General features: G+C 52.9%; 7 protein-coding genes and 1 pseudogene across 18 annotated transcripts in view; 5 read left to right on the top strand and 3 right to left on the bottom strand.

The window, feature by feature from the left end:
- The window catches only part of SERPING1 (serpin family G member 1), a 12,829-nt gene extending 8,116 nt beyond the window's left edge, over positions 1–4,713 (bottom strand). The window contains exons 1-3 of the mRNA XM_045858395.1: positions 4,617–4,713; positions 4,038–4,115; positions 1,350–1,959 (exon numbers count right to left, since the gene is read on the bottom strand). Of these exons, the coding sequence (XP_045714351.1) occupies positions 1,350–1,959; positions 4,038–4,091 (664 nt within the window). The 5' untranslated portion in view covers positions 4,092–4,115; positions 4,617–4,713. The remainder of the gene's footprint in view (positions 1–1,349; positions 1,960–4,037; positions 4,116–4,616) is intronic.
- A 19,099-nt stretch (positions 4,714–23,812) lies between these two features.
- On the top strand, positions 23,813–32,890 carry UBE2L6 (ubiquitin conjugating enzyme E2 L6). Of its 2 annotated transcripts, none has more exons than XM_045858340.1 (4): positions 23,813–23,961; positions 26,754–26,849; positions 30,831–31,017; positions 32,371–32,890. In XM_045858340.1, the coding sequence occupies exons 1-4, from the start codon at positions 23,935–23,937 to the stop codon at positions 32,520–32,522; spliced, it is 462 nt and encodes a 153-aa protein (XP_045714296.1). In that variant the 5' UTR covers positions 23,813–23,934; the 3' UTR covers positions 32,523–32,890. The 2 variants fall into 2 exon arrangements, with proteins under 2 accessions (XP_045714296.1, XP_045714297.1); XM_045858341.1 differs by lacking the exon at positions 23,813–23,961 and adding an exon at positions 24,392–24,532.
- A 1,289-nt stretch (positions 32,891–34,179) lies between these two features.
- Positions 34,180–44,496, bottom strand: SMTNL1 (smoothelin like 1). Its single transcript, XM_045858277.1, has 8 exons — positions 44,366–44,496; positions 40,664–41,325; positions 40,284–40,416; positions 40,127–40,181; positions 38,893–39,051; positions 38,572–38,686; positions 38,272–38,423; positions 34,180–34,840 (listed from the first exon to the last, which is right to left on the bottom strand). The coding sequence occupies exons 2-8, from the start codon at positions 41,321–41,323 to the stop codon at positions 34,696–34,698; spliced, it is 1,419 nt and encodes a 472-aa protein (XP_045714233.1). The 5' UTR covers positions 41,324–41,325; positions 44,366–44,496; the 3' UTR covers positions 34,180–34,695.
- A 7,071-nt stretch (positions 44,497–51,567) lies between these two features.
- TIMM10 (translocase of inner mitochondrial membrane 10) lies at positions 51,568–54,166 on the top strand. Of its 3 annotated transcripts, none has more exons than XM_045858332.1 (3): positions 51,568–51,703; positions 52,181–52,293; positions 53,728–54,166. In XM_045858332.1, the coding sequence occupies exons 2-3, from the start codon at positions 52,223–52,225 to the stop codon at positions 53,927–53,929; spliced, it is 273 nt and encodes a 90-aa protein (XP_045714288.1). In that variant the 5' UTR covers positions 51,568–51,703; positions 52,181–52,222; the 3' UTR covers positions 53,930–54,166. The 3 variants fall into 3 exon arrangements, with proteins under 3 accessions (XP_045714288.1, XP_045714289.1, XP_045714290.1); XM_045858333.1 differs by having other exon boundaries at positions 51,666–51,760; XM_045858334.1 differs by lacking the exon at positions 51,568–51,703 and adding an exon at positions 51,820–52,078.
- On the top strand, positions 54,077–56,774 carry LOC123831442 (annotated as a pseudogene).
- Positions 56,775–66,963: 10,189 nt separating this feature from the next.
- On the top strand, positions 66,964–91,260 carry SLC43A1 (solute carrier family 43 member 1). 8 transcript variants are annotated; one of them, XM_045858293.1, is made up of 16 exons: positions 66,964–67,271; positions 67,410–67,570; positions 68,584–68,750; positions 77,001–77,178; positions 77,298–77,353; positions 77,484–77,560; positions 80,548–80,640; positions 82,284–82,417; positions 83,345–83,514; positions 84,630–84,776; positions 84,868–84,903; positions 85,114–85,252; positions 87,150–87,291; positions 87,567–87,640; positions 89,317–89,440; positions 90,554–91,260. In XM_045858293.1, the coding sequence occupies exons 3-16, from the start codon at positions 68,597–68,599 to the stop codon at positions 90,698–90,700; spliced, it is 1,671 nt and encodes a 556-aa protein (XP_045714249.1). In that variant the 5' UTR covers positions 66,964–67,271; positions 67,410–67,570; positions 68,584–68,596; the 3' UTR covers positions 90,701–91,260. The 8 variants fall into 8 exon arrangements, 7 of the variants coding, with proteins under 7 accessions (XP_045714249.1, XP_045714244.1, XP_045714245.1 ...); XM_045858288.1 differs by lacking the exon at positions 67,410–67,570 and having other exon boundaries at positions 67,140–67,271; XM_045858289.1 differs by lacking the exons at positions 66,964–67,271; positions 67,410–67,570 and adding an exon at positions 67,728–67,912.
- Positions 91,261–98,321: 7,061 nt separating this feature from the next.
- RTN4RL2 (reticulon 4 receptor like 2) lies at positions 98,322–112,927 on the bottom strand. Of its 2 annotated transcripts, none has more exons than XM_045858345.1 (3): positions 112,802–112,927; positions 106,625–107,106; positions 98,322–99,140 (listed from the first exon to the last, which is right to left on the bottom strand). In XM_045858345.1, exons 1-3 carry the CDS (start codon positions 112,830–112,832, stop codon positions 98,391–98,393), a joined length of 1,263 nt encoding a protein of 420 aa, XP_045714301.1. In that variant the 5' UTR covers positions 112,833–112,927; the 3' UTR covers positions 98,322–98,390. The 2 variants fall into 2 exon arrangements, with proteins under 2 accessions (XP_045714301.1, XP_045714302.1); XM_045858346.1 differs by lacking the exon at positions 112,802–112,927 and adding an exon at positions 107,954–108,032.
- Positions 112,928–136,757: 23,830 nt separating this feature from the next.
- Positions 136,758–137,694, top strand: part of SLC43A3 (solute carrier family 43 member 3) — a 21,976-nt gene continuing 21,039 nt past the window's right edge. Inside the window, 2 exon segments of the mRNA XM_045858316.1 lie at positions 136,758–136,941; positions 137,239–137,368. Coding sequence (XP_045714272.1) covers positions 136,758–136,941; positions 137,239–137,368 — 314 coding nt within the window.

Raw genomic sequence — 137,694 nt, 5'->3', positions numbered from 1 at the left:
CTTTTTACATAAGGACAATCATTATCCTTAGGGTGCAGATGAGGAAACTGAGGTTTAAAAGGTTAAGTGATCTACTTAATTTAAGATCACAGAGTTCAGGCCTGGCTGGCGTGGCTCAGTGGATTGAGCATGGGCCTGTGAACCAAGGCATTGCTGGTTCAATTCCCCATCAGAGCATATGTCTGGATTGTGGGCCAGGTCCCTAGTAGGGGGGTGCCTGAAAGGCAACCACATGGATGTTTCTCTCTGTCTCTTTCTCCTTCCCTTCCCCTCTCTCTCAAAACAAATAAAAGAAAATCTTAAAAAAAAAAAAATCACAGAGTTCCTAAGTAGAGGATGGAGACAAGGATTCAAGCCGTATCTTTTGGGCAATAAAGAAGTTAACCGAAACCAATGAACTGAATTGGCACTATCTGAAGATACTTAGGTAGTCATAACTGAGGGGATGCTACCGGCACCCAGCGGGTAGAGCTGATTCTGGGACTCCAGAGGAGCGGCTCTCGCACAGGCTCACTCTGTTGTCTCCAGTAGCCTTCCTGGAATTTCCCTTGGAGCGATTGCTCTGTTTCCGTTACATGTAGCAACTTGTTTGTGTCATTCCTAGGGCAATTAACCCATGGGTGGTGCTTGAGGGTGATCCCTCAGGAACGAAGAGGGATTAACATTTTTTGACCTCCCATCAAGCCAGGCACTGGACTATCCTGCTTCATTTTCTGAGGTAAATAAAACCACCTCCACTTTCTACAGGAGGACTCGGGCTCAGAGACGTTAAGTGATCCGCCCAAGGTTACACAGCTCAAAAGCAGCAGCATCACGATACTATTCTACTTATTCGACTTCTGCCTCTTTCAGTTCATCTCCCTTATCCTCTGAACTCGAGCCATGGTTGGTGGGTGGGGCTCTGTTTCACATGTTCTTTTTTTTTTTTTAAGATTTTATTTATTTACTTTCTAGAGCGGGAAGGGAGGGAGATAGAGAGAGAGAGAGAAATGTCAATGTGTGGTTGCTGGGGGTCATGGCCTGCAACCCAGGCATGTACCCTGACTGGGAATCGAACCTGCGACACTTTGGTTCGCAGCCCGCGCTCAATCCACTGAGCTACGCCAGCCAGGGCTTGTATGTTCTTGTATAGTACATACGGTTTTATAAGCGAGAGTGCTTGTTAAATCATTGTTACAGGAAGGAATACATGAAAGTTCAAGAACAAAAAGATTACTTCTCCCCTCCCCTCGAATGTAGCCCATTGGTATAGCTTCCTCACTGAGGCACAGCTTTGTGGGTGTTTGGGTGGGGGATCCTCATGGGAGGGTCTGGCATACAACCTGGACAGAGCTCAGTCAGGGTCTTACCAAGCAGGACCTGTGTGAGCAGGCTGGCGATGCTGAAAGGTGAGAAGACCATGTTGGTCTCAGGCTTCTTCACGGATGAGAAGGCGTGGTAGAGCTTCAGGGAGAAATCTACCAAAGCCTCCTGCAACAGGATCCTCGAGGAAGGGTTCTCCAAGTCAGGACAGTAAGTGTCAGGCTCCGGGCAGAGGGGCCCAGTAGTGGGCAGGGTAGTTGGGAGGGTAGGTTCAGTGGTTGACTCGATGCTGGGCTGAGAGGTGCTTTGCAAAGTGCTGTTGGCTACTGGGATGGCTGCGTTGGTTGTTGGCGCGGGAGAAGAGCCCATGGTGGGTTGAATGGGTTGATTCTCAGGAACCTCTTCCTCTAAGATTTCTTCGGCCTCGGTGGGTTGAATAGGTTGATTCTCGGGAACCTCTTCCTCTAAGATTTCTTCGCCCCCCGTGGGTTGATTCTCAGGAACCTCTTCCTTTAAGATTTCTTTGACCCCGGTGGGTGAAATGGGTTGATTCTCCGGGATTCCTTTCTTTAAGGTGTTTCTTTCGCCTTCCTCTGGCAGGCTCTCTGGATCTGCAGGGCCATGGTCAGTATCCTTCAGATCTGAGGAGGCTCTACCCTGTAGTTTAAGAAACTGTGTTTCATTTTTCAACACTCAAAACAGGAAGAGAAGGTGGGGATGTGGACAACGTCCTGTACCCAAGATAATTTCCAAGAAGGCCTGGTGGGTGAGGGGCCTGCTCTGGAGTCATGGCCACAGAGTCCTTCAGAATAGGGGTCAAGGCAGGACGGGTGGGGGTGGGGGCTGGGACAGCCTCTGCAGAAGATGAGGAGTAGGAGGCAAGGGCTCTGCTGACCACTCACTGCTAGTTGTTTCCCAAACTTGGGAGCTGAGTGTTAACAGCCACTTATCTGTGTTCTTGCAATTTGAAAAAGAAAAGAAAATATCTGACCCTGACCAGTGTGGCTCAGTTGGTTAGGTGGCGTCCTGCAGAGTGAAAGGTCTCCCGTTTGATTCCTAGTCAGGGCTCCTGCCCAGGTTGCGGTTTCACTCCCAGGTTCAATTCCCAGTCAGGATGCACAGGAGAGGCAATCTATCGATGTTTCTCTCTCACATCAATGTTCCTCTTCCTCCTTCTTCCTCCCTCCCTCCTTCCCTGAAAGAAAGGGAAGGAAGGAAGGAAGGAAGGAAGGAAGGAAGGAAGGAAGGAAGAAAGAAAGAAAGAAAGAAAGAAAAGAAGGAAAAGGAAGGAAGGAAAGGAACGGAAAGGAAAGGAAGAAAGGAAGAAAAAAGAAAAGAAGGAAAGAAAGGAAGGAAGGAAGGAAGTCAGTCTTTTTTTTTTTTTTTAAGATTTTATTTATTTATTTTCAGAGAGGGAAGGGAGGAAGAAAGAGAGAGAAACATCAATGTGCGGTTGCTGGGGGTCATGGCCTGCAACCCAGGTATGTCCCCTGACTGGGAATCGAATCTGCAACACTTTGGTTCACAGCCCACACTCAATCCACTGAGCTACGCCAACCAGGGCTAGGAAGTCAGTCTTTAAAAAAGAAAATACCTGCCCGCCCAGGCTCACCTGCCTGCCCAGCAGAGACATTTGAGCTTGTGGCCTTTGCTTTAGAACAAGTGGATTTTCATATTGTGGGTTGCAACCCATTAGTGGGTGTTGAAAACAACTGGCATTCCACAAGCAAGGAAAAAAGGAAGGATGAAGGGAAGGGAGGGAGGGAGGAGAGGAGGCAAAGAAGGAAGGAAGGAAAGGGCGAAGGAAGAAATAGTATAGACTAGTGGCACTCAATCGCAGGCGGTTTTGACCCCAGAGGATGTGTGGCCATGTCTGGAGGCATGTTTGGTTGTCATAAGGGACAGAAGGATGGGGGGGAGATGCTACTGGACTCTAGTGGGTGGAGGCCAGGGATACAGCAAAACATCCTGTAACACACAGGACAGCCACTCACAGAGGAATTATCCAGCCCCAAATGCTGAGTGTTCTGGGTTGAGAAACCAAGTACTATCTCCATTTCACTGATAAAAGAAACTGATGCTGAGTCATACTAAGAAACTGGCCCAAGGTCTCGCAGAAGCTGGAGGAAGACTAGGAGCGAAACCTCCGTCTGATGCCAGGTCCCTGCTCATCATGGCATCACCGGTCGAATCTCCAAGGGCACTGCTCGAGCCACCTTCCCACACATGAACACACAGGCCAGGGTAGCCATCCACCTCGCTCCTGGGTGCAGCCCTTACCCCTGACCTCCCAGACCACTGGGACCTCTCACCGTGACTGACGCCCGCTCAGCCCCAGGTGTGTCTGCAACCACTGCTCGGTTCCCACAGAGGAGAACCTGTGTCTCAGCTGCCAGCTCCCACCCCACAGCTCAGTGTCCACAACAACCCTCGCTTTTATATCGCAAAATGCTGTCCATGTCCTTGCCCTATGTGGTCTTTCTACTTTCCACGTGATGAATCAGGACAGTTAGGCTCGGAGAACTGACCTGCTGAAGGCCACCAAGGCTGGTGCCGGGCAGGTCGGACCCGAACCTGCTGTCGTCTGAGTCCCCAGCTCTTCTCAGGCTGTCTACGAATGGGGCTGCAACGACCACACTGGCTGATCCCAAGAGGACCTCTCCTCATTCTCCAGGGCCTGAAGGGTTAATCCTAAACACACACCCCTACCCCCAACCTTTGAAGGGGCCACTCACCCCAGCCAGCAGCAACAGCAGCAGGAGGGTCAGCGGGGTCAGCCTGGAGGCCATCTGGGAGGCGACGTCAACCCGGACCTGCGCAGCCAGCCAGCTTTAGAGACAGCTTTGAGGACCGGGGCCCATCCCCGAGGCCCACCCCGGGGCCCGCCCCATTCCATTCCGGCCCTAGCCCCTCTCAGCAATGCCCTCAACCGCCCTCTCCCGGCCACTTTCTCCCAGGCTCCTCCCTCCGTTTTGTTTTCCCAAAACTGCTCCCCTTTCCCGGCACTGGCTGGCTCTGCCTCCCCGCCCCCCCCACTCCCCCCCAGGCCCGGGTCTCAGTCCATCTGTTCCATCCTGGGGGTCGTGCTTTAGCCAAACAATGAGGCCAGAAGCAGGGGGAGGAGGGGAGGTCCAGAGGGGGCTGGGCACCACAACCCAGGAGGGGCAGGGGAGTGGGTGGAGGAGGCAGAAGTCTCTAGCGGAAGCAAGTCTGTAGAGACTGCAGAGATAAAAGGGGGGGGGGGCGGGAAAATGGAGGAGGGAAATAGGGAGACCCCCAGACCCCCTCCCCATTTGCCCTAGAAAGAACCAAACCTGCTTCCAACTCCTGATCACTGGGCTGCTTCAGTGCAGACTGAGTGGATAGTCCCACGGGATCAGGGAGGGTGGGGTGTGTGTGTGTGTGTGTGTGTGTGTGTGTGTGTGTTGGGGGGGGTTGGTCTCCGCTATTGGCTGGCCTAGGACACTGCCCAGTTACAAATTAAGGATGATTGATCGCTGGTGTGAGTTCCTGTAAATCCGAAGGGAGGGACCCCTTGGTGGGCTTTGGGGGCCAGGGACGGGGGATTTAGCCCAAAGTTCCTGGGGAGGTAGGAGTGGGGAAGCTCTCAGCTTTTCGTAGCAAGAAAGCTGACGGCCCTCCATGTACATGGTTCATGTTAAAGGCAGCACAGGCAGAAGCTGCTCCACAATTTACCGGCAACCAGAGTTTCAGAAATTGCTCATCTGAGCTGATCTTCAAAGTAGCCCTTTCAAAGTAGACCCCTCTGTGCCCACTTGATAGTTCAGAAACTGAACCTCAGGGCACTCAGTGTCTGGCCCAGGGGCACCCTCACTCGGAGATAAGCCTGGACCGCTGGGCCTCCATCTCCGGAAGTCCTAACCTGGTCCCTGCTCCTCTGTGCTGGGCGAGTGTGCTCCTTCTGTGCTCTGAGACCTGGGATCAGTGACCCTTCTCTTGTGACCCAGTCCAGCGATGCGGGCACCCGGCCCAGCCAGCCTTCGGTAAAAAACGGAAAGCTGGGTGTATGTTGGGGACAGGGGACGTTTGCAGTGGCCTGGGAACCAGCAGACCCGGCCGGGAGACCTGGCTTCCCTCTCAGCCCCTCCCCTCTGCGGGTTGCCAAACAAAATACAGGAAGCCCAGTTAAATTTGAATTTCAGATACACAAACAAAAAATTTTCTTGAACGACGGACCACACCATATTGGGACGTAATCGTACTAAGTTTCTTTTTGTCATTCACCTGAGATTCAAATTTGACTGGGCATTCTGTATCTTATTGGCTACATCTGGCAACCCCACCCCATTTGAAAAACAAGGCAGTCTCTGGTGGCCTGATGCAGCTCCAGTGTTGTACGCAGCAATGATTGTCTCACTGCTGGGCCTGTCCAGTTTGGCACATTCCAGAAAGTTGGCTGCTAGCACCAGAAGTGCTACGCAAAGGGACTGACCTGGGACAGAAATGAGGGAGAGTATTTATTTGACTGTCTCCTTGCAGGTCCTTGGAAAAGACCCATAAACACTGCACCTGCTTGGCTGGAGTTTCCGTTCCTGTGGCCCCTTGGGAACCTCCTACACCTGGGGAAGTTCCTTCGTGTCAGTGCCAGAAATAAAATGGAGTCACTCTAGTCAAGCTGCTGAATCACGAAAATCAAGAAGGCTGAAGCATGAGGAAACGATTCTGTTCTTGTTTTAAGTAGCCTGGGGACTTACACTTTTGAATTTGCCCATCCTGTGTCCTTGCCTGGTTTACATCAAACATCCAGATAGCCTCTGATTACCTCCCCGCCGAAGGACTCAGGTATCCAGACCAGCTGACATCCAGCTGACATCCATCAACCAGACTGCCCGACATCTGACTGATAACCATCCTGGACCAGTCCTGGAGCTAAGAGTGCAGGACTGATTATTTCCAAGGATGTTCTTTTTACTATAAGAACATTGAACTTTTCTTTCTTTTTTTTTAGAACACTTCAGGGTTTTTGCCTGCCTGTGTTGCTGGTATGCAAACTTGAAGACCCTTGAGTAAATCTTTATTATTTATTCCTAGCCAAAGCCTCCAGGTCATTATTGAGTTCATGTCACACATGGTTGGGGCAGCGGCACACATATTACTTCTCCATCCCACGGCCTAACCGAGGGCCTCGAAGGCACATTGAGCTTGTGGGTTCTGAGAAACAGGCCTGCCAAACAAAAAGAAGTTGGTGGAAAACAACCTCACTCAACCTCTCCTTAATTCTCCTGACACCTAGGAAGTGGGTGCTAATATTACTCCCACCTTAAATGAAAAAAAAAAAAAAAAAAAAGGAGAGACTCAACTCACAGAAGTTCCCTGACTCATTCAACACAGCTAGTAAGTGACAGAGTGAAAACATGGACCACGTCTGTTTGACCCTGTGTTAACTGTAACAGTGGGGAATTGTAACCTGTCCCACCCTTCCTTTGACCTTGTTTCTCTAAGTGCTGACTCTAACTAATATGTAGCTTGTAGATGACCAGCATGTGTGTGTAAGAATCCTAGGAACTAACTTCAAAAGACACAGACCCTGACCTTCAGGCACCCCAGCTCCGGGAGATGTGCTGACCTTCATCTGTGGAGCAGGCTGACGTGCACTCAGGATGACTAAACCAGGATGACGCATGCCGAACTGTCACTGGCCTTATTGGAATGGACCATGCTCCTCTGCACCCGGGGGGCTTTGCAAACCCCTCCCTCGATCTCTTCGTTCTCTCCCCCTCTCCCTCCTTGTAAAAACCCCTGCCTCCACTGAGATGATGTGGAGATGGGCTTTGACACTTGAGTCCCTCATCTTCCAGATGGCTGGCATCTGAAAATAAACCACTTTCCTTTACATCAGCACCTGCCTCTTGAGTATTGGCTTTCCGAGCGGCAGGCAGCCGGACCTGCATTCGGTTACATTAACCCCTATAAATCACTGGCATACACCGGAGCTAGCCCGAAGCAGGCAGCACACTCAGCCTCCTGTGCCCAGCTGCAGGAGTCTGAGGCTCTGTGGACCCAAGTCTCAGGACAGACTAGGCCTGGTGGAGAGGTTTCCCCGCCTGTGGGTCTACCTCCAGCAGCCGTCGCAGCTCTGTGGCCGAAGCCATGCCTGCACTCTGGACATTCAGAGGGTGTGTCTGCTGTGTGGGGACTCTCCAGCCTGAAAAAGCTGGAGCTGGAGCTGGAGTTCTCTCTGACTAAGCCACTGGCGCTTTTCCCCAGCAGAATGGCTGGAGGCTGACTTAACTGAGGTGTTAGGAGAATTCCTCCCTAGTATGGGTGTTCAGATAGTCGGCTTAGGGCTGTGCCTTCAGTCCTTCCCAGGTCTTGGGTTTCTCTGGCATGAGAACCTCCCGTCTGATGGATGAGGAGCAGGGAGCCCCCAGGGATGCCTCTCCTGTGTTTTGTGTGTGCATGGCTTCTCCCCTCTGGTGCTGGATGAGGTTCTAGTTCTCACTGAAGCTCTTTCTGTACTCAGAACATTTTATCATGTTTTTCTCCCACTTCAGTCCTCAGATACTGAAGGTTCAGGTTGCTGGGGGTGAGCGCTTTCTTCTCCTCTGAAGAAAAATTGTACAAAACTTGGAAATCACGCAGAAGAATCCAGGTCAGTTGACTCTCGGAACACAGAGAATCATTCGAGTGATGATGATGTTCTCCGTGCTGGCACAGGCAGGACTCAGCTAGTGCCACTCCAGACGCAGAGAGGTGTCGACTGGTGACAAAGATCGCCTTGGGCTTCAGGGCTCAATCCTCTTTTCAGAGCCCTGACCGAGAAATGCCATTCTTGGGGAATAAAATTTTCTTTGACTTCTTATTTATTATGGATCGGGGCCCAGAGTCTTTCATATCAGATGTAGACCTGCCCCAATGGATAAGATGCAAATTTTTTTTTTGGGTGGGGGCAGCCTGGTAGAGACGAGAGTGAAATGGAAACATTTGGAAGAGACGATAAGGATAACTCCAAGGCTATGGCCTTGTAGTCCTGCGGGGCAGTAGCCAGTTTGTAGCTAGTGTAGCTCTGTTATTCTCCATTCTCCTTCCCACCGGGCACACGGGCACACACACACGAGTTTCTCGCATCATTCCCCGAATCAGCTTTGCCAGCCTGGTGTTTGTCTCACTCCAGTTCTCACCGTGTGTTTGTCCGAGAATGTTTCTGCCATTGTGAGAGCTGTGTTTTCGCTTTCCCTTTTGCGGGGTTGTGGACATTTCAAAAGACCGGCTGAACCTTGTCTTCCATTTCCTGCAAACAGAGCCCTCTCTGGGGGGAGGAGGCACAGGCTTGGTGGCCAGGAGTGAACCGGCCGTGGGGGTTCCTGCTGCCCGTGCTCCCTGGACATCTTCATTCATCCTCTTCCTCTCCTGGGCTCCTTCCTGCTCACCTTGCCAAGGACCAAGCCTTCCTGGGAACCCACTCACTATGGAGAGTCTCCATTCACAGGACCTTCCTGCTGACAACCCTCCTCTCAGGTATCAGCACTCCCGTGCCCGTGGCCGCACTGTTCACAGTAGCTACGAGGAGGAAACAGCCTAGATGACCATCACCAGATGGAAGGCTAAAGAGAACATGACATGTACGTGCAAAGGAGTGCTACGGAGCCTTCAAAAACGAGGAAATTCTGCAGCATGAGACAACCTATTGGACCTTGAGGATGTTATGCTAAATGAAATAAGCTGGACACAGAAAGGCACATACTACATGATTCCACTTATACGAGATAACTTAAGAGTCAAATGCATAAAATCAGAGATTGCCATGGGGGTCACCAGGGAGTGCGGGGGAGGGCGTTTCTGGGGCATCATATGAATTGACAGGCATACGGTTCCAGTTCAACAAGGTGAACAAATTCTAGGGATCTGCGGTACAACCTCGTACCCAGAGTCCACAGCAGTGCACCAGTGACATTTGTTCAGAAGGCAACTCTCACGTTGTGTGTTCTCATCAAAGTAAAGTGAAACAGTCCCTCTTCTTTCATCTCCCCTCTGTCTTCTGGCAGCAGACGGGTGGGAAGGAGAGACAAAGACAGGAATTAGATCCGAGTAATCAGACACAAACAACCCGAAACCCACACTCACACCGCATCTGGAGACCCCGGAAGGCCAAGGGTTACAAAACTTTCCTGGGTAGCCAGAAACAGGTGATGAGTCTTTATGGGTGTTTGAAATGGTCTCATTTCTTTCTTTCTAAGGAAATTTTATATGATCCTGTCAAAATTACCACTACAATATCATATATATGTTCTGTAAACATTTCTAGGCTACCTAGACATTTATAAAATGGGAAGTCATTCCAGATACAGCTGCTGATAACAGTTGCAAGTGTGTTCTGCCAGACCCTCCTCTTTATGTAGAAAATTGTGTGATTTTATACACCTCTCCCACACACGTGGTTATTCCTTTCCCCCTTAGTGGTCAGGGCCGCGTTCCCTCTCATTCCCTCTGACGGCCACATAGCATTGCACTGCATGGTTGTTTCCCACACTATTTCTTTGGTCTCACACGGAGAGACATTTGGGTCGACCCCCCAACCCCCCAACTGCACGCTGGCTCCAAAAGGCTCCCTGGTGTGTGCCCATGGTTAGCCTTCTCACTCAGCGGCATGCTTGGGTTCTCTGCCACGTTTCCGACTCTGACCTTTGCCTCCAACTCCCTGTTGTCACCTCTTTGGACAGAAAACTGAGGTCTGGACTATTTACTCAGCCGTGAATGTAGTCCTCTTTGGATGGTAACTTCTGTTTTGAAACTTGTTTTGCTCTGTTGAGAGATAGCTATATATCTGTAGGTAGCTATGTATCTACGTATCTGTCTGTCATCTATCTACTGTTTATGTATCTATCCATCTACAGAGAAAGAGGAAAAGAGAGAGACAAGGCATTTGCTCTAGGAAGGCCTCCAACAGATTGGGTGAGGCCTTTCCACATTATTATGGGGCAATCTGTCTCATTCAGTGCCCACTGATTCATGGACGTACATGTATGTATGTATGTATACACACACACACACACACCCTGTTGGTTCTGTTTTTCTGGATAATCCTAAACTAAAGGCTCAATACTGTGTGATGTTTTGACAGCTGGTGAAAGCAGGAGAGACGTGCACGGCCTGACTTCAAGGCCCCTCCCCACTCTGCTTCCTCAGATCAGGTCCTGCAGCCAAGGAACCTTCCTTATCAAGGGGGCCAGGCAGAGCTCCTGCTTACCTCTGACTATGGGTGTCGGGCCCCTGCCAGCCTGCAGAATTATTCAAGCGAGCCAAACACATACCTCCTCCCCGGGGAGCCAGGGGGCACTGCACCCTCTGGGTACGAGAAAGCCTGACTCCTGTAGCCCCTGGTTGCTGGCTGTCTTCCTGTGTGCAGCCTCCCTCTGTGTGGCCCTGTGTGGCATTGAAGTCCCCCTCCCTCAGGGTGGAAGCACATGTGACCAATAGCCAGCTGTTGTCTGTCCAATGTCAGGTGTCTTATGTTCAGCCATCCCCCTAGTGACAGGGCAGGAGTCCCTCCGTCACCAGTGGGATCAGAGGTGTTTCCAACAAAAAGCCACTATCCCATCAGATTCTCCCACCTCCTAGTATTGTCATAATCTAAGCATTTAGGCAGTCTATTAATGTCTCATGATGGTCTTAATTTTTATTTCCTTGAATTACTCGTGAGATTGAGCACTTTTTCATGCTTATTGTCCATTTGTATTTTTCTCTGTTGAACCATCTTGTGGCAGAAGCTGATGTGCCATGTTCATCAAAGTTGTTTCCTTTTTCTCCTGGGCACGCAGCTAGACTACATTTCCTGTCTCCCTGTGCAGTTCTGTGAGCCCATGGCTGAGATCTGGCTAATGGAATGGGGGTGGGGGTGACAGGTGCCATTTCAAGGCTTGACCTTGAAAATCCTCCTACCCATGAAACTCTCTTTTCTCCTCCATCTGCTTGCTGGCATGTTAATGTCCAGGGTGCCTTTGAGGGCCACGTACTGGAGATCACCACGGGTCTGACGCCTGGGTGCCTGAGTGACCTTGTGGAGCAGAGCCTCCTCGGGTGGAGACCATCAGTTTTGGACTTTACCTGAGCAAAAAGTTTCCACAACTTCTGTTGTAGGTGACTCTGCTATAGCTATTAGTCTATCATAGCTGATATTTGCCCGTTGCTCAATTGGGCTTTTCTTTTGTTTCAGAATTCTTTGGGGATACAAGTCTTTTGTCAGTTATACATGTTGCAAATATACTCTATCCTGCAGATATATTCTTTCTGGCATTTTTAAAAAGATTTTATTTATTTATTTTTAGAGAGAGAAGGGAGGGAGATAGAAAGACAGAGAGAAACATCAATGTGCGTTTGCTGGGGGTCATGGCCTGCAACCCAGACATGTGCCCTGACTGGGAATCGAACCTGCGACACTTTGGTTCACAGTCTGTGCTCAATCCACTGAGCTACGCCAGCCAGGGCTATCTTTCTGACATTTTTGAACACGCAGTATATGCACAGCCGTGTTTCCAGCCGTGCCTGTGCAGAAATGTCCCCACCTGCGCATGCCGTGACCAAGTCCGCCTTGATGTGGAGGCACGATTTCCCCTAACAAAGATGGATTTGGTTTATTGTTCAGGGACACACTGCTCTGAGGACAATCCCTGGTGTGTCCTTCTCATAAAATCACCTCAGAGCTGTCTTTAGACTGGCAACTACTGAGCACCGGACCAGTTTGGTCCTGTAACAAAACCCAGCTGAGTCTTTCTGTTTAGCCAGAAGCTCCCTGGGGCCTTTCTGGGCCATGCTTCAGGCCATGGTGCGGCTCGGACCAGTGGCAACAGCTCTGAGCTCACAGAAGGACACTTTTGTCTCCCACCACCGTTCTAACTTGCCATCCGGACAGCCGGCACGGAAAGGTGGTGCACTGGTGGGTCTGGCTCTCCTGCTGGGCCTCCGGACTCTCTCCTCACTCAGCCTCTTCTCCATTGGGCTGAAATGGGAAAGGGAGAGAGAACAAAACCCTAGGGGAATGGGGTAGTCTGTGCTCCTTCTTTTTACCTCAGGGTGTGTCCTCTGATGAGGATATGGTTACTTGGGTGACAGAAGTGCCCAGGCCTTTGAAGAGACTCCTAGACAGAATGATGGTTTACTCCCTTCAAAGCTTCTTTCTCTCTCTTAACTTTCTTTTTCTTTCTTTCTTTCTTTCTTTTTTCCTTCCTTCCTTCCTCTTCCTTCCTCCCTCCCTCCCTCCCTCCCTTCTTTCCTTCCTTTGTTCCTCCCTCCCTCTCTCTCTCAACACAAACAGAAGAGGCCATCTGCAAACCAAGAAGAGGGACCTCCCCAGACCCCTACCGTGCTAGCATCCTGACCTCAGACTTCCAGCCTCCACAACTGTAAGAAGATAACTTTCTATTGTTTAAGTCCCCCAGTCCATGGCATTTTGTGATGGTGGCCAAGCTGACTGATACAATATTGTTTAATGGACTCATTTTGATTACGTGAACACACTTACATAAAAAAGGAAACCTGACATCTCCCTTGTAAATGGAAAATCGGAGCCCTCACTATTAATAGAATGAATTGGGGCTGAGCAGACACAGGGCCCCAAACCCAGGATATTTTTATGTATCCTTGTGTGAAAATGCTTTAACTTTAATTACTTTTAAAATTTACAGAAGAAAAAAATAAATGTAACAGGGAATCTGATCTGGATTATATTCTTGTTTTTACCAATGCAATAATAAAATGTAATTTTTAATCTCTTCTTTTTCATGGAAGAAGGGACCTCCCCCCAGGGCAAAACCACCTAGGGCCCTGAAAGTCAGAATGCAGCCCAGGAATGAAGACGCAATAAAAGAAATGCTGTGAGAGGAGTTTGGTCTCAGGGAAGAAAGACTATCTGGTCATACTGAACTGAGGTAGAAAAGGGCTACGACTAAATACATTGACAACCAAATTTATCATTTCATTAAATTGTTGCTTCAGATGAAACTATTACTTTTCCTGCTTGCATATTGTTTTCCATAGAGTTGCTTTCATACAGATTATTTAGCAGAGTTCAAATTTCAGAGAATTGCTTTTGCTCTATAAATTTAGGCTCTGCTATGCTCCACCTTTTTGTTCTGTTAAACTTATGATATTATGAAAACCACCACAACAAAAAGCCCTGGCTGGTGTGGCTCAGTGGACTGAGCACTGGCCTGCAAACTGAAAGGTCGTGGGTTCAACTCCTGGTCAGGGTGCATGCCTGGGTTGCAGGCCAATGTCTCTCTCCCTCTCTTTCTCCCTCCCTTCCCTTCTCTCTAAAAATAAATAAAAACTTAAAAAAAACTTTGTTCCAGCCCTGGCTGGCGTAGCTCAGTGGATTGAGCTCGGGCTGTGAACCAAAATGTCACAGGTTTGATTCCCAGTCGGGTCCTATGACTGGGTTGCAGGCCACGGCCCCCAGCAACCGCACATTCATGTCTCTCCCTCTCTGTCTTTCTCCCTCCCTTCCCTCTCTATAAATAAACAAATAAATAAAAACTTTAAAGAAAAAAAAAACTTTGTTCCCCCCTCTGCTGAACAAAGCTATCGGATGGAAGTTCAGCCTCCTGGCTTGGTTATTCTAACATGAGTATTTGATCTGGGGTGGTTGTCCTGGTGCAGCTCCCACCATGTGCATCCTGAGTTTTGTGTGAGCTGCCTCAAGGCCATAAACTGAGCAAGCAGGTGATCCCTCTGGTCTGCATCAGACCATAAAGATGTCTTTCTGGCTATGTCTAAAGGACAAGACCCACTTCTGGTTCCCCAAGGAGCCAGCTACAGGAAGCTGGGCACACTGTCGTCTTGTGAGCAGCACTTACGTAGCTACGCAGCCTCTTTGATACTGAGGGCACCCCTACCGCTTGAGAGCCACATGGGGCCTTCTCAGCCAACAGAAGCATAGGAGCCCTCTGCAGAGAGTGGTTCTGAAGGAGTCCTTCTCTGGAATCATAGTCTACGCGAAGAAAAAACTTACATGCAGACATTAACCTAAATATATACGTGGATCAGGGACAGCCTTTGCTTTATGGATGATCCCACAATAAAACTCAGGGACCAAAACAAAAGGAATTGGCTTCCAGACATCTGAGCCTTGCTGCCTATACAAGCGTCAATTCATTTTCATGCTTTTTATGACTTTCGCATTGGTAGAACTGTTCATACTCTCTCGGTTTTTTTGAAATGACTCAATTTTTTATTACTCAAAATAGCTCATTGGAGGACATTTAGAAAAATAGAAATAGTAGAAATTGCTATTAACCTTGTGCATTGAATAAGCAAGCAATGGCATCCCAGCCATTTCCTTGATTACTAATGAGGGTAAATAGTTGTGGTTTTTGACTAGCTGTGTTTCCTCTTTGTTCAAATGTTCACGTCCTCCGCCTCTGTAGTGCTTACTGGAGTTGTTTTCGTATCAGGCTATAAAATCTCTTCAGATAATAAATACAGTTCAACTGGCAATAAAAAAGGAAGAAATGTCATAAAAAGAGAATGATGCTACTAATTTCTAGCTGATTCTGCCTGCTGAAATCCTGGTGCCTCCTCATTCCTTGTTGAAAAAGATTTACATGTGATAGGTATGAAAGACAGACCAAGGCCAAACTGAAACTCTGTCCTTGGGAAAGGGACAGAAGAGTCAGAAGAAATTGAAAAAGGAAAAGCTCTCTCAATCTGTGATTTATTATGATTTAGTGCCCTACACTTGCTTGACACCTCTTCAGTGGGTTCATCCAGTAGGTGGGGGCACACTGGGTTTGATGATGATGTTGGTGATGAAGGTGAAAATGTTGATTATTATATTATTGTGGTCCAGGGTTATTGCTCATTGTATGTCGAGCCCTGGGCTAAAAAATTTCAAATTAAACACTCACATAATCCTCACACTAACATTAGGAAAAAGGTGTTATTATCTCTATTTTATGGATAAACTAAAGCTTAGAGAGCTTAAATAATTTGCACAAAATAATTTAGAAAATGTCAGAGCTTTAAATCCAGGTGTGATTGACCCTAAATCCCACGTTCTTCACGGCTAGGTTACACTTGTTACTTTTTGCTCCATCTTTTCAATTCATTTTCTTTAAAAAACATATTGTATTTGTTTATAGCTTCGAATGGGTAGTTACTCACATGGTGGGAAATTTTAAAAGCACAAAACAGTTGGAAGAGAGTTTCCTTCCTACCTCATCCCAGGATACCAAGTTTCTCTCCCCAAATGGATAGACCACTCATCAGTTTTTTTAAAGTATATTTTATTGATTATGCTATTACAGTTGTTCCAATTTTTTCCCCTTTTTTCCCCTCTGCCTGGTACCCTCTTCCCTCCAGCAATCCCCCCCCCCCTCAGTTCACATCCATGGGTTGTGCACATAAGTTCTTTGGCTTCTTCATTTCCTATGCTATTCTGAACCCCCTCCTGTCTGTTTTGTACCTACCATTTATGCTTCTTAATCCCTGTACTTTTTCCCCCATTCACTCCCTTCTCCCTCCCCACTGATAACCCTCCAAGTAATTTCCATATCTTTGATTCTGTTCCTGTTCGCTTTGTTTTAGATTCAGTTGTTAATAGTTGAGAATTTGTTGCCTTTTTAACGTTCATAGTTTTGGTCTTTTTCTTAAATAAGTCACTTTAGTATTTCATATAATAAGGGCTTGGTGGTGATGAACTCCATTAGCTTTACCTTGTCTGGGAAGCACTTTATCTGCCCTTCCATTCTAAATGATAGCTTTGCTGGATAGAGTAATCTAGGTTGTAGGTCCTTGCTTTTCATCACTTGGAATACGTCTTGCCAATCCCTTCTAGCCTGCAAAGTTTCTTTTGAGAAGTCAGCTGACAGTCTTATGGGAACTGTCTTGTGGGTAATTATCTGCTTTTTTCTTGCTACTTTTAAGATTCTCTCTTTATCTTTAACCTTTGGCATTTAAATTATGCTGCATCTTGGTGTGGTCCTCTTTGGGTCCAACTTGTTTGGAACGTTCTGTTTCCAGGATTTGTATGTCTATTTCCTTCACCAAATTAGGGAAGATTTCTTTCATTATTTTTTCAAATAAGTTTTCAATTTCTTGCTCTTCCTCTTCTTCTAGCATCTCTGTGATTTGGATATTGGCACTTCTGGAGATGTCCCAGAATTTTCTTATTTTCTATTCATTTTTTGAATTCTTGTTTCTTCATTCTGTTCTGGTTGACTGTTTATTTCTTCCTTATGTCCAAATCATTGATTTAAACCCCCACTTCCTTCCCTTCACTGTTGGTTCCCTGTGGTGTTTTCTTTATTTCAGTTAGTATAGCCTTCATTTCTTCCCTTATTTTGTTGCCATATTCAGTGAGTTCTTTGAGCATCCTGATGACCAGTGTTTTGAACTCTGCATCTGATAGGTTGGCTATCTCCATTTAGTTTAGTTGTTTTTTCTTGGGGTTTTGTTCTGTTCTTTCATTTGGGCCATATTTCTTTGTCTTCTCAATTTGGCAGTCTCCCTGTATTTGTTTCTGTGTATTGGGCAGAGCTGCTTTGACTTCCCGTCTTAGCACACCTGTTAAGTTGTATGGGGTGGAGCCTTAGGTGTTCACAGGGGTAGGGCACCCGCTTCACTGCTTTGTGGCTCCGTATGAGGGGAAGGGCCAGAGTGGGGACAGTGCCTCTGCCTGGCTGCTGGAGGCTTGCTCAGCACTCGCCCCCCTTCCAGTCACTTCACCTACTTCCTGTACGCCACTGGCACCCTTCTTTATCACTTTGATCAGGGCTGTGGCCCTGGCGTTGGTTCCCAGAGTGGGTGGGTTTGCGAACATTCTAGGACCATGCAGGCCCTTTAAATGGACTCTCTTGAGAGACTGGCAGGGTTTTTTTTTTGCCACCCCCAACCCCCACTGATTTTTACAGCCAGAAGTTATGAGGCTTTCTTTTCCCAGTGCTGGAACCCTGGGCTGTGTAGTCTGGCCTGGGTCTGGGGTTACTGTCTCCCCAGGTATCTCTCCTGATTTTTATCCCCCACATGTGCATGTGGGACTGCTTGTTCTGCTGGCCACGGCCACTGCCTTGCCACGGCCACTGCCTTGCCACAGCTGCCTCACCGCCAGCACACTGCGTCCTCTCCACCCCAGCTCCCCAGCTCCTCCCCTCCTGCCCGTCTGGGTGAATGTGGCTTCTTTAAACCCTTGGTTGCCAGTCTTCCATACAGCTCGATTTTCTTGCAGTTCTGAGTGATTTTTTGTTTTGACGTTGGTTGTGATTCTTCTTATGGTTGTACAAGAAGGTAAAGCATGTCTAACTATATCTCCATCTTGACTGGAAGTCTTCATCAGTTTCTTAAGCAGCCTTACATGTTAGTCCACAATCATTAAAGATAATTTTCAGAAGAAAAGGCAAAATCATGACTCTTGTACAGATATCAAATGGACATGAAATTTCTTTCTGCTCATTAATCAATGAGGGAGGCAGGCAGATGTTAGGTCAAGGGACTCTGCCCTGACCAGTGTGGCTCTGTTGGTTGAGCATTGCCCTGCAAAGCAAAGGTTACCGGTTCGATTTCTGGTCAGGGCATATTCCTGGGTTGTGGGTGTGGTTCCCTACTGGGGCATGTGTGTGAGAGGCGATGTTTCTCTCTCACATAGATGTTTCTCTCCCTCTCTTTCTCCTTCCCTTCCCCTCTCTCTAAAATAAATAAATAAATATTAAAAAAGGAATCAAGGGACTCTGCAACAGACATATTTATATAGAGAATGAACATGAATATGTAAATGGAAGCAAAACTGTGTTTTCCATGGGGTGGGAGGAAAGGAAGTCCATTAAACCTCTATTAGAAAGAATTTGCAGGTGCATATGAATTATTTTGCCATGGGAAACAAAAGAAAAAAAAATAAGCAAATGGGATTATAGCAAAGGAAACCACCAACAAAATGAAAAGATAACCAATAAATGGGAGAACATATTTGCCAATGATACATCTGATAATGGGTTAATATCCAAAATTTATAAAGAAGTTCTACAACTCAGCACCAACCCCCCCCCAAATAATCCAATGAAAAAATGGACAAAAACACCTGAATAGACATTTCTCCAAAGAGGACACGCAGGTGGCCAATAGACATATGAAAAGATGCTCAACATCACTAATCATCGGAGAAATGCGAATTAAAGCCACAATGAGATATCACCTCATATCTGCCAGAATGGCTGTCATTCTACATGTTGTTTTTCAGTCTACAAACAACAAGTGTTGGTGAGGATGTGGATAAAAGGGGACCCTTGTGTAGTGTTGGTGGGATTGCAGACTGCTGCAGCCACTGTGGAAAACACTATAGAGCTTCCTCAAAAAATTAAAAATGGATCTGCCTCATGACCCAGTGATTCCACCTCTGGGGATTTATCTGAAGAAATTCGAAACACTGATTCAAAAGAATATATGCACTTGTAAGCTCATTGCAGTGTTATTTACAATAGCCAGGATTTGGAAGCCGCCCAAGTGTCCATCAGGAGATGAGTGGATAAGAAAGCTGTGGAATACTACTCAGTCATAAAAAATAAGGAAATTTTACCTTTTGTGACAGCATGGATGGACCTGGAGAGTAGTATGCTAAGTGACATAAGCCAGGCAGAGAAAGATAAATGCCATATGATTTTGCTTATAAGTGAAATCTAGTGAACAAAACAAACAAAATAGAAACAGATTCATAGATATAGAGAACAGAGGGACTGCTGTGCGAAAGGATGGGGGTCGGGGGGCTGGGTGAAACAGGTATAGGATTGTCTAACCACTATGCCGTACACCTGAGAATTAATACAAAGTAATACTGCATGTAGACTGCAATTAAATAATACAATTTAAAGTTCATTTAAAAAAAAGAATTGTTTTGCGTGCTATCAGTTACTACAACTTACAGAGTTGTAAAGTAACACAAAGACAACGCAGGGCAGAAGGGGACCCAGCTCCGTGCTCACCAGGGCTTCCCCGGCCTGGAGAGCACACCTGAGTGCCGCCCCACCCAGCTTGGAGAGCTGCTTCCCCAGGCGGCTGCAGCAGAGGAGGAGAATGCTCGTGGTGAGCTGAGTATGCCTTCCACGTGCCAGGGAGGGAGCTAGATCTTGAAGATGCAACTGCTAACATGACTTTACAGCTCTTCTTGGTTATCTTAGGTATGACAGATTCTGTAACAAATGCTTGTGAGTTACTATAAAAAAAGGCAAACAGTCTGAAAAGGATGTGTGTAGACCGAGGCAGGATAGTAAGAAGCTAAGAAAAGTTCTTGGCAAGCGGAGTGGGGAAACTGAGACAAGACAATTAAACAAGGTGAAACAATTTGACCAATTTACAGCCAGCTAGTAACCTCATCTTCCCTAACCAAGAACACTTGAGAACAAATGGTTTACACCTCTCCTCCCTAACCAGAGAATATATAGTGTAAATCACCCTGGTCAGGGAGATACAGAGCAGAAACCAAATTAATGCATTTGTGCCAGCCAACCCCAAGGACAAATGTGCTCATGGGGCGGGCCGGGGAGGGAATAACAAAAACCTGCTCAGAGCCAGACAGAGCCAAAATAAAAGTACAGTGGTGAGGCTGACCAGAGAATGATCCCATACTCCCCTATGAGCTCGTTTTGATGAGTCAACATGTTGAAAGGTGCACCTGGAAAACTAGTGAGTATTCTGGTGAGACCCCTCCCTGAAACCTCCCCTAGAATTCCCGCCTGCAGAAGAGACTCTTCTTAAGACTAAGACTCTTAAGACTAAGGAGGCTAGCGTGGGCTCTCTCTGGAGCACACTCATGTCGTTTTTGGGATATGAACTTTTTACTTTCTTTCTCCTACACTCTTGGGGTCCCCACGAGACGTGCAACCAGGGCAGCAACGAGCAGCAGGCAGTGGCAGCTCGTCCCAGGGTTTACCCCTTGAACCTATCTCCAAGGTCCCCCTTTTTCTCTGACTTCCCAGGGAGCTCACGGCAGCCCCGCCTGGCTCACTTCTGTCACTGTGACTTTCACTTCTCGGTGAGTTCATGCAGCCCAGCATGGGCCACTCCTTTCCGACCACATTTCTAGGGAGACAAAGCAGAGCAAGGCCTTCTTTTACCCTATGCTCTTCCTTTGTTCCACTGTCCCCAGCTTTAATAAATATACTCTCAAAATGAGTTGGGTTTAGGCTGTGAAATTTTTCCTGCACGAAGGCAAGAACTCATGCGCTACAGGCCGGCCTGAGGCAGGCCTGCTGTGGTCCTGGCCCGTTTTGGGTGGCACAGACAACAATTGTTTCCACCCAAACTGATAACTACTCTGTCAGTTTCTTAGGTATCTGCCAGGTTCGTCTCTAACATGCAAACATAAATGTATGTACTGTCATCTTTAAATATACTGCTGAGGTGTCATACTGTCCATAGTGCTTCAGACACTTCAGTGTATGCCCCCACCTGGCTCTTTTTCAGATGGTCTCTGTGACATGCTGGCAATGGCAGAGCTGCCAAAAAGGAGCTTCCTGCCTCATCCAAAGGTGGGAGATGACAATGTTCCCTGTGAAGTCCCTGCAAGGGTCCTGGGAACCAGGCATAGCCACACCTTCCAGACAGGTACACAACTATGACTACAAAGGCCACAGCCATCACGGGGCCTGGAAAACCCTGACCCAGGGGGGAGGAAGGAGAAGAGAGGTCCAAGAGATAGAAAGTTAGCAAGTGCAAACAGACTCCAGAGCAGGGGCTCCTTACGGGGCTAGGTGGCTAACACAGCAGGTGAGGCTGGCCAGGCCAGGAGGAACCTGGGGAGGCGAGGCCTGCAGGGCAGCACGGCCTGCCCTCCTGCTGTGCAGCAGCAGCCCGGACTTTGCTCCAGCCAGGCTCTGCCGTGAGGGATTGTGGGGCTGGTATTGCAAAGGCCTCATTTTTCGAGAATGAAAACGTTAGTCCTGGCTGGCTTAGCTCAGTGGCTTGAGCACGGGCACATGCCTGGGTTCCGGGGGCCACATGAGAGGCAACCACACATTGATATTTCTCTCTCTCTTTCTCCCTCCCTTCCCCTCTTTAAAAAAATAAGTAAATAAAATCTTTAAAAAAAGAATAAAATGTTAATGTAAAAACCGTTTCATTTTAAAAAGAGAATATTGTTAAATTGAAATGTTATCCGGTTTTGAAGAGGTAGTTTATCCACATTGCTCAAAGATTTAAAAGGAAATGGGGTTTATAGTTTTCCTTCCCCTGCTGTACTCGGTCACCTAGTTACCCTCCCCAGGGACTCGCAGGATCTTGAATCCCTCCGGACCTGTTGCAGGCATACGAAGGTGAACATTCTAGTACGATTATAACTATCACATATCGTCCAAAATCAATTCCTTACTCCATCCACTACTATTAGCCCCATTTTATAGATGAGGAAATGGAGGCACAGACAGGTGAAGGTTATTCAGACAATAACAGTAGACCTGGGGGGTTGAATCCTGATTATTTACACCTGGGAGTTACAGTTTTCAAAGTTCTCCACTTCTGTGAGCTTAGCCTCGCAGCAATCCTGGGAAGCAGGTGGGAGGTCCCGTGGCTCACCCAAGGCCATGCTGCACTGGGGGCAGATGTGGAAGTAAAGTTCAGGTCTCCTTGGGGCTCATCCTGCCACACACACACACACAAAGGTCTGCATTGTGCCAGGATGAGAAGGCCATGCACATGGGTCTCCCAATTGTGTGGGCAGTTAGGGTCCATCCCAGGATGGGGAGGCTGGTTAAATCCATGACTCTGAATTCAAGTCACTTAGCAGGGTTTCCGGCAGAGAAAGCAAGGAGAGTCACAAAACTTTGGACAGACTAGGCTCCACATTACGGAACTGCTTTCAGTTGCCATGTGCACTGCCTCCACACCTTTGCTCACACTGTTCCCTCGTCTGAGAACACTCTCATCCCAAGTGCTCACTCTAGCTAACTCACCAAGCTTTGCAATGCACCTGGGTTTTTATCTCTTCCAGGAAACCTTGCTCCTTTCTGAGGCTGCATCAGGTGACCCTCCAGGCTCTCCCTAGATCCTCAAGCTTACCACTTGGTATTACAAATCCAGGATCCAGGGGCTGCCCTGCCTGGGTAGCTCAGTCGGTTGGAGCATCGTCCTCATGGCCACGGTGCTAAGGTAGCGGGTCCCATCCCTGGTCAGAGCACATACTGGAATCAACCAATGAATGCATAAATGAGTGGAGGAACAAATCTCTTACTCTTCCTTCCTCTTTCCCAAATCAATAAAGAAAGAAATAAATAAAATAAAAATGTAAGGCTGTGTTCTTATCTTCCTCAAGGGCAGGATGGGACCCCACATTCTCATTGTACTATTCCCTGCAAGTTAGTGCCCGACACTCAGCAGTGCAAAATGCATGTTAACTGAGGTGAATGACCAGGGGTAGGGTCAAACACCTCGGTTCCCTCATCACTACCTGGATTAAGGCACTGTGGACAGTGTGCTATTCATTTCTGGCATATAGAGGGTGCCTGGTTAAACTTTATGGGCTTGAATTAAGCAGAACTAATCGATCTGTAAATACATCGCACATCTGAGCAGAGAAGTCATTCGGTTCCAGGTTCCACGACACTTAGATAAAAACTACATGAGGCAGTGAGCACAAAACTCAAAATAGGGGCTCAAAACATGCCGATTTCTTTTCTCATCTGGACCGAAAGCGCTGGGGGGTGAGGAAGACAGGTTCAGTCCTCCCAGGACTCTCATCATTACTATGCCATTCCTGCGCGACTGTTGCTCGGTGCTCAGGAGCGGCTCTTCCACTGTGGCCTCAGATCCTGGCTGGGGGAAGGGCTCTCTGCCCTTGTGCCCCTGTAGGTTGTAAAAGACCGATGGTGAAATAAGGGAGGCTCCTGAAGTCCATCGTGGGGCTACCCCCACCCAACTGTTTTCCCAATTGGCACCTAGTAGGCACTTACTAAATATTAAACCTAGTAAAGGACCCAAACCCCAAGGCGAGAGAGGATGGGACCAACAGCGCCTCCTTGCGGTGCTGTTCACCATCCAGCCGTCACCTGGGAGAAGTGACCCTGCAATTCTCCACTGAAGGCTGGACAGCACAAACTGCAAGGGGGAGGGGCCCTTGGAGGGCATATAGTCTACATCGCCCCTCACCCCTTTTTAGAGGTGGGGTACGGGGCCCAGATGGGGGAAATGACTCGTTCGAGGGGCTCCGGGAGTTGTCTGGGAGAGCTCTCGGAGGCAGTTTGAGGGTGGAGACGGCCGAGCGGGCTGTCGTGAGCTGCGTTTGTAGAGCCAGCATCCTGTAAAGACTTAGGCGAGTGAGTGTTTGAGGAGGCGGGAGATGGGGGAGTCCGGGCACGGCCTCTGGCGACAGTGAAACCAGAACCCCGAGGGGCGGACACCAGCGCCACACCCCCGAGGGCTCGCCGCTTGGTGCACAGCGCCCCCCAGCGGGATGCCGGGGTCCGGGCACGCTGCGTGCCCGACAAAGAGCGCGAGTTCAGGGGATCCGAGCCCACCGCACTAGAGATCGAGTCGGGCCCAGTAGTCCCCTGCCCTCCGCGGCTGCCCCTTAGTAGTGGAAAAGGAGGGAGCAAGTTCATTCGGCCCCCGCCTGCGCGCGGGCGGGGCTTCCGGAGGTGGGACCCTGGGGGTGGGGCGCGCCTGGAGCTGACGTCGTCGGAGCCCACACTCTGCCCCAAGATGACAGCGAGCAAGCGGGTCGCGAAGGTAATTACCTGCCTGTAGATTGACCCCTTTGTCAAGGCTCCCCTCGCCCTCCCCAGTTCCTCCTCCTTCCGTTCTTCCCCGGGGCTCTCCGAGCGCATTTGTTTGTACGGGTTCCGGGGCTGGCTGAACCCTCTTATCCTCTCCTTCGCCCAGTGGAAGGAAGAGTGGGTCTGCGAGAGGGGCCAGAGCTGGAGTTTTGGGGGTGTCTAGTGGCATATCAGGCGGAGCTGTCGCCGGCTCCCTGAGCAGTAGTGAAAATGGGGATGAGCCAGCTTCCTGCAGTTGGTTTTGGTTTCCCTTCACCTGCCAGAAACTTGTGATAACAATTGCTTGAGTCTCCGGTGCTGAGGGGTTCCAGGAGCAAGGTCGGGTGGGGTGGGTTATGAACAGAGATATAACCAGGACAAGGTCCTTGCCTTCGAATAGCCCGAGGCCCGCCCTCTGATTTGGCACCTGCATTACCGAGAATCTCAAGGAGAAGTCTGGGGTGCTGAGTAGGAGTCGGGAGCAACGTTCCCTGGATATTCTCGGGAGAAAAAGATGCCAAGGCGGACCTGGAAGATGTCCTGGAGTAGGTGGCATGCATTCATTCATTGTACAAATGTTGAATGCCCACAATGTGCTACCTCCTGTTCAGAGATGAGCAAAAATCCTGCCCTTGCAGGATTCTCCAGAATTGGAGGTTCGCAGCAAAACAGCTCAGAGGGTCTTTCCAGCCAAGTGGGAAAGAGCCAAGGAGCTGTTATCTGGTATTGATCCCGCTGGCACCATTAAGTGCCGAGCAGTTTACATTAGTTATTTCATCTAATTCTCACAGAACCCTGTGAGCTAAGTCATAGACCCCCATTTTACAGGTGAGGAAATTGAGGCTCAGAGGGAACCGCTCAGTTGCCAGGGTCACCCAGCAGGCAGGGAAGGGGCGGGATGTGAGTCCAGGTGGATAGGGTTCCCACCTGCAGGTCCCTTCAGTGGCCTCTCTACTTTCATTTTCTGTTCCTCTGAGTCAGATGATGCCCCGCTGGGCCTTAGGAAAGAGCTGTGTGTCTTTGCTTGGGTTTCCACAGTCTCAGGCCTGGGGAAAGTTTTGGCAGAACTCACCTGTAGCAGATAAAGCCCAAGTGTGCCCAGTATTAATAAGTCAGGAAGTGTCCATGCCACCGCTTCTCCATTCAACCTTGGCCTTCATTGCTGCCAGAGTCACAGGTATTAGTGGAACTAGAAACTTGGAGTGGCAGATGCTTCCCAGATATGTGAGGTAAAAGATAAGTGAGGGTCTTAGACTCTGGGCGGAAGCCATTTGTTGGTGTGAATAGAGATGGAGTATGAGCTGAATGGGGGAGAGGAGTGTGCTTATATATTGGGGGGCAGGTAAAGTTCAGGTGGTCCACAGTGTTAAGGGACCCCTCCCCAACTGTGGATGGGCTTTGGGAAGCTTTCTCTCTGCCTTTGTTTACACTAGGGTCTCTCAGCCTTGTCACCATTGACATTTTGGGCCAGATAATTTTATTGTCGGTTGTTTATGAGCATCCCTGGCCTCTACCCACTAAATGCCAGTAGCATCCCCATTTGTGACATCCAAAATTGGTTGTAGACCTTGCCAAGTGTCCTCTGGTGGGGGGCAGTGGCTAAAGTTGCCCTTGGTATAGAACCAGAGGTTATACCCATTCCATGTTCTAGAGGATATGGCCTGCCCTTGAATGTCTTTGAGTCTTTAAATCGTTCCCCCACCAAAAGAAGTCTGTTGTCCCACAGAATGGACCCCGAAAGGGAGAGGGTTCCTTGATCAAATACATTTGAGAAGTACTGCGTGCTATGGGCTCACATCCTGGAGATTCATGGCACACAGTGGCATATTAAAGACTTGGGAAGTCCTGCCATAGGGAAATCTGATTAGCCTAGTGTTTCCCAATGCATTCGACCACGGGACCCTTTTCCTGTAGTACTACTAACCTTGCCTGAGGCACACTGTACACATTTGCTCTGATGGGGCCCTCAGCCTTGGGGCCTCTCCCCTTCTCTGCAGGGAGGGCTCCTTTTATTCTGCATGGCCCAGCTCAGTGTCACCTTCCATGAAGCCTTCCTGCTGTCCCCTTGTCCCCTTCCCTGCTGTGTCTCCACACATTGGCCACATAGTCACACCCTTGCTTCCTCCATTGCTGCAATGAAGTTCTGGAGGACTGGGCCCTGCCTTGGTCAGGTGTTAATAGAGGATGCTCTGGAAGGGGCTGTTGGGAGAACTCAGTGACGTCCAGGTGACTGGGCTGCTTTTCTAGGAAGCTGAGTCCCTTCCGTTCCCTAGTTTCTCTGATTGTTGTGAGACTTCTGCTTTGCTGTGGTCTGTCCGAGCCATCTCCCTTCCCTCACCCTGGGGTGGAGGGGTCTGACAGGCACAGGGCGATGTCTCTGTTGCCATGAGCCTGGTGGGGACACACCGTCATGCTGGACCCTCAGTGGATGCTATGGAGGGAAGGGGGCGGGGTGTTAGGGCCTTGTGACTCTCTAGGAAAAGGATTAGAGGATGCTTTCAGGACAAAAGACTCCCAAGAGAGCTGACTCCCACGTTGTAACACCTGGAAGCAGTGACCTTCATCTTCCCTTCACCTAGCACCGACATCGGTGTGTGGGGCTAATACCCGATAAGTCACTTAAAGCACCGAGCACCAGGCCTGACACATGCTGAGTGCTCAGTAAATGGGGGCTCTGCTTTGGGACTTAGGGCAGCTTGTGCTGGGGTGGGGAAGGCAGCTGGAGTAGGGGAGCCCTGGCTCACTGCCCCTCACTCTGTCCCTCAGGAGCTGGAGGATCTTCAGAAGAAGCTTCCCTGGTACCTGGGGAACCTGTTCAGCGAAGACACCAACGTCCTGGTGTGGCATGCACTCCTCCTGCCCGTGAGTGTCCCTGGGATGGGTGACTTAGGCCGGCGTCCTGGGCGGGGATGGGTAGGACTGGGCAAGAATTTTCCCTGCCTTAGAGTCCTTTTTTTACTGCCTTTCCGCATTTGGTAGAGGGGGGTCTCTCTCTGGATTGATTGTGTCCCAGTTTGAGGCAGAAGAAGCTAAAAGAATTTTGGTCTTAGGAGGCAACCCCTTCCTCAAACCAGTAGCCACCAAGCCCACCACAGAAATTTCAGCAAACAGTTTCCAAAAAAAGAAAAAAAAATCTCTCTTTTTGTAGCTTAATTTGTTTTTAAAATTTATTTATTTATTAACTATATTTTCCAGTGGCAGTTTACATGCAATATTATTTCGTATTGGTTTCAGGTGTACGGCATAGTGGTTAGAGCAGGAGATCATATGCTTTACAAAGGGCTCCCCTGGCATTTCCAGCGCCCACCCAGCACCACACACGGTCGCTGTAGTGTCACTGACTGTGCTGCCCACGCTGCACCTCACATCCCCGCGACTATTCAGCAACCACCCACCTGCACTTGTCCATCCCTTCACCGTTTTCACCGGCCCCCTAATCACCCTCCCCTCTGGCAGTCATCAGTCTGTTCTCCGTGTCTGTGAGCCTGTTTCAATTTTGTTTGTTTGTTTTGTTCTTTAGATTCCACATATAAGTGAGATCATATGGTATTTGTCTTTCTCTGACTTATTTCACTTAGCATAGTGCCTTCTAGCTCATCCATGCTGTCGTAAATGGTGAGATTTTATTCTTTAAAAAAAAAAAAAAAAAAGCCCTGACCAGTGTGGTTCTCTTGGTTGGACTTGTCCCACAAAAATGAAAGGTCACTGGTGTGGTTCCCGGTCAGGGCACATGCCTGGGTTTCGGGGCCAGTCCCTGGTTGGGGCGTGTACGAGAGGCAACAGATTGATGTTTCTCTCTCACTGTGAGGTTTCTCTTCCTCTCTTTCTCCCTCTCTTCCTCTCTTTCTAAAAGTAAATAAACCAAGATTTCTTGGACCTTTGTTAAGGGATGGGGGAAACTTCCTGTTTCCCATGGTGGTGGTGGCGGAGGGAAGTTTCCCAGTTTATGCCGACCTCCACGTGTTCTGCAGAGGTTTGTTACAGCAAGACGGTCAGTGAAGCTGACAGCTCATTCGCAAGAGGCGTCGGCAAAAGGTTGTCAGAATAAAAGCACATTTCATCCGATATCCTGGAGGGGTCAGGGAAAATGGACACAAAAATGTCGGTTAATTATATTGGAGTAGTGTTGTTCAGATTTTGAAGTTCAAAGAGAAGAAGCTAAAGGTCATTTAGCCTTCTGAGAGGCCTCACCCTTGGCCTTGTCTCTGCCCGCCAGGTCCCAGCCCCATCTCGTTATCAAGGACATAAAAGCTGACACATTCCCTCTGCCCAGTGGTTGCTCCTGCCTCTGACGTCAGACACACCCAAGACAATTAAGGCTTCGGTTCCACCTTTTGCTTAGGAACAGGAGCTCTCTTAAAGCCTTGACTGTGCTTAGGTACATATGCCGTTCTGGCGGTCTCTGCCGTGGCTTCTCTCTCACTAAGGTCCTGAAAAGGTCTGGAGCCTGGCACCAGCTTGGACTGGGGCACCAGCTCTGTGCTGGGCTCACCCAAGCTCTGGGGTCCCTCTGCCTTGGGGTGTAGAGCAGTGTTCGTGTGTGGAGACGTAGAGTCAACAGCTCTGGGTTCCTGCCCCAGAACTGCCAATGTGGCCCCGGGCAGGTGACCTACATCCACTGAACTGGAGTTTCCTCACCTGGAAATGGAGGTGCTGACAGGCAGGAGTTTTCATAATACTTATCGTAATAGCTGACACATACGTGGTGCTTGCCATGTGCCAGGCCTTGCCCTGAGCACTTAGTGTGAATTAACTCATTTAATCTTCACGTAAGCCCTATGATTAAGTAATAGTGTTCCCATATGGAAGCCCAGAGAGGTTAAGTTACTTACCTAAGGTCACACAGCCAGTGAGTAGCAGAGCCAAGATTCACACCCAGGCAGCGTGGCTCCAAAGCCCATGTGACCCCTGCACTCGGCTGCACGGGCTAACGTGTGTCATGCCCTCGCACAGAGCAGCACAGAGTAGGTGCTCAGGGAAGCCTTTAGGTTGCTCACACTCTGGAGGATTTCCTGCTGGGTCCTAGCAGCCTCCAGCCCTTGGTCCCTCAGACCCTGCAATCTTAATGTTTTGAATCATGGGAAATACACATAACAGTATTTCCCATCTTAACCATTTTTATGTGTTTGGTTCAGTGGCACTAAATGCATTCACATTCTTGTGCAGCCCTCACCACCGTCCCATCTCTTGAACCCTCTCATCTTCCCAAAACTCTGCACCTGTGAAACCCTCACTCCCCATTCCTTCTTCCTTCTAGTCCTTGGTAACTAGTTTTCCAATTCATGTCTGTGCATTTGACTATTCTAGGTACCTCACAAAAGTGGGATCATTCAAAATGTGTTTTTCTTCGTCCAGCTTATTTCAATGAGCATAATGTCTTCAGAGTTTGTCCATGGTGTGGCATTGTCAGAATTTCCTTCCTTTTAATTTTTTTTTTTAAGATTTTATTTATTTTTAGAGAGGGGATGGGAGGAAGAAAGAGAGGGAGAGAAACATCAATGTGTGGTTGCCTCTCAAGTGCCCACTGCTGGGAACCCAGCCCACAGCCCAGGCATGTGCCCTGACTGGGAATCGAACTGATGATCCTTTGGTTCACAGGCCAGTGCTCAATCCACTGAGCCACGCCAGCCAGGGCCAGAATTTCCTTCCTTTCTAAAGCTGAATAACATCCCATTGTGTGTCCATGCCCCACGTCTGCTTGTACATTCATTCACAGATGGGTGAGTTGTTTTGACCTCTTGCTATTGTGAATTATGCTGCTAGGGTCTCGGGTATACAAATAAATACCTGTTTGAGTCCCTGCTTTCAGTTCTTCTGAGTGTATGCCCGAAGGTAGAATTGCTAGGTCATGTGGTAGTTCTTAATTGTTTGAGGAACCTCCATACAGTTTCCTGCAGTGGCTTCCCTAGTTCACATCCTCAACAGCCTGAGTTCTTACGGTTTCCTCACTCTCCCTGTTTCCTCGCCCCAGTAACCGTGTTCTCCTATGTTTGCGAACAGAGGGTGTGCCGATACGTGTCCTTCTCCTCTTTCATGGATGGGCTGTGGAGGCAGACAGGTGAAAACAAATAGTGTGTGATCTCAGTTACACGAAGAATCTAAATATAAAAAACAAAAAAACCCCCAAACTCCCAGGAGAAGAGATCAGACTTGGCTTACCAGAGTCAGAAGGTGAAGGGAAATGAAGGAAGGTGGTCAAAACGTACCAATGTCCAGTGACGAGGTAGAAATAAGTCCTAGGGATGTAACACACAGCATGGTGTCTGGAGTTAACACTGCCGTGTGAGGTACAGAAAGTTGTTACGGGAGTACAGTTCTCATCACAAGGAGAACACACTTTTTCTTTTTACTGTATCTGTATGAGAAGATGTGTGTTAGCTGAACCTGTTATGGTAATTATTTCACAACATATGGAAATCAAACCATTATGCTGTACACCTTGAATTTATACAGTGATTCAATTATTTCTCAATAAAACTGGGAAAAAGTTAATTACCAATAAAAACAAAAGCTGAGGTGGTCGTTGGAGCTCATGTAGTCAAATTTTACCCATTTTTCAAATGAGGAAACTGAGGCCTAGAGATGGGAGGCCCTGGCCCAGGTTACACAGCAAGAGTCAGGATCAGACTTTTAGGACTCCTCCTCCCCCTGGTTCTTTTGTGATTCCAGTCCCCCACTGATCCATGAATGCAGGCGTGGGGTAGAGGAGGCCTGGGCCCGCCCCCCCCGGCCCCACCCGGGTCCGGGCAGGAAAGGGGGTAACCAGACTGAGTGTCCAGGAGAAAAACATCTTTTCAGGGCAGCCCTGCCTCGGAACACAGCTTCCCCTCTTTTCTTGCACAGGAGACGCCACCCTACAACCTCAAGGCCTTCCACCTGCGTATCAGCTTCCCCAAGGAGTATCCGTTAATGCCCCCCACGGTGACGTTCACCACCCCAATCTACCACCCCAACGTGGACCCCGAGGGCCGGGTGTGCCTACCCATCATCAGCAACCAGCACTGGAAGCCCTACACCAAGGCCTATGAAGGTGGGCGTGGCAGTGCCTGCCACGGGACCGATGCGGGTGGCGGGGGTGGGGGGGGTGGGGCGGTTACAAGGCTGATTGGGAGTTAGAAAAGTTTGAAAGAGAGGAGATAAAATGCATGGGTCTCAGCGGAGCCAGGGCATCAGATAGGAGGGATGCGCCCTGAGACCCCCGCTCCTGCCTCTGGTCCCACACCTGGGCAGGCGTGCCAGCACGTGAGTTGGGAGTCGAGGGCAGGGCTTGGAAAAGAAGGCGGCTGCTGCGTCCGTGCGTGCGTGCGCGCGCCTTGGTGACGTCTCCGCTCCTTCTCAGGGCTCCGCACCCTAACTGACCGTTGAGGGGATTGACCCAGGGATGAGAATCCATATCACTTAGTTAAGCCCTCATGCCTTCATCCCCCAACTTCACGTAGTCCCCCGAGCAACCCCACCAGAGGGTGCTCCCAGTCGCCCCATTCACCAGCCGAGCACACTGACTGAGACACGGAGGGGTGAAGCGCTTCCCTACCTACCGCCTGGCAGCTGGCCAGTGGCTACTGGGGATGCAAAGTGGGCTTGGCTGACAGGCGCGGTGCTGGCCAGCAGGACCCAGGGCTGTGATGGGGGAGTGTTGTGTGGCTGCACAGTCCTGCCCCCTAGTCAGTCTCTAGCCGCGTGTGGCTGTCGAGCACACAAAATGTGGCCAATGCAACCGAGGAACTGAGTTCCTAACTGTGGTTAATTTTAATTAATTTAAATTTAGATAACTGTCTGCGGCTGGTGGCTTCAGTCAGTGTGCCTCTGGATCAGCTGAGAAGTCTTTAGCCCCAGCAACAAGGGTCCTGGGCTGAGGGGTGGGGTGGGAAGCGCTCCTCGGCTGACCTTCATGGGGGCTGTGAAGCTCTCATCTCAGAACTGTGTGCCCGTGCGCATGCGCAGGTGCTGGGGAGCCGCCCGGTCTCCACCGGGTTCCCACGGGCATCTGGGAAAGATGAGGAGCCACCTGACTGTAGCGGTTTCCAGTCATTAGCCTCAGAACCCTTTTCCCCAAATTAAGTTTCTTTGGAATCCTAATATCAAGCAGGAAAGGGAGGCGTTCTTATTGAAAAGGGAGTGAGCCCCAGATATCCCGCAGGTCTCACCATGGAACATAGTTTGAAAGCCACTGGCAGAGCCAGTCAGGGCTTTCGGCCTCTTCAGCCAGGACTGTGCGAGGCATTCAATCTGGTGGTAGAGTCATCCTGAGAGATGGAACTCCCTGGGGGTCCCCCAAGCAGTGTGCATAGAGTTTCAGGGGGGTCTGGGACTGGGCAGTCATCACCCCCTTCCCAGGATTTTTCTCTCCGTCCTGATGTCCTGACCTGGCCTCTCTCCCCAGTGCTGGAGGCCGTCAATATGCTGGTGAACAGGCCAGACCCGGGGGAGCCTGTGCGCATGGAGCTCGCTGACCTGCTAAAGCAGAACCCGGAGCTGTTCTACAGGAGCGCGGAAGAGCACACCCTCCAGTTTGGAGAGCAGCGACCCTCCTAACTCTGGTCTGCCCCACTGTGGGCGTGACGGACGGACACACCGCATGGACTGGGGCCAGAGCCCCTTGGTGGCCCATGCCCTGCTATTTTACGTTTGTTTGTTTTTTTTCCTCCTTAAGTTGTTAGTCGTTAGTTGTGTGTGTGGTATGTGCAGACCAGTTCCAGGTTCACCTGGCCACAGGTGTGCTTTCCCACTCCCTTTCTCTGCCCCAGAGCCGGGCATGTTAGGTTTGCAGAATCACAGGCCAGCTGTCCAGTGTTCTCGGATGTGAGGGTCCTGATCTTACTAGTGGCTCTATCTTGAGGTCACCTTCCAGGCCAGCTCACAGGAAATGAGCCCAGCAGCCAATCAGAATCCCCGTGGGGGCCTGCGGGGGGGGGGGGGGGGGGGCGGGGGGAGGGGGAGGGGGGGCGGGGGGGCGCGACAGGCAGGGCTGGGAGGCGAGGCACTTGGCCAGAGTCACTTGCGATTGGGTGATTCATTTGATTACATGATTGAAATCAGCCAGGCTGCTGATAAATGTGTGTCGATTTTGGTGTTAAACCTTTTCTTTTCCACTGATGCATCACTAAGCGAAGAATCTGATCTCCATGCCGGAAATCTGACTACTTGGTTTCCAAACCACTTGCAGTCTCGTTAGGTTGCCCCTGCCTGGGGCCTGGGCCTCAGGCAGGGTCCAGTGGCCTCTCCAGCTTCCAGTCCAGGGGAGTCACGGAAATCCTGTGTTAGTCCAGCCATAAAAGCCACAGGCGAGCTGTGGAGTCTGGCTCAGTGTTCATGGACGGGAGGGAGTGGTTTCATCAAAGGAGAGGAGGCTGGGAACTTAGCTGCCGTCTAATAAAGGTGTGACCCAGCTTCTCATGAGCCGATAGCCTGGAGCCTCAGGTAAGCCCAGCCATTGTGGGGCCACGAAGGACTGGGCCATCCTGGCCAGAGGGGCCGTCAACATCTCCACAGGGGTAACGTCCCCATTTTATAGATGAGGCACTGGAGGTACGGGGCCAGCGGTGGACTGCCCAGTCACCTCCTGCCTCAGTGCAGCACTGGCTGGTGTTTGTTTTTGTGTTTTTCCTGGGGTGTTCTTATCAGCACAACATTCTCCAAACGGCTGAGAAAGCCAGACAGGAGTGTTCACAGGATGTTACCATCAGCTCAGTAGTGGGCAGTGGATAAACAAAAACAAGCCACACCTGCCTCCAGAGTTGGAGGGATTAGCTTCACCCGAAGGAAGAGCTTTCTGGGTGCCATGGTTCTGAGCCACTGGGAAACCACCCGCACTTATTTATTCACTTAGGTATTTGTTTAGAGCGGAGAAGTGGGGAGAAAGAGAGGGAGAGAAACACTGATGAGAGGAGAATCGATCGGTGGCCTCTTGTACATTCCACGACCAGAGACTGAACCCGAAACCCAGGCATGTGCCCTGACAGGGAATCGGACCTAACCAGGCAACCTTTCGCTTTGTGGGATGACACCCAACCATCTGAGCCACATTGGTCAGGGCCTACCTGCTTTTAAGAGGCAGAAATGAGGGGTATCTTTGAGTTAAGTTTGGGTGGGATTTCTAAAGCATCTTCTACTCCAGCCCCTGCCCTGGGACCTCTAACCTGGAAGGAGTGTGGAAAGAGGGACTAGAATTGAGAAAAATGCTGCCAATGGCTCAAAATGTGAGATTTGGCTTTATTCTTGGCCACTGCTTATTGAACACGTATGTGACAGATACCAGGCAAGGCTTTTTGCTCATTTCATTAGTTCATTGAACGCTCACGGCATCCCCATCAGGTTTGAAATCCTTTTATCACAATCAGACGGTAAACAGGTTCAGAGAGGTTAACTCACTGGCCCAAGGTCACACAGCTGGTTAGTGGTGGGACCCAGGCCATTGTCCTTCCCAGATGCCTTTCATGCTGTAGGAAAGATTGTGTCAGGTGAGGAAATGCCAGGTGAGGAATCCTGGCAGCTGTGGTTTATTATCCCAGAGTAAGAGGTTCCTGGGTGGGCGAGGGAAGCAGCCAGACAGGATTTTGCAAAAGTACTTTCAATGCAGTTAAGACTGAAGCCATCTGCCTTAGCCCAGGGCCTGGCTCTCTTGTCTCTGGGGTAGAAGGGAGCCTCGGGGCTGTGGCTGGTCAGCTGGGCACCCTGGCCACCTCTGCCCACGGGGTCAGTCAGCTCCTCATTTCTTCTTGGTCTTCACCAGTCCCTTCTGCACGAGGCTGCGATACAGCTCTTGGATGTAGGTGTAGACGCACTTGGAGTCGGGCACTGCCAGCCGCACCATGTCATCCACCTCCAGCAGCTGCGCACAGTCGGCCAGTTTCCTGAGAGGCAGAGGTGGGGCGGGGTGAGGAGCAGAGCGGAGGTGAAGAAGGTGGGAGCTGGGGGAAGCGGTGGGTGGGGGCAGCCCTGCCAGGATGAATCGTGTGTGTTGGAGACAGGAGGTCATCTAGGCCAGCTCTCCCATTGCACAGACAAGGAAACTGAGGCCCTGACAGAGTCAGAACTCACACTTGGCTGATTCCAAAGCCCACGTTTTCGTTGCATTGTGGCCTCACGTGGGGCGGGCCCCTGTGGTCTCTCTCTCCCTCTACCTTAACCCATGCCTCCCACCTGCTCCTTTCGTGCCTGTCCTCTGGAAGGCCAGGGCCCTCAGCAAGAGCTGAAAGGACAGAACTGCCATGCTAGCTAGAGTGCTGCCCTAGGGCTGCACCATCCCCACTGTCATCCAGCCTCTGTGTGTTTACTGAGGGAGCTCGGCACTGAGTGACACCCAGGCTTGCCTGCTCTCGCGGTCACTGCCATTCTCGTGGCAGCAGACAGACAGTCATAAAAGAGATGGGCCGTCAGATGGTGAGAGGCGCTATGGAGGAAAGTAAGGCAGAGGAGGGAGCCAGGGCACGTTCCTGTGTCAGCGGCATTAAAAACGGTGCTGGGGGAAGGAGGTCTCTCCAAGGGAGTGAACCATGCATGTATCTGGGGAAGAGGATTCCAGGCGGCAGAAATAACGCGTGCAAAGGCCCCGAGGCAGGCGTGCTTGATGTGTTTGAGGAGCAGCACGGAGGTCAGCAGCAGGTCCTCTTTTTCTAGCCTCTCAGCTGCTCTGTGGGGCAACGTGCCACTCCTGGCTTTGCTAAGGCTGATAATCCGAGCTGCCTACTGTCAGGGACTTGCCACTGGGCGCCAAGTGCTTTGTCGAGTGTTTCCCTTTAAATGGTCTCATTTACACCCCGCCCCGCCCCACCCCCACCAGCAGAAGAAGAACTGGAGGCTCAGAGCATTTTGGTGATTTGCCCAAGGTCAAAGTGAGTGACATAGCTGGGACTCAACCCCAGGCCGGCCAGGCGCCTCTGGCATCCTTGCCCTGCAGCCAGGCCTCAGCAGCCCCAGCCTGCCAAACCACCGTGGGTGCTAGCAAGAGGAGAAACCAGGGTCCCAGTGGAAATCCTCTCTTGGGGCTGAGACAACTGGCCCGAAACCCAAGTCAGATTGGCCTGGGTGCTGGGGGGAGGAGCACAGACTGGAGGGTTTTGAAGAATGGGACAGGCTCCAGTGCAGTGACCTCGGCTCTGGGTGTGGATCCTGCACGCCTGCACAGGACGGGGGGGCGGGGCAGGCTCCTCTAGAAGCACCAGGGATCTAGCCCACTGGGGGCGCCAGCACTGGCAGCTCCCCTCTGTCATCCTAGGAAGCCCCTGGAATCAGAGGAGAGTTCTGGAATGGGGCAATAAACCTTCCTTGGCACACTTAATCTTCACCCTAAGCCATCAGGGTGCTTAAGTCAGCTGCTGAGGGTCACAGAGCTAAAGAGGAAGGAGGCAGGATTCAAATTCAGCACCTCAACCTCCGTTCTCCACCCTCCACCGGCATGGTCCCCACGGCATCCTCTGCTTTTCACGGCTGCCTGATGCCTCCTGTCAGCCGGTCATCATTGCTGATTGGTCCTCCTGCCTTCCTGTGGCTCAGCCTGGCTTGGAGGAGGACAATGGCCCACGCCCCACAGGTCAGGGACATCTGGTCAGGGCAGAGCGGCACGCCCTTCTGACGATCACTGGGAGCTCCCAGTCCTGACTAGGGGCTCACTTTCAGATCCCAGTTCCGCCACAGTCCTCCTGTGCGGCCCTCGGGTGTCACGGACCATCTCTACCTGTGTCCACACTCTGGGGTTGCTGCGAGGGTTAAAAGGGATAAGCCAAGGAAAGCACTTGGCAGAATGCTAATCACCCTCAGTTTGTGGGACTTGTCATCATCGTCAGAGGTGCTTCTGAGCCCAGAGCAGGACAGTGGTGCTCCTGACAGCGTCCCCATCAGGGCACTCATCCCTTCCCTTGGCCGGCTAATGTGAAACTGGACGCGATCTTGCGGAACATCATCTGGTGGTTTTCACATGTCACTCTTGGTGCCCTGGGGCCCGACGGATGTGCTTCAGGGACCCTCTTGGGAAGGGAGGTTGGGCGCTACACTCCAGGAACCCCCCCCCCCCCGAACCTAAAGAGATCCCCCTTTAATCTGTTTTATACGTTGGGCACTCACTTAATATTTTACTTTCGGAATCTGTGGGGGTGGAGGGTGGGGAAAACCCCACCCATTGGAAAAGCACGGATCAAGATCCAGTCCTCTCGTTTTGCTGATGGGGACACACAGGCCCAGAGAGGGGAAGGTTGTCCCAGGCTTCCCTGCAAGTTGGCGGCCAGGCCTGGACAGGACCAGAGGGCTCAGCCCCCCAGGCCAAGTGCTGCTGACATCCCCAGTGACTTCTCTGTCCAGGGCTGTAGGCACACCCCCGGGGGTTGCCCTCATGGCTGCACCCTCTACACAGCCCTTTCTCCACCAGGTGGCTCAGAAGCTTCTCCCTGGGGCCGGAGAGAACGGGCACTCCTGGCACCAGCTCTTCAGGAGCCCCGAGGCCAGAAGGGATTCAGGCTTGGTGGGTAGCGATGGAGGAGTCTGGCTAAGGCTGGCTTTCATGCTTTTGTGGAAGCAGGGCCTCCCCCAGCGCCCCTCCACCCAGCCGTCATGTCCTTGCCTCTCAGGTTCTTCCTCGGGCCACACTGTTCCTCACACCCTTCCTGCCCTTCCAGTACCATCCATCTCTCCATCCCACTGCCACTGAGCTGTACGGGTCTCAGCGATAAAACCCCCAGGTTCCAGAGTGAATAATAATGAACAGTTGTGATATCGTTCATTAAAATACAGGCACAGCAGCTAACACATTTTTGAAGTCTTTCTCTGCAGGTTTGGCCCTGTCGTAGGAGCTTTACTTAGTTATCTACTTAATTCTCACAATAGCCTTGCCGAAGAGGAAACCTCATGCCCATTTTAAAGATTGGAATATGGAGGCTCAGGCGGGCACAGAAGCCTGCCCAAGATCACACAGCCAACAAATGGGTGATCCCATTTGTTGACCCCAAATCTCTGCACCACCCTGTCCAAAACAGCAGACCCACCCTCCTCTTCCCTGTCCCTCACCCTGCAGGTATCGGCATCGTCTTTACGGTGCCTATCCTCTGGCTCGGTATTTGGTACAGGTGTGTGTTGGTGCTCTCTCTCCCTGTGGAGTATAAGCCAAGCACATGGCAGGGATTTTGCCGATTCACCCACTGCTTTGTCCTGAAATCGTTCCTGGCCAGCACCATCTGTCCGTTGGCTACACCAACATGTGGCCACACATTCTGCGACCCCTGTGGGTGCAGCCTTCACCTTTGGGACCTAAGCCCCGAACCCCCGTGGCTCTGCTGTTCTGGCCATGGCTTACTCTGCTGTGGAGAAGGCCAAGGCGAAGTTGTGCCGGCGCTTTGTAGGGTCCAGCTCAGCGTAGTCGAAGGCATCAGGGAAGAACTTGTGGATGAGGGCACAGAAGGCCATGCCGCTGCTCCAGCTCGACGAGAAATTCTGAATGTCCACGTGCTGTGGGCCGGCGGGGAGGGGCGGCCTTGGTGAGCCGCTGGGGGCCCGGACTTGGCCCCCATGAGCCTCCCACCCTCTGAGCTTTGCACCACTCAGACCCTCCCCCGCACTGCTGCCCTGGGGGGGGGGTCCCTGTCCCCTTGCCCACCTCGTAGTTTCTCGTCATGGCCCGGCACCACTCCAGGAGCATGTTCTTGACACCGCCGATGGCGGCCCCGGCGGCCTTAGTGTTCCGGAACAGAGCCGTGGGGCCCGAGGCTGCCCTGTGAGGGGAGGGGTGGGGAAGGCCAGCCAGAGAGGTGGGAGGCCACCAAGGGTGCCATCAGGGAGCAGCCCCAGTCCCTGTGTGGCTCCTGCCCTCCCACCTGGGCCTGATGGCTGGGCTGATCCCACCCCCATCAGGCCTCCCTCGGGCAGACCCAGGGTCCCCGGGAAAGCCTAGCCCGGCCGGCTTCGTGCTGCGTCCTACCCGCCAAACTTGTCCACGATGGCTTTGCGGTTCTGCGCGTGGACCCCCCGGGGCCGGGCAGGGGTGGACACCCTGCGTTCCGGTGCCTTCTCCTTCTTCTTCTCCTGGGAGGGAGGGGGCTCCGTGGGACTCGGGGGCGCCTCGCTGGGTGAAGACTCACTGCATGGAAAGGTTCAGAGACCAGTGAGGGCCTGGGACCCGCCAGTACAGGGCACAGGGCGGGGTGGGGCCGGCTGGGGGTTGGGCCCCTGCAGTCTGAGGGCAGGCACAGTCAGGGCGCCCACTCTCGGCAGGCGGGTCCGCTGTGCCTGGCTCTGGGAGGGGCTGGAAGGAAAAATGAAACTCAGTCTACCTTGGGGAGCCAGTGGTGCTCTGGAGGGATGTGAGGATAGAACTAGGGTGAGTCTGAGGTCTGACCTGAGTTTGAATCCTGGCTTTGCCTCTTATTTGCTGTGTGATCTGGGCACCTGTCCTGTGACTTCTCTGAGCCTCAGCTTCCTCCTCTGTAAAATGGGGGCAGGAACACACCTACTGGGCAAGAGGGCTCTAAGGCTTGAGGAAGGTGGGGAATGTAGAGCACCCCTCGGAGCCCGTCACATGCATGCCTGAGCGCTCGGTGAGTATTTGGTGACCCTTCTCTAAGAAAGTCACACACAGGTGCATCTCACCTGGAAAAGAAGCTGCTTCTAAGGACTACAGTTGGGCAGCGGCGAGAATGAGGCTCTCATTTCACCCAGCACCTGCAGGGCACCAGGCACTGCGCTAAGTGCTTTACACACAGCACGTCTCCGCCTCACAATGACCCTATGAGGGAGTTACAGTTACCGCACCCGCTTCCCAGATGAGGCCTTTGGGGGGGGGGCGAAGTGACACGGCCAAGGTCACACAGCTGGCAAGAGGCAGAGTCGTCCAAACTCAGTGGATTCAGAGCTCATGCTCTGTGGGCGGAGCTGGCACCATGGAAACGTGCTGAGCGGCCAGATGAGGGCCTCTATAAGACTCTATAAGACCTGTCGGGGATGCCTAGAGGCCAGCGATGGAGGGAGGGAGGCGGACCAGGTGTGCTGCATGCTCCCTTGGCCCTAAGATCTGCCTCCTTCAGTTTCCTGGGCTCTGCCTTGGGAAGGGGCTGAATGCCAGGAATCCTGGGATTCCTGAGATCAGGTGAGGGTAGGTTTTGAAGGGAGCAGGTGTTAGGGGGAGTGGGAGCCTGGGTCCCGGGGTTGGATATTACCTGGCTGAGGGGCTGGTCTCTCCCGAAGCTGCTGTGGTGTCTGGGCCCAGCCCATCTGCAGGAAAGGAGCAGGGGGAGGGAAGTGGGGGGCTACTGTGACTGCACGCCCCTCAGGGGAGCCCCTACAGCAGCCCCTGGGCTCCTGGCTCTCACTCACCTGGGCTGAGGCCTTGACCCTCCTCCGTGGGGCTCTCGGGCCACTCCTCGGGGGAGCTGGGAGTCGCCCCTGCCCCTTCCTCCGACTCTCTGTCCATGCCCGGGTCCTGCTCTTCACTGGGCCCACCTGAGTGCTGGAACCGACACGATCTGAGCTCACAGTCACGCAAGCGCCTGCCCAAGGCTTTGTGAGGACTTCAGAATGATCTGGAAGACAGCCTGGGATGGGGAGTGTGGCAGCCCCCGCCCCGGCTCTTGCTATTTGGGGGGGGAAGGCTGGACTTTCCCCAGGAACTAAAGCAGAGGGGCCTTGCTTCCCCGGGGGCAGGGGACTCCGAACACTGGTGGGGCCTCCTCCCCCCTCTCCTCTGTCCCACTCACCACCTCCTCCTTCGTGTCCCTCTCCTGGGGTGCAGCCTTGGCCTCATCTCCCGGGGTCACCTTCTTTGCAGAGTCCGACTTGGCCTCTGGGGCTCCGGCTTTCATGGGGGCTTCAGCCTCAGGCTCCCCTGTCTTGTTGTTCTCCTCCTGAGAGGCCGTTGTGGCCTCCTGCGCCCCCTCGGCCTGCTTCTGCTCAGCCTTGGCCTCATCCTCCACATCGGCTTTCTCCCCGGATTCGGGCTTGGCTGCTTTCTCCTCAGCCTTCTGCTTCTCAGAGGCCACCGCCATCTCTTCTTTTCCCTCCGCCTCCTTGGGTTCAGATTTGGTCTCTTCTTTCCCATCAGTCATCTCCTGAGGAGCCTCTTTGGTCTCTTCCTTCCCACCACCCTCCTCTGGAAGTCCAGCCTCCACTTTGGACTCCACCTTGACCTCATCCAATCCACCGGCTTCCCCCTGGAGTTCTGCTGAGACGCCGTCCTCTGCTGGGGCTCCTTCCCGCCTTCCCGCCTCAGACGGAGGCCCCTCTGTGCTGGTGCTCTCTGAGGTGACTTTGGGCCCCACCTCTGATGAGGCTTCACCTGCTGCCGGCGTCCCCGGGGTCCCTGCGGCTGGGGAGGCAGAGGTCCCATCCTCAGAGGGCTTCCCTTCCTTCTGCTCCATCTCTGGGAAGAGGAGACAAGCAGGCCTGGTCATGCCCCCTCCTGCATGAGGGGACAGCCCGACCTCAGACAGCAGGACCTGGAGTCTGGGGGCCTGGGGTTCAGTTCTGGACCCTTCCTACTTGGACATGTGACTGGGGCACCCACTTCCCTGGGGTGTGAGGGAGGGGCAGGGCGCTGCTTGCCCAGAGGTGCGGTGTGGGCCCCTCTGCCTTCATGCTGGGTGGTGTTCACCTACCCGCCCTCTGCCCTCTACAGGTTGTGGCTTGGGCTTTCATGAACATTAGGTCACATAATACCTTGTTGGTGATTTTTACCACTTTGTGCTTAAGCTGTGGAGTGGTTACAATTCCGTACTAGCATTCTGGAACACGGTGGGGATAGCTAGCCCCAGGCGCAGGGCCCAGAGCAGGCAGGCGCGCACAGACAGAATTCAATAATACTGTTTTGTCTCCATAGTTTCTGACTCTAATAGTGATCTAACTTAGAAACATGTATTGAGTTGAAAAGTAAGTTAGGTCAGAGGAAGACATTCAGGAAAGCGGAATGCAGATGGTACAGAGGAAGCTACATCCCAGAGGTGCAGTGGAAATGCCTGAGAGCTGGGAATGCCTGGGCCGGCCGGTCCCCGGGCCTCCGCCAGCTCACGGAAGGTGGGCCTGGGCACGGGGGAGCTTCCTTTGGTGGAGAGTGGAAACTACTCTCTCTGACCTCTGCAGGGAAACCTGGTCCTCCAGCTGCCTGGGGTCCGTGAGGAGATTGGGGTTTCCTAGTCAAGTACCGTATAAATATACTCTGGGATCTACAATAGCAGGTGGATGGCGGGGGGCGGGGCCAGCTCCCTCATCTCCCTGCCCCTCTCGGGGGTCTGTTTACCGAGAGCACAGTCCCCAAATAGTGTTCAGGGCATGACTCAGGCAGCAAGAAAAGTAGACTCCCCTGTCACTGGCTAAAAATACCTCCTGCCCTTCACAGTGCCACGTTCTGGGTGATTGTACCCGGGGCACCTGGGTGATTGGGACAGAGGCAGGAAGACAGGCAGGAAAGGGCCAGGGCCCAGAGGGACCCAGAGGGAACAGAGGTTCCTGGGTTGTCCTGCTGCCAGACCAGGGTCCCAGGGTCCCTGAAGTTCATGCCCTGGATTCGGGCCACGTGCACAAAGCAACTGATTGATGTTTCTCTTTCACATAGATGATTCTCTCCTTCTCTCTCTCCCCCTCTCTTCCCCTCTCTCTAAAAATAAATAAATAAATAAATAAGAAATATACAACTTCATTAGCACTTAGGTACTCCAAGTAAAGAGACTTTAACATTGCTTAGCCTTATTTAACTCAGTTTTCCCCCAACTTCTTTGACTATGGGTTTTTTTTTTCTTTTTGCTTTCTTTTTTGCTGTTTTTCCTGAGGAGCCGCTGCCACCCCCTTGAGCAATGCCATGTTTAGCAGAAGAATGTATGGCCAACGCTGGTGTGAACGGCCCGCACGCCCCTTCCTGCCCTGCACTCTTGTTTGGATGGGGGTGCAGAGTAGTGGTGAAAGTCACTGATTCGGGAGTCTTCCTGCGATGGGATCCCAGCTCCCACTGTGTACTCCTTGTGTGTGGCCTTGAGCAAGCAACCTGCCTTCCTGGTGTTTTGATTTTTGGAGGTAAAAATAGGTCTCGCCACACAGGGACGGTGGAGGGTTAGGGAAGCCACGGCATAGGAAGCAGTTTGAGGCCCGCCCGGCGTGGAGGGAACACTCAGTACACAGCAGCTCATCCGGTGTAGGTTGGCCTCTGCCCAGCCTCGTGCCAGGTTAAAGCCCCGACCTGACCACGAGAGCTTTTAGTTGGACACACAAAGGCAAAGAGAGCTGAACGTTGGAAAGTTGATAACAAGCCCTTTTTAAACCTCAAAGTGCCATAGCAATTGGCTAAGACACAGCAAAGTGCTGCAACCATTTTCCCTTTGTCAACACGCTACACACTTAGGGGGGTGGAGGGGAAGGACAGGTGTACACACACACACACATGCGCATGCACACACCTCAGCTTTCCACCCTCCAGGCGTGTCACAAAGTAGACAAGGAGTGAGGAAACTCAGAACGCTCTGAAACCAGGATAACACCTCCCACTGCCAGCGGTAACGTCTCCAGAGCCAGAGCGGCTCACGGCTCACACAATGCCTCGCTTTACCTTGCTTGCTTGTCCCCCACTTTTTAACCCTTGGGAGCCTGTGTGATTGTTCCATTGGGCACATGAAAAACTTGAAGCTGGGGGCATTGAAGTCCCTTGGCTGAAATCGTAGGACAATGAAATGTCCAAACTGTACCTAGAACCCAAGTCTCCTGACAGCTAGCCCGGAGCCCATGTCGAAGATGCTGTTCCTACCAGGTCCGCAGCCAGGGCCCTTCCAAAGGCTCCAGCCCCGAGGAAGGGGCCCCCCACTGGTGGGGGGGGGGCAGTCAGGCATGGCTGAGGAGTTCAGCCCTCTCTCTTCCCCTCCTTCCTCTCCACTTTCCTTCCTCCTTCCTTCAGAAGCTTTCATACCACCCTGGTTTTGTGTCTGAAGCAGCGCTGCAGACAGCTCCTCTCTCCTCCCAGGAGCCCAGGTCCAAGCCCCAAATTGTGTAGACGGCATTTGATGGGTCTGCTGATACCTGTCAGACTCACTGAGACTCACTGTCACCCCCATCTGCCTTCCAGTGCTCTTGAGGCTTCCACCACCCCCCATCCCAGCTGGGCACCAGCCTCTGGAGAGGCCACTTAACTGCCTAGACAATCTGCCTCCCCACCCGACTGAACTGCTGAGCCTCTCTGCCCCACCAGGCCGCCTGCGCGGATGGCCACCTGCAGGCTTGTCTAGGTAATCTCAGGTTGCCCAACCCCCAGAGGCTGAGCTCGGGTATCTAAAGAGAGTTGACACCGTGGTAGAGAAAATTAGGAAGAAGCCTGGATTTCTCCAACTCCGGGGTCCTTCTTGGAGCTTCCCATCCTGGCAAGGTGGGAGAAGAGTTGACAGATGGAGGGAGGCCCTTAGAAAGGGACCCAGGGCTTGTCTTACCTGTGGGGCCTCTGCCTGGGGCGTTTGAGAGCTGTCTCCTTCTTCGAGCCGAGTGGCCTCACTCCTGGGCAGCCAGAGGCCTCTAGCCCCCAGCAGTTCTGTCCTTGCCCCCCCCCCCCACCTTCTTCTCTCCTTCCACCCCACCCCCATTTCAAGAGTCTTGGGTCTCTGAAGAGCATTGTTTACTGCCTGTTGGTACAACACTTTCCCCTGCCGCGGAGGCTCAAATTTCCCATGGAGATCTGACAGGTGGCACCTTTCAATCACAGCAGGTCCCTCCTACTCTGACCCCAGTAGTACGCATCCTGTGGTCATCTTGCTTCCCGATGTACTTGCCTGGCCCTGGTGACCTGGAAAACCATCCAAAGGCCCATTTGGATGGTCACCAGCCCTCTGGCCACCCCTGTTCATCCAGAGCCCAGGCTAGGCCTCCTTTGCCCCGCCCCCTTGTGTCTTTAAATAGTGCCTTTACTCTTCCTTGGACAGAAGCAGCTGCTGAAGGGTGGGCTAAGGAGGGGGAGAGAGTGGGACAGCTGCCTACGGGACTCGGGGAGGATGTGTCCAGGCTCACACTGGACGGAGGGATTTGGAGGGAGGAGGGGAGGAGACTGAGGGGCCAAGGTGATGGATCACTGGGCTTAGAGTCTAGAAAATAGAAAGCCGAGTTCTATTTTGAGCGAAGTGACTGGTACACAGCAGGCTTTGTACACATTTTTGTACTGAATTGAGATTTTGCTCAGAAAAACCAAACAAACACACCTCTCCCTTCTCTACGTGTGTCCTGTGACCTATGTGAGAAAGACACCACTTTTTGGAGAACCTGTGCAGGGGACCCCCACCCCCACCACCGAGGAAGCTCGGGACTCCTTCAGCCTCCGCCCCCGGTCCCCCCCACGTCAGCCACACTGGCCTCCTTCCTGTTCCTTAAATCGATTCCTTGCCACACTCACACTCGGGACTGTAACCTTTTTGCTTTTGTTCTTTGCGGGACTAGCTCCTTCTCATTCTTTTGCGCTCAGCTCAAATTTCATTTCCACAGAGAGGCCTCTGTGACCTTCAGTTCCGTGCCATCGTTTCAGCTTGTTTTATTTTCACCTTACTATTTATCAGGATCCAAAATTACCATATTATCTGACTCTCTCACTACACTCCACACTGCACGAGGCAGGGACTTTATGTACTCTGCTCATGGCTATGCGCCCAGGGACTAGCAAATGGCTTGGTCTGTATGAGCTGCTCAATAAGTATGTATAATGTATACATACCCAATGTATAATTGGATACATGAACTGATTACTTAGTGAATAGAAGCATGGAATTGGAACTGGGAGGAAGCTGCACTCGGGATGATCTGAGAGCGAGGTCTGGGTCCCTACCAGTGGTTGAACGGCTCCCCAGTGGCAGTCGCTGGCTGCCTCTGGTGTTCAGATGCCGCCTCCTCCCGTCTCGAGTTTCCCTGCCCGAGATTGGTGGGACTTTTCATGTATCTCCCTGGCCTGATGTCATTTTTAAAAATTAAGTCATTTCTCTTCCTACCCTCCTGTCTTTAGGTATTGAAAACAGCAAAATGTAAGATCATCGTATCACCCCATTAAAACTTCTCTGAGACAATTTCATGCATTCATTGATGGATTGGTTTTTGAACACCTTGTATGCGCTGGGGATATAGCAGGGAACTCGAGAAAAAAAAATAGGCAAAGCCAGATCGCAGAGCGGTCATTTTAGCGTGGGGAGAGGCGGCGGGCAGATCAATAAGCAGGGTGTGTGTGCTACGTTAGATGGTGGTGGATTCTACAGGGGAACCTGCGGCAGCGAAGAGGATAAGGACGCGTTTTATTTTGGGGGGAGGGTGGGTGATGTCCTTCGAGTGGTCAAGGAAGCCATCACTGAGAACATGACATTGGAGTAGAGACTGGAAGGAAGTGAGGAGGGGGCAGCATGCAGCGACCTGGGGGGGGAGAAAACAATCCAGGCCGAGGCCAGAGCACAGGAGCACGGGGGAAAGGTGGGCGTGTGCTCGGTGTGTCTGACGAATAGGAAGGAGGCCGGCATGGCTGGGGCAGAGCCGAATCGCATGGGGCCCTCGAGGCCCTTGTAAGGACTCTGTCTCTTTGTGATTGGAAGCCATTGGAGTGTTTAAGGTCGCGAAGTGACATGATCTAACTTTAGTACTTTAGTTTTTGACGAGGTCACTCTGGCTGCTGTTTGGAGAACAGCGTGACGGGGACGCATGAGTCAAGTGAGCAGACCGGTGAGGAGAGTGCTACGGAATCGCAAGGTGGAGGCTGGAGGCTTGGACCCGCTTGTCGTCAGCAGTGGGGGGAGAAGTGGTGAGGAACAGTGACGGTGGATGACAGCGATTGACACTGCGCAGGCTTTCTCTTCGAGCTCGTAGGATGACCATCCCGCTCAGGCCCTTGGCATTCCTATTCTCTTAGCTCCTGCTCATCTCAAAGGAGTGCAGCTAGGGGTCCTTGTGCTCTCTCCACGCCTCTCACGAGTGGCCAGGGCCCACGTGGGGAGATCCCGGGTGACAGCCCTGCGTCTCTTCCTTGAGGCGGACGTCGCATCCAAGAAGACAATACTGGCCATGGTGAGTAACAAATACCCAACTCCCCGCTGGGAGGGTGGGAGGCTGGGAGGCTGGGAGGCTGGGAGGCTGGGAAGGGGTAGACCGCAGGACAGAGGGAGGGGCCAGAGCACCAGCGGCGTGGCGCTGCCGAAGATCAGCAGTTTTGGATGATGCATCTGGATTCCCAAGGCCTTGGAAGGCTGGGGCTGTATAAATGGTCTTTTACAACATAAAACTTAGCAGGGACCACTTGAGATTCCTACTTTTGGGTCCTCAAATCCTCACCTGGAAAAGTGTGGGAAGGAAAAGATGCAGTCTCATAGTAGATAACTCGAATAACATCATCATCGATAAGAACAATGATTTCCCTGGTACTGGGGGGAGGGGGAAAAGTGGAGTTGCTGTGCAACGGGTATAAAGTTTCCGTTATTCAAGATGAATAAGTCTAGATAAGATCTGTACAACATTGTACCTATACTTAACAATACTGTACTGTGCACTTAAAACTTTGTTAAGAGGGTAGATCTCACATTGTTTTCTTTAGGACACATTACTTTTTTAAAAAAAGATTTTATTTATTTATTTTTTTAGAGAGGGGAAGGGAGGGAGAAAGAGAGGGAGAGAAACATCAATGTGAGATTGTCTGTCATGCGCCCCCTACTGGGGACCTGGCCTGCAACCCAGGCACTGCCCTAACTGGGAATCGAACTGGCGATCCTTTGATTTGCAAGCCACTGAGCCACACCAACCAGGACTCATGTTGGGTTTTGTTTTTTTTTTGCTACTATAAAAAGACATTTTTGAGAAATTGGGGGAAATTGAACATATGCATTAGATGACATTAAGAAATTACTATAATTTTAAGGGTATGAAGATGGTACTATGGAGAAAATACTTTATCTGGTAGGGATAAAAAATAGATAAAGAAAATATGGTTAAATGTTAGCAATTGTTAAATCCTGGTGATGGGTATATGGAAGTTCAATATCTTGTGCTCTCCACATTTCTGTGTGTTTTAAATTTGCCTTCACAAAAGTCTAAAAATTAAAAAAAATACAAACAATGATTTCTTATTATTGAGCATCTGCCATGGACTAAATGTTTTAATTACATTATCTTTTTTGTAATGATTTTGAAAAAACTTTATTTTAAAATAATTATAGTTTACAGGAAGTTGCATAAATAGTACAGAGAGGCCCTTGGGTGCCTTTCACAGAACTCCCACTAAAGGTTAACTCTTACGTAACTATATGCAACATCGAAACCAGGAAATTGGTGTTGGCACAGTGGTGTGCACAGTTCTATGGCATGTGTGGATTTGCGTAACCCTCTCCACCGTCAGCACGCAGAACCATTCCGTCACCACAAAGATCTCCTTTGTGCTGGGCCTTTATAGGCGCACCTCCCCCTCCCCCCACCAACTTTAACCCTGGGCAACCATTAATGTCTTCTCCGTTTCTGTAAGTCTGTCACTTGGCGACTGTTACTTAAATGGAATCATACAGTATTTGACCTCTCATTACACCTAAAAAAAAAAAACAAATCTTGTAAGAGCTCCTCTCCTTTTTCCATACAATTTCTTAATATTCCATAATATGTTGACTGTATTTTCAAAAGCAAAAACTAGGGCAACCCATGTCCACTAAAACACATGGACAATAATGTTTATTGAAGCATTATTCATACCAGCCCCAAACTGGAAACAATCTCAAAGTCCATCAACAGAAGCATGAATAAATGAATTGTGGCTTATTCATACAATCAAATGCTAGACAGTAATGAAAAGAATGAATACCATGCACAGAACAATATGGATGTTGTCAGAAGCCGACCAGCAGCTGACCTTTGACACAGTCAGGTCAGGTGAGACGCATCTGCACAGCAGAGGCGACTGTGGCTGGGTCTCCTGTCTATCTCCTCCTGTATGCCTGTCCCTGCTAGCAATAGGTGGTGGGATTTTTGGATACCTGTACGTTATCACAAAAAATCTGCACGATGCCTCTGATTCTGCACGAAATGACTTGCTGACCACAGAATAGAGACCCCTAGCAACCCTAGTGCTGCCTGCTTTCCCCACCTGGAAAGTTAAGGACAAAAACTAAACTATGGGCAGACCAACTGCCAGAATGCTGAAGGAAGCTGCTGCTAGGAATGCTTCTTAGGGAATCACCACTTGAAAGCTTAAGATTTATTAGAGCCACTACCCCTCCCATACCCTGGACAGGAGTGTATAGAAGCAAGGAGTTCTAGTTGAAAATAATAATCTCAATACATGGAAACGAACACAAAACATGCCCCCCCCCAAGATGTATAAATCAAAAAACCTAGGCAAAAGACCAGTTACCTGAGATAAATTTCACCTTAACAGATAATAGCTAATTTCTATGTCACCTATAAATCACCCCTTGCACCCTTTTAATGTAGACCAATCCCTAGAATCTTAATAGATACCTAGTTACTAATTGGCACCTGAAAGTTTGTGCCTGTATAGCTTCATCGGCTATCTGATTAATGACCCTCTTGGTCAAAATAACCTTTGTTTAACATGGTTGATCTGTGGGACCTCCTGTACTTTTCAGTTATTTCTTTGTTTAACATGATTGATCTGTAAAACCTTCTGTTTTTAGAAATTATTTCTATGGTAACCGTTCAGTTTTAATAATCACACTATGCATTGAATGTTGTATAACCTCCCCTATAAAAATAAAGATTGATTTTTCTCAGTGAGTCGGTCGGGCCCAAAAAGGCCTGGCTGTCCTCCGGCACCCCACCAGTCTCTTTGCCTTAGCCGTGCATCCTTCGGGGACCCTGAGACCCTGCCGAGGCTGGACCCCGGCAGGATGTAATCTGGCAGACACTGCGGTGAGCTAAAGAAGTCAGGCACAAAACAGAAAATAATGTATAATTTCCTTTACATGAAGCTCAATGATAGGCAAAACTGAGATAGAAGTCAGGATAGTGATCAACTGCAGGAGAGGGGATATTGCCTGGCAAGGATCATGAAATAACATTTTAGGGTGCTGAAAGTATTTTGCATCTTGATCTCAGTGGTGGTCATAGGAATGAATATACATTTTACGAATAAGCTTAAGATCTGTGTATTTTACACGCATTACTGAATGAATATCATACTTCAGTGTTAAAATATCAGGGCACAGGGTTTGACAAAGATGAGTTCTGAGAGCAGCAGTGAAGCCCAGTGTTGAAAATTTGGCCTTTCTTGGACAATTAGGGAGGTACCTGGTGACCCAGCCATTGGGACATTTCTCCAATGGGAAGTGCACCCATGCATCATATCTTCCAAAGTTAATTTACTGGGAAATCCCTGGAAAAATCAAGGAATTCAGGCAGGTTTTTTTTTGCTGGGGGGAGGGTGGAAAAAACTGTCTTGAAAGGTAAAGAGTTCACAAGTACCCTCCTTGCCCTGTGACTAAACACACTAAGTTAGCTAAAAATTGCTTTGTTTTCATGGCCCAGTGCGTCTAACAGAAGTTGAATAAAATGTAAGTACACCAGCCTCGTCTTTCTGTGAGCAGGAACCATGCCTCCCTTTATCTTTGTAACCTCCGAGAAAGCTTAGAGACCTGTACACACGCAGCTGTATTCAGTTTCTTGGAGCACTGGTTCCCCAACTTGGTGGCACAAAGGAATTTATGTACTATTTATGAAACTTCCTGTAAACCTGTAATTATGTCAAAAATCAAATGTTTAAAAAATCATTACAAACAAGAAAAACAAGTGAAATAGATAATGTAATTAATTAAAATCCATGGCAGATACTCAGTAAAATCATTGCTCTTGCCCTGACCAGTGTGGCTCCATTGGTTGGGCATCGCCTGGCAAAGTGAAAGGTTACCCGTTCTGTTCCCGCCAGGGCGCGTGCTTGGGTTGCCAGCCAGTCCCTGGTGGGGGCCTGTGTGAGAGGCCACTGATCCACGATTCTCTCCCTCTCTTTCTCCCTCCCTTCCCCTCTAAGAATAAATAAATAAAATAGTTTTAAAAATTCATTGTGCTTATGTTTTTAATTTCTAGGCTTTTATTTTGGCAAATTTAAAACATACAGAAAAGTGGAGAGCACAGTATATTGAACTTCCATATATACCTATCACCAGGATTTAACAATTATTAACATTTAGCCATATTATCTTCATCTATTTGTATCTTTGATAGTCTTTTTTTCCAGTTTTCAAACCCTCAAAATTATAGTAATCTCTTAATGTCATCTAATGCACATTAATGTACCTCTACTTCACCTGGGGAATTTAAAAGTTTATTGATATCCGGGTTCTACTCACAGAGATTCTGGTATCATTGGTATGAGGTGAGGCCTGGGCATCGGGATTTTTAAAAGCGCCCCAGGTGACCTTAAGGTGCAGCACGCACTGAGAACTGGCGTTTGGGAGAGTTTTTCCTCTTGCACGCCTGATTAGTGCTCAGACATCAGCTCTAGGGGTGCGGTGGGGGCGTGGAAGCGAGGTTCCTTGAACCCCGTAGTCCAGCCTCTTCCTACAGAACCACCGAACTCAAACCTCTGCGAGACCACTGCGGGGACTTGACGTCCAGGCTGCAGGCGCTCTGCACTCCGGCCAAGCCTCTATGGTGTTTGGGCGACCTCTCTAGCATTGGCAAACCACCCTCGCCTTCCGCCAGGGCCGGCAGCTCCCTCTCTATTGTAGCCTATTTCCCAGAGCTGCCTGGTTGGAGGAGGCGGGACTTCCTCCCGGAAGTGGCCCACGTGCTTCCGGCGATACCTACCTGTGTACAGGGTAAGTTTTTAGCGGTAGCCCAAAGTTGGGGACACTGGTGACCGGCTCAAGGCCGTGGTGAGTGAACTCTGACCTCAGTGTGACTCTGTTGTCACTGGCACTTCAGAGGTGCAACCCCTGGGCGGGGGCCCGGGCGCGTTAATTTTGCATGTGGTCGAATCCCACGGCCCAGGACGTTCAGGCCAGAGGTTTAGTGGGTTCTCTTCCGGTCTTTGGAAATTTTGGACCGAGGTGACCTGGAGACATTGGGCGCCAGCGCCCCGGGGCTCGATTTCCAGCCCCATTATTGGCGTGCCGCGTGACCTTGGGCTAGGCAGTGTTCCCCTTCCGGGGAACTCAGTTTCCACATCTTTGAAATGGGATAGTTGAACTCAGGTCAGTGGCCCCTCTCGGTCTGATGCCCTATGATCCCTCTGCATTCCTGGGTTGGGCAAGTGAACGGGAGAGGTGGGTTCTGACAGTGATATCTGCTTCCAGGACTAGGAGGCTGGAAGGAGATCTCCACGGTGCAGGGCTGAGATGGATCCGCTCAGGGCCCAGCAGCTGGCGGCGGAGCTGGAGGTGGAGATGATGGCTGATATGTACAACAGGTAAGAGGCAATTCTGTGTTACCTTGTCTTAGGGAATGGTCCTAGATCACTTTTTCCTAGGGTAGAGGTGGTGCATGATTTATGAAAAATGCTTTACTCAATTTAGGGGAGTCTGAGGCTTGTGCTGACCCTCCTCCTGCACCCACACCCACCAATTCCCTGGCCCCTGTGGTTAAAGCTAATGCAGACTGAGTATGGGGTCCCTAGAACAAGTTCGGCATTTAGATTGGGAGGGAATTGGTGATAAAGGAGCAGAGCAGGAGAGAAGCTTCAGTTTAGGGTCTGGTTAGGTTCCAAGAACAGTTAGTTAAACATTTGTCTTTTGGTTATCTTAAGATAGGACGACCTGTCCCACTTAATTAACATTTCTTAAACTCTTAACTTCACCTCAGGTACTGCTTGCTAAGCATTTTACGTGTGTTATCTTTTTTAATGTCCAAAATAATCCACTGGGTTAATTTTATTGTGAGGACCGTAAGGCTTCTAGAGGTTAAATAACGTTCTCAGGGTCCACAGCTAGTCACTAGCAATGTTAGGTCAGTACTTGGGCAAATTTGGGAACAATTCATAGCTCCAGCAATCACTATCAGTATGGTCTTGGGCAAGTTACTTGGACTATTTGACCAGTGGTTTCCCTGTCTATCAGATGGAGGTAATACTGCCCACCTCATTAAATGTTAAAACATTGATAAGCTCTTAACATCAAACCCAATACATAGTAAGGAGTCAACAAATGTCTGCTATTTTTAAAAAATTAGATTTTATTTATTTATTTTTAGAGAGAGGGGAAGGGAGGGGGAGAGAGGGAGAGAAACATCAATTTGTGGTTGCCTCTTGCACACCCTCTACTGGGGACCTGGCCTGCAACCCAGACATGTGCCCTGACTGGGAATCAAACTGACAAGCCTTTGGCTCGAAGGTCGGCACTCAGTCCACTGAGCCACACCAGCCAGGGCAAATGGCTGCTAACTTTTATTGGCTTAGGCTTTTTGGTGTCCTCTCTTAATGGGTTGGTTTATGTTGGAGGCTGTATGTTAGAATAATTTTTAAATGTAGGCTGTGAAGTTAGACTACTTGGGTTCATAGCTCAGCTCTGTGTGGTCCTGAGGCTCTCTGCGCCTTATTTTCCTTATCTAAAATGGGGATAGTGATCGTGCCTAACTCATAGGGTTATCATAAGAATCATGTCAAGTACTTAGCATGATGCCTGAACATAGCCAGTACTCAATTAATCATTTCTATTTGATTAATTATGAACATGGGCTCAGGCAGAGTGCCTGTTCTCAAGGACCTTCCAAGGTGGTTGAGGTGTACACTGAGGATTTGCACTGCCTGCCTGGGAGGTGAAATCAGTGTGGCAGGTCAGGGATGGTTGAGAGTTCCTGGTATGCCACAAGGTGCTGCTGACCTGACCTTGCCCTTCCTTCGCCCCAGAATGACAAGTGCCTGCCACCGGAAATGCGTGCCTCCTCACTACAAGGAAGCAGAATTGTCCAAGGGCGAGTCCGTGTGCCTGGACCGGTGTGTCTCCAAGTACCTGGACATCCATGAGCGGATGGGCAAAAAGTTGACAGAGTTGTCTATGCAAGATGAAGAGCTGATGAAGAGGATGCAGCAGAGCTCTGGGCCTGCGTGAGGCCCCAGACAGGATCCACCTCGAGGTGCACCCTGCCCCTTCCCACTTGTTTAAAGTGCTCCCATAGGGTGTCATCTGTGAAGACTGCCAGGCCTAGGCATCTCTGGAGGGTTTCTGGGAGCCTGGGGGCTTTCTCCCAGTCGAAGAATGGGTATGTGTCACATTGGAATGTGACTATATGTGTATGTGTACATATATAAAATATATATATATATATTAAAAAAAAGTTTGTTGTCATCCTAGTGTGTGCAAAACTGCCTGGTACATTGGAGTAAAGGCGGCAGGTGAAGTCTAATGCAGTGTTGAAAACTACAGACTGGTATAGTGACTTAGGTCTGCACTCCACGTCAGCCACTTGATGTACGACCTTGAACATGTCATGTCACTGCGCTTTAGCTTCCTTGTAAAATGGGGACAGTCATAGGGCTGTTGTGAAGATTAAATGAGTTAATATATGTGAAATATTTAGAATAATGACTGGGGCATAGGAAGTACTCCATAAATATTAGCCATATATATGGCTATGTGTATTATATATATTTAAATGTACATATCTACATAACAATACAGACTGGGCAGGGTGTGGGCCAGAGAAGGCCACCAGTGATTTTGCCTGCAGCTGCTGCCACTGCTTGGCACGCAAGGTGCACCCTGACCCTTCCTCTTTGGGTAGGCTTGAGGGTGCGTGCACAGGTGGTGTCCTGGGGCTTTGAACTCCAAGGCCTTCCCTGGACAGGCTGTGAATCTCCCGTCCCAGCCCTGAGAATGAGTCTGCAGGGACTGCGCTGCCACCAAGCACGGGCACCCCAGGCTTCTAAGAACAGCTCTGTGTAGCCACCTAGTCCTCTACAATCAAGCAGAGATGAAGAAATTGAGGCATAGAATAGAGACATTAAGGGTGTTTGTTTGTTTGTTTGTTTTAGAATTATTGAAGATAGCCCTGGCTGGCATAGCTGCAATCTGGGCTGCAATCCAAAGGGTCACCTGTTCTATTCCCAGTCAGGGCACATGCCTGGGTTACAGGCCAGGTCCCCAGTGGAGGCCACGTGAGAAGTAACCACACATTAATATTTCCTCTTTCTCCCTCCCTTCCTCTCTCTTAAAAAAAAGAAAGAAAATAAAAAGAAAGAAAATTACTGAAGACAGAGTTTTCTTAGTTTTACTTTTTTAATGGTCTATTTTAAATCAAATACAATTTGACATGATGGCAAAAACAATAATTGGTTTGAGTTCCACAACTGCAGAACTAAGAGGATTTATGTAGATCAGACTCAGTCCAACAAAAGATGTTGCATTTTTTACATTGTAGGCAAGACCCTTCATCAGCAGAAAGATTGCAGCTCACTTGACTGCAGTGCTCTTTTGTGGTGATTTGGACCTGAACCCTCAGTATCTCTGAGATGGCATTTCATTTGTTGCATTTCCAGTTTGTAGCACCAAGTCACCAACAAAGATTTTACCAAAAACCTCAGCACCAGTAAATGTGAAGGTTGGACCCCAAGTGATTGTGAGCACAGCACAGAGACTAAGCAGTTCCAAAAGTGTTCTGACTGGGAGTCCACAGTCCCCTGCGCCAGCAGGGGTTAACTCAGGCACATGTAGTAGGAGCTACTGGATGGGTCCAGGTGATAGATTATGGGCCAGAGAATTTATGGACTCCAATTTTTCAGAAAGTAAACAAAGCAAAAGAGATAAAAATGGCAAAGGCTTGAGACATTCTTCAGTGAAAGTGTGAGAAAGTTCAGCAGAAAGGTACAATGTCATACAATGAAGTAACTGATGAGCTGGTATCGGAGTCCAGCAATTTAAATAACTGTTTGGCAGCTGATTCAGTTTATGCCCAGAGAAACAGTAGGCAAAGAGTTTGTGGTGTTTTGAATGTGCTAATGGCAATGAACATTTTTTCAAAGGAAAAAAAAAATCAGGTGGATTGGCCTGGCGATTCTGTTCAGGAGTGTCGGAACCTGGAGAAGGAGGCCCTGGCTGGTGTGGCTCAGTGGATCGAGCGCCGGCCTGCAAACCAAAGGATGGGTGGGGTCGGGGCACGTGCCTGGGTTGTGGGCCAGGTCCCCCATAGGGGATGCACAAGAGACAATCACACATTGATATTTCTTTCCCTCTCTTTCTCCCCTTCTCTAAAAATAAATAGAATATTTATTAAAAAAAGAAAAACCTGGAGAAAGAGGAGAGGCAGACAGAACGGATAAAGCGGCAGTAGGCCCAGCTTCGAGAGCTTCTGCAGCAAATGGCTTTCAAAAACCTGGTACAGAGAAATGGATAAAATGAACTGCAGAACCAGGGCCCTCCAGCGCTAAACTCCACCATTCAGCTGCCATTTATAATCGTCACTCTAAGCAGGGAAACAGTCATAAACTGCAGCATCTCCAGTGACAAGTTTGAATGTCTTTTCCCTTTTGACAGCACCTTTGAGATCCATGATGACAGAAGTGCTGCAGCAGAGGGGAATGTCCTTTGCCCTGGAGTCAGGCAGACGCTCTCTGGAGGACCTGAAACTCTGCATCACTGGTGCCAAAGGCTGTAGCAGGCTGTATCACAGATACCTCCACAGGACCTTGGTCAAATTAGGGACTACGTGTGACTTCCACCCTGAGTTTCACATTTAGGCCTGACCACTGGTGCCACCTGGGCCCAGTCAAGTGTAAACCAGGGGGTTATTCTTGGGTGCTGAAGTGGCCTAAGCAACAGCTCCTTGCCCCAAACAGTCCCCCGTCCGGCAGTGCGGCCTCTCACCGAGTCCCCAGATGGTGAGACACCCCCCTGCTTGTTCAATGAGGAAGACAAGGAAGAAGAGGAGGCGGATTCCTCCTCCCCAGAAAGAGATAGGACAAATACCACGTTTTTTAAAAAAATAAAAATACAAAAACATACTGAGTCCAGCACAAATGCCCCTTTTTTAAATGACACAATCTTATTACAAAATCATAAGTATGTAATTCTGTGAGAACAGTGTCACCCTGAGACACACCATACGACATTTTAAGTGAAAATAAAACTAACTACACCCATTATTACTTCACCAACCACACTCAGGCAGGCTGGACCCTGTATATGCTGTTATATATTATGTATAAATATACTTAATATTACACAATTTGTAAAACATATTCATGTTTATATTAAATATATAAGTGGTTAATATAATTATTGACAACGAATATTTAAATGACAAAATTAAGTGGAGGCAGGCATTACAAATGCTATAAAAAAGTATTTATAGAGCCATGGCTGGTGTGGCTCAGTGGGTTGAGTGCCAGCCTTCGAACCAAAGGGTTGCTGGCTTGATTCCCACTCGGGGCACATGCCTGGGCTGTGGGCCAGGTCCCCAGATGGGGGTGTGTGAGAGGTAACCAATGGATGTCTTCGTCCCTTCCTCTCTCTAAAATAAATAAAATCTTTTTTAAAAAAGTATTTAGAGGAGCCAGTGAAAGGTAAGCTGGATTTAAGAAGGAAGCAGCCAACCTGTTGGGTCCACATGGCAATACTGAACACGTGAAGGGACCCAACTTGGCACATGATCCAGAGAGGACACGAGTGATCACCGTTGCCACTCAGTGTCCACCTGAATCGGACAGAGCTCCTCACTCTCCATACACCATCCACCCCATCTGACCCACCCAGCTGGGCTAGGGGTCCTCTTAGGAGCTGGGGGCCCAGAGGAGCAGCTGCTTGCTGGGGTCACGAGCAGGACAGAGCCGTGGACTGAAACTGCATTTGCTGCCTCGTGGAGGAGAGCCTGCCCCCACCGCTAGTTCGTGTCCCGAGGAATGCCCGTGGAGAGTTGTGCAGCTTCCAGAATGTGGAGGACACTCAGTCCACGTGGGATTTCGGTTGACACCAATGCCACTGTGAGAGTGGTCTCGTCTCTTCACAGTGGGCCTTCTCGGTAGAGGGAGGTGTCCGGGGTGTCGCCTCGCCAGGTCACCGGGCGTGGAATGAAGGAGACAGGATAGAGGCAGTGAGTTTCAGGCTTAAAGGTGAAGATTCGAGCCAGACGTTTTCTAGCAGTGTGACATTGGGTGAGGCATTTAACTGTCCTGTGCCTCAGTTGCCCCATCTACAAACTAGCAATAAAAGTACCTAACTCATTGGTTGTAAAAATTAAATGTGTTAATTACTGAAGCGTTTAGGAGAGTGCCTGGCTCACATTAAGCACGCAGTAATGTTAGCTTTTAAAAAAATTTTCGAAGTTTTGTGTGAGAAGACCCTGGATAGACCTCTGGAAAACTTCAAAACTGTTGTCCACCCGCATTTGTGGTGGGCAGAGAGCTGAGGCTTCTTTCTAGGTGCTGAAGTTTAAGTTTGGTTCACCAGGTGGCGCTGTGTGCTCATGGGATCCATGGGCACTGCTGTGGCCAATTCTACAATTACATATTATTTGCTTATCCTATGTGGGCGTTGTGCTAGGAAGAGGGGAGAGGTGAGGAAAATTAATACTGGGTTTGCTTTTAGGTTTAGCAAGGTACCTCAAAAATTCTCTGAGCGCATCGCTGGAACACCTAGAAGGGACGGTAGTTGTGGAGACAAGAGCACTTGTGTTGAAGTGGCAGAAAGTGTGGAGGGTCCAGGAAACAAAGCTGGTGTGTGCCTGGAGTGCTGAGTGCGCAGGGAGGTGGCGGTGAGAGCTGAGGCTTGAAAGCTGGGCGGGCGCAGGTCCAAGAGAGCCTGGTGAGCTGTTAAAAGAGTTCGGATTTTCTGCTACTAAGGGGATCAGCCAACTGCTGAAGGATGTAAACCCGGGCGGTGACGCTCCCAGGTCTCTCGCGTTAGAGCTCCCTCTAGCTGCCAGCCAGGTGGATAGTGGGAGACGCTGGTTTAATCGGATTAGGCCAGTGAGGAAAGAAGGGGCATGATGTAAGAACAGCTATTGAGTTGCTGCAGTGTGCTAATAAGTATATTTATTACAGTTAATCCTTACGACTGTGGAGCAGGCACAATTATTCTCATTTTATAGATGAAGAAGCCTAGCCTCCAAACAGTTAGTAACTTGCTGAAGGTCACACAACAAACAAGCAGCAGAGCCAGGATTCTAATTGATTCAGACACCAACGCCAAGGTTTAACCAGTCCTCTAGGGTTGGGGTGGGGTGGGCAAGCTCCTCAAAGGGACAGCGATTTCGTATTTCACTCAACAGTATTAGTTGTTGGCCTGTTACATACAAAGAAGTATAGAACCAGCTGGGTCCCTGCGCTCAGTGAATGAGTGCAGGGCTGGGAGGGCGGGGGGTGAGTACTGGAGAGATGGAACAGACAGGCAAAGGGTATTAGAATAGCTTGGGCTCTTCGTGCCGTAGAGAAGAGTCAAAAACTAATCCTCAGAGATGTGTTTTTGCTACATTATCACAGTTTTAAAAATCAGGAAATATCTCATGAGAATCTGGACTGTCACTTCTTTTGAAAATTTAGAAGATCTAACAAGTCAGCCTACATTCCTGCTTTGGCAGCAGCCCACTGGAGGCTGGGCAGAGGCTGGGCTGTCCACCACACTTCCCACCGTGCGTTTCTTCCCTCGTCGTCATCGTCGTTGTCTCGACCTGCTGGCTTTGGGCCTGCACCTTCTGCTCTGCGTGGTCTCTGCTCTGGGTGGCCGGATGAGCTGGACGCTCTATGGGAAAATGTGTTGTAGGCCGTCTGTAAGAGGGGCCTCCGTGTCCTGCCCACTGCTACGCATCCCTCATGTGACTCCCCTCCCTTCGTGCCTCAGGGCCTAGAGACTTGCTTCTAACCACAGAGCAAAGGCGAGGGATGCCACTTCTGAAGTTAAGACATGGAAGATTGTAGTGGCCCTCTTGTTAGTTCTCTCTTTTTTTTCTCTTTGTCCTCTTGCTTGCTTACTCTGGTGAAGCAAGCTTCCCTCTGGGGAGCTGCCCTGTGAAGAGGCCCATGTGGTAAGGAATTGGGGGGCAGGTTCCAGCCAGGGAGGAACTGAATCCTGCCCACAGCCGCATGAGAGAGCTCAGAAGCAGATCCCCTCCGGTCAAGCTTTCGGGTGACCACAGCCCTGGCCAACACTTTGCAGCTTTGTGAGAGACCCTGAAGCCAAGGACCCATCGAAGCTGCACCCTGACTCCTGACCTAGAGAAACTAAGATAACAAGTGTTAAACTGTAACATTTTGGGGTAATTTGCTATGTACCTATAGGTAACGCACAGTTCTCACAGCCGTTAAAATGGTCTGAGACTATGGCCATTCGACACTTACATGGAGGACGGGCCAGGCACCATTCTGGGCATTTGGGACACATTAATGAGCAAAACAGATAAGGATCCTTGCCCTCTTGAAGCCCATATTCTAGTGGGGATGGTGTCACAAACCCCTCCGCCCCACTAGTGGAGGTCCGGGTTGGCAGTGCCGTTCTGAAGGAAAGACAACTTCCTTCAGCTCCTGGGGAGAGGTTCTTAATCTCTGTCAGGTCCTAGACACGTTTGAAAGTCCACAACAGCCATGGACTGTTTTTTTAGAAAAATGTACATGCACATAGAATTTTACATGCAAATTTAGGGATTTTCATAAGAGTTCTTGTGGTCTGACCTGAGAGGAGTCTTGTGATAAGCATTGTTCTAGGTGCTGGGGCAAAGGGAAACAAGATGGACAGTGTAAAGGGAGGGGGCATCGAAATCAGTGGCTTGTGCAGTTGAGCTAAGTCCAGAGAGCTGAGCGGCTACGTAGAGAGATGTGCCCCCAGGTCTGGGTGCTTGGGGGAGGCTGTAAGTCACAGGCAAGTGAGGTTTGAAGGACGGGTAGGAATTTGTCAGGTGGGTGGGGCACAGTGGGTGGGGAGTTCTCGGTTATGTTGTGGGAGGAGAGCGGCAAGAAAGGTAGGCATAGGTTCCTGCCCTCCAGCCCGTGTAGTCCGTCAGAGGAAACAGACACATTGTGGCGAGTTTCATCAAAGGGAAATCCAGATGTTCTGTGGGTCACACAGCAAAGGGATATATTGCTGGAGTCAGGCAAGGAGCTTTCCCTAAGGAAGTAACCGTTAAGTCAAAATCTGAATGACTGGATAGGCCAAGGCAAGGGACTGCTCCACGGCCAGGTGGAAGAGGTCACCGAGGCACAAGTTAGAGAGCAGGGAGGCCGGAGGGAGGCTGGGGGCAGCGGTGAAGCCCAGACAGACTCCTGGGCATTGTTGGGAGTTCGTACATTTCCCCAGCTGTCACGAGAAGCTCTCAAGGGGAGTGGCCTGATGGACTCTGGCCCCCCAGTAGATCGTTCTGACTGGATGGAGGGATCCTGTGCACAGGTGGAATCAGAAAGGGCAGGCTGAAGGGGTTGCAGGAATCCAGCTGGGAGCCGATGGTGACCTGGGCGTGGGAAACAGCAGGGGACAGAGACCAGAGGTCTTTGACCGCAGAAACCACAGGTTTGAATGTGAAAGGTGCACCTGGAGTAAGATTAGAATAACTCCAGTTTTGTGGCGCAAGCAACTGGCAGAGGCCCCCACGGAGGAGGAGCAGCGAGCCAGGGAGGAGGAAAGTCATTTCTGCCATTATTGAGCACTTCTTACTGTTTTAGAAGATCCAGTATGATTGCTCTGTATCTACTTTTCCAGCTGCAAACTCACAGCAGCCCCAGCCCCTTCCTAGGGGCATCATCCACTCTCTGGTTCATTTCCCCGATTGTCTCAGGCATTGTCCTGTGGGGGAACCCTGCCTGTGCTGGGTCTTTGTCTCAGGGGATGATAAGTAACTGATTCAGACATGGAAAGCTTCAGGTTTAAGTGCAAGCAGCATCCTTAAGAACTCCTCCCTGACCTCCAGTCTACATCCCCCCCACCGCCCCCACCCCCCATCCTCCATTCTCACAGCACCACACCTGTCTCCTCCATGGTGCTTCCTTTGGTGCAATTACACTTTACAGGTGACCACTCGGCCCAGCTAAGCCTCTCTGCCATGGACTTTTTGTTCTCTGAGGGCAGGGTCTGTGACTTATTCACCATGGAATCCCTAGGGCCTGACATAGGCAGAAGTTTAAAATTTTAAAAAAATTGAGATAAAACTCACATGTCATAAAATTTCGCTCTTGCAAAGTGCAAAATTCAGTGGATTTTAGTAGTCACAAAGTCGTGCAACCATCACCACCATCCAAAGGCACACCATTCTCATTTCCCCTGGAAGAAGCCTCATCCCTGCTGGCAATCTGATGCGTGGGTCACCAGCCAGTAGTGATCACGGAACGCTGTGGAAGGCTCGACAAAACGCGAGAAAAAACATGCACTGAGACAGACTAGTTTCTGTGGAGAAGTAGGGACGGAATGGTCACCCCCTCTAGTGGGGAGCGTGCTGACTTACCATCCAAACCTGCTTTTATTGGGCTCGTTTTGCATAATAATTCAGGTAAAGTACAATACTCATTAGGGGGAAGTAAGGAACAATAGATAACAAGGAACTCTGCTGGTCTATTTTGAGTCGGGGTCAAAGAGCTGTAAGACTTTGAGGAACAAACTAACTTTCTCCTTGGACCCTTCTCATTCAACTGAGAGCATTCTAAACAAAGAAGGTTTCACAGTAATTTACATATTTTTCTTAGGCCTGATCACCCGGGGAATCCGCCCTTTTCAGCACAGAGCTGCACCACCCTGTCATTGTTTCAGGCTTAGGTGGAGCAAGGGAACTAAGGCAACTGGGAGACAAGGTTTTCTCCCAGACGCTGAGAACTCAGGCTCTGTCAAAGCCGAGGAGCGAGGGTCCATCACCCCCTTTTGCTGCAGCCCCCCAAGTCCTTCTTTTGGGTGCCTCCCACGTGATCGTGCCTGTCTTAGATTGTCCCCACCCCGTGGGGAATCTTACCCATCACTGGCTAACCAACCAAGCTTTGGGGTTCAGTTATGAATGAAGCAGCAGAAGCAGCACTCCTGCCGGGGGAGTTAAGCTTTTGTCTCCTTGCTGGCTTACGGTTCCAACGGTGTTCCCTTAGCCTTAGCCTAGGCGAGGGTTACAGCTTCTGATACCAGTCAGGGTGGTTCCCAACAGCAATCTCGTCCCATTTTCCCTCCCTCAGTTCACGGCAGTCACCCGCGTGCTGCTCCTGCCTGTTCCGGGCACTTCACACAGTCTGTGGGCTTTCTGGGGTCTGGCTCTTTTCACTGAGCCTCATGTTTTCGAGGTTCATCTATCTTGTAACATGTATCAGTCCTTCACTCTTTTTTTATGACCAAACAATATGCTGCATATTATCATTCATACCTTTTGTTTACCCGTCAGCTGATGGACAATTAGGTTGTTTGCACTTTTAGGCTACTGTGAATAACGTGGCTATGCATATTTGTGTCCAGGTTTTTGTGTTGCTGTGTGTTCCCCATTCTCTCTGGTGTATACCTAGGAGTGGATTACTGGCTCTATGGCTCTATGTTCAATTATCTGGGGGAACTGCCAAACTTTTCCAAAGCAGTGTGTCCATTCTATTTACATTCCTCATGCAAAGATGCATAATAACTATTTGTTAGGCTGAATAAATAATTTCTTACATGGTAAATGGGCTGATATTTGAGATATTGTAAGAAATATACGTAGGCCCTGGCTGGCATAGCTCAGTGGATTGAGTGTGGGCTGCGAACCAAAGTGTCACAGGTTCGATTCCCAGTCAGGGTACATGCTTGGGTTGCAGGCCATGACCCCCAGCAACCGCACATTGATGTTTCTATCTCCCTCCCTTCCCTCTCTGAAAATAAATAAATGAAATCTTAAAAAAAAAAGAAATATACGTGTGGTCATTCTGATGACCCAACTGTATTTCCCATTATATCTGGACTTCATCCACAGTTCCTGGCTCACAGCTCCCGCAAACCACTGGGATTTCCTAAGTGTTGAGAATGAAACAGGTGTCTCCTGCCATGTGAATGAGGTGAACTCCATTCCGCAGTTCCGCAGGACAGGGGCTGTTTGCTAGGAGAACCGACCACATGACTAGAGGGCTGGAACTTTCGGTCCCACCCTCCTCCCTCCTCTGACCTGACTCCCAGAGAGGGGAGAGAGGCTGGGGGTTGAATCAATTGCCTATGTTCAACAATTTAATCAATCCTTCCTATGTAATGAGGCCTCCCTAAAAACCCAAGAGGACAGGGTTCCGGAAGCTTCTGGGTGGCGACCACATGCGGACTCGGGCCGAGAAGCAGGTCTGGAAGGGCGTGAACACTTCACGTCCTTTTCCACATACCTTACCCTATCCATCTCTCCCATCTGGCTGCTCCTGAGTTTTGGCACAATACACTAGTGATCTAGCCAGTAACAGGTTTTTCTAAATTCTGTGAACTTTTCTAGCAAAGTCATGGAACTCATGGAGGGGGATGTAGAACCTATGATTTACAGCCAGTCAGGTCAGAGGCCCAGGTGACAACCCGGACTTGTGACTGGTATTCTGAGTTGGAGGGGATCCCTGCAACCTCCAGGGTGTAGCCAGTTGGTCAGACGCACAGAGAGCCTGGGCTTAGGGCTGGCGTCTGAAGTCTGTGTGTTTGGAGGGGGGAGGCCTTGTAGGGCTGAACCCTTAACCTGTGGAATCTGATGTTATCTCTGGGTAGATAGTGTCAGAATTTAGTTGAATTCTTCTACTCCCTGCTGGTGTCTGAGAATTGTGTGTTGGCGTGGGGGTCACCCCCAATGTTGGAATGGGGTCCAGGCACCCAGTTCACTATTATTTTTGGCACTTAACAGACCAGAAGAGGTGGCTCTGGAAGAAGAAAGTGCCTTGGGCAGAATTGCTGAACTAACCAGCCGCAGAGCCAGAATCCAGACCTGGCCTGTGTCACTCCTGAGCTAGCACTGCTGTGCACTGGGCTGTGAAGCAGCTTGGAGCCAGGAGGAGCCCGCAGGAGATCCCGCACGATAACGCCGTTCTCCTCAAACTGCGGGTAGTGTCCGGGGACTCAGAGCCTCTCCCCTTTCCAGTGTCCCCTCCTCCATCCATTGCACACGCAAGCCCGGCCGTGTCTGTCCCCTTCCTTAAAAACAAACAGAGCCAAAGAAAACAAGAAAACAAGAAAACAAAACCCAAGATCACCTGTCTCACAGCACTGGGAGTCCTTGGCCTTGCAGAGGTCATTCCCAACTGACCTCAGCCTGCTTTTCCAGCTCCACTTCCCACCACTCTGTTTTATTTGTTTAACAAATGTTTGCCATGCGCTTGTGACACACAAGGTCCTGTGAAAGGTTTACAAACACCTACAATGTGGTTCCTGCCCCCAAGAGACTTATATATCATGGGGAGGGAGGTGGGCAGGTAAACCGATGGTTCTAGATCAGAGTGACGGAGGGCTTCAGCAGAGATTAGAATAGAGAGTGTGGGCGCAGGGTCCCTAAGCCGGTCTAAGAGATCAGGCAAATTCCAGAAAGAGGTAAAACTTGAGCTGAGTTCTAAAGGACGAGGACCTTAGAGATGAAGAAGGGACTCTCTCATCCCCACAGGAAGAACAGGTGCAAGGGCAAGGAGGTGTGAAACCAGGCTTCACACTTCATTCCACAGGTGCTCACTGAGCGCCTTTTAGATGCCAAGTGCTGTTGCAGGAGCTGGAGATACGGCAGTGAACACAGCAGGCCGGGCCCTTGTCCTCAGGGAGCTGGCAGTGTACTGGGAGAAGACATGGACCTGTGGGTTGGGGGAGGTCGAGTGTGATGGCCCTGGGGTGTCCGTGGACCCCTGGAGCCCGTGGAAAGCAAAATCTGAGTGGAAAAATGTGTATGTGTGCTCAAGTTCACACATAACATGTTATTTGCTTCTCCAAGGGATCCATGACCATCTTGGGTTAGAACCTTTATTCTCGTGCCCCTGGTGCTAAGCTAAGGAGTTTGACCTTGATCTGGAAGTTCAGGGAGCCAGCAATGAATTGGAAGAACTGAAACCATCAGAGCCGGACCCTGTGCTCTTGCCAGGGAGAACTCCCTGTGCCTTTCCCGCGGCGAGGCCTTAGCTGTCGGTCGCCGTCCTCCGGACCCTGAGGAATGGCAAGGGCCACTCGAGGAAGACGAGGAAGACGGAGAGGTCTGAGTCTGCATCCTGCCTCTGCCAGCCGCGTTCCACCTGCCAGCCACCAGCCTTCTCCGTCTGCGGAAAGTTGTGAGGTTTCAGTGAGACCATGATGTTTTGAGGATTTAATGACAGTGTTTGTTTGGGAGGTGCCTGGCTGATAGTAGTCACTCAGCAAATCTGAGTTCCTCTCTTGGCTTGGTGATGCAGCTGTTCAGAGATGCCCTCTTGCCTGACGTCTTCTCGGACCGCCCTGGGCAGTTGCTCACGTGGCCAAGCGCTCCGTGGCTACCACCAGTGCTGCTTTCGACACACGGCACGCGGCTCAGCTCTCTACTGATTTGCCTTTGTCACCTCATCCATGCACATGCCCGTCCCAGCAGTGACACCTTCCCTTTTACAGATGAGGAAACAGGCCCAGGAAGTTGAGAAATGTATTAGGAATCAATCAGTTAATAAGTGTCTAGAAGCATCCCATCACCAGGCCTTCTGAAAATTATAATGACAGCAGCAGCAGCAGCAACAATGAACATTTTTTATGCCTACTAGGTACCAAGCCCGGTTCTGAGCATTTCACCTGTACCAGAACCCCCAATTCCATCTGCCATTTTCCCGCAGGTAGGCAGGTAGGCAGGTACTGCTATGCGGTTATTCCAATTTACAGGGGAGGAACCCAAGGCTTAGACAGGTAAAGCAAGCGGCCCAAGGTAACCCAGGCCAATCAGTTTCCAAACTCAGACCTCCATCTAACTCTGAAGCAATCGGTATCGTTCTGCGTCTTGAAAAACATTACTTCCAGCTGCACAGTTAAAAACCCCACCCAAGCCTGTCCAGCGTCCCGGCCTGTCCGCTCCAGCCAAACCTCTGGTTGTTTTGATCAAGGATAGAGAGGGCGCTGCGGGTTTGGTCTGGGGGAGGGGGTGCAGAGGGGGAGAGGTGACGGGGGGAAATTTTAGGTGCCGGGGACCAGAGTGCGAGTCACGTGTGTGTGAAACTTGACCTAGGAGGAGGGGAAGGGAAGGGAGCCCCCGCCCCTACCTCGGGGTGCAGCCCCGGACTGGTATAAATACAAGTATCAACGCCGTGGCTCTACTTCGTCCCTGCCCGGCTTCCCGGGCCGGTGTCGGCGGAGGGCTCCCAGCTCCGTGACTTGTTCCGAGAGGGCAGAGGGGGTGAGCGCACCGAGGTGCCGGGCTGAGCCCCGGAGGCGGCGGGGGCCCGGCACGCTGAGAAGCGAGGAGCGCCGGCGCCGGTCCCGGCTGGGCCAGCCGGACACGGGACCCCGAGAACGTGCACGCGCCGCCAAGGCGCTGCGCCCCACAGGCGTCCGCGGCTGCAGGAGGGGCGTTTGCCCCCCACCTGAGGTGAGCAGCGGGGAGGGCTCCGGGGTCCCCGGCCGCGCGTCCGCGGAGAGCCGCGGGGGCCGGCTGCCGCCGACACTCCCAGACTCGCCGAGAAAAACCCGTTACCTGCGCCCTGGGGTCTGGCGGCGCCTCGTTCAGTCTCTTCCAGCGCGTCCCGCCCTCCGCTTTGCTCGGCTCCCTCCCGTCCCCTCCTCCTCTGGGGCCCTTCTGGCCGCACTTCCTCTGCTCCCAGCGACTCCCTTGGGATTGAACGGACCTGCCCGGGCGTCCGGATCTAAAGTCCCATTTCTCGGATGGAGGTACTGAGGTCCCCAGAGAAGCGACTCCTGCTTTCCTCCCCCCACCCCTTGCCCTTGCCCGTCCCACTTCTCTCCGCTTCCCCTGGTCTCATCCCGCTGGCCGTCCCCCGCCCCCGCGCCGCCCGGTCCCATCTCCTCCCGCGGTGGCAGCCGCGGCCGAGGCGGGGGGAGCTCGGGCTTCTTCTCTTTCTCTGGTAAACACACCCGCCAGCCGGCCCATCAGCGGCCACTGCCCTTATAAAGTCAGCGGGCGCCGGACTTCCTGCCGGAGCCGAGCCCCCTCCCGGGGCAGGAGCCGGAGGGCGGTTTCCGAGGCGCGAAGCGTGGGGCTCCGCGCCCTGAGTGAGTGAGGGGCGCCCCGGGGCGCCCCAGGGCGCCAAGGGCGCAGTTGGGCCCGCCCTGGGTCTCGGTCCACGTGGCAGCTGTTGGCTTGGACTGAGAGCGTGTAGGGACGCGGATCGCCTGGTGCGGGGTAGGGGAGGGCTAGCTGTCGCCCAGTCCCAGAGGAGAGGCGCGGTCTTATAGGGGCAACAGGAAGAGGGGTGTCTTAGGCCAGAGGCAGATTTCCCCTTCCTCCTTCCGCTGCTTCTGGGGGGTCCTTCCTAGCGCGGGAGGCCGGATACTGGTCACTGGCGGCTTCAGAGTGCGCTCTGCCTCTCGCTGACCTTTGGGGACTTGGGATAGTGAGGGCTTGGCCCCTGGGAGCGGGGCTCTGAGCGTTCTGTCCTGGGTGGAAGAGCCTGGCAGCGCGCCAGGAAGCTGTTGCGCGCAGACAGGACCTTTCTTGTTTCCGATAGTGGCCTGGCGGGAGCTCAGGGCTGCGCGCGCCCCTGGCACCGCCAGCGCGCCCAGAGCCAGCTCGGCTGTCCCTTCTGAGAAGCTCAGGGATCTATGTGGCCACCCTGAAGGTCCCCTCGTGGGCTGGCTCGAGGGGTTTCAAGAGCCACCACGATGGAGGACCTTACCCAGGGGCCGCTGGGGGGCCCTCCATTCTGCGCTCTGTTCCTGTGCAGGCTCTTGGCCAGCATGGCCCCCACGCTGCAGCAGGCGTACCGGAGGCGCTGGTGGATGGCCTGCACGGCTGTGCTGGAGAATCTCTTCTTCTCTGCCGTACTCCTGGGCTGGGGCTCCCTGCTGATCATGCTCAAGAACGAGGGATTTTATTCCAGCCTGTGCGAAGGTATGCCCAAGAAGGGGCCGGTGGGGCTGGGAGAGGAGCGGCAGAGGGGGGATGGTGGACACTGGGGAAGGACAGGTGGCTGAGTGGACAGAAAGCAGGGCTCCTTAAACTGGACCACTGGACACAAGTTGGACTGGCTGCTTCCTGAACCTGTTCAAACTTCATCTAGAGAATGGGCGGCTGTCTGCCCACTCTGCCTGGTTCATCTAGTTCAGTTTTCACTGAATGCCCCGTACCCTGCTGGGCATGCAGCTCCTGGGCTGACGGGCAGAGTCCTAGGTCGTCAGCAGCCTCAGGTCTAGAGCAAGATGGAGACTTGTAGAAGGGGAAGTGCTGCAGCTGACTGGTGAGGGACTTCTGACTATTGCAGGCTAAACAGGCACAGCAGAGCCGACAAAGTGGGTTGACCTTAAAGGACCTGCACTCCTTTTTCAGGACCTTTGAGCCCCCAGGTCTTCAAATCACCCATGTGTACCAAGTTAAGACGAGCCGTATTTCCTCTAGGCAAGGCATTGTGGATAGTTCCTATTTTCCATTTCAATAACCTTGACTTGGTGTGACTAGAAGGTAGGAATTCTAGCATTCCATTTCTTTTTTTTTTTTAAGATTTTATTAATTTATTTTTAGAGAGGGAAGGGAGGGAGATAGAGAGAGAGAGAAACATCAACGTGCAGTTGCTGGGGGTCATGGCCCGCAACCCAGGCATGTACCCTGACAGGGAATTGAACCTGCGACACTTTGGTTCACAGCCCATGCTCAATCCACTGAGCTACACTAGCCAGGGTGCATTCCATTTCTAAGAAAACAGCTGGAAGGGCATTTTCCTTTTCTGAGAAGGAGGGCTGTGCCCTGCAAGGTCAACCGAAGGACCTGGATGGACCTGGAGTTCGGCCCTTCCCCTCGTTCTCTTCCTCCAGGCTCCACATTGTGAAACAGGCTCTTGGAGGAAGACCAGCTTGGGTTTGAATTCCAGCTTCTACCACTTTACCATCTGGGTGACATCAGTGAGTGTCTTACAACACTGAGGTTCAATGGCCTGGTCTGAAAAACGGGAAGAATCATGTTTATCCCATGGGAGTGCTGTGAGAGCCAGTGGTGCTTGATAAATGTTTGTGTCTTCTTGGCTTTACTCGGTCCCTCAATTCAGCTCCTTCTGGGCACCAGCCTTGACTGTGGGAGAGGGCTGAGGTCTTGGGGTGGCGCTGGGGAGGTCTTGGTCTCTGCTCTGGGCAGCCCAGGCTCTACCAGGGGCTGTTTCCCCCCTGCCGTGGTTATCTGTAAGGAAGCAGCAGGTGGCATGGAGGCGTGGCGCCAGTTGCACAGTGTTGGGGCTGGAAGAGTAGAGACTAGAGCTGGCACCTGGCATGGGAAGGCAAGCTGGGCCAGTGGGAGCAGGTCTGGGATGAAGTGATGGGCGTTCCAGCGTAGCTGAGAGAACCAGGCAGAAAGCTAGAAGGGCTTGGCAGAGCCCCATTGGCAAATGGAGGTGGGGGAGCCCAGGTCCCCTTGGAGTTGTTTACCGTGGACACCGGAGAGGACTTGTCCTTGTGGCCTTGGTGCCGCCACTGCCAACCTAGCAGCTTCTTCCTGCCTTCGCCACCTTTTTTTTATAAATCAACTATATTGAAGATGACGTCGCATCACACATTTTGATGAGGTTTGACACACTCGTGCACCTCAGGAGCCATCACCATAATCGATACTTAAAACAGACCCATCACCCCCCAAACTCCTGCTTCTCTTTTGCTGCCCATCCTCCCACCTAAGTTTTTAAAAAATATGGACGAGAGCTTGAGTAAGATATAAGTCATACACCTTACAGTTTATGCACTTAAACTATACAACTTAATAATAGTTACGGGGATATGAAGTACAGCACAGGGAATATAAGCAATAATATTGTAATAACCATGTATGGTGCCACAGAGGTACTAGACTGATCAGGTGGTCCCTTCATAAGGTATAGAAATGTCTAATCACTATATTGTGCACCTGAAATGAGTATAATATTGTTTGCCAACCCTAATGAAAAATTGAAAAATAAAACTATTAAAAATAAAGAAATCATCTTTGAAGAAATAGTTGCAGTTGAATACATATACTTAATGCCTGCCAAGGAAAACAACAACCAAAAATAAAGTGTACGACGTAATGGCCTGTGGTCTATTTGGAGTCGTGCAACCATCATCACAGCCAAGTTGAGCACATTTTCTTTACCCCAAAGGCAACCCTGTGCCCATTAGCAGGACCCACTCTCCTCACGCCCCTCTACTCCCAAGCACTAGACAACCACTGGTCTACCTTCTGTCATAGGTCTGCCTGTTCCGAGCATTCCCTATAAATGGCCTCTTACAGTATGTGGTCTTCGGTGGTAGGCTTGTTTCACTTGGCGAGATGTTTTCGAGCTTTGTCTCTAATTGTAGCACATGCCGTACTCGGTTTCTTCCCATGGCGACTAACACTCCGTTGTATGGATCTGCCACGCCTTCCTCATCCTTATCCATTCCTCGGCTGGTGGCCTTGTGGGTTGTTTCCGCCTTTCGGCTTTTAGGAATAGTGCGCCTATTTGTGTACAAGTTTTTGTTTGAACATATGCTTTCCTTCCCCTTAGGTGTATGCCTAGGAGTGGAATCGCTGGGCCATTGGGAAGCTCTTTGTTTAACCCTTTGAGGAATGGCTAGGCTGTTTTTCGAAGTGGCTGCAAGAGCTTATCTCCCCAACCAGTGGTGTATGAGGGTTTCAGTTCTCCACATCCTCACCACTTGCCATTACTCATCTTTTTTTATTGTCTCCCTTCTAGTGGACATGAAGCGTTACTGTTTGTGGTTTTGGCCTGCGTTTCCCTGATGGCAAGTGGTGTTGGGGATCTTTTCGTGTGCTTCTTGGTCATGGGCAGATCTTCTTTGGAGAAACATCTATTCAGATCCTTTGCCCATTTGTAATCACATCATTTGCCTTCTTATTATTGAGTTGGAAGAGTTCTTTATATTCCAGATACAAGTCCTCTGTAAGATAGTGATTTGCAAAATTTTTCTCCCACTGTGTGTCATCCTCACACTTTCATGGTGTCCTTTGGAGCACACCAGTTTTCAATATTGGTGAAGTCCAATCTGTGTCGTTTTTCTTTTGCCATTTGTGTTCTGGTGTCATGTTTAAGAAACCATCGCCTGATCGGAGGTCACAAAGACTTACGCCTGTGTTTGCTCCGAGGAGTTTTATAGTTTCAGCACTTACCTTTAGATCTGTGGCCCAATCAGAGTTAAGTTTTGTATGTGGTGCGAGGTGTCCACCTGGTGTGTTGAGTTGCCCAGAGTGAGTGTGCATCTGAGCCTGGGTATTTGGGGTCACTGGAGGTGACCAAAGTGAACTCTCCTCTTAGTCTCAGAACTTACTTGTCTACTCTCTGATGGCCCGGCACATGTCTCTCTGCCCTCACCTGTCTCTCATTCAAGGGTCTCCCACCTCAGTCCTTGAGACATCATACTGGGGGTGCTGTATCCTATTTGGCCTTAGACCTGCTGCCCTATGAAAAATGCCTATTTTCTGCTCCTTGAAGCCACATTCACTGTGGTCTGAGCCTCTCTCTCTACAGAGTCCTGAGAACATGGAATCAGCCCAGGAATCCGTGTCCCCATGGTGTGTGGAAATAGGCAGCGGCTTCACTTCCAACTCTGCTCTGGGCTGGTTGGCTGATGGGAGCCAGTTACTTAACTTCTTAACACCTCAGCCACTCTAAGCCACCAACACTCCTTATTCCAGGGCTGTTGTGAGAATGAAATGAGAGCAGGATCGCAAAATTCAAGACAACCGGTGGGGGGTTGTTATTCTGTTCTGGACCCTGCTTTGCCAGCATTTGCTGTGTGACCTTAGGCAAGTCACCTACCCTCTCTGGATCTTTAAGTCTATACAATGATGTGAGCACCGGATGATGTCATTTAACTGACAGTGGTCCCCAACCTTTTTGGCACCAGGGACCGGTTTCGTGGAAGACAGTTTTCCCATGGGGGGAGGTCAGGGGGATGGTTTCAGGAAGATCCAAGGGCGGTACATTCACACTCACCCCCTGCTGTGCGGCCCGGGTCCTGATGGGCCCAGACCAGTACCGGTTGGGGACCCCTGCTTTAACAAACGTGGAGCTCACTACTGAGCTCTTCATTAGCGTCGGCTTTGGCATTCCCTGGCTACACCCTCCGTCTTCTCGGTGCTTTCTGCTGTCCCTGTGTCGAGGTGTACCCTGTGGTTGACCCACCTGTAGGGGTGTCACAGCCAAAGAGGATTTTGTTGCTCAGAATTTAGGCAGCAGCAGTTCAGTTATGGCTACTTTGTGTCCGGCCTAAGTGCCCAGAGAAGAGAACAACGGCTAAAGTTCATCAAGCAATTACTATTTGCTAGTTAGATCGTCCTCACAACAAATCTGTGATGTAAGTGTATGGTGTGATGTGCTATTAATCCCTTGATGGGAGAGAAAACTGAAGCTCAGAGATGCTAAGGAACTTGCCTGAGGTCACACAGCTAATAAATACGAAGCCGAGTGAGGATTCAGTCCTAGCTCTGACTCCGGAACCTTTGCCCTAGACATCTGTCCCTGACCAACTTCAGTTTCGCGTCCTCCTGCAGGAGTCCAGATGTAGACAAGACAAGACGGCCCGTTAGAGCCCGGTCCTGTAGGCGTCTTGGAGAAAGTGTCTGTCAGCTGCAGGAAGGTGAAGCAGCAGAGTGGGAAGGGCTCGCTGCCTGGGAGACGAAGAAAACGGGATCATTTTCTGGGTGTTTGTGTGCTCGGCAGTCCTCAGAGCCAGCCTCGCAAGGGGCCGCCGCCATTATCCGCCTTTCCCGGGTGAGGTGCCAGGGCCTCTGGGTTCTGGCAGCACAGCTAGTGGAGCCCGGATCGAGCTCTGCTCTTGACTCCAGAGGCAGAATGCTTAACCTTGACCCCGTTTTTCCAGTGTTTCTCAGACCTAGTCATCTGTAGCTCACCATCATGGTTTTACTAGTTCTGTGTGCCAGAGGTGCTGTTATTTACTAAATACTTTCTTTTAAATCAACCCACTTAAAAAAGTAACTGGCCTTATTTTAAAGTGTACTGTCCTTGGAATCTTGGGTTTGGTGTTACTTACACATGTACACACATGTATTGCACACACATGTTTCTAATACATGCATGTGCATACATGTTTCTGACAGACATTTATATACATATGGATATATAGATTTGTGTGTGTATCACATATGTGTTTTGGTACCTGTTTAAATAGCTTCCATGTGCCTCCTAAACCCACTGTGAGCACCCCGCCTGCTACGCACACCACACTTGGGGAGACACTGTTTTCCCTGGCTCCTGAGCCCAACTTCATTACTGACTTAGTGGGTATGTTTTTCCTGTCCCACTCCCCATGCCTCACTTGACTTGTCTGGAAAAGTGGGCAGCTGGGTTACACTTCAAAGACCTCTCCTGTCATCTTGCCACGGATAGAGGTCTACGAGGTCTTTGCATCCTGACCTGCTTCCCGCTTGCTTCAGAAGTCTGGCTCTCTCCAACCACGCAGAGTGATCAGGTCTCAGGTCGCTAGAGTGAACTAGCTCGTATTAGTCAAACTCACAAGAGGCTGATCGATAAAGCAGAGAAACGAATGCATTAATTGACCTGGAGCTATTAGCAGCGCATGAGGCTGGAACTCAGCACCAGGGGAAGAATGCCCGCACTTGGCAGCAGGTGCTTGGGCTGGGGCAACTGACTAAGCTGCCCTCTTCAGGACACGGAGGCCCTGCAGTGCAACGGGAAATCGTTGGCTATGGGGGTTGTCTTCACTTTCAAGCTGAGCCTGCCTGTAAGCAGCTGCGAGGCTGGAAGTTGCTTTGCTTCTCAGGCCCTCATCATCTATAAAATGGGGTTCATATACTCACGTTTTTATGGTTGTTGTAAGGATTAAATGAAATACTATGTGAGCCCTGGCTGGTGTGGCTCAGTGGATCGAGCGCTGGCCTGTGAACTGAAGAGTCACTAGTTCAATTCCCAGTGAGGGCACATGACTGGGTTGTGGGCTAGGTCCCCAGTTGGAGGCTCATGAGACAACCACACATTGATGTTTCTCTCCCTCTCTTTCCCTCTTTACAAAAAAAATAAAGTCTTAAAAAAATACCACGTGAAAAAGTCTGGCACAAAGTTGGTGTTGATTAATTTAGAGCTAGTGGGACTGTTTGTGGGAGAAAGTGCCTTTTCATTGTCAAAGACTCAGGAGCGGGGACAGTGTCAAGTGCCACCAGAGGCCAGCCAGTTAATAATTGGCAAATCAGGGCAGGTGTGAGATGGCTAATACTGAGAGCTAACAGTGAGGTGAGGACCTGGGTGACTTAGAGAGGGCAAGGGCTTGGGGCTGAGTGGACCTGGGCAGGGGGCAGCCTCCACTCGGCCCCAGCAGTGGCCAGGTCTTCTGACTTCTTACAGAGAAGCCAGAATTTTGGGTTTTTATGTGACAACTCCTGATGTTAAACTGGCACTCACTTTCCCAGCCAAGCGGAACATGTGTGTGGGCCATTGCTGGTCCCCTGTCGGCAGTCTCTAGCCTAAATTACCGTTGCATTTCTTCCTGCTTTACCCACTGCCCCAGCAGAGTGCCTGTCGGTCGTACAGCTGTCCCACCAGTGAGTGCAGACTGAACAAATGGTTGCTGACGAAGCTGGTGGAGAAATGAACAGTGATTGTAAAAATCACTAAACTATGGTGTCACCCTGAACCCCAAAAGCTGTGTGGTCTAAACCCCCAACTGGCTCCCCCAGGGGCCTGAGCACCAGCTTCCTCAGCAGCGGGTACCTACCGATGGGAAACTAACTCCCCGAGGCCCAAGGTGCTTCCTCGCCTGGTTGGCCAGCACTCATGATCTGAAAATTCGTGACATGCTTCCTTACACTAACGCTCAGATCACCTCACCCTTCTGCCACCTGCAAGCCCTTCGGATATCTGAAGTCAGGGGTCCTTGTCACCACTGAGAGCAGGTACTCCCCCCACCCCTGCCCCCTGCGTCCAGGCACTACTATCACATCCCCCTGTCTCAGCACCTGTCACTCTTTGAATCAGCATCTTCTTGTTCATTATCTAATAGAAGCCCCATGAGAGCTGAGAACTTCCTGTCTTATTCACTGTGGGGCCCACCTACAGAAGAGGCTGACCACATCGTGACTCTCCCGGGGGTGGGGGGGCATCGTTTCCCTTTCATCAGCTATTTCAGGAGCATCTTCTGTGGGCCCGGCCCTGTGCGTAGGTCTCCGTTCACCTTCTCCAGCTGAGTCTCCTGAGGAGCCTGTGGGCTAGGCATTCGCTGCCCCCTTCTACAGGCAAGGGACCTGAGAGGCTCAAAGACAGGCCGTTACTTGTCTAAGGCTGCACAGCTAAGCAAGGATGGTGGTGGGAATCCAGGCCCTGGTCTGCCTGCCTTCCAGGTGCACCTTGAGTTTGCCCTTGGCAATGATGCCTAAGTAACAAACAGGCAAGGGAGCTGCCACCTCATGGCTCACTGAGCACTGAATGTAGTTAAATCACCCACCTTCCCCCACCACAAGCATTACAAGCCTTTTCTCATAACTTGTCACAACTCCAAGCTGGCTGTTTATCTGGGGGGACAAGTCCTTCGGGTGAACTCCTAAAGGGTGTGGGGAGGGCAGTGCCATGGTCCTCGTTTTGCACCTCAGTTTTATCATCTGGAGAATGGAGATACTTTATTTGCTGACTCGTGGGGGCTGTATTGGGTTCATTCAGTGGCTGCTGAGAACAATGCCTAGAACATAGTTAAGTGTTCTGTAAATATTGGCTATTTTTATCAGAATGTTATTTATGGGGAAAGCTTCCTCTGAGTTTTAAGTGAATTCTTGTTACATCAACTAAGCATCACTTACTGACTTTGTCCCCCAGATTCGGGGGTGCCTCCTGTTGGGGGTCTGCACACCCTAAGCTGGGACATTGAGTGGATCTTATGACTTGGTAAAATAACGTGATGTCTATGATCGTGTTTGAACTAGTCGAGGCCTCCGATTAGGTGTGTGACTCCCTTTGGGTGAGGTACTAGTTGCTGCCATTTGTGGAGTCCCTTCCCCAGCAGCATGGACATGACTCTAGGCCGCCCAAGGTCGCCTGGCTGGCAGTAAACCAGAGGCATGGGACTTGAGCACAGGGCCCCTGGCCCCAGGCTGCTCTCCCCTGTGCCCAGCTGCTCCTGCTGGTATGTGCTGAGCCCTCCCTCCCTTCCTCCTCCTCAGCTGAGAACACCACTAACACCACTCAAGGTGCACAGCTCCAGAAGCCCAGCTGTGACGATCAGGAAGAGATGCTCAACCTGGGCTTCACCATCGGCTCCTTCGTGCTCAGCGCCACCACCCTGCCGCTGGGGATCGTCATGGACCGCTTTGGCCCCAGGCCCACCCGCCTGCTTGGCAGGTGAGGTGGTCGGGCCAGGCCTCGGGGAGCTGGAGGGGCAGGGGCTGGTGCTGCAGCGGGAGAGGAGGCTCAGAGTATTCCCGATCACCGGCCCCGCCTTCCCCTGTCAATTTCCACAGCGCCTGCTTTGCTGCATCCTGCACCCTCATGGCCCTGGCCTCTTGGGACACCGAAGGTGAGAGGTCTAGCCTCTTGTGCCCCCACGAGAAAGAATGAGTGGGATGGAGGTGGACGTTTACCCCAGCTTCTGCCCTTGGCCTCCCACAGCTCCCAGATGCCCTCATTCACCCCTTTCCCCTTCCCAGTTCTGTCTCCATTGATATTCCTGGCGCTGTCCCTGAACGGCTTTGGTGGCATCTGCCTAACGTTCTCTTCACTCACGGTGAGTATGATAGGCTCTGGCTTGGCAGCAGGGCACCCAGGGGAGGGTGGGGGTAGGAGTGAGTGAAGGTGACAGTGGATAGTGGCCAGTGGACGTGTGTGTGACGGTCTATTGAGCTCTGTTCTAGGCACCCTGCCTGCAGCCCAAAGGGAACTGAACTTCCTCAGCTTCCTGGAACTTGCATGGCGGGGGGGGGGTGGGATGGGGACACAGGCAACCCCCAAACAAGAAAACGAATACGTTTTGTCTGTAGTCGAAAGTGCTGGAAAGTAAAACGAGGTAATGTGATAGTGACAAGGGGAGGGACAGCTTGGGACAGCGGGTGTTTGCCTCATCGTGTACTCGGGGCCTGTCCTTGGGACGGCGTGTGAGAAGGCACAGGTATTCGCGCGCGTGTTTGACTGAAGTGTAGGAAACTGCCGGCACTTGACCGCATTCGACCTACAAAAACGGCCCCGTCACGTGGCTCGACCTCTTACACGTGTGTGTGAGTTTTGCTTGTGTTACTTTAAGTGTATATGTTTGTGTATGTGGGTGAGCGAGCATAAGGGTTCAAGGCTTATGAGTGCGTGGCGAGGGGAGCGGTTTCTGGCAGCAGCTGGCTGTTTATCTCCGTATGAGAGCGGCCTGACCACCAAACTGGGTGTTTTTGGCTGAATTTCCCCTCAGCCCGGGACATTTCACAATTCTCTAAGGAAGCAAATCTCTTCCGCCCCGCTCCCCTTCGTACCCTTTCTCCACTCTGTGCATCTTGGCTCAGGGCCCTAAATCCCTTTTCTGCCGCCCTGCGCAGCACGGCCGTAGCGGGGATCCTAACCTTGGACCCAGCCCTGGCTCTCCAGCGGGGCTGGCTTTCGGGTGCTCTGCCTGCGGACCTCCCAGGACCTCCCAGCGCTCCTCCCCCGGCCCGGCCACCCGTAATCTCCAGCCAATGGCAGGCTCGCCCTCGGCCGGCGCCGGCACCCCCCCCCCCCCCCCCCCCCCCCCGGGCCTCCGCCTGAGCTCGGATCCGGCCAGGACGGATCCCAGCCAGGACATCTAGTGCTGCCCAGCCTGTCGGGACAGCTGGGGTTAGCGGGGCTGGCCTTGGGCCGTGCTGGGTGGAGACTGTGCCCTGGGACCCTTGGGTTTGGGGGCGGCGCCACGGGCCTGGCCGGTCCTGGTCCTGGCACTTTCCCTGGTGGCCTTGGCAGTATGCCTTGCTGATACAGGTAGGTGCCAGGGAGTAGGGGTCGGCCTGGCCCCACACCCTTCTCATAGCTACTTGGAGGTTGGTGGGGGACTCCATTCTCTGTGTGTATCCACCTTCCTTTCTGGAGCTATTTGAGGTTGCCTTCTGGGCTTTGGTTTTCCCCTCTGTTGAGAGGGTTTAAGCCTTTAAGGCCCTTCCCAGCTGTGGGATCTATTGACCTGGGGAGGGTGGTGGGGCCAGAGTGGGGTGTGACTTTGCTTTCCCCGGCCCTGGGGGCCTGGCTCAGGCCAGGGAGCAGAACAGGCAGTCAGTTAATGCCCTACTGGTAGGAGTTCTGTGACGCAGACACCTGGCTGCCATGGTCCCACCCTCACCTCCCGAGCCCTTCCCGTGACTGGTCCTGGCTCAGCAGAAACTGTGGACTCAGGCCTTCGGGGCCACTGGCAAGGTTGAGGAGCACCATCTCATTACGGAGCCAGCCAGCCGTGGTCACAGCCTTGGGGTCTGGAATGAACAAAACTAGAATGGCCAGACAGGAAAATGTCATTAACGTGCTCTGTGAACTTGAGTAGATTCCTTTTCCTCTCTGGACTTCAGTTTTCTCATCTGTCAAATGAGTTGCATTAAATCATTGTCTCTTTCTTTCCTTTTAAAAAAATTTGGTGTTGCTCAGTGGATTGAGCGCTGGCCTGAGAACCAAAAAGTCGATGGTTTGATTCCTGGTGGGGGCACATTCCTGGGTTGCTGGGCAGGTCCCAGTTGCAGGTGTGGGAGAGGCGACCGATCCATGTAGCTTTTGCACATTGCTCTTTCTCTCTCTCTCACTCCCTGTCCCTCTCTTTAAAAGTAAATAAAATCTTTAAAATTTTTTTTCCAATAACAGTTGACATAACAAATTATTTTCCAATTACAGTGGACATATTACATTAGTTTCAGATGTACACCATAGTGATTTGACATTTATATAACTTAGGAAGTAGATTAGTATTTCTTTTTTATTTTATTTACTTTTATTTTTTATTTTTTAAAAAGATTTTATTGCCCTGGCTGGCATAGCTCAGTGGATTGAGCGCGGGTTGCGAACCAAAGTGTCGCAGGTTCGATTCCCAGCCAGGGTCCATGACTGGGTTGCAGGCCATAACCCCCAGCAACTGCACATTGATGTTTCTCTCTCTAACTCCCTCCCTTCCCTCTCTAAAAAATAAATAAAATTTTTAAAAATTAAAAAAAAAATAGATTTTATTTGTTTTAGAGAGGGGAAGGGAGGGAGAAAGAGAGGGAGAGAAACATTGATCGGTTGCCTCTTGCATGCCTCACAACTGGTGACCTGGCCCACAGTCCAGGCATGTACCCTGACTGGGAATCGAACCGGTGACCCTTGGGTTCACAGGCCAGCACTCACCAGCCATATCAGCCAGGGCATGAAGTAGATCAGTGTTTCTTAAACATTCATTTTATGGGTTAAGAGGCATCACAGGATAAAGGGGCTCCATAAGGAACTAACTTGGGAAACCCTGGGGTTAAACAAATTGACCGTATTTCTCTTGAGGGTGCTTTTGGGAGAATTTTAGATGCTGAAGTGCCTTGGGAGCCTGTGGGAGAGGGTCGGAGCAGTCTCCAACATCGACTTGCCTTAGAACTTCTGTGTGGCGTCTCGTGGGGCTGGTGTTCTTGGAGCTCGCTGTGAGGACGCTGGGCTGCATGCTTCCACATTTCTCAGGTGGGGCTGGGAGAGGGGAGGCCTGTGCGGCTGTCAGGGTCCCCCCACTCACTGGGCACTGTCCTTCTCCCTCAGCTGCCCAACATGTTTGGGAACCTGCGCTCCACCATCATGGCCCTCATGATCGGCTCCTACGCCTCTTCGGCCATCACATTCCCAGGAATCAAGGTTTGGAACTGCCTGGGGGGACGGTGAGGTCACTGTTTTCTTTTTGTCTTTACACAAGAATTGGGTGGGGCTGGGTACATAGTGGCTAGTGTCTGGTGACCCAGTTCCTATCAGTCAGAGGTCAGTTCCCTCCACCTCTGGGAAAAGCACAGAGGCATAGTGGGAAGAGTTCAGGCACTGTTGCCCACTAGAGGGTCTGATTTCTCTTCTCTCCTCTTTTCCATTACCATTGTCCCAGCCCAGGCCCTCACCCTCTCCCTGGGCCAGTGTAGGCTTTCTCAGCGGGTCCTCTTGCCTGTGATTGTTTCCCTCTACCATCTGCCATTCACATGACCTACAGAATGATCTTTGATGGAGAACTCACTCACACACCCACTTGCTTTGCCTGCAGAATCAAGTCCAACCTGTTCACATGCGTTCAAAGCTCTTGGTTCTCTGCCCTCCCCCAATCTTTCCAGCCACATCTCCTCCCCCTGCCCTGGAGAGGCTGGCTGACTTGGAGGCAAGGTCAGAAAGCTAATCTATGCCAGGCCAGATCCTAGACAGGTCAGCAAGGTGGACCTAGAGTCAGAAGGCCTGAGTTCTGGTTCTGGGCAAGCTTGAGGCCTCGTTTCTTTCTCCGATATCAAATGGTAACAAAGCACCCTTTCCAATGGGCCACAGTATGCCCCTCAGAATGTGCCTTAGGCAGTTAATTTGTTAGTTTAGAAGGCACTTGCCCAGTGTCCCCAAAGGAGTTTGAAAGTGTCCATTGGTGAGGCGGCTGCCAGTTGGTCAGGCAGCAGCAGGCAGGGAAGGTGGTGGCTCTCCCTTCTGTTCAGCTGAGGCAGTGGGGCCTGAGGAGCCAGATCTTATCTCCACTCCTTTGGGATTCCGCCCTTTGAAGTCCTGTCCTGTCCTCGGTGAAGAAAGAGCTCCCTGGTGGAGGAGGACCGGAGCAGCAGCTGCAGCTTTCCTGGGCAGCAGTGGAGCCTGAGGGTGGGGAGGGCAGAGGCGCACAATTCCAGGCAGAGGGTGGCTGGTGGGACGAGAGGAGTGACACCATCCCACACACCTGGCTTCCCCAGCAGAGGGGCTGACACATTGGCACAGAATCCCAGTCAATTCAAGACCTGCTTGTCCTGGGTTAGGAGGCCTTGGGCAGGGCCCTCGCACACTCCCCCTCCCCCTGGGAAAGGTGAGATAAGGTTTATCAGCTTGGGTTTACCTTTCCCCCAGGGAACAGGCCAGGAAGGGGCAGGATAAACCTGGCTGGGCCTTGTAAACCTAGAAGCTCACTTCTCCTTTTTTTGGTACCTGCAAAATGACACGACAGTTTTGTGTAAAACAAACATGTATGGAGTCATTGGCAAAGTGTGTCTCTTTTTAAGATAATAATTGAGATTTCAAAGACATTCTGGGCTGTGGGCAGCAGCTTCAGCACCTTGTGGGAACTACTGCCCCCCACTCTAGGGTGGAGCAGTGTGAAAGGGATGGAGGGCTGCCTCTCTTCTAGGCCTCTCAACTTCTAGGCTTGGCTTCCTCATCTTCAAAGTGGACGCTGGGAATGGGGTAGAAGAGACCTTCTCTGAGGCCTCTGAGCCTGGAAGAGGGGGGTCTGGGGCCCGGCGGCCTCCCCATGAGTCTGCCCCCTCCTCCCACAGCTGCTCTGTAATGCTGGTGTGTTCTTTGTGGTCATCATGTTCACCTGGTCGGGCCTGGCCTGCCTCATCTTTCTGAACTGTGCCCTCAACTGGCCCGCCGAGTCCTTTCCCGCTCCTGAGGAAGGCAGCTACACGTGAGTGGCTCTGTGGGGGCGCTGGGTGGAGGGGGGACCTCCCGCCTACAGAGGGGGAGGCCAGGGGTGTGGTGGTGCGATGGATAGAGTGAGCTCTGGAGTCAGAGAGACCTGGGTTTGCAAATGACCTGAGCTGTCCAAGCTCCGCTTTCTCATCCTTACCGTGGGCCTGAGTCTGCACACCAAGTGTTTGGAATAGACCTGGTGCATAACAGGCAGTCAAAACATGGTGACTGTTGTTATTATTATTAATTATTATTATTATTATTATTATTATTATCCTTTCTTGGTTTGGAGGACGGGATCAGAGTAGGGGGGACCCCAGCAATAGCCATGAAGGCCCAGGAGGGGACACAAAAGAAATATACCACCCTTTGTGTGTAGCCTGAATGCCAGCTTTTCCCAGCTCCCTGTCAGTTCACCAGGGTGTGTGTGTGTGTGTGTGTGTGTGTGTGTGTGTGTGTGGTGCTCCACAACCAAGCACATAGGTGCCCACCAAACAGCTGGTATATACTGAGTGCCTCCTAAGTCAGCCATTGTGCTTAGCTCATACCATTCTCCTATAGCCCTTAACTCCATCAATAACAAAGGTGTAGGGACCAAAATGACTTTCCCAAGGTCATACCTTTGAAAGGCGGGTGGGGTTGTGAACCAGGCTTTCTGACTCCAGTTTGAATTCTTAATGCAGCCTCCATGGCAACAGCCCCAGTGGAAAACGACTCTTCTAATCTTCATTTCCTGGGTGCTATGCTGGTCCCTGGGCCAGGCTCTGAGGGACTCGGAAGTGAGCCCTGCACTGTGGAGCTCATCCAGGGGCATGTTAGTGCTGGGCACCCCAAGGATGACTGGGGCAGCCCCTGGAGGCAGGGTGTTGGGGGTGGGCTCTGCAGGGCTGGTTCCTATTTGCTCCGGCCTGGCTGCCGGCAGGAAGAAGATTAAGCTTACCGGGCTGGCCCTGGATCACAAGGTGACAGGTGACCGCTTCTACACCCATGTGACCATCGTGGGCCAGCGGCTGAGCCAGAGGAGTCCCAGCGTGGAGGGGGATGACATCTCCTCTCAGGACGCTCCTGGCAGCTCAGAAAACCCTGATGAGAGTGAGTGTCTGCTCAAGGTGCCAGCCTGGGGGGGCTGGGGAAGGCGGGTCCACGTGCTCAGCGAGCACTCGCCCCCAAGGGCCCATCTCTCCCCTCGTCAATTTTCACGACACCCCATGATGCAGGCGGGCAGTCCCCACTTACAGAATGGGAAAGAGCAGGAATTAGAGCTCAGAGAATTCTGTCAAGTTCAGATTTGGGGGTACTCAACTGGATTCCTGGGGGTGGAGAGGGAATAGGGCAGAGTCTCCAGGCCTGTAAGGCAACTGGTTTCATCAGGGTTCCCTGCAACCTCTGAACCTCTTGCATCAGGTGAGCTGGGTCCTCCAACACCTGGCTGGCCGACGCCCCCTGCTGGCTTCAGGAGGAGTCTCAACCCGCCTTCTGCCTGGGCTACTTCCCAAGGTGTCAGTTCAGATTAGCGGCAGGGTCACTGGCCTTGGAGTCAGGAGACAGGGGTTTGAGTCCCGCTCCCCACTTACACGCCTGACTTGGGTTAGATCACTTAGCCCTGCTCTCGTTTTCCTGTCTCTCAAACCAGCACTGGTAACACCCATCTCTCAGGGAAGCTGAAGTTAGTTGTGAGGATTGAATGGAGCCATGGATGCAGAAGCCCTTTGTAAAATGCAGAACACTGCAGTTATCAGGGTGGAATCCCCATTGCTGGTTCTCCCATGGCCGAGTTTTGGGCGTGAGCTGAGTCTGGCTGGCCCGCAGCTCCTGGCCCCGTGAGCTCAGTGGACTTCCTGAGCTGTAGTCTCCTCATCTATAGTATGTGGCAAAGATAGGGCTGTTGTCCAGTTGGATTAAATAGGGTAATATGTGCTGAGTGTGCAGCACGTAGTAGCTGTTTAATAAAAAGCAGCTAGAGTTGTTATTACCACACCAAGCATATGGTTTTACATCCAGAGATCACCTAAAAATGTTCTGTTGAGATAGTTATGGAGCTGGGCAAGAACTTAGAAGCCAGAGGGCCTGAACCCTTGTTTTTGAAGAAACCAGTTTCTCTCCAAAGTCACATAGTGTCAGAGCCTTCACTGGACCTGCATGGGTTGGGACATTCAGAGGGAAATGGAAGATCTGGGGCTCAGGGGCGCCCCCTGCTGTCTCCCCAGAGTCTGTCCCCTTCTGCAAGAGTCTCTGCTCCCCCATCTTCCTGTGGAGCCTCCTCACCATGGGCATAACCCAGCTGCGGGTCATCTTTTACATGGCTGCGATGAACAAGATGCTGGAGTTCCTTGTGACCGGTGGCCAGGAGCATGGTGAGGTGCTGCTGAGCCCACTGGGGGGCACAGGAGGGTCCCCCTGGTTGAGCTCCTCTTACCCGGCTTCTCTTCCTGCTACCCCCAACAGAGACAGCCGACCTGAAACAAAGGGCAGAAGAGACAGGTAGGGGGGCGAAAGCCGGGACCCTGGCCTGCACCCACACCCCTACTGCCCACTTGGCAGGGAGCCTGGACCTACCCCGTCACCCCGGGCATTTGGGAGATCTAAGATTGTGGGGTCCTAGGGAGGCCATGTGGGCAGTCCCTCTTCTCACCTGGGCTGCTGGCGTCCCTCCTGCCCGCTCCTGACCCCGCTGCCTTCCCGCCCTGCCAGTTGAGTTCTACTCCTCCATCTTCGGGGCCATGCAGCTGCTGTGTCTTCTCACCTGCCCTCTCATCGGCTACATCATGGACTGGCGGATCAAGGACTGCGTGGACACCCCCGCTGAGGGCCTTGCCCTCGGAGACGCCAGGTCAGCCGCACTGCGAAGGGGACAGCAAGTAGACAGACGGTGCTTTTCATTCTCCACGTGCTTTCACACCCAGCGTCTTCTGTCATTCCCCCAAGAGCCCTGAGAAAGCCAGGTACCTCCCTAACTTTACAGTAGAGGAAACTGAGGCCAAAGCAGGGACACGGCCTGCTTGGTCAGTGCAGCTGCTGACTGCACGAGGCACTGTCTTACTTAGTCCTGCAGCAGCTCTGAGGTAGGAACATCACCCTCATTTCACAGGTGAGGAAGCTGAGACACAGAAAGGTTCAGCAGCTTACCCAGGGCCACACAGCTTTTAGTAGCGGGCAACCTATGCTACAAAGACGGGTTGTATTAGTTACCTATTGCTGGATAACGGGTTACCTCCAAACCTGGCATCTTTAAACAAGAAACGTTTATCTCATAGAGTTTCTGGGAGTCAGGAATCTAGGAATGACGTAGCCGAGCGGTTCTCAGAGTCTCTCTGAGTCTGTTCGGGCTGCCATCACGAAGTCCCACAGGCTAGGCGGCTTATGAAAAACAAATTTCGTTTGTACAGTGCTGGAGGCTGGAAGCCCGAGGTCAGGGTGTCAGCATGGTTGAGCGAGGCCCCTCTTCTGGGTTGCGGATTTCCTGCTGTGCCCTTGCACAGCAGAAGACAGCTAGGAAGCCCTGTGGGGTCCCTTTCCTAAGGGCACCAATCCTATGATGAGGTCTCTGCTCTCGTGACTTAATCAGCTCCCAGGGGCCCCACCTCCTAATATGGTCACGCTGGGCACTATGATTTCAATGTGTGAATTTTAGGGGGAAAACAAACATTCAGGCTCATAAGCTTGCAAGCAAGCTGTCCGCCAGGCCCGCGATCGTCTGAAGGGTTTACTGGGGCTGGAGCGTTGGCTCCTACACTTACCCATGTGCTATTGGGCAGAGGGCTCCGTGTCCCTACCGGGGCTTCTCCGAAGCGCTGCCCACGACAGGGCCACTGGCTTCCCCAGGGCAAGGTCTGAGTGGGGGGAGACCAAGACAGAAGCTAGAGTGTCTTTCGTAATGTAATCTCAGAGGTGACCCGCCATCACTCCCGTCACATTCTAGTGGTCACACAGTCACTCGGGTGCAGTGTGGCAGGGCTCCATGGGATGTGAATACCAGGAAGCAGGGGTCACCCCAGGAGGCGGGGGTTTGGGGGACTGTTGTTGGCTGGAGACCACTGTTGGGTCTTGAACTGGGAACATCGGACTTCGGCATTCTTTGCGTTAAGCCAATAGTCCCCGTTTGTCCTTCGAGGCTGGGAGAAGGAGATGAGGAAGGAAGGTGTCTAAGGAGCAATCCAGTGGCCTCCCTCCCCACCAGCGGGGCCCTGGGGCTGGCACCGGCCCTCCTGCTCTGCCCTCTGCTCCTGGTAGCCGGGGTCCATTAGGAGGGCCCTTCTGTCTAGGCCCCATGCCAGCCCGCCCTCGTCCCAACCTACTGAGCCCTCCTGTGGGCCGGCTGGCCTTGGAGCCCCGACCCTGCAACAGAGCGGGGTTTGCTGGGCAGTCACACTTGTCCAGGCTGGTGGGCAGAGACGCTTTCCTGAAGAGAGATGGCGTGAGAGCTCTCCATTCTCCACGTTCCTTCCCATCCTTGAGTCTCAGACTTCAGTGTCTCTGGAGTCTCTGTCCAAATGCAGATTCCTGGGCCCCGCTCCTAAGAGTCTGAGGTCTGGGCCGGGGCCCTGGACCCTGTATTTCAGGAAGTCACCCGGTAATGTTGGTGTAGTTGGTGGGGGAGCCGCACTGTGAGAAACCAGGGCCGGAGCAGCAAAGGCACGGCAGAAGGGGGAGGGGCCGGGCTGAGCACCAGAGAGCTTCAGGGGAGGTAGAGGCAGCTGCAGTGGCCAGTGACACTCTGTCCTCATCAGGGACGGCGTTGCTACCAAGTCCGCCAGGCCGCGCTACCTCAAGATCCAGAAGCTCACCAACGCCATCAATGCCTTCACCCTGACCAACATTCTGCTTGTGGCTTTTGGCATCACCTGCCTGATCCACAACTTACACCTCCAGGTACCTCTGGCCGCTCTCCCCATTCTCCCTGCCTCCCAGGACTCCTCCAAAGGGACCGTTCTGGACTGTTCCCCTGGCCCCTGCCTTCCAGGAGATGAGGTTCTTGTGGTCCTCGGGGTCAATTTTCTGGGTGTTCCAGGGAGCGTCTCTAGGTGCTTGGGTTGTGGAGAAGGTCGGCAGGTGCAGGCGGGCCCGGTGAGGCTCCCTCCTCCCGTCACCCACCTGTCCTGCTTTCATCCTGCTCGTAACCTCTTCCCTCTCCCTTTCGGTTTCAGTTTGTGACCTTTGTCCTGCACACTGTGATCCGAGGTTTCTACCACTCAGCCTGTGGCGGCCTCTACGCTGCTGTGTGAGTCAGCCTGGGCTGGACTGCCTTCCTGAGCTTTCCCCTTATCCCCAGAGGATCCCAGAGCAGAGACAGAAGGGCCCTAGGCGTCTGCTAAGGCACCCCTCCCAGCCCTGGTAGGTGTGCATGTCCTCCCCAGCCTGCCTGGCACGGTGGCATCTCCGAGGATGAGATGGATGGAGCGGGTCGGTGGGGGTCTGAGGCTGTCTGGTCCACTGCCCGTTCGGAGCCCCTCTAATCATGACGGGGAGCTCACTGCCTCCGAGGAAGCCCACCCCGCTGCAGGACAAGCGCACCGTCAGAAGGTCTTCCCTCATAGGAAGCTGACATACTGGGCTTGACAACACCTGGGTCCTACGTCTTGTCTCTGGACTGGTTTCCCCAGGGGCCTCTATCTCAGCCCCGTAGAAACTCCCAGACCGCAGCCTCATTTGTCTTTTGCGTTTCCTGCTTCCCGTCGAGTGGCTCCCGGTTCCCCTCTCTCTCTTCTGATTCCCACTGCCAGGCACTGCCGAGGGGCCCCCATGCCTGTGCGATGCAGTGATGCAGGACGTTACAGCGGTGGTGGTGGCGGCAGGGTTGTGATCGTTACTGAGCCCGTATAGCCCCGGCAGGCGCACTGTGGGACGCTGGACCAGCACTCCCTGGTTGGAACCTCCCCACTGTCCGCCGCCTCAGCGCCGTGTCCTCCTTCCTTGTTTCAGGCCACAGCTGTGGGGTCGCTCTCGGGTCTTCACTTCCTCGCGCCCCACCTCCAGTCCAGCAGCCATCCTGCCCCTCCACGTCCAGTCCTGATGGTCCCCACCCCCAACCGCTGCCACTGCTGTCCTGGCTGCCCTCGGGCTATTTTTAACCCAAGAGCTGCAGACACCTGTTGGGACATAAGTCTCTTCATGGCACTCCATGGCTTCCCATCTTGCCTCACTAAGATAAAAAGCCAAAGGCTTTATTATGGCCTAAAAGGCCCCACAAGATCTGGCCCTGGGACCTCGCTGCCCTCCTCCTTCCCCTCCCCTGCTTGCTCACACACCCTCCCCCTACGGCCTCATAAACCCCAAGCATGTCCCCTCTTCCCAGAACATTCTTCCCCCAAGGCTCACAGCTGTCTCACTTTCTCCGGGTCTCTACCTAGCCGGCCTCTTCTCAGACTCATAGCCCCCAGCCATCCTGTCTACAACACAGCCCCCTCCACCCCTTCCCCTGCTTCCCTGCTTAACTGCTCTCCTTGGCTCGTATCACCGGCTAACACACTGTGCCGTATCTTGCTTTCTGGCTGACTACCCCCCGCCTCCACGGGAATCGGCTTGGTTCATGGCTGAATCCCCACACGCCTAGACTGGCAGCTGGCACATAGTAGGAGCTCAATAAATAGGTGTTAAAAGAATAATGAACATCTCAGTGAGGTTAGAGCTAGCCTTGTTTCCAGTGGAGGAAGTAAGGCTCAGAGAGCTTGAGTTACTGTTATCACATGGGCAGGAGGTGTCAGAGGCCAGTTTGGTGGCCCTGAAGTCATGGCATACACCCTCCAGGTCATGAACCAAAGAGCACACACAGAACCTGAACTCTGAGGCTCTCCCCTGCCTGGCAAGCAGAGGCCAGTGTCTGGGGAGGGGCACTGGGAGGGTGCCGGGCAGGAGAAGACCACACGCCCTTCACGCTTGGCCCCCTCTCCTTGACAGGTTCCCGTCCAGCCACTTTGGGACGCTGACAGGTCTGCAGTCCCTCATCAGTGCCCTGTTTGCCCTGCTCCAGCAGCTGCTCTTCGTGGCCATGGTGAAACCCTTGAAAGGGGACCCCTTCTGGGTGAGAACTGGGGGAGACATGGGGGAAACAGGAGCCCCCTTCCTGGGTGCAGCCCAGGAGTTGGGGGTGGTGGGCTTGTATGTGATAGAGTCCCCCCGCTCCTCTCACCTCAGCCAGGAGATGCCTTGGAAGTCTCTAGTCTGGGGGTTCCCTGAGCTGGCTGCCCGTCAGGACCCCTTGCAGAGAGTTAAGTTCCCCAGCGTATTGAATCAGAGGCTCTTGGACTGGGCCCAGGAGTCTGCTTTTAATAAGCTTCCGGGTGATGTATGAAATGGCCCAGCCCTGATCCAGTCCAGTTCCACCCAGTGTAGGGACCCTCTCCAGCACCCCGACAGCAGGGCCCCTCGAGACCTCTCAGTGACAGGTGCCACCCCTGCATGAGGCAGCCACTGTGGGGACTGTTGGAAAGGCTTTTCCTTGCATTGAACTGAGACCTGCCTCCTGCAAGCTGATCTCCCTGCCCCATGTGCCACAAGAACAAAGATAAAGTGACAGCTGCCATTTACGGCGGAGCACACTCTAGGTGCTCAGCACACCATGTGCTTTTTTTATTGCTTCATCTCTGCTGCAGCAGCGCCGAGAAGGAGGCACGTAAGGGTCGAGATGACTTGCCCAGAGTCAAATGCCCAGAGTAATGCAGAGTGGGACATGGATGGAGTCCTGGCCCACAGGAGGCCACAGTGCTGGGCCTCCCGAGCCTTCTGTCCTTCAGGCTGTGCACCCCAGCTCCTTGGGCTGCCTGGGAGCCTCTTACCACCCCAAATGATCTCACTGTTGTGTCCTCAGAGGTTCAGGAGCAGCCTGGCCAGGTGCTGCCCTTTCTCATGTCCACCTGGAGGGTGCCAGACCCTGTGGGCACTGGGGTTAGCCAGGATTCAAACCAGGCTCTGCTATGTTACAGGGCCGCTCAGCATTAAATGAGATACTACTGGAACAGTGACTAAACACAATAAGTGCTAACTATATTTGTCATCCTGGCCCAGGACCTGGATTGAAATGGCTGCCTTCTTCTCCCTTTATGGAGGCTGTGCTGGGTCCCTGAGGAAGGTGAGGGAGAATGAGGACCTCCTTGATGAGAACCTCCTTGACTCTGTCTCTCTCTTTGCCCTCAAGGTGAATCTGGGCCTCCTGCTCTTCTCACTCCTGGGATTCCTGCTACCTTCCTACCTCTTCTACTACCGTGCTCAGCTCCAGAGGGAGTACGCCACCGACTGGGAGGGCCCACAGAAGGCGCTGCGCAGCTCCGAGGTGACAGCATAGACCTCTGAGGCCAAGGGACCTGGGTGACGGGCCACCAAGGCCTGAGCAACCAAAGGGAATGCCTCGTACGGCTTTTCTACCTGTAATCCTCACAGAGCCAGGGGATGTGGATTTATAAATACCAAGAGAAGTTCTATTTTTGTAGGGACTTGCTAAAAGAAAAAAAAATCCCTAAAAAAATTCCCCCAAAGCAATGCACCCTTGACTGAAGACAGACAGCCCCTGTGCTAGAAGGATGGGGTGTCTTCCTCCTACACTGGAGGAGACCAGGGTGTGGAGCTGCCCTTTCTCTGGGCCTATAGCCTCCTGGTGCCTCCTGGGGCTTGTGGGATTAGCAAACAAGCCCTGCTTGTGCAAGGCTCAGAGCGTGCATGCAAGTGTGTGCAGTTGTGTGTGTGTGTAGGAACCAACCTTTCCCTAGAGGAAAGGGGCCTGAGGTGCTGGCTGAGGGATGGGGTGGGGTAGGGGGGAGTAAGCCCCTTTCAGGGGTTGGAGGGCAGGTTCCCTCCCTGGTGCTGCTTCTTGCAGATCTCAGAGGAAATAAAAAGGGAAGTGAGAGACTGGCTGGTGTGTGCCTATGTCTTCCCACACCCCCACCCACCCTCTTCACCCAGGTTTTGCTGGGCATTAAGTAGGACGCCCAAGGTGCCAGCCTGTCCACCGAGGGCTGGCGGGCCCGCTCCCTTCCCTGTCCTCGGTCATGCCCTGTCCTTAGAGTCTGGATCCAGACTCTGCCCTCTGCTCCTACCCCCACTTCCCAGCGGCTGGGGTACATCCGGGAGGCTGGTCTTCCTCCCTACAGGAGTCAGGGCAGGATGCTTTGGAAACAATGGAAGGCTCTCACTTTCCCACCAAAGCATCCCTGGGGGCCTGTTGAAAGTAACTTTTTGATAATCTGCTAAAACGTCATGCAAATTTTGAGCTTTATTTTACACTATATTTATATTTACTCTTAGCATTAAAGTGAGGCTTTAAAATTGCCTGCACCAAGGGAAGATACCGTGTTTGAGGACATGTGATATTCCAGAAGACACACCTTATTTATCCCACTAGTCTCCCTGGGACACAAGTCTTAGAGGCTAGAGTTAAGTCACAGAATGGAGGCAGGGGGCAGGAAGGGGCACTACCATTTTTTGAGGGTATGCCTGTCTGCACAGATGTCTCATGTCATCCTAACTACAGCCCAAGAGGTCCTCAACGTCATGCTGAAAGTTTGGGCCACAAAACCAAAGGACACAGGTGGTGGAGCTGAGCCTGGACCTCTGGGCAGTCTGGCTGCTGAGTCCCAACCACAGGCCTGCCAGGGCAGTCAACAGCAAATGGGAGGTCTCAGGCTTCCCAGCCCGGCTCGCAGCTGCCCACTCAGGGCTGAGAGTGGCCTTCAAGGCCTCACCCACCTCCTCTCCCTCGGAAAACCTTGGAGAAAGAACCCCTATGTTAGAACCTAGCAGACTGTATTACAGATAAGCCATCCCTTTGTCTTTGACTCTCTTCAGACATTCATGGAAAAGACTCACCCACCCATTTTACAGATGAGAAAACGTCCAGAGGGGTCTGGAGACTTGGCAAAAATCACATAGCAGATCTGAGCCCAGCCTCCTGGATTCCAACACTGCCCTTTTGGCAAAATACCAAATCAGAATTGGACAGCACCCACCAACGGCTGCCGTGGGTTCCCAGAGGGCTTCTCGGGTCTCACTGCACTTGCTGTCCCGGTCCTTGACTCGCCGGAGTCTGGTGGAGGCGTGGGAGCCCACTGGACTCCGGCAGGCGGAGGAAGCCCGGCCTGTGCGCCGGTACGCGGGGTGCCCGGCAGGTGGCGCTGCGCGGCTGCAGCTGGGACTGGGTGGGGGAGGGGCGGGGCTGGGCGCGGTGGAGGGGCTAAGGGAGCCGGGAAGTGAACAGCCGCACCCCTGCACACGCACACCCTGCCCACCAGTCTGCTTCCCCGCGGTCTCGACATCCAGCCCCCTGCCCTGGCTGGCTCGGCCTTTCTTTGAGATCTCCCCGCCCCCTGCCTGGTCCCCACCCTTTCGAGCGGCACCTCCAGCCCCACCGACCCTCGAGACCGGAGGAGGGGGAGGAGGGGACCTGGGCGCTGGCCCCTGCCCGGCTGGGGCTTGGGACCCGGTGGGCAGCGAAGGCAGAAACCTCGGCCTCTTGGGGGAGGGTGTCTTCTCACTCCCCCCACCCGGGTGGGGAGCTTGGGGAGGGGGCTGGGCAGGGGCGGAAGCGAGCTGGAGCCGTGTTTGTCGCGGCGCTGCCGAGTGGAACAGATGGCTGGGGAAGGGAGAGGGTACGTGGCAGGAGGAGGAGGGGTGCGGGGGCCGGCGGATGAGGAACCAAGAATTTCGACGCCCCGAGTCTCCCGGGAGAAGCCCCCTCCCCATCTCTTCCCAGAAAGAGGGAGGGCAGCAGCACCTGTCTTTTTCCCGGAGAGCGTGGCCTCTGGCCTGTGACAGACCCCACTGTGCAGTCGCTCGCCCCGGGGCGCGCCCCTGACTCCCTAGACCCCCAACCACCTACCCCCGGCGCTGGCCAGGCCGGCGGGGTCAAGGCCGCGGGGAGCGGCTGGGTCGCGTGGGTTAATGGGGCCGCAATCCGGGGGGCGAGGGGGAGGCGGGAAGAGGGCTCCTGAGCTTGGAGCGTGTTCAGGGGTTGTAAATAGCTGTAGGAAATTCAAGTGTTACTGGGAACTTTATGCAGATGAGCTGGGACCTGGGGCTGGGGATAGAGGGAGGAGGTCAGACCCGCGCCGCGCCTGAGCCAGTTCGAGTGCAGGAGTCCAGGGCCCGGACCCGGGAGTGGCAGGTGTGTCTCTGTTCATCCGTGCGTTGAACTTCCAGCGAGGGCGCCGGGACTTGCGGTTGGGAGGTTTCCTCCCTGACACTTCGCCCAGAAACGGAGCGTGGGGCTCTTCCAGGGTCTCCACAGCCCGGGGCCAGAAGTGTAGTCTCTCAGAGGTTCGGCAGGAGGGGGGTGCGCCCCGCGAGTCTGTTTCCTCCGTGGATGCTTATTCTGGGTGTCCCCCATCCCCTTTCTGTGTCTGTGGCCGCTCTGCCTCTCCATTCTCTCTTCCCCATCACTGGTATCACCTCTCCACGCAGGAGTATTGTTTGTAACTTCCCAAGAAGTCTGTCTGTGTGTATGTGTGTGTGTGTGTGTTTGGGGGGGTGGGATCTAACATTTCTTCCTTTGTTCTCTCCTGTATACCCCCACCCCCACCCCGCCATGGACCACCTACATTTGAGGAGATATTTCTGTCTTTAGTGCTTTGTAACCCACCCCCACTTGTTAAGATGCAGTTTCCAGGGCCCCCTTAGAGGTGGGATTCAGCAGGTCTGAGGGGCTCAGGAATCTGTATTTAGCAGCTTCCCACCTCAGGAGTAAAAGGCTCTGGCTCTGTGAAGCACGGTGCAGGGAACTGGCGGGCTGCAAAGACTGGGCACACTTCCTTCGACAGCTCTGCCCCCGACCCCCTATCCTTCCTCCGTGCGACTTCACCTCTGCCCAGAGTGGCCATCTCTGCTTCTGGTGTGACAGGACAAGGCGTGGAGAAGCCGCCAGGAAGGAGGGAAGGAAGGGAGGACAGGAAGTGAGGAGAAAGAAAGAAAGAGTGTGCACCTAGCTCTTGTTTCTCTGAGCAGGGTCTTACCCTTCCTGTCTTGCTGCCTGCTTCCCTGCCCTTGGCCTCAGCTTTGCCATCTTCCTCTCTCACTCCAGCAGCCTTGCTTCTCTTCACATGCCTTCCTCCTCCTCCTCCCAAGTTTCTAACAAGGCTAAAGGATCTTAGCATGAGTACTTTGGATCTTAGCACAGAATGGCAGAGCCAACCAAAGTCCCCACCTCCAAAAGAAAAGGGCAGAGGCACCCCTGGGGTTGGGGAAAAAAAAAAAAAACAGAAGGAGGGAGGCAGGAGGGAAAGATAATGACAGCAAACATGTGGGTCACCTTAGTTAACACGGCAACTCAATTTAGACAGGCACTATTGCCCCCAGGTTACAAATAAAAAAAAAATTGAAAAACACGAGAGATGTTCAGAGAGGTTCAGTAACGTGCCCAAGGTCACACAGTAAATGGGAGAGTAACTAGGTCATTCACCCTTCTGCTTCCCCTGAATCATTTCCCCAGAGGCCGTGGGGTAGCTGTCCCAGGCCTGCCCTCCCTGACCCTCCCCAGGGGCAATGGATGGGGAAGGGCATCATGTACAGAGATGAAAGGAGATGCTCAGGTTTCGGAACATCTGACAGGTCTGGCTGGAAGCATTAAAAATTCATGTAGAAACTTGACCCCAGCTGGACCTTGGGCCTGCCACCTGGACTGTCGCTGGCCTTGTGGCCTCTCCGAGCCTGGTGGGCGAGTTTCCCTTCAGCAGTGCCCTGGGAGCCCCGAGTCTTTGTATTCCATAGGAAAGGGCCTCTCTCTCACGGATCAGGGAGCTTAAGTCAGGAGCCAGTAGCTCAGAAAGCAGCGCTAAGAACCCTCCTCCCACTCCCAGTGTAAGAACCTTAGAGGCTTAAGGGCTTATAAACCTTGTCATCTGGCGTCCTCGTGTTCATCTCCCCAGAGAGATAGATGCTCATCTCGGGTTAGGACGGCTGCAGCCTGGCTGCGATTCACAAGGTGGCCAGTGGGAGGCAGCCTGAGCATTAGCCTGTACCTGTGCCTTGAAGGACAGTGAAAGAATCCCTATGGATAAGGTTAGAGAAACGCACTGTTGGCCTTGGGGAAGGGCTCTGGAGTCTGTCCTCTGAGAAGAATGGGAGAGGGTTCCTAGTTTGGGGGAGTGTGAGGGATTTAAGGGAGAGTTCAAGATAAGTTATAGGTTTCAAGTGCATAATAACAGACAGTCAGCATGGTACAATCATTCTAGCTGGGGTGGAGGCTTAGGGGGTTTGGGACACAGCGATGAGAAAAAAAAAACAAGAAAGACCATTGATACCGGACTCTGAAGGATTGCTGATTCTTTGCTCTGGTGTTTTATCGTTAACCTGTAGGCAACAGGGGGGCAGTGGTAGGTTCCTGTGTGAGAAACCGACATAAATGCAAATTTTGGTGAGTCTGAATCTGGCCACCATGGGCAGGCTGGGTGGGAGGGAGAGACTGAATGTAGGAAAACTGGAGAGGAGGTTAGTGCTATTTTCTCCTGCATTCTAGACATGAGGTAATGAGAAGATGGGGCAGGGAGGTGGCCAGGGGAATGGAAAGGAAGGGATGGACAGGGGCTGGAGAGGGACCCCGGGAGGAGACACAAGGGATTAGAGAAGGGAAGAGCTAATTGCATTTAGCCTAGGTGTTGGGCAGGCAGGAGAATGCAGACTGTGGGCACACCCACAGAATGCGGGAGGTGGATGTTTTGTTTCTGGCATGGCTGGGGAGTCTTGGGCAAGGCCCTTCCCCTTCCTGGGCCTCAGTTTCCCCATCGGAGCATTGGACTGGTTGGCCTTGAAAGTCCCTCCCGTTTCAGGGTGCGTGGCTGAAGGCGGTAAATCTGGGTGGTTTGGAGAGGCTGGGGCACTGTGTGTGTGAGATTTCTATGGGTGGGTGGTCTCTGCGCGGGGTCCTGTTTGAGCGGCGATGTGCGCATGTCAGTCTCAGGGGTGCATCTGCCCCTTGGTGGAACCCGTGGGTGTTGGCAGGCCGGCACGTGCTCTGTGGCTCCGCTTTGTGGGAATGTGTGTGAAAGAGCGTGTGAACGTGGGTGTGCACGTGAGAGGCGTCCGTCGGTCTGTCTGGGCTGGTGGGGGTGGGAGCTGGGGGGAAGTGGCATCGCTGTAGGCTTCTTCCTGAGGCTCACACACTCCCCTTGCTTTCACTGTTCTGAAATAGCATCTGGACCGAAGGCCCATGAATATTTCACAACGATAATTCTGTGACCTGGACAGCCTGCTGCTGATTTACCAGCATCCTCCCTCCCCTTCTGCCCAGGACCCAGCAGCCCCTCCTCCATCAGAGCTCTCCCCTGGCTGGCTGGCTCCTCAGTCCCGCCCATTAGCCTGGAAAAGCCAGACTGACACAGGCCCCTGTTGAGACCCCAGCCCCTGGGCCCTGCTGCTTCTTGACTAGCTGGTTGCTGTCATTATCCCCATACCCACCCACACCCTTCCCCAAAGTCTACCTGCCTCAGGCCTTGGCTGTTAACGCCTTCTGTTTCGGCCTCCTTCTCACCATCCTTCTGACTTGCCTGGGAAAAGTCACAGAATCTCAGCATCTCAGCATCCCTCCTCCGTGAACCCTGGCATCCAGGTCCCCTCTCTTTCCCTTCCCACCTCCCAAGTTGGATTCCTAACCCTAAATTTAAACCATCAAACCTCTCCCCAACTGCTTCTGCCTGACGAGACTCACCCCTAACCTCCATCCTAGGTCCTTCTCAGCCCAGGCTCCCCCGACCCTCACCCCGGCCTCTCCTCCACACACTGGAAAGATGCAGCTTCTGATCATACTTCAAGCCAGCAAGGCACCCCAACACGGGAGAGTCTTGTCTCTCTGGTCACCCCAGCCCCTTGCTCGCTCCTCTAACCTGAAGAACTGTTTCTCTGATGCGGTCCATCGCTGATTCTACTTCACAGGAGCCAGGGGCAAGAGACCGTCTGTCCACAAGGTTGTGGGTCCAGGGGTGCCGCAAGTGGGAGCTGAAATCCAGCCTTGGGCTCTGCTTGCTGAGCCTTTGCTCTGGTGTTGGGCCGGGCTCCCCTGAGGAAGAGCTGCCTTTTCCTGATTTGCTCAAAGCCGAGTTTGGGCTGGCTGTGACCACGGATGGCAATGGGACTCCTCCCTGCAGGGGAAGGTGGGAGCTGGGAGGGAGTCAGCTGCAGGTCTCGCCCTGGCTTAGCTCCTGGGGTGCCAGACAACTCAGGGTCGGCTGTAGCCGCCTCTCCTGGGCAAATGAGGAGCTGAGGTGCTCTCCTTGGAGCTGCTATGGACACCTGTCTTGGCCCGTCACATCCCTCTTCCTCAGGCTGCACCTCTTGTCCCAGGGCGAGCAAGAAGCTCTTCAATGGCGTGATCGAGTCCCCTTTGTCTAGCCCTCCTGGCCCTGAAATCCGGGTGGTTCTAAGCCCTCCTCCCATTTCTGAGGTCCTGAGCCAACAAACCTTACAGAAAAAGATAAAATAATAGAATTTTTTAATAAATCTTTTTTCCCAAACAACTTCTGTTGATCTTCACCACACAGGGGCCATGGTGGAGAGGCAAGTTCTCTCCAGGCACCTTAAAAAGTGTCCAGGGTAGACTTAGGAGAAAAGTATTCCTCCAGTGTCGGGAGGCTGAGGGGGGTGAAGAGAAGCAGGGGCCGAGGGGCAGCCTGGCCCTCTGCAGGGCTTCTCGGTGGGGCTCCCTTCCCCAAGCTTCCGAAGGCTCTGCTGGTGGAAGATGCTTTGCAGACAAAAGCTCCTTTCGAGTCCGCCGTGCGCACTGGGAGAAGGGGTCAGCGCCTGCCTGGTATGCCCCACCCCAGCCTTGGGATGGGAACGAGTTAATGGCCAGAGTTGGGGAGAATCGGGCTGAGCCACCAGACACAGCCTCTTGGGGTTGCCTTAAGCCAGCATCCCAGGTGGCCTGGTCCTAGGGGAGAGAGGAGCAGGGAGTGGAAAGAGAGGCAGCAAGGCCGGGGGGGCGGGGATTGGGCCAGAGCTGCAGCTGAGGGCTGGGGCTGGGGGCCACCCCAGCCTCTGCAGTTTCAGCACCGCAGTCAGAGGTGGTGGGGCGCCAAGAGCAGGACACAAAGCAGAGGGGTGGGGAGCCCGGCCGAGAGCGCGGGGCCGCGGGAGTCCGGGGGCACCTGGCAGGCTGCGCCCGGGCACGTCTGCTCCCCTCGCTGGTCCTCGCCCCCGTAACCCCCCCAGTAGTCGTCCTCGGTGGGTGAGTCCCCGCCCGGGCGCCCCCGCGGGTCTTCGGCAGGCAGGTCTCGGTAGAGGGTGGAGGGGTCGGCGGGGGGCGCGCCAGCCTCCGCCACCCCGTACAGGTGGTTGGAAGAACTGTTGCCGCGGGCGCGGCTGCCGGGCCGCGTGGGCGCCGCGGGCGGGCAGGATTGGAAGTCGGCCTCGCGGAGCTCGCGCAGGTCCCGGCCCTGGCGCTCCGGCGGGGTGGCGCAGGTCACGTCGGAGCTGGACACGCGAGCGCGCTGGAACCAGGCCCAGAGCGGCCGCGCGCGGCAGTCGCACGCCCAGGGGTTGGCGTTGAGCCGCAGGAACTCGAGCGCCGGCAGGTCGGCCAGCGCCTCGCCGGGCAGGGAGGCCAGGCTGTTGTTGAACAGGTAGAGGATGGTGAGGCGGCTGAGGCCGCGGAAGGCGGCGCGGTGCACGCCCTGCAGCCGGTTCCCGTGGAGCAGCAGCCGGTCCAGGCCGCCCAGGCCGCGGAACACGTGCTCCGTCAGCAGCCGCAGGCGGTTCCCGTGCAGGAAGAGGTGGCTCAAGTTAGCCAGGTCCGCGAACAGGTCATCCTGTGGGTTAGGGGTGGAGAAGAAGACAGTGGTCCTGAGACAGGTGGAGATTTCTCCCCGGGCCTGGAGGAGGGGAAGGAAGGGGAGCGCCCTGGGAAAGAATTTGACCTTTCCTTTCGGAGTCCCGGGTTTGAATCCCGACTCCTCTAAGCGAGATAGAGGTTAACGTGGGAAAAGTGCTATAGTCGAGGCCGGTGGTTCTGAAACTTTTGGGTGCATCAGAATCCCTGTGGATCCCGAAACGCTGCCCCCAGAGTTTGTGATTTAGCCCGTGCGGCCTGGCCTGAGAATCTGCCCGTCTCCACAAGTTCCCAGGGGGCGCTCACTCTGCAGGTCGGAAGATCACCCTGGGCGAATAAGCTCTGGTTAGGCATCCAGACTGGGGAGCCGGATTTCCTGACTTCAAATCCCGGGTCTGTCATTACCTCACTGTGCTACCTTGGGCGAGCCCCAGCATCTCTGTGCCTCAGTTTCTTCATCTGTATGATGTGGAGGTTAAATCGAGCGGCAATGTATTAACGCGCTTAGAACGAGGCTTCCCCGTGGAAGGCGTTCTACGAGTTGGCCGTTACTGTGAACTTGGCCACGCCAGTAATCTCTCTAAGCCTGTGGCCTCATCTGTAAAGAGGGGTTGAAGGTACCTCCTCACGGCTTTGTTCTGAGGATTAAAGAGGATCCACGGAAAGCTCAGACGGCGAGGTGCTGGGCACGGGGCCTGGCACAGCGGCATCCGGTCCTTGACGAAGCCCACAGGCTCAGAAGTCGTGGGCCCTGGCGCCAACCCAGCTTGCGCTCTTCCCAGCTGGGGGGCTCTGGGCGACTTATTTAGCCTCACAGAGCCGCTGTTTCCTCAGTGTGTGTAACTGGGAGAACAGCCCCCTGCCCCCGCCCCGCCCCAACCAGAGAGTTGGATGACATCATGCTGTAAGGGCACAGCACCTGGTGGGCACAGGGACCACCAACAAGAACTGATGGTCACTGTGACAATAGGGGCTCAAATAACTAATGTTCCTTTCCTGATAACAGAGGAGCTCTTGGGGGTCCAGAAGGTCTGCCAAGAGGCCAAGGTATTAAGGGGACCATGTGTCAGCCTGCCCCTCCCCACCGGCAGCAGGAGAGGGGAAGGGAGGCTGCTGCCCGGTGTCCTGCATCACTGCCCCCCTTTAGAGGGGCTGCCTCGCTTGTGCTTGTCCGGGCTGGAGGTGCCCCAGCAGGCCATGTTCCTGTTGGGAGGATCTTGGACTGTGGTTCAGAATGAATGCGGGTGTGGGTGTGGGGAGTGGATATCCTCCATGGGTGGGAGGCGGGAAGGGGCCGGGGCTGGATTCTGCATTTTAACCAGCTCACTAAGGTATCGGTGATGATCAGCTCCAGGGTCCACCAGCCCAGCCTGCTTTTTACAGGGAAGAGCACTGACACCCAAGGAGATGGAAGGCTTGCCAGAGCAGGGACCAGGGCCCCGGGACTGAGGTCCTCCCCCAGTGATGCAGGACATTACTGTGGCCGGCAGATCCAGGAGGCCTGGCTCTCAGGGACACGGCATCCTCCATGCGCAAGCCAGTGCACCCTGGGGGGCCTGTTTCTGGGCTGTGGCTCTCCCACCCTTCCCTGTCTGGGGAGATGATTCCCCCCGCCCTCCCCAGGAGCCTGGTCACAGGCTCTCAGGTGGGGGGAGGGCACTGACTCCCAGCCCACACCCACAGCCTCCACCTTCCTGTGCTCCTGCGTGTTCTCGCCCCCTCCCATCTGGCTTCCGCCCTCTCCGCTACAGGAACTGAGCTTGCCAAGAACCCTCCTCTTGGCCACACTGAGATCCGTCCCCCTCAACCTTCTCGGCTGCCTCTGACACTAGCGTTCTTCACCCCCTGTGCCACCGCCCATGCTCAGGTCAGGCCTCCAGCGGGCTCCCTGAACCTCTGTGGCCTTGGGCTGGCCCAGCAGGGAGTGGGCTCTGAGTCCCTTCCACTCAAACACCTAGTTAGGGAGTGTCAGTAAGAGCGGGACACGCCCAGAGATACCTGGTCAGAGGATCAATGTATGTGTGTGGGAGGTGGGCAGAGGGAGCACGGGTAATGGACCTTTGGGACTTGGGGAGGTTAGGAAGGGATGACCAAAGGTCAGGGCCCCTAGGGAGTTCAGGCGCCTTTGGCCCACAGTTCCAATTTCTAGGCTACAAAGTTCCTTGACTCCAACCACCTCTCTTTCCCTTTTTTCCATTTGTACACGCCCTGCCCCTTCCATCTCTGAGCCTCAGCCAGGGGGTCCATTTCCCCTCCCCCCCCATCCAAGCTGTTGCCAAATCCCGCTGCAGCTCTCAAATCCGGTCCTCCTCTCTCCATCGTTAAAACCGTTCTCTGTGCATTAATAAGCTCTTGACTTTCACAGCCCTCCCCCTCCCCCACCGCCCTCCCTATCGCCCCCCCCACCCTGGGCTGAGAGCGGCTGCTAAAGTCATCTTCCATTTCCAAAACCACATTTCCCTCACCTCCCCCAGCCAGTTCACAGCTCTCTGCATCCATATGGAATCTCAGCGCAGCATCCCTGCCCCCCTTCTCTGGACAGCATCCTGTTCTTAACCTTGCCTCCTTCCAGCCTCCCAAGCTCCAGTCTTTGGCACTAGCGGCTGAGCTGTGTGACCTTGGGCAGCTCTAGGTACCTCTCTGAGTCTCGGCCTTTTTATCTGTGAAACAAGGGACTTGAGATAGATGATCATTAAGATCCATCCTCATCTGATATTAATGAGTGAGCGAGTCCTGGACAGCACCTCATTCATTCAGCAAAGCTCTATTGAGTGTCTACGCTGTGCCAGGCACCCCCCCTCCTCGTGCTCACCAGTGTACGTCTGGTGTCATTGTCTGGGCAAGCAGCTGAGCTTCAACTGTGAGCCAAGCTCAGTGCTGTGCACGGGCCACGTAGTAACCTGCACAACCCTGTGAAGCAGGTAGTGTTATTATCCCCCTGCACCTTTTGAGATCAGAAAAGGGGGATTCAGAGAAGGCAAGCGACATGCCTGGGATTCAACAGCTATCAGGTAGTGGAATGCAGATGTGAACTCTGTAGACAGGGCTCTGAAGAGCTGAACTCGAGTCAGACCTGGGCCAGTTCTAGGCTGTGCCCTTTACTAACTGGGTGACCTTGGACCAGCACCTCGACTTCACTGAGTCCCAGCGTCCTTCACTATGAAATGGGGAAATGATGCTCGCTCTGCCCACACATGGTGCTGAGCCCTTTTCCAGTAGCCTCTCCTTTAATCCTCACCAGAAACCCCTGAGGTACAGGTACTTCCCCCCTGTTGCAGATGGGTCCATTCAGGATTAAAGTGGTGAAGCAATTTGCTCAAAGCCACACAGCAAGTCGGAGGTGGGGCTGGCATTCAAAGCCAGATTTGCCTGAGTACACAGGCTGCTCTTATACACCATGTAGGCTGCTGTGATGATTAAGAGAATGGATGTCCTTATCATCTGGCTCCATTCAAGTGGGAACTACGCTCCAGGAGTGCAGGGACACTATTGTTGCTCACTCCTGAATCTCTGGTGCCCAGAACGCCGCCCGCCATGTAGTAGGTGCTCAACACACATCACTGATGAATGAACCCGCCTGGCACAGTAGCTGGCATGCAGAAGACAGTCTTTGAGAACCTCTAAGCCAACCCATTTCCACGTCCACCTTCCTCATCTTTAAAAGCTGTGGTCCTCTCGCCTCCTCCAAAGCTCGCCTCTTGCGGCAGGCTTTATCTTGGGCCACACCTGCATTATCTTGGCCCACATTTCCTCAGTCTGTGGCCTTTCCCAGCCTAGTTCCTCCCGGCATTTCACAGGCAGGGCTGTCTCTTGCTTTCTCCTCTATAGAGGACCAGTTATGAAGATGCCTCTTTCCCATGGTGCCTGTACCATTCATGCCAGGGATGTGCAAAACAAACACTTCCCGTCTCGGGAGATCCCAGTGTCCACTCAAAATCCCCTTTGTCCGGGTCTTTCCCAGGACCTGTCCCCGGGTCCTGGCCTGAGAGTCAATGGAGGGTCAGGTTCTAAAGACACGATTTATTCAGCACTGGACTATGTGCCGTATATACACTAACTCACTTACTCTTTACAGCCGTTCTTTGTGGAAGGCGTTCTTTTTATTATATCCACTTTAAAAATAAGGAAACTGAGGTCCAGAGAGGAGAGGCATCATGCCTAAAGTTAAACACATCAGAAAGTAGTAGAGCAGGGATTCAAACTCAGGCCCTCTGACCCCAGATTTCTCGTTGTGAACAGCCGATAAATATGGAGAAGGAGGCCAGGGTTTCCGTGGTCGTACCCGAGTGTGGCCCTGTGCTAAAGCTCTCATGATCGCCACTTTACAGATGAGGAAATGGCGACTGAAGGAGGGTTAGTAATCTCTCCAAAGTCATAGGAGCTAGGATCTGAACCTACATCCGGTAGACTCCAAAACAAGTGCCTTCAAAAATGAGTCCACGCTGCCGTACTTCAGGCTACCCCCCGCAACACCTTCACCCAGACAGACCCTAGTGGAGAGCTGTACATGATGGAAGTGGCCTGATAAGTGGTCAGCCCATGTAGGCTCAAGCATCCCCAGTTCTGCCTGGCTGGCCGGCCTCAGGAACTTCATTCCACGTCCCTACTGCCCCTCCCTGTCCCTGAGGCCAGGCTGTTGGGAGGTGAAGCATGCTGGTGAGAACGCGCGTGAGCCCCAATCACACAGGCAATGGTTTAAGGGACTTTGTGTGTAGAGGCCTTATATCTGCAAAGTCTTGGGACCTGGGCCTCAGCTTCCTCACCTGTGAGGAGGTGCAAACATCTCCCAAAAGGGCTGTAAAAATGAGATGAGGTGGCTGAGCACGCTTTGGCAACTGTGAGGTGCTAGGCCCGTTGCGGATGGAGAGAAAAGAGAGGTGTGTTCAGGGGCCCACCCGTGGCCTCAGTGTCATGCTTGAAGTTGACTCACATCTCCAGGATGAGGTCCAAGATGGGCCATTTCTCCAAGATCAATGTTCAATGAGGCTTGCCACTCTTTTAAAATAGTATTTTAACAAGCATTTATATAGTGCTTATCATGTGCCAAACACTATTCTAAGCGCTTTACAAATTATTCATGCACTTAGATTCATGAAATCCATAGGACATGGGTGCTGGTGCTCCCTCCATTTTACAGATAGAAACACTGAGGCCCAGAGGGATTTAAAAATGTCGCACACTTGCAAAGTGCAGAGTTGATACCCATAAAGTCTTTCGCACAGCACCCCATGCATAGCATGTCTGCTAAATGATAGTGGGTGCCATTATCATTGTTGATGCAATCATCATAACCACAGCAGCCCTGGCTGGTGTGGCTCAGTGGATTGAGCGACAGCCTGAGAACCAAAGGGTCACTGGTTCAATTCCCAGTCAGGGCACATGCCTGGGTTTCGGGCCAGGTCACCAGTAAGGGGTACGTGAGAGGCAACCACACACTGATGTTTCTCTCCTTCACTTTCTCCCTTCCTCTCCTTCTCTAAAAATAAGCAAGTAAACTCTTAAAAAAATAACCACAACATATTTTTTCCAATGTGCTACATAGAGCAGTCTTCCCCCCTCACCCTGACTCACGGCTTTGCTTTCACGGTTTCAGTTACCCACGGTCAACCACGGTCCAAAAATACGAAATAGAAAATTCCAGAAATAAATGATTCCATAATTTTAAATTGCGCGCTGTTCTAATCAGCATGGCGAAACGTCTCCTCCGCCCGCCCGGAGGTGAGTCAGCCGCTGGTCCAGTATCTCCTCACCGCCTCGGTTTCCTGCCTGCGGCTCACTCGGCAGCCGCCACGCTCGTCAGAGCAAGGACGGCGGTACCGTCGAGCTTGTGTGCCAGTCACCCTTTCTTTACTTAATTACGCCCCCAAAGCCACTCACGTCACTTTTGTTACAGCGTCACTATTATGACTGTTCTATTGTTAGTTATTGTTGCTAATCTTTTCTTGTGCCTATTTTATAAATTAACTTTATCATAGGTGCGTATGTAGAGGCACAAACATAGTACGTATAAGGTTCGGTATCTCTTGCAGAAAAGTGGGGGTGGGCGGGGGGGGTGGCTACTGTATTTTTCTGTCTCTCCCCCCCCACCTAGAATGCTACCTCTGTGAAGGCAGGGAAGAGTTGTCTGCTTTGTTAAATGCTGTGTTCTCAGCCCCTCGCACATAGTGGGTGCACAATACCTGGCTAAATTATTATTGCTTCTGTTATTATCTTTATCAGCATCCACCTGACCTGACTTTTAAGTCAGCACACTGGTGTGCCCTGGCTGGTGTAGCTCAGTGAATTGAGCGTGGACTGTGAACCAAAGTGTCGCAGGTTCGATTCCCAGTCAGGGTACATGCCTGGGTTGCAGGCCATGGCCCCCAGCAACCGCACATTGATGTTTCTCTCTCTCTTTCTCCCTCCACTCCCTCTCTGAAAATAAATAAATAAAATCTTAAAAAAAATCAGCACACTGGTGACCAGTTAGGCACCAGGCTGGGTGGGTGGAGGACCTGCCTTCCAGGTCTGCCTGGGGAGAAGGGAGACGCGGGAGATTCTTGCCCCGTCCAGCCAGGGGCCCTGGCGCCAGGGAGGGCTTTCTCCCGGAGCGGTTTGGAGGGCGTGTTATTACTTCCTGGGGAAATAGAATGGGAGGATTTGACTGTCAAACAGTCAGCTTAACAACAACAATAAACAATATTTAGATCAATAATAATAACAATAAATAGCAATTACTGTTATTCCTTCCGTGTTCAGAGCATCCATCTTTCGGCTACCTAACGGCTCTTTACCCTTTTTTCCCCTTCTTCCCTTTCAGCGAGAGAGACGGCAGGCTCAGCGATGGGAATCTAGACCGGGTGGTAGAGTTTCCCCTGGTCCCATTACCCAGTGTGTTGCCGGGAGGTGGAACCTTCTATGGGACGCCTAGGCGGTGGGAAGGGCTGGGGGTGGGGAGAAAGGCAGCCGTGAAGACCTTCAGGCCTGGTGCCTGGGGAGAGGCAGCCCCCACCCAAGGCAAACAAGGGGGAAAGGAGAGATCACAGAAAGAGATGCATCACCCAGACAGACGTGGGGGTGCGTGTGGAGTGGGCGTGTGAAGGAAGACAGACAGAAGACGCAGAAGACAGATGGGGGAGGCCGGTTAGTGAGAGAGGCAGAGGGGGCAGAGGGGGACACACGGGGTGGGGGTGGTTAGAAGAGTCAGAGAGTTGGGGGGCAGCGAGGGAACCAAACAGTTTAGACAGACAGACCGACCAACGTGCAGAACGACATGCAGAATAGCCCCCGGAGTAAGTGAGAGGGACACACTTAAAAAAGGAGCAGACATGGGGAGAGATGCAGAGATGCTGAGGCAGGAAGGGTGTCCTGGGGGAGAGGAGGGACACACACAGGGACAGAGGAGCAGAGGGGGAAACAGGGGTGGCGTGTGCGTGTGTGGGCGCGCGCGCCTGCGCCCTGCGCGCGCTGGGTGGGGCGCCTCACCTGGAGGTGGAGCAGGCTGTTTTCCTGGAGGTAGAGGTACTGCAGGCTGACCAGGCCGCGGAAGATGTTGCCGGGCAGGCTGCTGAGCTGGCAGCGGTACAGGTGCAGCGACTGCAGCCGCTCTAGGCCTTGGAAGGTGTCGGGCTCCAGAGAGCGCAGGTGCCGGTTGTCACCGAGGTCCAGCTCCTCCAAGGCCTGCAGGTGGCGGAAGGTGCCCGGGTAGATGGTGGAGAGGTTGTTGGAGAAGAGCCACAGGGTGAGCAGGTTGGGCCCGAAGGTGCCCGGCCGCAGCGTGCGGATGAGGTTGTTCTGGAGGAAGAGTCGCTGGGTGCTGGGCGGCAGGGACAGCGGCACGGAGGAGAAGTTGTTGGCCTGGCAGCTCACGGTGGGCGGGGACGCGTAGCAGGTACAGAGCATGGGGCAGCTGGGGGCCGCTGGGGGCAGGGCCAGGAGCATCAGCAGGAGGCAGGCCGAGGCGGGACCTGCAGGGAGAGGGGGGCAGGCCTTTCTGGGCAGGCTGTGAAGGCAGGAGTGCCTGCTAGGGGCCAGCCCACCCACCCCTAATGGCAAGAAGCCTGCCGCTGACAGGTGGGAGGGTTCTGGGAGCAAGTAACCTAGTTGCCAGGGGACCTGGCCACTCCCACTTTTTGAGACCCCTGGCATATCAAAAAAATAAAGAAACGAAGAAACGCCGAAAGGACCCTTCAGAAAGCACAGCGCTCTGTTGAGAGTTGTTTCCTGAGTGGTCGTCTTTTCCATCCTCGTTTCCATGGTGGTGGGTCGGACCAGCTACCTGTCAGGCTTCTTAACCTCAGTGTTGAGAGTCAGGCCGACCGCTCTTTGTTGTGGGGCACAGTCCTGTGTGGTGCCCTATTTAGGGTGTTTAGCAGCCTCCCTGTCCTCTACCCACTAGATGCCAGTAACACCTTCCCCCTGATTGTGACAACCAAAATGCCTCCAGACATTACCAAATGTCCCCTGCCGAGCAAAGTCGCCCCCACTGGAGACTGGCTGGGACTAAATTGTGAGACTCTTGTTGTGAGTCTCAGGCTGGTGTAAAAGGGCCCCCTGGCTGCCCTGGGGGGGGGGGCTGGACTTCCTGCAGCTCTCACCTGGGAAGAACCTGAGTCTCTTCCTGCGGGAAGGGCCTCAGGGACCAGGGGTGATGGGTCTATGACTGGGGGGCCCCAGCCTCCTGCAACAGAAGCAGCGGGAGGTTCAGAAAGAATGCGGCTTCCTTGGCCTGCCTGTGCAGAATCAGAATTTCTGGGTGAGAGCCAGGGAATCTACATTTCACACCCCAGGCTCTTTTCATTTAAAGTCACTTACATTTTTTTTTTTTCAAAATAACTTTTGAAGGTTGGATATGGTCCACCCTTCTTAAGATGCAGATGGAGAAGCAGGTCGAGGGGGGCTCCAAAGCCTGGGGACTGGCGGGGTGTGTCTGAGCCCCAGCGTTCAGTGCGGGGCCTGCCTGGGGAGCTCAGCCACTTCCCGCCCTCACCGTAGCTGGTGAAGGTCTGGGCCGGAACTGGCTTGACCTCTGCTCTTTGTCATGACTTCCACCCGACTCCTGGGATTTTCTGCTGGGAGGTTTGCCTGGGGAGAAGGGGAGCCAGCACCCCCAAAGCTGGAAAGTCACTCCCTGGGCACACCTCCAGTGAGCACCTTCTGCTGCAGGCAGTGTGCTAGGCCTCCCAAGGCTGAGGGGAGGACCACGGGGCCTTGGACCAAAAGCCCTCCTCTCCATCTCTGGGCCTCTCTGGGGCGCAGAGGCCCTGGGGCCGACTGGTGCCCGGTGCCCCCTAAGTGCTGTGTGTGAATGCCTGTGTCTGAGCCGCAGGGTTCGCGTGGCCCCCATAGGCCCCCGGTGCGGTGTGGACATCACGGAGGCTCCGGTGAGCCTCCTCTCATGGGGGAACACGCAGGCGAAGGTGCGGGACCCCATGCCCGATGTGTGTGGTGCTCCCGCTGCTCCTCACTTTGGGGCCCCACCCACCTTGCGCATCCTCGCCCCTCCCCGTGGCCACCGTGCAGGGCGCGCGTGTGAGAGCGTGTGCGAGCGTGTGCTGGCTGTCCTCGCGCGCGCGCGCGTGTGTGTGTGTGAGAGTGCCAGCCCCCTGCGTGTGTAGGCTGGGTGTGATGTAATACTCAGTGACACAGCGCTGCTGTGCCATTCGTTCACACCGCCTCCGCGTTTCTCGGCCCTTCTCACCCCTCCCCCGTGCGGCGTTTCACGATTACTTTCTCCTCCTGAGTTTTTCAGAGCCACGTGGGATGGAGGAGCATGTCTCTCACCCCTCATCCGAACCTGGCAGGGGCGGGGTGCGGGAGCAGGTGGGGAACCTTGGGTGGGTCTTTCAGCCGGGGCTGAGGTTTGGGGCTCAGAACAGGAGATTACAAAGCCGGAAAGATTTTTCCAGGTTCATCTGGTTCAAATTCTTATTCAACTGAGGTCCCAATCAATCGGGGTTCAGAGAGGGCAAGCGACTTGCTCAAGGTCACACAGCAAAGTGGTTGGCAGGGTAAGAACCAGAGGGCAGTCTCCTGATGCCTGGCCAGGGCACTTCCCTTCCTGGCAGAGTCACCTTCTGAGCTCGTTTCCCCAAGGACCTGACACCAGAGAAAGCCAAATCCTTCTCTGGTCCCTCAATCCCACCCCTTACCCACAAACTCCCAAGAATGGGAGCCCCGAAGGCCGAAGGCTGCCAGTCCTGGGGAGGAGGGGAGCTCTTCCCCCAGCCTCTAGGGCTGACTGGTAGCCCAGAGCCAGGGAAGGATGTGCAATCCCAGAGCACCTCAGCGTCAGGGGGCCCCTTCCCGGTTTCCAGGGTCTCTTCCTCCCTGGAGGCTGCTCAGTCAGTCCCTCAGCAGGGCCTGCCTCCCGCTACTCACAACTGGCCTCCTACCTGCCCCCGTGAGGGGCTCCTCTCTTCTTTCCCTGCACCCCTCCCTCTTGTCCCCCGTATTTCCCCCATCCTGGCCCACCTCCCCAAGCCTGAGACCTGTTCCTGGCAGGCTCTCTGAGGAGGGGCCCTGAGCACGGGCCCCTCCATGACAGCTGCTGCGTAGCAGTGACTCTGTTGCCATTTCTGGCCCTCGCAGCCATGCAAAGCAGCTGTAACCCAAGGAGCCTCATCCATAATTCAGGCTGCAGCTCTCACTGGAGGCTAGGAGGAGGGGAAGGTGGGGGGCACGGGGTTTCTCTGCCCCCAGGCCTGGCTGGATGCTCCCTGGATGCTGAGGCAGTGGGGGCTGGTGAGCCATGCCTCTCTCTCCCTCCTCCACCCTCGCCCTCCGGTCTGGTCCCTGCCCAGCGTGTGCCCTTTTCCCTCTCCCCACAGTCCCCTCCTTCCTACCCTCTGCTTCTCACGGCTCTTCCTCTTCCCTGTCACGCCTTCCCTCCTGGCCTGTGTCCTCCTCTCTCTCCAGGACCACAGTCCCACTTCCGGCCCTCCTTTTGTGAATCCCGGGCAAAGACGGGCCAGCCGGACGCACAGGGGGTCAGAGCTGGAAGGGGGCACCTCGGACACCACCAGAGCAAACCCCTTATTTCCCAGGTCACACGCCCGAAGGCTGAAGAGAAGGCTCAGTTTCTGAGTGAGCAGCCCGGGGTCTCCTGAGCGGAATCTCTGACAGGCTGCCTCCTGTACCTTTCACGAAGGCTTCACGCCATCTCCCTGCTCCTCTACGGGCCAGACCGGGCTGGGCCGGGTGGAGGAAGGCCCTTTCTAACAGTGTCCCCGCCCTCTCCACTCACCCCATCCCTTCCCTTCCCTCGTTTCCTTTTTTCCTAAAGTTAGCAAGTAATGGCGAGAGTTGCAGGAGAGTGTAGAGCCAGGATGGGCAGAAAGCATCTGTTACTAAGCACCTACTGTGTGCCGGGCACTGGATCTGTACATGTCTTTATGTGCATAGCATGCAACACGACCCCGTGAGGCCAATCTTACAGCCCCCAGTTTGCGGGAAAGGGGCAGGAGGCTCAGAGACATGAAATGAGTGGCCTCAGGTCATGCAGCGAGTACAGGAGGGACCCAGAATGGACACGCACGTGTCCAAAGGGATTTCCGGCCTTTCTTCGGGAGATTTCACATCATCTAAGGAAAGCACCCCTGAGTGCAAGAGACACTGCCCCTCCAGTTAAAGGGAGGGAAGGAGTTGTGCTCAGGTGCGCAGGGCTGGGCCAGCCATGACCCTGGGTCTGTTTGGCTGTCCAGGGTCAAGGCAGAGAAGGAACCCAGGCTCTCTCTGCAACTTTCCTCTCCTGGGTTCCAGGTTGGGGCTACTCTAGGGGGACGCTATTGGGAGTCAAGGAGAGATGACCAGTGTCCAGGAGATATGGCCAGAACTGACCAGGGGAGGGATGGACAGAGGCCAGAACATGGTATCGATCCCGGAAGGCTGAGGTGCCCAGAGCCAAAAGTATCCATTCATTGAGGGGCCACTGTCAAGGACTCTGGGCCGTCACCCTGGAGCACCAAGCTCAGAAACAAAGTCCTCACCCCCGGAGCCACCCTGCGGTGCCGAGGCCCCCGTGAAGGGGCACCCTTGGACAGGAGCCTGATGGACCCCGAGACTAGAGGGCCGGAGCCAGGGTGCCAACCCCCAGCGCACAGTGGCCTCAGGAAAGGTGCTCCCTGGAGTCAAGGTCTTTGACTCTGAAGGATGGTCGAAGGTCCCGGGTGAGAAGCAACAGCTCCACACCCCAAAGGCTGGGGGCCCGAGGGTGCAGGGCCCGAGGGGGTGGCGGCGAAGCCAGTGACGCAGGGGCCTGGGGAGGCACTGGCGCGGCGATGGAGGTTTAGACTGCTGCAAGCGGCTTCTCACTCTGCCAGAATGTGACACCCCAAAATAAGCAGCCACCGCGGCAGCAGCGGCCACCGCGGGGCTGCAGGATCCGACGTGAGGCCCTCAGATATAAATGGCAGCCAGGAAGCCCACCCTGGGAGGCTGCCACTCCGTTAAAATGTCCTCCCTGTTCTTCCTCACAGCCACCCCTCGAAGCCCTGAGCCCTGAGCCCCGGCTCTGCCCCACCGACCACTCCCTGAAAGAAGAGACGAGACCGGCAGGCGCTTTGGGAAGGGAGGGCTTCCCACGTGGAAGTGGTTACCAGAAGCGTCTTTGTCTCGTCTCTGGCAACTTTCCCCACCCCCACCCCATCCCTCCCCTCCATCCCTTTCTCTTCCTCCTCCCCCTCCTTCCTTCCCAGCCCGCACCCCCACCCCGGCCTCAACTCCTAGCCCCTCTTCCATCTGCGGTTCCCTGTCCCCAGCCCCAGAGCTCATCCTTGAACCTCTCCCCCGCTCCCGAGACTCCGTCTCTACCCCCCTCCGCATCCTCAGGTTTCTGATCTTCCCACTCCCCTCGCCTTCCAGGTCCAGAGGGCCCCAGGCTCTTTCCCACGGCGCCCACCCCCAGATTCTGGGTGCTCGTCTCGGGTCTTCCCTTCACGCCTCCCTTCCTCTGGTGTCCTTTCCGCTTCCCTCTTCCTGGCCCTAACCTGGGTCCCACTTCCCTCGGCGCTTTTCCCGTCTAACCTTTATTCCTCCTACTCCTCCCCGTCTCCCTCCTCCCCTACGGACTTTCTCGAGTCGATAACGGCCCCCTCCCCCGCCCCGCGCCCGCCCCCGGTCTCCGGCCCGCACCCTTGGCTGTCACTCAATCCTTGGAACTATCCCCTCTCCAGCGCCCTCCATCTGTCCTATGGGCGGGGGGAGGCACTTGGGTTTCCCTCGGCACCCCCACCCTCACAGACTGCCCCCTACCCACATCCCTTGTCCTCTCAGGTGACTGGAAAGTGCTGAGGCACGGGGCACGAGAAGTTGCTGAGTCGGCGCTTCCCCAGCCGGCCGGAGTCCTCAGCGTCCCCGGGAGCAGGTGGAGCTGGGACAGCGGAACCTGAGCCTCCCTCCCCCGCGCAGGCCCGGCCCGCCTGGCCCCTGCGTCCCCCTACGGTCACGAGCTCCCCGCACAGCCGGGCAGTCTCCGAGTCGGGCGCGCTCCTCCAGCCGGCAGCCCCTGGGTGCGGGGGCGGGGCCCCGGGATTAAGCCTTTTTCCTCCTCGCCAGGCTACCCCCCACCTTCCGCAACTGCCCCACCCTCGAGCCCTGAGGGCGGGGGTGCCCCGCTCCCCTCCCCCGGTTGGCCTCCGCTCTGCAGCGGGCTGGGGTCCCTACCTTGCAGCAAGCACCTGAGCCCGGGCAGCATCTTGTCTCGACGCTCGGGGGAGGGGGCGGCGGTGGGGGGCGCTCCCACTCGCTCCCTGAGCCCGCCACACGGACGGCGGGGACTCCGCGGGGCTCCGGGAGGGCCCGGCAGACCCCGGGCGGCGAGGCCAGGCCGCAGCACTCTACCCTGCGCCCCCCGGGCTGCGGGCCTCGGGAGGAGCCATCGGCCCCGACGGGGCGGGGCGGGGCGCGGCTGGGCGGGGAGGGCTGGAGCTGGCCGTCGACGACGCCGGCCGCCGGCGCCCCCCAGCAGCGCAGGCGGCGTGCGAGCCGGCCGGTCCTCGGGTCCGCGCGCCCCGGCTGCGAGCCGAGGGAGAGTGGGGACAGCGAGGATGCTCTTCCCAACCACCCCCACTCCTTCCCGCACTCGCTGGCTCCTCCCTCGCTTCTTAGCTGGCCGACTTAACCCTTCCCTGGCCACTAGGAGGCGGGAGCGGCTTCTCTACCCCCTCCCTCCCGGACCCCTCCCCTCCTTGGAGGACCCGGAGGAGTGTGTTCGATTGCCTTCGCGGCGCCGAGCTTCCAGGGAAATCCCTGGCAGAGGGGGTGCGGCAGTGCCTGGGAACCCCGAGGACTTGCCGGGTTCCCCCCTCCCAGTTAGTTATCTCCGAGGAGATGCGCTGGGCTGCCGGGCCACCCCCACCTCCTCGCGGCGTCCCTGGTGCCAAGGTCCAGGCCTCCAAAATTTCTCTTCCCTGGGAGCGCGTCAAGGCTCCACATTCCCTGCGTCTCTCGGACCCCAAGCCCTGGGAGTGTGCAACTGTGTACAAGAATAGTATGGGCAAGAGTTTGCGTGCTGCTCGATCGAGTGCAGAGGAACGTGCATGCGCGCACGCAGACGCTCGTGCAGGTGTGATTCTTGAGTGCTTGCACGCTACATTTTATATGGGCTCCGGGAAGCGGGGGGCACGTGAGTGTGCCAGCGGGTGAGCTGCCGAGTGCCCGCCCGCGAGCGTGTCCGCGCTGGCAGGAAACCCGAGGCTGTGCGAGAGTTTGGCGGAGCGAACTTGGGGATGATGGGTGGCTAGGGTACCTGTGTCCGGGTGTGTGTGTGTGTGTCTCTGGATGCGTTTTGCGAGCCGGTCGGTGCAAGTTTGGGTGCGCGTGTGACTGTGTGCATTTTTTTGTGTATGTTATAGTGTGTACGAAAGGGGATATCTCATTTCCCGCGGGCGAAGAGGAGCGGGCTCAAGGGTGGGGAGGGGAGCGTCGGCTTCACGCAAGCTGCTTCTACTTCCTCTTAGAGAGAGGTGCGTTCTGCTCTCACGGGGGTCCCTTGTGCCTTTGGAGGCCGTGTTCCGGGCGATACCTGCCAGCCAGTGACCTAACCTAACGTTTCCTGACAAAGGCGGCGTTGTTCACCGTCCCGGCTTTGACCCGGCCCAGAGGGCCCGGCACCCGGCCCTTGGAAGCCTTCCCGGTACGGGACAGGCGTGGGGGCGTTGGGGGAATCGCTTCGGGGATCGTGGCCAAATGGCGCTGGCGGGGCTGGGGCGGCCGGAGCGGCGCGTACCGCCGGGGCCGGAGCCATCTGCGCGCAGCCCAGCCGGGCGGGCGGGCGCGCGGGAGCCCCGGCGGCCCCTCCCGGCAGCCAAGAAAGGGACCCCTCGCCCTGCCGCCTCTCGCTGGCTCCTCCCCTCCTGTCTGTGTCCGCCGCCCACGCAGCGCCCGGCAAACAGTCGGCGCTGTGTAAATGCCGGTCTCATTTTCCCATTCATTCTCTTCTCCATGCACGGTCTCATTCCTCCCGCGTTCTCATTCGATTCTTCCCATTGTCTCCCCCCCCCCAACTCTTACTCATATTTTATGGTCTCCGTCCTTCTGTTCCCTCCTTCCCGCCCTCCGTGTCATTTCCTCCCTTTATGCATCTGTCTCTCTCATTGTCTCTCCGTGTCTCTGTCACCTCCCTCCGGTCCTTGTGGCGCCCTGTCCCCCTCTCTCTCTCCATCTCTGCGTCCTGTGTGTCTCTGCCTCAGCCGTCGATCTCCTTCCCAGCCCAGTTCTTGAACGGGCTCCTGGTCCACTTGCACCTTGACGCTCTGGCGCCCCCTGCTGGTTCCATCCTTTGCTCTTCCCGGGCTCCCAGGCCCCCCCCCCCCCCCCCCCGCCCCGGGCACCTCCTTTCCTCTCCCACCCTCCCTGGGATCAGGTCGCGTAGGAAGAAAGGGGATCTCTGGGGCTCTACTCCCCCTCCCATCTCTAGAAGGAATCGGCTCCTGCGTTTCCCCGGACCCACCCAGCGGAGGGCCCGCGCCAGGGAAGAGGGCCTGGAGGGGGAGGCGGGGAGGGAGTGTTGGGGGTAGCAGGGTGGGATTTGGCGTCCTTCCCCGGTATGAGCCGCGGCACAATCTGTCGCTGGGTTTGTTTGCCGAGCTGCCTCCGGAGCGCAGTGGGGCTGGCTCCCGGGTAGCGAAATATCACAAGATGCGTAGACAGACGCTGAGGGGCGGGTGGGCGGCGGGCTGACTCAGGTGTGCTGTCATCAGCTCCCCGGCCCGCTCTCCTCCGAGAGGGGTGAGGGGACCCCGGGTCCCCAACACAGGTGGGAACAAGAAGCCGAGAGGGGAGCCCCCACCCCCGGTGAGCTTCAGGGATAGGGGTGCACCTGCCGATAGTCCTTGACTCTAGGCCTCTCCTTCAGGCCTGGGTACCCCCGGGGACACCCCCAACTCGAGCATGCTGCTGACATTTATCAAGCCCTCTGCTCACATACCATTGTACAGGCGTCGGTTTCCTGTAATTTTCTGCTGACTCGCCACTTTCCCCCACTAGACTGCCAGCTTTTCGAGGGCAGGAGCCTCCTCTCATTCATCTTTGTGCCCCAGCAGGGGCTCAGTGCGTACCTGGGGACGAATTGGTGGTGGTTGGGCAGCTGGGCGGCTGGGTGGCTGGTGTGCCCACAGGAAATACCACAGTGCATTTGGTCTTCCTGGTGGAATGTTCTGACCCCTCGTTCCTCTTTCTACCCCCGTTTGCAGGCCCCCCCCTCCCCCCCCCACCTCTCGGCAGCCAGGGGATTGGAAACGGCTCTCCCTGGAGTCTGAAGACCAGAGTTCTGTCCGTCACCCTAAACAAATCATTCCCCTTCCTGATGAGTTCCTCAGTTTCCTTATCTGTTAGTGCGAATGTGCCGCTCACTCATAAGGCTTTGATGAATCTCCAGTCGCTCAAAGTATGAGGGAGTGCTCAGTAAAATGAAGTTCCGACCACTGTCTCTGGCGGTGGCTGTTGTCATTATGCTTTTGGTGTTGACTCTTCAGATCCTTATCCCTGTAGAACCAGACACCATGTCTGAACATGAGTTGAACTTCTGTTAGACGTTTTGAGACCTGCGGGAGTAAGCTGATGGCAAAGCTGATAACAGAGGGCTGTGCCATAGGGCATCTAGGTCCACCCCTGGCTGCACGCTTTGCCACCTCCTGAGGAGTACTGGGTCCTTAAGACTTGGCCGCAGAGCTGGCCCGCCCTCTGGTGGCTGTACGTGGTTCTGCAGCCCCACAGAAAGGCAAGGATCTCCAGAACTGGGCTGATGGATCGATTTTCCCTGAGAAGGGGGAGGACCTGCTGTGTGGAGAACTGTGGAAAGAAAGTCATGTAGCAGAAGCAGGATATTGGCACAAAGTAGAGGAGTCTCGTCCTCCCCTGAGTTTGCACTTATGAACAGCACCCTGCTCTCAGTGAGACACTGAGGCCCCTCGTCCCTCTGGGGACCCCATCTAGTGAGTCCACAGAACTCTCTCGGTCCTTTCCTCCACCTATTTGGAAACCTCACTGTGCAGGACACTTGGCAGTGAGTGTACGAGGTGTGGTGGCTCAAAGGTCAAGAGCAGAGTCTTTGATGGGTTCATGCCCTGGCTCTGCTGCTCACTTACTAGATGACCTTGGACAAGGTAGTTTAACTTTTCTGAGGCCCAACTTTCTCATCCAGAAAATGGGCAGCAGGCAATACTAGTTCCCACCCCACAGAGTTGCTTGAGGATTAAATGAGGTAAAACATGAGAGAACCCAACAGAGTGCCTGACTCTGTGCTCAGTAAACACTGATGATAATATTACTGATTTTCTCCTGTAGCCCAATGGCACCCACAGAAATAGATGTTGCAGTTCAGGGGAAGAAAGCACAGTTATGACCTGAGAGTTCGTAAGCTGTGAGAGGCAGAGCCGGGCCTGGGAGTCAGTTCCTAGTTATAACCTCTCACCCTCTGTGCGTCTGACCCCTTCGCCGGCCTCCACCCCTCTGCCTTCTCCTGGCTCAGACCAGGCTGCCCAGCGTGATGAGAGCCATCTCCGCCTGAGTTAGAAGTCTTGAGTTTTAGCCTGGACTCTTTGCCTTTGAATGGCTGGGTAACCCGGGGCAGATCTCTGCCCTCTCTGGGTTTCGGGCTCCCCCTAATTGAAAGGAACACCTTGCACTTGATGCTCTTGAAAGTCTCCTAAAACCATGACTTTATGACATCCTTGTTCTGTCAGTCCAGAACTGGAAGCTACCAAAAAATAGAACCTCTCAGCCAGATCCCATGTCCCTACCTTCCCAGCTCTAAGGGTGTGGTGAGAGTTCTTTGGGGAGATCACAATTTCTAGGGATCTCGTAGACCCCCCTCTGGGCTCCACAGTCCTCCCAGTGCCCCACAGGCCTGCCCCTGAGCTTGTCAGTGACCCCAACTCTGGGGGAAAGGCCTGTACCTGTCACCCAGAACCCTTCCCTCAGTGAGTTCCGTGTCCTACTTTGCCCAGCCTGATGGGAACATGGATCCTTTCCAGGTTATTTCTAAAACAGGGAAGCAAACCTAAACCTAGATTAGTTTAAAGGTCAAGGGTGTCAGAAATGTTTTCTCCTTCTGGCTTGGTTTCTAGGTCTCTGTCCATTTATATTCTTTACAATGATAACTGGCATTTATTAACCACTTACTTTATGTCATGAACTTCTATGCGTTGACTCGTTTAACAGAGTAGCTCTGTGGAGGAAGGTCTATTCATATCCCCTTTTTACAGATGGAGAGACAAACTCAGAGAGGCATTTCTATGCTTAGAATTGGACAAGGAGGGTCTTGGCCTGGGTCCCATGCTCTGATCCTCCTTCAGCCAGCATCCCTCCATGGGGTGAGGAGTCCTGAGACCAAGGGCATGTTCCCTCTGGGAGTCTGCACTCCTCTTCTAGACCCCGCTGTGGGTAGCCAGGACATGGGAATCTCCAGCTCAAATGGCCCAAGTCTACTTCCAGGATCTGTGCGGACATCGTCAGCCAGTGTGGGCACCCCTGGCCAAAGGGTGGCGGAGGGGCAGCTGCTTGGAGAGGGTGTGGTTGAAGCTTGGACACAGGGGTGAGCCATTCCCATGCATGTACAGGAGACCCCTTCTTGTTTGGAATGGAGCTGCATTTGTTAAGAGACGAGGAGGTGCCTGTATTTCTGTAGAGAACTCCAAGGAGCACGACTGCAGCACAACTGAACCTAGCTTTTCGATGTCAGGTTTCTCTGAGGAATACAAAAGGGCAATGCAGGGGTAGTAGGCAGTGAGGGGCACCCTGTGGACTGGTGGGGTGAGGGGAAACCGCCCGGCCTTTGGTACCCGCACCTCTGTTTGCACACCAGCCATGCAGATGACTTCATCACAGGTGACATGACCAGGAGGCTGTAGAGCCAGGCTCTGAGTCTGGGTGTCTGTGACTATTTCCTTCTTTTATGAGGGCCCATGCCAGTCTTGACCAAAAGTCAGCACTTTGACTCCCTGGAGGTCTGTCGGTGAGAAAGTTGGGTCACATTGTACCGGCTAAAGTTTCTTTCCCAGAGAAGAGAGCCTCCTTTCCTCCCTGGACTGTGAGTTCACTGAGTACAGAGCCCATGTTTTCTTTGACTTTTTTGTTTTGTTTTGTTTTATGCATCTGGTCCAGCGTTGACCCAGAATAGGCACTTGACAAGTGATGCTGACTTATTGGACCCACGGTCTAGAAAGGAAGATGCTAATCAAACAGTCATGGTGCCAGGTGCTGGGGGTCACATTGATGTCCAACAGATGTGGAAAGTCTGGACTGGGGGGCGGGTGTGCAGAACTATTGAGAAGCATTGCCCATGGGTGCCTATTAAATGAGCTGCCTTTGACTCTATTCATTTGGGAGCCCATTTTATGGGGTTGTAAGGATGCAGAATGAGTCACCTCAAGATGTGTCTCAGTGGCCTGCAGATTATTATTGTTATTTTAAAATCCTCCCTTGAGGGTATACTTATTAATTTCAGAGAGAGAGGAAGGGAGAGGAGAGAAACATCAATGTAAGAGAGAAACATCAATCGGTTGCCTCCTGCACACACCCTCCAGCTGGGGACTGAACCCACAACCCAGGCATGTGTCCTGACCAGGAATGGAACCCACACCCCTTTTGTTGTATGGGATGATGTTCCAACCAACTGAGCCACCCAGCCAGGGCTAAATAATTCCTGTCTCTGAAGCTCTCCTGTATGTGGAGTTCCCATATGTACACATGTAACTAAACTTGTTATTTTCTCGTGCTAATCTCTCATGTACATCTGGTTATTAGACCAGACAAAAGCTCCTTGAGGAGTAGAGGAAAGTTTCTCCCTCCCCCACAGAGTGAAAGACTGGTGATTCCCCCTTCACTGCTGCACGAATTCTCCAACCCCCAGAGGAAGAAGTACCCAGTTAAAGCCCCTCGGGTGAGGAGGGGGTACTTGCAGCAGCCCCTCATGGCAGGACCCTTTATGGGCAGCGTTCCTTTCATGCATATAGTGACTGGACAAGAGAAAACAATTCCTTTCCCCTCAAAGTCCATGGACTGAATGAAGCCACTGAGTTTGCAAGGGAGAGTGCGTACTGGTGTGAGGGGCATGGTGAGAGGCAAGGCGGAGAGTCACAAGCTCTATTTTGGGGGACACGGACCCTCCTGCCCATTCCCACCACAGCTGTACAACTCAGACCCCACTAGGGGACCAGTCACAGTAGCCCACTGACAGATTTCTGTCGCTCAGCCCATTTTCCTTAATTAATCTCAAAATGAATCTTCCCAAGCTGTTGTTTTGATCCTGTGCCTCCTTGCTCACAAGGCCCCCGTGGCGGAATCTGGCTGGCAAATGATCAATATCTGCTGGCTCTCAAGTGCTCACTCAAACTGAAGAAGAGCCTTCAGACGTCCACAGATATACAGGTGTGAGCTGTGGACAGGTACTTCACTCGACAGGATAAGCAGGGAGTTCAACAGAAAACGGTTCAACAGAAAACCAGGTAAGAGACATGGGCAACCACTTTGCCCAGGAGGATAAGCAGAGATTCAGCAAATACTTGGAAAATAGTTCTCCCCACTCATGGTCAAGGAGATGGACATGGAAGCAGTATGGGGCCAGTGTTTCATACTTACTGAATTAGCAGACTTTGTAAACACCATGACCCCGCACTGGCAAGGCTGGATGAAATCTGCGCTCCTTACATCTCTGGAAACAACGTGCAAAACTTTGGAAAACCATCTAGGGAAGTGTAACAAGAGCCTTGAAAATATTGCCTTTCGATCCCTTAAGCTCACCTCCAGGAATTGATCGTAAGAACATAATTCAATACGAGAAGAGCCTCAGGGGTGCTGCTGGTGTGTTCCTTTTATATACGTCTCCAGGCAGTGAGGTGGCTGAGGAACCACGGCTAATCTAGTCCATGCAGTATTATGCAGCCACAAAAATAATAATTATGGAGGCCATGCAGAAGCATGCAAGCTGTGTATCGCATCACATTTGTTGAGAAAAAGCAGAATGCAAAATCTGCGTGAATACTGTGACCGCAACCACGAACAGTCAAGTATTCGCGTTGACAAAGTCCGGAGAAGAATATGCAAGAACGAAGATTATTGAAAGTTGGGAGAATGGTGAGTGGTTTCCCTTTTTTGTTTAAGAATCTTCCTTGTTAATGTTGTTGAAGTATTATTTTCATGATAGAATGAGTTCTATAAAAACAAAGCTTCTTTTATTGTCTGCGGGATATAGTCAAACCTCCCTAGCCTGCGTTCGCTATGATAGTTACTATGACTGCATTTGTAAGTGTTCATTGCTTTCCAGGCAGCTAGGTGAGTCACGTACAGACGCGATTTCACTGGATCTCCATGACAAACGACGCTGGAAGGAAAAACTCATATACTCATTTTATGGACTAGGAATCTGAGATCCTGCCAGGTTGGCCCCCTTTCCAGGAAATGACCTGCAATTGTCCCTGTGCACAAAGACATCCGTAGATTGATAGTCAATGTGGCCTTGCACGTGGTAGCATATGATGCAGTACATGCAACCCAGATATTGTCAGTGGGAGGTGGTTATGTTGAATGTCAGTACAGCCATGCACAGCCATCAGAAAGAATGAAGGCCTATGTGTTCTTGCACGGACAATCTCAAAGACACTAAGAAAACAGAGCAAGACACAGAGTAGTGTAATAGTACATTTCCATTTGTGTCAAAAACCTGTGGGGTCACATCCATATAATCACACACACACATGCAGGTAACATGCATAGACTCTCTGAAAGGACATAAGCCAAACAGGTAACAGCAGCTGCCCAGAATTTGGGGTTGGGAAGACCCTGGTCGAGATGAGAGGGGGCGGCTGGCTCCACCGCAGTGTTTGTCCAGCCAGCAGACGGCACTCGAGTCTCGGGGTAATTTGAGGGACTTGGGGGTGTGAGTAACAGAGATTTCCCCACCTCCGTGCCCCACAACAGCCACCCCAGGCTCTGCCCCGGATCCTGGGAGACTTATTTTTTACTCTGTAACCTTTTGTACTGTTTATTTAAAAACAAAAACCCTGTGCATGCATCACCTCTTTAATAATTTAATATTTAAAATTAAAAAAAGAGGAATGTCCTGCCTGAGGCAAAACCCACCTAAAGAATGGGGACTGTCCGGGCTGCAGGTGGACCCAGGCGGAGGCGCTGAGTTGTCAGGGCCTGACGGCCTCTCCTGCGGGACCTGGGGACCCTCTCTCTTGTCTCTTGGTCTCTTTTCAGTGGAAGCTCTTATCCTCTCCTTTCCAAAGCCGCAGCTGGTGATGGCTTCAGAGGCAGGTTTTTGTTTGAGGTGTGTGCTTCAGCAGCCTCACTGAGCCCGAGTGGCATCCCTGCTCTAGGACTCTGTCTCCTTGTCCGAGAGATGGGGAAGCATGCACCTCCCGGGGTGGCGGTGAGAGTGAAGGAGTCGGTGCCAGGTGGTGCATAGAGACTGCAGAGGGCAGGGTGGTGGGCCTCTAGGACCTTGGGGCAAAGGGAGAAGTTGACCCAGGAGAGTCCAAACCAACACACAGTGGGAGCGGGAGGGTTTCTGTAACTTGCACCCCACCACTTACAGCATTGTGGGGTTCAAGTTATAGAAACCCTCACCCAGACTGGCTTAAGCATGCCTCTTTGTCCATCTCCAGGAGAAAGCTGGCCTTCCCCAGTCATGGGGCAAAAAAGGCTTTTCCTTCTCTCTGGGCAATGTGAGGTCAAACCCCACCTGAGACAAATCATTGTCACCCAGAGCATAACACACCCTGATCGACTTAAGTTGGGGGTTCCCACGTCAGTCTGACAAGAGCGTTATGATAGCTCCATGATCCTGTCGGACTCATCAGGGCAGCCCTGCAGATGGGATCAGATCAGATGGGAGCCACATTGCTGCTGAGCAGGGGGGAAAGGGCCAGCGGTGTTTGGGGAAGGGGTCAACCACAATGACCACCCCAGCCCCCCTAGGTCCAGGTAATGGTATCTTAGCTGCACATTAGACATAGCTAAATAAAGTTACCAACCATCCATCCATTCATTTACCCATTTATCTCTTCAGTGATTCATTTTTAAAAATATTTTATTTATTTACTATTAGAGAGGGGAAGGGAGGGAGAAAGAAAGGGAGAGAAACATCATTGTGCAAGAGATATATCAGTTGGTTGCCTCTCACATGCCCCCTACTGGGGACCTGGCCCGAAACCCAGACATGTGCCCTGCCTGGGAATCGAACCGGTGACCCTTCAGTTTGCAGGCCGGCACTAAATCCACTGAGCCACACCAGCCAGGACTCTTTAGTAATTTATTAAATGACTACTGGGTGCCGTGCACAGGGCTGGGGGCTGGAGGTTTAGCTGTGACTGCAGCTCCCTGCCAAGTGCTTGCTTCCTTCGGCGTGTTGCTCATGGCCCCCCCTTTCCTCGAGGCCTCCCTGCTGCCCTGCACTTCATGACTTCACTTGCTCTCACGTCTCCCACACTCGGTTCTATTTTATCTTTTCCCCCAAAGCACTCGCCACCTTCCAACACACTGTGTGAGTTACTTATTTATTCTGTTTATTGTTTATTGTCTGTCTCTTCCTACTAGATAGAATGTAGACTCCAAGAGAACAGGGATTTTTGTCATTTTATTCACAGAAGGGCCTGCAGCCCCTGGAGCAGTTTCTAGCACCCAGCAGTCATTCAATAAATGGTTGTTGGGTAAATAACTACAAAAGTCCCTGCCCCCCACCCTGTACCTTTGAGTGTTTCCATGTGTGTGGTAGGAAGGGAGAGAGCTCAGACATCAAGTAATCCCAAACACAAGTAGGTAGGTACAAGCAGGGATAAATTCTATGATGAAAGAGTATGGGCCACGATGAGAGAACTTACACCAGTCGTGGGGACTGGGGAGTGTGTCCTTCAGGAAGGGACATCCGAGTCAGGCTCTGAGGGGTGAGTAGGAGTTGGCTGGGAGTGAGGCCGAGAAGGACAGAGCAGGGGCTTCCTGCCAGAGGTGGCTGTATACAGAGGGCGGTGAGGAGAAGGGGGCCCAGGAGCACTGCCCCCCACCCGAGGTTTCAGATCACGTAAACAAAGGGAGAGTAACAGCTCTTTCTGGGGCCACGGGAGCTCAGCACGGATGCCCAGGAAGCCTGTCTCGGGGTGAACAAGTGGCTCTCCCTGGCGGTGGCCGCTTCCGGCCCTCTCTGTGTACCAGCGTCTCAGACCCCTGCAACTCCCAGCCAGAAGCCTCACTCAGCGCCGCCATTCTCGGACCTGCCTCCCACAGCGATGACAATGATGATGGATAACGATGGTGATGAAGGGCCCGGAGGAGCAAGGGTTCCCACTCTCCGCAGTGCTCACACAGCGCTGCGAGGGAGCTCAGTGCGGCTTCACCCCTCTTTCCCGGTGGAGGAGTGTGCTCAGAGGAGGAAGGACTCATTCAAGGACACATGGGGGGAGGGTCTCAGAGCCCAAGGAAGGCTGGTGGATGAGGGGCGGCCCTCAGGAGCTTGGACAGAGATCACAGTGACCTTTGACTCCTAAGCCTCAATTCTGTAGAATTCATGGGGACTGTGGGGGAGGAAGGCATTTTTATGTGCCCTTCTAGGTTCTCCTGGCTGGCCTAATTTACATGAGGCAGATCAACAAGAGAAAAGGACCAAATTGAATCACCAATGTATATACAGTTGGTGATTCTCATGTGTGAACACTTCACACATGAGAAGTTCAGAGACGCCAACTTAAAAATTCTGCACTAAGGATGGGTAAGGCGCCTTGGCGCTCCAGAGGGAAGGAGGAGCAGTGCAGGACAATAAGAAGAGCAGGTATTCAGTAATTAGATGTTTGTGCTGCTGTGTAGATAGGCCGTAACAAGTTATTTCTGGTAATAACTCATTATGGGCAAGGCCCCAAATTTAAATTCATTCAGGGAGAGGTAAACGTGTCTTGTGAGCCTGCAGGGTCTTGATTGTCTTCGACCCGAAATAATCCATGTGTCAAGTTGGCACATTGTGGGGAGGCCTGTTCTGAACACCTCTGGGGCAAGGCCCCTGCCAAACACACCTGGGCACTGGGTAGTCTTGGCTCCATCTTCTTTATGATCATTTTAACTCCAGAGTCTTGTGGCCTGACCTGGATTCTTCACAGCTCTGGGCCCGTCCAGTCCCTAGTCCCAGGAACCCCGCAGACATCCCAGATCCTGAACGGACCCAGTCCGTCAGCACGACCAGGTCCAGACTGGGCCATGCACAGAGCTCAGTGGGGATCAGTCCCCTCCAGTTGCCCTTCCTGGCTCCACCTGCCAGCCCGGTTTCTCGGATCCCATCTATCAGCATTCCTCCAGGCCCATCACTTGCTCTGGACATCTCTTGTTTCCAGATTTGACCTGAGGTCTCTCCTTTGCACCTCAGTATGACTTAAAGACTGACCCTACATGGGGGACTCTGGTGGTCCCTGATTTCGAGGTACAATAAGTTGTAGGGTGCGGCAGGTCAGCTACCACTAGCCCCAGCAGCCCCAGGGGAGGGAGAGCGATGTGAGCTGGAGGAAGACAGGTGGGAGGGGTGAGAGTGTGAGAGGCGTCCTTCCTGCCTCAGTCCAGGCTCCCTGGCTGCCCTGGCTGCCCGGCTTGGGAAGGGGGAAGAGAGGCTCTGTGGCTGACTTGTGGGTGGCAGGGGGAGGTTGCAGAGAAAGTAAACTTAGCCTGGTCTGCTCTTGCAGAAGTCTCAGGCCTCCAGCTATGAGATGCAGCCTGGGCATCACCACCCCACCCCCCGCCTCTCTCACCTACTCAGATGCTTGGCCTGAGCCCAATCACTTAATCTGAGCCCAGATACCCATCAGGTGTGCGCTGATGAACAGCTGATAGTGTCTGCACAGTTACCTCTGGGAGTTATCTTCTTCTTCTTCTCACTGGGGACTGTGAAACCAAACCCTTCCGCAAGGTCTCAGCCTGGATCCCTTCTGGCTTGTGGGCCAGGTGCTCGGGGCGGGCCTGGAGAAGTGCTTTGTTTGGCAAATTGTAGAGAAGGGTGTCCGTATGAGTGCATGATTGTTCTGTCTCTTCCTTTTCCTCTGTCAGCAAGTCCTTGCTCAGCTAACAAGGGTGGAAGCAGGCTGGGAAGGGGAGACGGAGGGGCAGGGGCTTTGAGTCACAGTGGTGCCATCGTCTCCTCCCCAGGTACGTCTGTGTCCTCAGTGGGAGGAAAGGGAATTATGCTCCTGTTGAGCTGTTCAGAAACTCGGGCCATGCATGTTCAGGATCCTTATGACCTTCAAGAGCTTTCGTAGGCTTCCCTCCACTTAGAGAGCAAGAGACTCCAGTGCCCAACAGACCCAGCCTCTCCCGAGGAAGGCAGCTGCCCTGGCCCATGTCACACGGGAGAGGGTGGCTGAGTGGTGTCTGGGATGTGGGACGGAATTATGAAAACAAAGACACTCCGATTCCTAGCAGTTCCCAAAGGAATGGTCCATGAAAGCCAGGGACCATGAAGCCACTTGGTATCTTAAAACCAAGGGCGATTCAACTTCAGAGATTTTTAACACACCCCCAACACCATTACCAGAAATTTCCTTTTTTCAATTCCCAGAGAAGTAGGCTTAACGTTGGATGTTCTCTGTCCTGGAAAATGTTGGTTTTAGGGGGAATTCAGAAACACCTGACTACAGATGGGGAGCACACCCAAGAAGAACTCAGGGGCAGGGTGGGGTCTTCCCCAGAGCTTCGTCAGAGTCGTCAGGTGCGTCTGGGGCTGGGACCCAGGAAGCTGCATCACACGTGCAGAAAAGGACTTCAACCTTAAGAGTGAATAGCCCATGAATTTTCACGTGTGAACGGAGCTGCAGAGCCACCACTCAGATCCAGACAGAGGCCACTTCCCCGTGCCCTGGAGGCTCCACCCGACCTCTTCTCAATAGAGGCAATGAGCTCACCTCTTGCCTTCGGGCAGTCATCAGCCACTGTTCTGATTTTTATCACTATCAGCTCGTTTTGGCTGTTCTTGAACTTCACACACATAGATTTGTGTTTTATATATGTGTAATCATACACACATACATACATATGCACATATATAAATTTTTGTGTCTTGTGAGAAATAGAGTGAAGAAATAAAATGGATTCCCTTTAGCCAAGCTGCTAAATTACTAAAATCAAGTAGGTTGAGGTGGGAGGAAACAATTCTATCCTTCCCCCACCCCCAATTCTATTCTTATTTTAACTAGCCTACAACTTCAGCTTTTGAACCTTCCAGTCCTGAGTTGACGCCTGGACATAGATCAGACCTCCAGATAACCCTCTGGTTAACCCCCCCCCCCCACGCCCCGCACCTGAAGGAATGAGGAAAGAATGTTCGCTCAACCAGACCTCCTGGCTGGCCTTATCCAGACCATTGGTCACGTGGAGGAAACACCTCGGACCAACCCAGAGGCCAAGACTGGTAATTTCTCAAGAATGTACTTGTTACTCTAAGAACACTCAGCTTTTCTATCTTCTTCTGAACACTCTGGGTATTGCCTAGTTGTGTTCCTGATTTGCAACCCTAAGACCCTTGAATCAATCTTTATCATTTATTCCTATCCAAAGCCTCCTGACTCTTTCTGAGTATATTCTGCACGTGTGTGGGTTTTTTTTCCCTCAACTATGTTGTGTGTAGCATTGGTTTGTTCTTTTTTATTGTGGAGCAGTTTTCCACTGTGAATATGGGAGACTTTGCTTATCCATATTCTTACTGGTGGCACTTGAGCTGCTTCCAGTTTTTGGCTATTATGAATAGAGCTGCTATGAGTATGTTTGTACGTGGGTGCTGGTTAAGAGATGCACTCATTTCTCTCGGGGAAATATCCAGAGTAGAATCGCCTGATCATAGGGCAGGTGTGGTTGTAGGAATGTGCCAACTTTGCTAGGCTGAATTCCATGTCTTGCATGTTTCTGGTTAGGGTTGGCCACGTGGGAGATTCTAGGGGGGTTTTGAGGGCAAAAGGGAAGCAAGAAGCAGTGCTGTGGCTCGTACAGGGTATGGCTGATCTGCTGACCCACCCTGTTGGCAGGAAGCAGCAGCTGGTTCATTCTTTGGCTTCTTTTCCTGATGAGCCAGGTGTGTGTTTGTTTAGCTTTAAGGTAAAAATCCTGGCTTCTGCAAAACGTCCACATTGTCAATGACAGAGGCCAACAAAACAAAGCAAAGCAAAGCAAAACAAAGCAAAACAAAACACCCAAACAAACAAACCCTGATGTGAATTTCAGGGGTTCAGTTTATCCTTGTGTCGTTCCAGTTAGGACTTACGGGGTCCAGCCTGTTCTTTTAACTCTCATCCAAGGACATGTTTCCACTGATGAAAGAGAGAGGGGGTAGGGGGAACATCAATGTGAGAGAGAAACAGTGATTGGGTGCTTTCTGTGCACACCCCAACCAGGGATCCAAGCCGCAACCTGGATATGTTCTCTGACCGGGAATTGCACTGGCAGCCCTTCAGTGCATGGAACATGCCCCAACCCATTGAGCCACGCAGTGAGGGTCAGGTCTGTTCTCTACGTCCCCCACGTTCTGTCCCATCTTCTGTTCGAACTGCCTGACCTGCGGAATTCAAGCTCCGATGTGAGATGCAGAGACAACATCCTCGCAAATTTGCCAAAGCAGCTCCCACATTGAGTAAGCCCAATCCCCAGGGCAAACCCATAGACACGGTGGATCTGCTTCCCCGGGCTGAACCTGGTTGATATTGTAGGTGTTTGTTTAAATCAATGAGACGCTGCCAAACACATTTCCAAAGTGGCTATTCCTACTTACTGCCTCCAGTTGTTCTGCATCCTTGCCAGACCTACTTATTTTTATCCTTTAAAATTTTACCCATCCAGGGGAGCGGGGGTGGGGTAGCTCCATTCCCCCACAAGCTCTCCTTTGGCTTTTTATGAAGGATCCGTCCAGGATAAGGAGCTGGTTCAGGGAAAGACCTTGGCACTTGAAGGAAGCCAGTTTGATTTGGAATTATATCTTCACCACTTCCTGGCTGTGTGATCTTAGTTGACTTTTCATCTTTGTGGGCTTCAGTTTTTTCATCTATAAAATGAATTATTAATCATGGCTAACAAGCAGTGAGTGCTTACCAGATGCTGGACACTGTTCTAAGCCCCGTATGTGTATTAACTCATTGAATTCTCTCGACAAATGATGAGGTGGGTGCTAATTTCATCTCTAATTTAGAGATGGGGACAGTGCTTACTGGGATGGAAACCCAGGCTATCTGGCTTCCATGGTTTCCTCCACCCGCCATTCTTTCTCTGCAAAGCAGCATGAGGATGACATCATAACTCGGGGGTGAAGGCCTTGCACAGGGCAGTACAGCTGGTACGTATTGACTCTTCCTTAGCAAGTCTCAATAGGAAATTGCCTTTCGGTCTTATCAAATACGCAGAAATGAATCCAAACAAATAAGCAACTGACCAGTCAGCCGTGATCACAATGCACACAGCCGGAAAGGTAGGCTCTTCATAGGATCCAGAAGAATCCAGCATCATGCAGAGAAGACGACACCCACAGAGCTCCCTGCCTTGGACCTGTTGGCCCCTTGGCAGGTAGGAGGCTTCAGAAGGACGTGTCAGGCTTCACCTAAGTGTCAACCCATCAACTTCCTTCACTCTGACTTTGTGCTCAACCAAGAACCTTCTAGTATTGATTTCCTTTCCCAAAAGTCTATCATTCCTGAAAGAGATTGTGCTGACCAGTCAACCTCAGGATTCTTGTCTGCTGGGTGGTTTCATTTCTCAGTGTCACTAATAAATTGCATTCCAGGTTTATCAGTCAGTCTGTTGTGAGTTTGTTTAGTGTAGGTCATTTCCCTCACACCTAGTCACAACAACTGAGCTCTCACAGGAAGGCTGGCAGAGAGACACCAGGGGGGTAGAAGAAGCAGGATGTCTAAAGAATGGTATAAAAAGGTATGCTGTGAGACCGAAAGCAAGGACCTTCACGACTTTGATTAAATATAGCTTTAGATCCTAGCTCTAGAGATCATATGTCTTTATATATAGCTCTCAGAGAATTAGCCTTTTTCCTGGATAATCAGCAGGCAACGAGACAGCAGAAGACAGGAGCCTGCACCTGACTGATGGTCACATGGTCAGGGCCTCTGGCAGACTGGGGAGAACACCTTTCCCTTAAGTTAGGTTTCAGCTCCAGAGTCCTCGGGTGGAATGGCCCACCAGCTACTTATCCATGAAACCAGGCAGAGAGATGCTGGAACAGACCTTAGAACTGTCCTCAAGACCTGAAGAAAGGATTCATTACCTCACCATCGCTCCCAGCACAACCCCAGACCCCTCACCCACAGTGTCTTGTGATTTAGCCCTGTATCATCTGTAACCTACATGCCTAGGGGGGCTTGGCTTTGGAGCGTTGCCTTCCATTTTCCTGGGTGGCACCATTCATAACAAAACAGCCCATATTCTCCACTGCGGTTCTCGGTGTTTGGCTCTGCGAGTGCCGGGTGAACCAGCACTTTCTGTTCGATACCAAGATACCAAGACGAAGAGGACAGGGAGGATTGCTATGTGGGGGAGGGGGGTGGAGGGAGTGTCAACCAAGGCTTCCTGGAGGAGGAGGAGATTGGCACCGGAAGAGGGTTCAAACACAGGCTCTGGAGTCTGCGTGCCTACCTGTGTCAGAAGTCCCTCCCTTGCCACTTCCCAGCCTTGGCCAGGTTCCTTTCTCTCTCCAGGCCTCATGGTCTTCACCTTTAAAGTGGGCATAATGGTGGGAGCCACCTGATGGGGTGGGGGGCACGTAATGGGATGAAACAATTCTCTCAGTACAGTACTTGACCTGCAAGCTACACGCAGTAAATGGTTGTCATTACTGTTGCCATTATCGGTACCCCAGGTGATGTTTCATTGAGGAGAATTCTAGGGGAAGGAGACACCTTGGAGGCCTGCTGTATCCCCAGAGGCAGTGTTGTCTCCAAAGGAGTGAAAGCTGAGCCTGTGTTTGCTTTAAGACTCAGAGAGCAGAAAGCTCTTTGTCAGGGACGGCTCTTTCCTTGAGCGTGGTCACAGCCCGTCCTGTGGTTTTGCAGCCCGTGAGGAGAGCTGCCTGTACAATCTATAGGAACCCATCAGCCTCGAGAACTTCCGTGGTTTCTGAGTCACTGTCAGGACATTTCAGCTTCCAAGCAGAGACTCCCAGGGAGGACTCACCATCTAGACCTTTGCTGGCCTCCTCTGAAGAGGGAGGGGGAGACATGGCACCCCACAGCAGACCCTGGCACCCCTTCAGTCTCTGCCCGGAGCCCCAGCATCACAGCCAGTCCCAAAGGGAAAGATGCTCAAGATGGCCCGGCTGGGGTGCTCCAGACCCACGTCCGCATCTTTGTCCAGAGTCCTGACTACAGATCCTGGTGGGGGCTGCTGTAGTGTCACCATGAACTCGATCTGGCCAATGCAAGGAGGAAGGGAAGAGAGGGTCAAAAAGATGTGCTAGAGGAGTGTTGGGTTTCAGTCAAACTGGGAAGAAGGGGGAAGCTTTCCTGGAGAGCTTCCCCCTTCTTCCCAACGTTCCCCTCCTTCTGCACTGGGGGTACTGTTCCAGCTCTGTCTTGATTCCTTTGGCCCTTCCCCAGAGCAGAGGGGAGCGTTCCACTGGCCCCAGCGGTTTCTTGTTCCTTTTATCTTGGGGTTGCAGTGTATCTAAAAAACCCTGTTGTTTTCACTCAGGCGTCCTGTCTCCTCCACCTGGATCCACTTCCTCTTTTCATGAGTGCATGTGGGAGAGGGTGGGTTGTCGGGAAAATTGAGCTGGGAGACATAGCCCCGTGGCTGAAGGAGAGGCACTGTTCCTTCCTCGTTTTAACCAATGACACTTCTGAAAGGAGTACGCATGCCAATTCCTATTACGAATGATTGCTGCCCATGTTAACCCAATTCAGAAGTCATGCTCCATCCAGCGCCTGGCGGGGCCGAGGGTGAGGCTCAGGGAGGCTGGTGGGGCACTGGTTCAGGACATCCGGGTTTATGTCCCAGCCCTGTCACTTCCTACCTCTATGAACCTGGGGGAGTCACTTAATCCCTCTGGGCCTCACATGGTCCAGATAATGGGGGCTGATGACAACACCCGTCCCCCCAGGACTATTGTGAGATTTAGTGAAAGAATCAGCATAAAGCACTTAGAATGGTGCCTAATAGGTGGCCAGCACTCAACAAATATAGGGTCCTACTGACAGGTGTTGTACCTCTCGGGGGTGGGGCCTGCCTCCACGTTGACAGCCTTCCTCAGCCTGGTCCTTAGCTTTGGAGATTGACAAGTTGTCAGTGCACCCAGGGTATGCTGTTCTAGCAAAGTTTGTACGAGAAGTCAAGTTACCAATAAGCGGTTTCTTGGTGAACGTGGACTTAGGGTTGTGCGGGGACAATGGGCAGCAGGAGCTCATATGGCCTCCTTTCTCTCCCAGGAACTGGCCCAGAAGCCCCCCGTGGCTGGTCCAGGAGCCCTGCTCCCCTGCACGTAGAAGGGAGGCCCGATCATCTGCTGACTCCAACATCCCCCAGGCCTGAGCTGTTTGACCTGACTGGTTGGAGCCACCCCCTCTTCCCAGCAGCTTTTGGGTGTCCTTTTGGATTCACCCTTGGTCAGAGAAACGTCTTCCCAGAATAAGGAGGCCTCATCTTCATTCAGGGCCATGTAGAGGCTTGGCCAGCCCTGTCAGAACTGCTGAGCACAGCGGGAGACACCCTGAAGGCCCAGCTGTCAGACTCCCGCCCCTTCTGTCCTCTCTGGCCCATGAACAGATGTCCTTCCTTCCCACAGCTCACAGTACAGGCAAACAGCACTCTGCTTTGGACAAGCCTACTCAAGTGGGGAGGTCACCCTGGTCACACTCATGTTTGTCTGGGTGCTACACAGAGATCAGTTCTCTGGAGTGAGACTTCTAATGCAGGTGTCTGAGCTCACACATCATACAGTGATCCCCCCACTACTGATTTCTTTTTTAGGTTGCGAGCACTTTGCAATCCTCCTCAAATATGACTTCATAATTTCTTTTGTTTTTCAGTAATTAAATACTTTTTGTTAACAATAGCTGCATTTATTAATTAGCTAGTGTACTAATTGGGTGATTTGCTTGCATTATCTTTAATCTATACAACAACTGATTCCAATTTTATAGATGAGGAGACTGGAGCTCAGAGGAATCTGTAAAATCAGTAATTGGCCCAAAAATCTATGTGTGTGTGTGGTTTTTTTTGGCATTGGGTCAACATGATGAGTACTTTTCTCCCCAGTCGAAATGGAAAATATTTGCATTTACCTTTTATCTTCCAAAACAAATTCTTGAAACCTCATTGAAGACCAAACCTGGAAAAACCAGACATTTTGATTTGCATGAGCCCAGATTTTGCAAGGACAAAAAGTTCACGTTTCTGTTTCATTTGTCTGTTTGTTCGGCATATTCGAAATCCAAGTCCTGTATCAAATGGGAACCATGGAAACCAGCAGCAGAATGCAATGGTGAGAGGTGGTGATGCCTGAACAGGGCAGGGGCCGAGGATGGGCAGGGGAGACAGAGGAGAGGGGGTGGAGTCCATAGACGTGACTGACCGGCATGGGCTGTGGTTCAATGCCTTCACTTGGGCGGTCACTTCAGCCTCAAGTGTTGCCATTCCCTTTGTCACATCTGCTCCAGCTGGTGCCTAAATGTCCTTGCTCTGTCCGGGCTCCATGGCTCTGAGCGTGTTGCACTGGCTTCTTCCTGCCTGGGAAGACCATTTTGTCACTCCAGAAGTCTTGGGTTTCTTTGTCTGTCTCCCCTAACTAGACAATGAGCTCCTTGAAGGAAGGTGCTGAATCTCTTCTCTCAAAATCCCAGTCTCTGGCACAAAGCCTCAGGCACCAGGAATGTGTGTTGAGAGCAGATCAATAAATTTAAAAAGACGAAGGATGAAGAGGAAGAAAGGAAGTAAAGGGAGAAAGAATGAAGACATAGGGTGAGCCATCTGACCTTATGACGATCACTGATCTCTGATGTTACGTATTAAACCTCATGGGAGTGAGGCGTGAGAGTGATCCTAATGGCACAGGCCTCTGCCAGCTGCTGGAACTCAGGCCGCATGAAATGGGAATGGGTCAGAGGATAGTCTAACATCCTGTCCCAACAGTTTCCACTAGACGTAGTGCTTGCTGCAGACATTGATGTGGGTGGGGGCTGGGGGCACTAAGAGCCAAGAGAGGGGTAACAAGACAAGGTGGACAGGACCCTGACAACCTGTCCCATGTCCTGAGCTCCAGTCCTGGATGCACAAGTGGCCCGTGAGCTGGGCCTTTCTGATGGTTCCTGGTGATTTACATTATAGAATCTCTCTCTGTTTGCTTTGACTTTTTTTCTGTTCCTTCCTTGCTACTTCCACACTTAACTGATCCCCCAGGTCCTCAGGAGACCAAAATGTAAGCCAGAGCAGGAGACAGGGCTTGAATTAATTTCAGCGTCTTTGTGTCTTGCGGTAAAATAGAAAATCTTGCATCTTATGTCCTGTTTGTCTTGGCATGCTATGTTTTCTTATTTATTTCCCCATCAGTTAATTTTGGAAAAGAAAAAGACTTGTCTTCTCTCATGTCCAAATATTCTATGTTAAGTCTGGTAGCGTCAGCACCCAGGTTTGGGAGTCAGGCAGATACTGCAACTTTGCAGAGTGACCTTGGGCAAGTTCCTTTGAAGTCCCCTCCCAAAGCTGGCTCTACGGACGTTCCTGGAAACTGGAGAACCCAGTGCCATCTGAAGTCTGGCTACTGCCTTTCATACCTGCAGCAACAAACCCACCTCATATTTCTTTTATGACAATTACTGTAATGAAAGCACCATCGTTTTCATTTCACTGGTGGGGCAGGCAAAGAGCTTGCTCAGAACTATGTAACTCATAATGGCATAGGACCAGGGTTGCCCCTACCCCATGCCGTCCGGTGGTTGCACTTTCTCCATCCTTTGCGTTCTGGTAGCGATCTGGAAAGCACTCCCTCCTCTGGCTTTCCACTGCCCTAGTCTTTTATTTCTTCTGCATTAAAAAGAAGGGTGGGCTTGGAATAGCTTGAGTCCCTGGGATCCCGGAAGCCAAGGTGGGGATCCAGGAAGCAGTGCTTAAGTGGGGGGGGGGGTGTCGTCTACCGACTGCATGAATATGCAAGACGCTCTCCCCATTTCAGCTCTTGAGGAGGAAATGGCCACACAGGCCAAGGAAGCTGGCAGCTCACTTGCTCCGAGCCAGAATGAGAGCAACGCAGCTGGTTCGCTGGCTATCTCAGGCTGATCACGGGCTCTGATGGGCAATTATACATGTCTTTGATTAATAAAAAATGGGGCAATGAATGAATACTTAATCAACGCAGTCTGGTGGGGAGGCTCTTTCAGAGCCTGGGCTGGGGGTGAGGCAGGGAGTAATCAAAGGGGCCCTGGGAGGTGAAAAGTCAGGGCAGCTACAGGGGGTGGTTCTGGAAAGATCTCCAGTCCTGGTCCTTGGGTCTCTGTTGGGTTCTGTGCTGGTGGGTCTGCTGTGCTTGGGATTTGCTGGACGTGCTGGGGGCATGAGATGAGAGAGAGTGGAGCTGGTGGGCAAGTGGGGGAAAATGTATTCTGCGCCCGCCCACGTGGTCAAAGAAAAGCACAGGGAATAAGGTGTGTGTGTGTGCACGTGCGTCTGCAGGTGGATGTGTGTCCTCCGTGTGTGATGTGTTTGTGGTCTGTTCGGTCCCCTGGGTCTGCCTGTGTGTGCAATGGTATTAAAACTCACTTGGCTGGGGAGGGAGGACTGGCCAGGGAGCTGGGAGGCTGAAAGAGCAGCAGGAGAGATGAAAGGGGCCGCTGCTGGGGTGAGAGGGGGAGACAGGAGGGAATCCAAGGCTGAGAGAGCGAGCCTTCGAGCCCCAGCGAAAGGGAAGGAAGTGATGGAGAGTGGGAGGTGTTGGACCTTCTAGACACCACCCCGCCCCCCCCGGCCCTGGCCCTTCCGGAGGGGGTGGGGGTGGGAAGGGGGAGGAAGCGGAAGGCACCGGAGGTGAGAAAAGGTGCGAACCTGAACCTCAGAACCTCAGCGAGCACGGAGACTGCCCAGAGAGCCTGGGAGGAGGCAGCCGGCAGGGTGCTGGGGAGGGGCTGGCTGTGTGGCCAGGAGACCAGGGGGACAGGAGACGAGGGTGGGGGGAGCGGTGGACAGTGAGGCCACTGGGGTGCCTACGCAGGGGGCGGGGCAGACAGACCTGCGCTGTAGGGGTGCGGGCTGGGGGTGGCAGCAGGCTGGGCCTCTCGGCTGCTTTGCTGGCACATGGTAACCAGAGCAGGGGACAAGGGGAGTTCAGAGAGGAAGGGATATTTTGGCGTTGGAATATTTCAGGCATTGGACTGGCCTAGGTTGTGACTAACTGACCCAGGTGACCTAGGACAGGTTGACATAAATCTTCTGGAGCTGTGGCTTCCCTGGCAGTAAAGGGAAGCCAACTCTACACCAAGTTTGCCGGGTTGCCGTGAGGATCTGTGAGCACACACACAAAGACCCCTTACCCCGCTGACTGGTGCAGCGCTGCTGCTGTCATTGTTTTCGTGGACAGTCCCCAGAATTGGGCTCAGTCCCCCTTCCCCACCTGCTGCCAACTGTGATGGAATGGAGAGGCTTTTTGCCGCTGTTTCCAACAGCTGGCCCGGCTCTCCAACCCACAGAAAAGACTTTGGCCACCTCTGGCTTTCCCATGAGCCCCTTGTACCCAGCAGCCTCTGCCTTCTTCTTCTTGTTTTCTTTTTTTTTAAAAAGATTTTATTTATTTAGTTTTAGAGAGAAGGGAAGGGAGAGAGAAAGAGAGGGAGAGAAACATTAATGTGTGGTTGCCTCTTGAGCACTCCCTACTGGGGACCTGGCCTGCAACCCAGGCATGTGCCCTGACCGGGAATCAAACTGGTGACCCTTTGGTTTGCAGGCCCGCACTCAATCCACTGAGCCAGACCGGCCAGGGCATCTCTGCCTTCTTTTATAGGATCCAGAGACGCAAACACCAATGGTTTCTACCCAAGCCGGAAACAGCCAGGACCAGAGAGCTACGTGAACGGAAGTGCCTGCCAGGGCAATTTTCCAAGTGCTCCAGTGCCAGGCCTCGCCACTTCTGAGATCCACCACGGGTGCCAGTGGGGTTGGAGGGTCTGCTGTACTTCAGGCCATGCCAAGCCAGGCACTGTCCCTGCACGTGGCCACCCTGCCGACGGGGCTGCTGGAATGCCTTGGCTTTGCCGGTGTCCTCTTTGGCTGGGCATCCCTGGTGTTTGTCTTCAAAACAGAGCATTACTTTGAGGACCTCTGTGAACCGAGCCCTGCGCTGATGAGCAATGCCACGGGCCACGATGGTAAGGGAGTGGTGACCTCTCTAGGAGGCTGAGCCTGGCTCCTAGGTGGTGGGGAAGGGTAGGGAGGACTTTACCTCCTGCCCACCTTGCCAGCCTTTATGTGGTGGAAGGGGTTGTCAGCCAGCCTTCCTCGCTGCCCCAGCCTCAGTCTGAGGGGAGCCCGGGGAGGGAAGAACCAGCTTCTGAGGGGTAATGAGGGACAGTCACGCTTCGACTCGCCTACGGGAAACCTTTCCACCAGGCACGCTGTTGGCCCATCTGCCCCGGGCTTCTGAGCTCCTCCCTTCTCTCCTCTAGACTGCAAAGCCCAGGACGAGAGGTTCTCCCTCATCTTCACCCTGGCGTCCTTCATGAACAACTTCATGACCTTCCCCACTGGCTACATCTTTGACCGTTTCAAGACCACCGTGGCCCGCCTCATAGCCATGTAAGTCCCAAAGGCCCAGCCTGGGCACAGGGGGGCAGGAGGAATCCCTCTGGCAGCAGCCTTGGCTGCCGGGAAACCCAGGCCAGACGGCAGGGCAGCTCTGTGGGAAACAGCCCCGGAGAGGGAACACACCCCGCACCCCTCCTTGCCTTTCCTCACCTTCTACTTCTGCTCCCTGTGCATGTGTGTTAATCTGGAGGCTGAACTGAACAAGAGCCAGCGAGGCCTACTTCCTGGGAGGGCAGGCCTGGGGCCAGGGTCACCAAACTAGCAATACCTGAAATTGCCACTCTGCCTTCACCCCGGGAATCCGAATCTCCTACAAG

Source organism: Phyllostomus hastatus, unplaced genomic scaffold (genome assembly GCF_019186645.2).
Source record: "Phyllostomus hastatus isolate PE091 unplaced genomic scaffold, TTU_PhHast_1.1 phas_scaffold_177, whole genome shotgun sequence".
In the NCBI taxonomy this organism is placed as follows: Eukaryota; Metazoa; Chordata; class Mammalia; order Chiroptera; family Phyllostomidae; genus Phyllostomus; species Phyllostomus hastatus.
This window is presented reverse-complemented; position numbering and strand designations above follow the sequence as displayed.

What these genes read in the sequence shown, in the direction of transcription:
- UBE2L6 (XM_045858340.1), top strand. Translation starts at nt 23,935, where the DNA reads ATGACAGCGAGCAAGCGGGTCGCGAAG. An exon ending in CGAGCAAGCGGGTCGCGAAG is followed by an intron (nt 23,962 to 26,753) that starts GTAATTACCTGC and finishes TCTGTCCCTCAG; the next exon opens with GAGCTGGAGGATCTTCAGAA. An exon ending in CTACACCAAGGCCTATGAAG is followed by an intron (nt 31,018 to 32,370) that starts GTGGGCGTGGCA and finishes CTCTCTCCCCAG; the next exon opens with TGCTGGAGGCCGTCAATATG.
- SMTNL1 (XM_045858277.1), bottom strand. Translation starts at nt 41,323, where the DNA reads ATGGAGCAGAAGGAAGGGAAGCCCTCTGAGGATGGGACCTCTGCCTCC. An exon ending in GAGACCAGCCCCTCAGCCAG is followed by an intron (nt 39,052 to 40,126) that starts GTAATATCCAAC and finishes CTTTCCATGCAG; the next exon opens with TGAGTCTTCACCCAGCGAGG. An exon ending in TTGGCCTTCTCCACAGCAGA is followed by an intron (nt 34,841 to 38,271) that starts GTAAGCCATGGC and finishes TCTGCCTCTCAG; the next exon opens with GAAACTGGCCGACTGTGCGC.
- TIMM10 (XM_045858332.1), top strand. Translation starts at nt 52,223, where the DNA reads ATGGATCCGCTCAGGGCCCAGCAGCTGGCGGCGGAGCTGGAGGTGGAG. An exon ending in ATGGCTGATATGTACAACAG is followed by an intron (nt 52,294 to 53,727) that starts GTAAGAGGCAAT and finishes CCTTCGCCCCAG; the next exon opens with AATGACAAGTGCCTGCCACC.
- SLC43A1 (XM_045858293.1), top strand. Translation starts at nt 68,597, where the DNA reads ATGGCCCCCACGCTGCAGCAGGCGTACCGGAGGCGCTGGTGGATGGCC. An exon ending in TCACATTCCCAGGAATCAAG is followed by an intron (nt 80,641 to 82,283) that starts GTTTGGAACTGC and finishes CTCCTCCCACAG; the next exon opens with CTGCTCTGTAATGCTGGTGT. An exon ending in GACCGGTGGCCAGGAGCATG is followed by an intron (nt 84,777 to 84,867) that starts GTGAGGTGCTGC and finishes TACCCCCAACAG; the next exon opens with AGACAGCCGACCTGAAACAA.
- RTN4RL2 (XM_045858345.1), bottom strand. Translation starts at nt 112,832, where the DNA reads ATGCTGCCCGGGCTCAGGTGCTTGCTGCAAG. An exon ending in GCTCAGGTGCTTGCTGCAAG is followed by an intron (nt 107,107 to 112,801) that starts GTAGGGACCCCA and finishes CTCTCCCTGCAG; the next exon opens with GTCCCGCCTCGGCCTGCCTC. An exon ending in ACAGCCTGCTCCACCTCCAG is followed by an intron (nt 99,141 to 106,624) that starts GTGAGGCGCCCC and finishes CCTAACCCACAG; the next exon opens with GATGACCTGTTCGCGGACCT.